Genomic DNA, 142735 nt, shown 5'->3' with positions numbered 1-142735 from the left:
TTTGTTCTGTCTGCCGGTTTATCTTGAGGAAAGTTTTTTCCTCAATATTTTGTTTTGTTGTGCTCTTTCATGCTGGTTTTAAAACACTTGCCAGCGTTTTTGCTTTTTATTTCGGTTCTTAGAAAAATTTGTTGAATCATCAAAATTGTTAAATCATGAAGTTTTTCTTACCTAATAGCAATACTTTAATAATATCGTTTAAAACATTGACTAACATTTATAACGTCACAAATTTTTTTAAAATATTGAACTAACTAACTTACTAAAAACAATGGAATGGGCGGACTTACAACCTCGCTGTTCACTATCAAAATTGTAATTTCCATTTCTCGTACCCCACAAATAGTCTTAGTACTCAGTAATCTATCTTTTATTAAAAATACAAGAGGCTTTGCAAAGTGGCAAAAATATCTGAACAAATTGATAAACAAGATATTTTAAGTAGAAGACTTATCATTAAGGTAACCGCGAAACGCAGATAGCAATATAGCAAATTAATTGCTCATTTCATCTAGAACACAAGTCTAATAGTTACGTATTTTGAATCATGTAATAATATTTCCATCAAGCTGGAAGTGTGGAAAATATTAACCTACCGATTTGATCATTTAATTTCAATCCATGTGTTTTAGACAGTCCCATAAAAGAAGAAAAAACTACGATGTTTACGACAAGTTTTAACTTCTGTTACTAAATATTCTAATGCTTTCTTTCGATCTGATAAGCCATTGTCTCTCTTTGACTCCTCTAACACCAAAGCAATCATGTTCACACCATCATTTTAATCCACTTTTTGCCCTGCCATCACAACACAAATTTTGCTTCTGTCCTTCCCTCCCACCCGCTAGTGACAACAAATCGTCTGATTTGGTCGGGTACAAATTTTCCCGCTCATGTCTAGAACACACGCGGGCCACAAGAATAAACGTACCAATTTCCGTCCCAATAAAACTCGAACGCCCAAAACGAACGCCGATCGTCGAAAGCGAAGTATCTCCCTTCGAAACGAAGCGCGACCTTTCCGCAAGGCAAAAGTGGACGAGCGAACTGACGGAGAAGGAGGAAGTTTGGGGAAGATAATCGGGTCGGGTCTCAATAAATCCCAACATTCCATTGCAGTGAATCAATCGAAGGGCAGCGTCCGGCGTTCGAGCGATCGAACCGAGACGAGCGGAGGAGCACGAAAGGTAAGGTAACCCGAGACGTGGCAGGGGAGGGCGCAAACGCCGGGGGCGACGATAACGTGTTAGTTATTACTATCCATCGCCACCGGGTCTCATCCGTCCTTACGAATCGGACCGCATCGTGTCCGCAGTCTTCCTTACAACCTCGAGACTTTTCGGTTCTCGAACTGTGGTTGACTTCTCTTTTTCTTTCGCTCTCATTGGAAATCGTTTATCGTTACACTGTTCGTGGCTTGGACAGCCGAACCGAACAATCCCAATCGATACGAAATGAGTGTTTGATGGAGGAAAAATGACACCCAATTCATTGAGCGAACCGAAATGACCGCTTCTTTGAAGGATCCCTGCCGACACCAATCCCGATGAGTCTTGGGTGAGGAAATCTCAATCTATTATGCCACCACTTAAGCTACCATTCGACAACCGATTCGAGGTTTGTTTGTATGTTTTGTTTTGTGTTCCATCGCAGTTGTCAGTTGTCACTCCGCGCTTACTCAACGAGCGCTCGCCTGAAAAGGGATACTTTCCGTTTGTGCCTTAACGCCTGCTTGGTTTTTCCAACACACCACCATCCCACGGAGGCCGACATTCCATTCCGTAGTACGTATCACTTGCCTATGTGCACTGGGGTGTGTGTGTGCGTGTATGTGAGCTCACCTCTCTTGTTGCCCGAGACCTGATTGTGGATTGCTTTCCGCCTTATCGCACGAACTGCATGCACCGCCGGTTCGACGGAGCCGGCGAGGTTAATCTGGAAAACTTTATCTCATCCCGGTGCCGGTGACGAAGGGCCGAAGAGCGAACAAATGTCGGCCAGAGAGTGCGGCAAGTCAAGATCTTTCCTCGCCCCTCTCCCCTCCCCACCGAAAGTCGACGGCGCCAGTCGCCCCCGGGGCCAAGACCTGTTTTGCTCCACCACTGGGCGGCCTTTTTCCGGGCCGGCGCCGGCAGAAGATAACACTCCCCCTCGGGCGGAGTGGGGGGGGGGGGGGGGACACAATAGCACTCAGCGCTATCACGTTATCCATATTAATATAAATGAGACAACGATTTGATAAATCGTACGATGAATTATTGCCCACTCTCTTCATTTCCCGCCCCTTTCAGCGACCCCAACCGTGTTTATCCGCCGTTTCCACCGAAAACGAAGCGACAGACGATCTCGGGGTAGAAGTTCTTCCGCGGACGCTTTTAAGCTGTTATTGGAACGAATTTACCAAACGCCAAAAGGTTCAAACCATCCTTAAACGACATCCATTTTACCGGAAAGTGCACCCCAAAAAGCGGTGAACTGATGGTGCAAAAATACCTTCATAATGCGAGCGGTTTGCTGATAACCGAAATGAAGCTCATCGCAGACGATCTCGACAATATTGTTTTGTAGTTAACATTGCTAAAGGAAGCCATCATTGGGAGCCCGGAGTACCATGTTGTGTAAGGCTTGTAGGACAACAGATTGGACAAATGATTGATATCAATGGGAAATCGAAAAATCAGTACACGAGCAAAGCAGACGACTCGGTCATGGAACGAGCAAGGCTCCCGAAACATGAAACGTACCCTAGGTTATCGTTTATCTAACACGCGAGAAGCACAACGTATTGCAAGGACAGTCGAAGAATTTGTTAATCAAAATGTCTTTGATTAAATACTATCTGGTTCAAATTATAGTATCGATTTTATCCTAGGAATTTTAATGTTCTGCACATTATTTACTGCGGAATGTACTTGTACCATTGTTCGCCCTAATAAGCTAATATGGGAGCGAGTTCAACAGAAGAGTGAAAATGAAAAAAGTAAAAATTAACAAACAAAAAAACAAGAGATGATTCATTTTATGTCGATAGGTTGCTTCCATTTCATGCTTCTAAAGTTAATTTTTCAAGATGTGCTGACCACGAATTATCAAACATGATTAAATAAGTTGATAGACATTTTCGGATTTTCATGTAAAAAAGCATCTTACAACGTGTCTACATAGTTTCTGATGCTATCTATTCAAAGCTTAGATTTGTATTAGAACATAATTAACATTTACCCCAATCCAAGGATGCGGCACAATTTAATTCTTTTCTATCGCAATAATGTTCAAAGACAAGAAATAAGCTGTAACTGTAACTGTGTATTTTTTAACTGTAATTTAACTACTAACTGTGCCAAATACCCTACATATTTATTTATTATGTAGATCACGTTAGCCACTTTCAAACCTGAACCCAATACAAGCAATGAAATTATTATTTGTCGGAAAAAAATATCAGAATAAAATATGAAGTGATGATAATCATAGGGTTCATGTTTGAAAACCTATAAAATAAAAAGGAATTCAACTTAAAGGACATAAAATAATCAATGCTCATGCTTCTTTCGCAACGAACCGAAGACATTTAAATTGCACAAACAGTCGGTAATATTTTGCAAACATTTACATGATCTACCGAAAACAAACCCTCTAAGCTATCCCACGGTCAAACCAAAGTGACGCTGATAAAAATAATTCACAATTTTGTGATTACGACGATGCAACCTGTTTTTCATTTCCTGCCCTTGCTCTACGTACGAATAAAACGGATTTGCTGTTGCAAAAATTATCATCAAACAAATAACCCGTTTCAGCCCGAACGTTCACGGTCAGCGCAAAGCCGTCCCAAATTGTGGAGCCTAACGAAAGCTGCACCGCCAATTAGTCGATTGTTCTAGAGACAGCGAGCGCGCGCGCGTGAGTCAGAGGTCGGTAGGGAACACAACAGTCATCAGTCGGAACGGTCAAACATTATCTTACACCGGCCCATAATAGAGCCTTCTAGTGCCCGATTGCGACCGTTTGATAGTGGGCGCCCGGTTGGTTGCACCGTTCGTCCGTGTTCCTGCAAAAATAAATCCCATGCTTACTTTTCCTACCCTCCCCCGTGCGTGGCAAGGGTGCCAATTAAGGAAACTGAGTTTTTGTGTGCTCTGATCGTTTCGATACTCCCGGGGGGAGATTGAACATTCGCGAGCGTACCCGTGTATGTGGTGTTTTTTTTTTTTGCTTGAACAATTTCCCAGAAGTCGTCCTCCTGCCCCGTTTAGCTGATTAGGAGTGGGGTAAGGAGCAGATTTTGACGCTCCTATCGCTCTTAACACCGAAAAAGACCGTAGCGGTAAACTAAACAAATGGTACGGGGAGCCCGGGGGGACTCTCAACCCCCTCCAAAACACTCGACCATCGTTGAACTCCACCCCGGGATGGCCATTATCACATTGGCTTCTTCGGCGCGAGGTACGTGCTCGGGCGAGGATCGCAACAAGTGCACGTACAACTTCTCAAACCGTCCGAAACGTCCGACGCGATAGCACGATTACGACAACGATGACGATGATTGTCGCCGATGATGGATTCCACATTCCACGTCGCTCAGCAGTTTTTGTTTTGCCAACCGCTTTGTTGACCAGGTTCGGGAATGTTCACCCGAACAACCGATTCGCGGTGACAAATAGAAGAAATGAAACAACTTCATTCGGTGAAAAACTCCTTCAAAATCGGAATTAACTTGCTCACCTGTCGTATCATTTCAGGAAAAATAAGGAAAATCTTGCCAGCAGGAAGAAGAAAAAAATCCATCATCCGAAGTACCACCCAAAGGTTGAACCTAATTTGTCAAAGAACGAGATCGTAAAACTTTCACCCGTTTTTAGCACGCCTTTCCTTAGGCTAGCTCCAGCCGTGATTTGACTTCCAGAAGGAATGTGACTAATTTGTCCATCACAAACCCCATCCCCCGCTTTTCCGGGGCGGAGACACAGACGCATCTTAACCGCATAGTGTTACCGAGAGCGGAGAAGGGAAGTTGATAGAAAAATGCAGTTCCAACCACCGAAGACAAGATAAAAGGTCTCCGGAAAGGAAAGCGAGCGAATGGTAAAACCACGAGCCGATCCGGGGGAAAAGAGTTTCCCACTTTTCCGACGGTTGCGATAAGAAAAACCCCCAGCCCCGGAGGGTGATGTGGAAACAAGTCCAACAAGCCGAATGAAAAATCGAGCCGGCATCAGTGGGAAGGGGGTGGAAAAGTTTTCTCCCCGTTCGAATTAATCTGCAAATAAGCTTCCCTTCGGCTCAGAAACACATCCTTCCAGGGACAAGGACTTCCAACCAAACCAAACAACCGACCGACCGACCGGCTAGCGTAGGTCAGTGCCGTCTCGGGGGACCCGGTGAAGAAATCAACCAATGAAGATTGTAAGGAAAAGCAGCAGAAAAAGAAAAACCAAACTACGGAACCATATCAAACGAAGAGCACACCACGACGACTTTTGTCGTAGTTTTATGAATAATCTACTCGTTTTAAATCCTTCATCTGTGTTCCTGATGGGGGGAGGGGGGAGGGGTTTCGGGCGGGTTGGGAAAGCGATAGGGAAAAACTGCACCCCAAGTGCTCGGTCGGCAAAGGGAGAAGAGCTCGTTAAAGGAAAAAGTTAGCGATGTCCACCGGAACCGGAACGCAAGGAATGCACGAGGAGGAATAGTTGGGGCGTTCCTTGATCATGGGATAAAAAAAAACCTTTACTCTCAACTCCAGGCTCGGGCAACTTGTTCGAAAACCACCGGCTGGGTGTTTTCCCGCTATTTCAGATGATTTTTCCTCACACCGATCGGTTTCCGGTGAGATAGGGCGATAACAGCACGCTGGATGAATGAAGATTAATTAGTTTGTCCGGGAAAGTTTCCAACGTGCCGGGGGAAAAAAAAAGTGTTCCACGTTGGCTATTGCCTTGATTCACTTTTTTAATCATTTCCCGTAACGATTCGCTTCATTTGTTGCTGACTCTTCCGGAGTAGCCTACACAATTCTCCGGTTTAGAAAATTGAATACCACACTCTATTTATTTTTTACACACCTCTGGATACACCAACCAACTACCATCGGTCAATAGTTGCACAACATTGGTATCCATAAAAAAGCGATTCTTTTCGGCCGTCGCAGCATCTGCTCGAATGCCAGAGAGGAGTTCGACTCCGTTCTCTGGATTCCACTTTTATCAACCGATTCCAAAGTGAACTAATTCATTCCATTCCGTAATCTTTTTAATCGGCTTCCGATAGAGTGCCGGTCGAAGCTGGTCTGGGTTCAGCTTCAGATTGGGTAGGACCAGAAGAGTGTGCGTTGTTCCAGAGTCGCTGAATTTAATCCGTATTACCAGAATTAGAGAAAATGCGAAGGAGCTGTTGCCAATCGATCGAGATTCTTTTCGCTTCGGGTTTGGACGTGGGCTTGGTTCAGAATGTCTCTGGCCAGTAAGCTTTGGCTTGAAGCCGTTTTTATGTGATGTTGCCAGTGATGTACTGTTTGGCTGAAACGAACCATAAGGTGTTTTACTTTTCAACATTTAAATTAATGTTCCGCAAACTATTGCCGTCAAATCGCACTGTCAGGAAATAAATTAAGGAATTATAAAACAGAGATAAACCAAAAATTGTACAAAGGTATAGCGGAAATGATGGATACCAACAATTATGAAACATGCACAGAAGAAAAACCAATAAACTGCATAGTTTCAACTAGTTCTGGTACACATTTTATAGTTTATAATTTTATTGCGAGCAATAGAACATGAAGAAAAATGTATTTTTTGTAAAAAAGAATTTTCAGAAAAAAATGGCAGAGCGAGAAATAGACAACATGAGCCTAAAAGGTTAAAAAATCCCCTGAACGATTTGGTGTATAAAATTGAAATCAAAACTCCAACTTGGTACATCACTGGTGGTGACAAATCAATGAACTAGTTGCCTTCCGCAAATAAGTGATCGACCAGCCAATGGGAGGCATTATGGTTTATCTAGCGCGTGTTGGAAATAAAAAAGAAAACACACACACGCATTCACACACACACGCTATATGAAAAAAAAACAAATAGCTAATCTAAAAAGCATTCTGTTTTAGTACCATTTGTGTTTTGAGTTTCTTCTTTTATACGTGCCTGTGTGTGATTAAGTTCCTCCACTAAATAGGCCAAATCCGCCACATCTCGATCGACGTACGGGTCGACACAGGGTGGAGCGGGGGGAGGAGTTGAAAAGATAGGAGTCGATCGGGTGGTTTTTCGACAAACATCTAAACCAGATGCCCGTGGCCGATAGATAAGGCCGCTTGGGAAATTGATGGAGGGAGGATTAAAAACACGCGCTCGCGCTCTCTCACAAGATGGGCGTGTGAGGATCAGCTGAATCTGTGGAGGTGGAATGTCAAGGGAAGGAGAGTAAAAAAAAAAAAGAAATGGTGAAGTAGTCGAAACTACGTCAACTCCGCCACACACGCGCACACGCGGACATAAGTAAAAATGGAAAACACGAAGTGCGATAAACGGCCTCCGTACGCACGAATATTGCGGCCCCCAGGGAGTGAGATATATCGACACGCCGTCCACCGCGAAGGATTCTGCGAGAATGATCGTGCGATGGAACAGATCGTAGCCGGCATCACCTCACCACCCTCCGGCGGCACTCCTTCCCCCCATCTTTTCCTTTAGGAACCTTTTTCGCCTTGGACCGAAAGAGCGGTAAGAGATGGCGAGATTATTCGGTGTCTTATCGGCATGAAAAATAACATCAATTAACATAAAACGCACTCCGACGCACGCACGCAGCTATGCCTGCACACACACACACACACAAACACAAACACACACCCCGGGTCGGCTTTAAGCTTTCGGCTTAAAGGTTGCACTTTCGGAGAACAAATTGGTTGACCTTGGATGGCGACGGCGGCGGCGGAATGAAGCTGGCCAGCCGGGGTGTGGTGGGAAAGATTGCAGCCGGACCGCGCCGTGGGGTGAGTGAAGAAAGATGTCTTACGGGGATTCGGAGATACGGAAGGAGCCGGTCGGCGCCGCCAGGGATCAAACGAAGCGACGACGCCCGGGACCCAATCCGAAATGCAATCGACTATCGATAATTAATCAATTAATGAACGAAATCGACGCTCGAATCTCCTGAGACCCTGAGGGGGGAGGAGGGGGGTTGGTTTTCGAATTGGATCTCTTTCTTTATTTTCCTTTTCTTTTCCTATCGGAACCAGAAAAACTCGGTCGCCTTGCACACCGAGCCAGGAAACCCGGTGAGGGAAAGGGACACGGCCGGAGCGGCGGGCGGTGGAGGCCTTTTAAAAGCTTCTCTTATCGGCGCTCCTGTCCGGGGTCGCCCCTGGAGATTGTGGGGCGGATCTGGACGGTGGTCCGTCCAAATGCTCCCCGGCCCGACGCGAACGCGAACGAGACGAAACGATAGCGAAACGGACGCGAGTATTTTGACGCGCGAGTTTGTGCGTGCGGTGAGCGTTTTTAACGATCACAAACATTTATTCACCCCTCGAATTTATGTATCTGCACGATTTACGAACTCGCTGGCTTGCTTGAATTGACTTTGCTCCTCAGAAGTTTGCCAAAGAAACTAAATCTATTCATCGCAAAGTAGGGTAAGTGTGCCTGGTTCGGTTGTAGGTTCAAAAAGAAACACTACAAATTGAGACAAAAATGTTTTTTTGTTTCCACACCTATACCACCTTATTATAATATAAACCTACTAATAAGAAAAAACCATTAAGTTTGTTTCTATCGCCTTAATGAGATTGAAAACAAAATTTTCCATTTTGCACAGTTGATTACATTTTGCATTATTAAAATTTATTAAAACAAAAAGTTAGTTTTAGACATTAGTTAAAAAAAAGTTAGTTTTAGACATTTCAAAAGACAGATCCCTGAAAAATAACCAGAAGAACAACTTATGTTTTTTTCTTGCTTTCTCTTCTTTTTTTTGAAACTTGCAAATGTCCCCAACTACAAAGGGCTGTGTGTCGATCCGCGACATATCATAACGGACATGTCCGTCTTTCTATCAACAACGTTCAGTCGTTTGACACTAATCGATGCAATTGAACCAATTTTGTGCTTATTATCAGAAAATTATTGCTGATCATAATCATAAATAACACGTATACAAACTGACCATCATTTAAACAATAAAGTTTCAAAATTTTAAGGAAAATATATTTTTTTCTTGAGTTCCAAACCAAGAACTATACAAAAATGTAAAAAAAAAACAGTGTGACAATTTTTTGAGCCATTTTCTCAACATGGCAGGACTGTGAAGGGGTTGAAGTAAAAAACTTTCGAAAATGTTTGTATATTGTATTAAGTTAAATTAAGTTCATACCATTCCGGATCACTGATTCCAGACTGAACAAACTTATCAAATTAAATAAGAATTCATCGTCCCGCAAAGTCTCTACCCTCTTTACACTTAGCTTTGATATTTTCATTTTTCTTCTTGCACTAACAAGAAACGTGCTAGAACCGTCCGCGGGAGGGACAGAAATTAGACCAAGAATTAGCAAAAACGTACGAGATAACACGTAAGCCTAATGGAACGATATCTCGCCCTGGACGAAAGCTCCCGCCGTCGGTGAACGCTATCTTGATGTATTTATTTCTCGGGCCCCCCCCCTGTGTGTCCTGCTCCGCACGGATTCGTACTCGAAGGCCACAAGGCAAGCACACCACAACCTACCCTCCTACAATGTTTTCCACCTCCGTATCCTAACTGGCATTTTGGTTCTGTTCTTCGAGAATCGAAATGTATCTGACCAAAAAAAAAAGTCCAAAACCACTCGCTGGTGGTGACCCGGTCTGCTTGGGTGTGTGTTGTTTGTCTGGCCTCCAACACACACCCAAGCTTCTAGCCGGCCGACGGCGTCTCGATTCACTATCTGTTGCATGCCGGGAAGCCAAAAAGCGACACACACACACAAAATTACCACAGGCAAACATCCCTCAAGAACCACCCCAACCTTCCCCTCGCCTGTCCATGCCCCCGCAGCTCCACACGGACTCCGGATAAGGAGCATCACAAAATATGCTAACCCGAAGTCGACAGAAAGGGAAGGAGAAACCTAACCTTGGAGGTTTGCGCGAGCGTGCGCGCGCGTCTCCCAAAATGAAAGAAATATAAATATGATAAATAAGTAGATATCAATAGTTGATAAGTGTCCGTTTTTTTGCATTTTCCGTCTCTCGTTCGCCAGGGGGGGGAAGCGGATTTGTTTTGTTTTTCGTTCCTTTGTCGTTTGACGATCGCCGCGCAAACAGGCGCGGCTATCTCTTGGGTCCCCTCCACTCTCCCTTGGTCTTTTACCCCATTCCGCGGTCTCTAACACAAGCCGCCACACTTTGGATAGTTTCCCTCCACCCTCCGCCAAGGTTCGGCATGAGCGGTAAAGCTTATAATCTGCGCTTTTATTTCCGTTTTTTTTTTTACTCAGAGCGCCCGCGGAAAGGGATGGAGATGCTCATTGTCCGGCCGGAAACAACGTCGACCACCAGCGCCATGACGCATTAAACAGCGACCGAAAAGAAAACCCCACCGAATACCTTCAAATCGCACCGGGAACCGAGCTGAAGAAGCTTCATAAGAGAACAGCAAGTAGTAATGCCTCCACCAAATGGTTACGACGAACGCACGCGCGCGAATCGTCCAGATCTTCTTGGCATTGTTTCATAAAAATGTAAATGAGACGCACCTCCCTTCCCTCCCGCTTACGTTTGAGGGCCCTTTTTTGTAGAGGGGGGGGGAATTTCCACAAGTGGCAACAATACCGAGCAGAAACATCAGACGCGCAACGGCGGCATCGTTAAAGGAGGCAAATATCGGGCATAAGCAAAATTATGATTCGATAACGCTGGATGGATCTATCGGCCGGCTGGATCTATCTTGACTTGCGGTGGGGTTGGAGGAAGTAGACCGGGAGCGAGGGTGGGTTGTTTTTTTCTCTCTCTCTCGCTCAAGTATTCTTTTTTCCCCGTGTCTTGGAAACCGAAGAAAAAACCCCCAACCATAAACCGACACTCCCGACGCAACGATCAGAAGCCGCGACAGCTCCAGATTTGAATCGGTTTCCATTTATTCCACTCAGCCCCTCGCCCAACTCCGCACCGCCGAGGGGGAGGAGGGGGTCTCGATCTCGATGGACAGGTTTCTTAAAATTTTTGCTTATCGTCCAAAGACTTCTCTAAAAACCGATAGCGACGCTGCCGACCACAAACCTCCACCGTCGTGCCACCAGCCAAGGAGCGCGGCGTTCATCATGGCGAAACTTAGGGCGCAAAGATAACAAACTTCCCGCCCCTCCGACCATTGAAATAGACATTCCAACCCGGGGGAAGATAGATTCGAGTGGGAGGCGGCGGGCCGTCCATTCCTTTCCACGGGTTTGAGTTATTTCTTGTGGATTCCTGTACCATAATCCGATTCCCATCAGCGCGCGCGAATGAAAACATCCGGCATCGGAAAAATTTTGACGAAAAAGCAACATAATCGCTGAACCAACCACACGGTACGCGGGGCTGACGTTATCGAAATGCCATTAAAAAGTCAAAAAGAATGATGAGCTGGGGAAGGAAAAATGTTCCCAAACATTGGATTCAACTGTCAACCTCATCAGGCGTCCGGTACTTTCTGTTCCTTCCCCGATTTCCCTATCCCCACGATGGATCTCAATAGAACTTCAAGATGAGACTTATCTCATCTTCTACCCACAGCAGCAGCGGGTGCCTTTGAATCGTTTTGAAAAATTGATTGCCATTTACAGCCACCAATGTCACCGCGGCCGGCAAAGTGTCACAGATTTTGGACACAATTATTAATCGATTGGTGCGCTTATAAATCTGACGAATCTTTTCTCAATCTCTTTACGAACCAACAATTCTTCTACCAAATAAAAGAATCGAATGTCAGTGAGGAAAAAGCTTTTCAATTTCAGCTCATCCCATAAACTCTATTTTAACATCAAAAAAGGAAAACAAACCTACACCAGCTATCGATGAACGACATCAGATTATTCGGCTGGCGCCAGTTCCATAAAGCAACCAGACATCGAGCGAGGAAAGTTCTCGACCGGCGCAAGTGCTAGCTGCGAGATCAATGGTGGGGGAAAAAAGAAACGATAGGGGTAAAGGAAAAAAACATTTGAAGAGTGATAACCATGGCCATCGAAGATGCATCACGAAGATGCATCACGAGTGCATGCGCCCTATGGCAGTAGGAAAACAGGAAGCCAAGTGCATTGGAATCAATCCATTCAGTTTCGAAAGTCAATCCAATGGTGGACAAAGAAAACGTTCTAACAGCTTTTGGGAATCTGTTAACCAATTTTGCAACCAATGTCGTTTGTTTGTGTAAATAATTAAGATTCCAATTTATTTTCCTGCATATATTTGTAATCTAGTGGTAATGCTGTTTAATCAACTGTGTATTTCAAAATAGCAAGCTACATTCGTTTTGAAAATTTTAATACTAAACTCTGGTCAACTGTTTGCCACAAAAACATAAAAGTGAAGTAAATAATGTCATCATACTTTACGGCACCAACGCTTCTGAAACTGTCCATAAATACATCTAGTTCAAACACTATAGATGATGTTTTAAAACAGATGCTAAACTTTTCAGGCGAAATCGAAATGAACTAAGCCAATTAAAAAATCACGAATATATTCACGACTCAAAAGCGTAAATCGGAGAATTATAACGAACTTATCAAATAATTCTTGATGTTTTGTCCATAGCTGCTGGCTAACTAAAGGTTTGCACTAGCTACTAAGAAAAATTTCAAAAAATTTCAAACGATGAAAACATCGAAGAAGAGGACTATCACTTACGGAGCAATCGAACCCGGATGACGCAAGCTGACGTCCAAGAGATCGGCCTGACTGACAGCAGATGGTGGCGAATGATCGAATGTGATGTGCATGACCCTCCCGATTAGATCCTGTCTCAGGAACCTTCCCGATCGACGAGCTACACACGTATGACCCCAGATGGTTGCCCGATACGGGAAGCACGGGATTGATAATTAGTGCTGGTGATAATAATATTTTCTGTGCCGACCATCCGGAACGCGTGTGGCAGCTGAATTTCACCATTTTCGACTGAATTCCTGCCAGATCATCATACGCCCAAACGCGGTCCTCGTATCAGTTCCTGACATTTGACTCCTCCGCTTCATAACGAATCGCCCGCTATCAAAGATCTGCCCCGTTTTCTGAACTCTATTTATTTTCGCTGCCTCACTTCGTCGCTTCTGACACCAAGCCGGCGGCTGGTGCTTCCATTTCTGGCCCCTTCCTACTTCCCGGCCGGCCGTTAGGTTTCCTCTCGACATCTCTTTGAGTAGTCACAGGCTCCTCTCGGCCAGTTCAGCCTGGTACTGACTCATTTGTTGTTCTGATTGCTTTGATAAAATGCATTCCCCCCCCACATGCGATCCTTCAGCACAAATCCCACCACTCTCCCCCCCAGATCCTAACGCTTATCAGCCTGCACTCAACGTTCAGACTTCCTGCCAGCCTATTGCAGGCCGAAGCCAACCAACCAACGCCCCAACCATGTGAAAGCCTGGAGAGCAGCTCAACTCTTGGCCCTTATCTGGACCGCAGATGAAATGGTTTTCAGTTTCAGACACGGCCCCGGCACATAAGGCCCCCTCTTCCCCATAGCCTCCGTATCAGCCGCAGATTATAATCCTCGTGCAGGAACCACTCGACTGCGAACGATCGGTACTTTTCTTCGGCGTGTTCGATGGGAGGAAAATTAATATTTTCCACTCATGCATCTCGGGCGCATCAAGTATCAAGTACTACATACGGCGAAACCGATAAAGAATCGCGTCGATCGTTCATCGAACGCCCCTGGCGCGAGCGATAGAAGGAAGCGCACTTGGCGATGGTTTCTATTTTTCTCTTTCTCCACGACAAACCACTCGATAACATGTTATCGTGCAGTTTGATCGAGGCGGAAACTGAGCAGACGGGGCGACTTGTGCGACTCCCATCCACTATCTAGAAACGCACGGAGTCGCACACTCCTCTTGCCAGTGAAGGAAAGCAGTTACATTCGAGCTATTTTAAACTGCTCGAACCATGCTTAGTAATAAACCAAAAAATCTCCAACACAACTCCACCAGTTGACACGATCGCGCAAGCTTCCCTCGATCGAACTCTGATAAGGGTTTGGAAATGCCGTTTGTCCCTATCATCTCATCGGCTCGACCCGTTTTAGTTTGAAAAAAAATCAGGAAAACCAACAGCAAAGCCGAACCGGTGCGACAACCAGGGAGAAGAAAAATTGAATATCGATTGAATCAGCAGCATTAACATCGACAGACCGGTCCCCTCCGATCCGCCCGCATCAATCCCCCCGGCACCTGACCCAATCCACCTCGCGACCAGAGCTCGTTTATTACTGGTTATTACAAATTCTGACAGGTTGGTCTCGTTCGTTGACTGATGATCGAGGCGCGATTAGGGAGGGAGAAAATAATGAAAACGAACGGCGAAACCGAACGGACCGACGAAAGACGAGACGGCGCAAGGATTTTGGGCGGAAGGCGCGACATGGTGTATTTCCTGAAAGAAGAAAACAAGCACCACCGTTGGGTTATTGCAGGACGTGAAGTCGTCACCTCGAAACCTCGGATGGAAGGACTGAGGCTTGACTGGGGAGGTTAGGTCCCGCAGGTGCGGCGGAGAGGGGACGTGTCAAAATTTGGACATTCCACGGAAGCCAACAGGCCGGATAAGATCTACATCCATACGTACAAACGGTTTGGTTGATCGGTTTTTGTTTCGTTCCGAGGGACAGTGCGCTCTTCAGGTCGCAGGGCAGGCAACTCCTGCTTGGTTTGTTTTATTGTGTGTGTGCGTTTTGTTTTCCGTCCCATGTCCTTATCGGAGTTTCTCCATCGGAGCCACCCCATCGGACACGACCGATCAAGATCAAGAGGGAAGTACCCCAGCGGGGACGGTTTTGTCTTCATTCGAACAAGTGTTAAAATATGTTCAACGCTTCACTTCGATCGTCCAATGCGCGAACCCGTTTGATACTGACTAACAACCACCACCAACTAGGGGTCAGGGAGTCATACGTTGTGTTTGCTTTGGAAAAGACGCTATCCAGCACTTTCTCATGACTGTGGGTACAGAGAGATTTTGCAGTAAAGAGCAGCTACTACCCGACTACTCATAATCGTTCGGCGAAATCAGAAGCACACGCCATCGCCGGCACGTCCATCCGTGTGGACATCTAAGTTTGCTTGCTGCTTTTGTCCCCGCTCCATGCACGCCACGGCATGCAGCCTTGCGGCGGGTGAAGTCTTGAACCATAGTTATCTAATCATAAGCGAGACCAGCCAGAACAGAACTAACAACTGCAGGCCACTCTTCTAGCAAGTGGAACCAGAACGCGCCAACAGGCGGCAACAACATTAGAAAACATAAACACATAACGCTTGACTCATGCGACTATCGCTTTTAACAAAGCCCCAGCTGCTATCGGGTGTCTGGATGATAAGTTTTGCGTTAGTGGCTGCTTATTTCTTAACCTTGATTGGATCTACACAAAAAAAAAGGTTACACCCACAAGCGAAATTGAAAAACCCCGAGTAAATCACTCTAACAACAAACCATTGTCGTCAAATAGTTAGTAGTAGATTGTTGTACAATGGAAAGTCCATGATGAATGTGGACACCCTTAACGGGCAAAGTTTCTCACACTCCATTTTTATTGCGTCAAAAACACGACACAAATAAATCTTAGATTTGAAGAATTCCTGGAAAAATATGTCTGAGCCATGTAAGCTTATCAAAAAAGGGAAAAAGTTTTTCAATGAAGCGATATGGTCGATTTATGTTTCTAGCCGCAATCTGAAGCGATAAATTGGAGACATATTCAAAAATTCGCAAAGAAACTTTTTTAAATAAAGCAAATGTTTTGGAGAACTATATGGAAAGAACTGTAGATATGTGCAGTTAGCAGCCGATCTAATACTAAGCAGCAGTATTTAGGTCACTCTTGATCGGGGTGATTTAAAATTGCGGTCAATTCCTCAAGTGAAAAGAGGTGGATCACATCACCTAACTGTTATTATTATTTATCATAATTATTTCGTTTTTGTTTCTCAAATGCTAATCAGTCATACTCTACACTGCTTCTAATCATCATACCAACACTTACACGCAGGCGCGTTACTCCATGGCACGTACGTGTCGCTACGTTGATTGATCGATGACTGTGGAAGAAATACTCAACGACCCACAGAAGCTGCTGTCAAAACACAACAGGTCTCCGCTTTTCTTACTTTTCCCTCCACGAGTCTCTTCAAGCGATCGCCCTATCTTCTGTGTAGATCAGTGCGAACCATTTTCGCTACTCGTTCGCACTGTTTCGGGAGTTCGGGAGTAACTCTGGCAAGCTGCACAGCGACAGTCGGTCGTTGTTTAAGTTTTGAAATTGTTTTTTTTTACTTTTTATACCTTTGTATAAGCTCTACACACACGCGCACGCTCGTATCGGGTCGTATGTCTGCAAATGACCTCTCGGTGCATGGCACTTTTCGGGGAGTTGAGGGAAAGCTAACAAAAACAAACTGTCGTAGGCACGGAAAAATACCTCGAACGCATACGGCGTAACCATCGCCACAACTAATTCCGCGACACGTGTTATGATACTCGAAATCGCCCTGCCTCAAAACATTCACACACACACAACCGGCGAAGTCTGGGTACACGTTTTCCACGGCGAAACAAAACGGAGCCCCACAGCACCAGCCCCTAAACAGTCAGGCCAAAGGTGTCTGTAACACTCCGACTGAGGCTAACACCTCCGAGCTGACAGCTACCAACACTAACGCTGTGTGACTTCGCCCTACGCGAGTACTTTGTGCTAGGGCGAACCCTGAACGCGTTTGCTTTCTCCACAACAGACGGGAGGAGTGGGGGGCAGCACCTAGTCAGCACTTTTAACACGAGTCACATCAGGTTTCGCTCCAACGGAGTGACCTTGTCGCCACTTTGTCAGTGTCACTCGCTTGGAGGCGTGTAAACCTCGCACACTGATTCCGATGGCCACGCCAGCGCGAGACACCGAATACCGGGCGCACCAGCGGAATTCATCGGAAGTTCATTCCTATCCATTCCGGATCCAATCTCCAGCTGATCGCATCTCGATCCATGATCGGGCTCGCATGCTAGCCGAGAACCCCGAACAGATTGATCTTGACTTGTACAAATGATTAGCCCACCGAACGGTGAGAGTTCATTCCACACAGGAATTGTGGTTGAATTGTGGCCAGTTTTTGTTCTTCTTGTTAAGTTGTCGTTGGCCGTTGTTGCACCCGTCCGATTTGATCTCACCTTCAGCCTTCACAGATCATCTCTGCATATGCCGGGCTCCAAACAACCGCGTGCTCATCGTCTTTGTTCACTCGATTCGCACTGGTTGTTGTTCTACCGTTTCGTGTGTTTCGACCCCCGTGTGCTAACCGTGTAGACATCTCCGGCTCGTCTCCGCGGCTGACACAGTGGATTCGGTCTGCGTCGTTGTCGGTTGTAGCGCTTTATCTCGATCGCACCGATGATCGTTTGCGCCGTTTAGAGCTGCCAGGAATGAACAACGTGCCCGGGCGCGGGCTCAGATTGTTATCAGATCATCGAAATCGGGTTTGGTACGGTGTAGTCGAACCTTTTATTTTCTCGCTCTCTCCGTCGTTGGTTCTTTGTTTTCGGCAGGACGCGCAGCTTTTCGGGACGACGCTCCGCCGCCTATCGATCGTGACGATCGTCAAATTCGATTTGGACACTGCCCGGTCTCGGGTAAACACGGCCGAAAATTGAACACGGCCTTAGAGTGCCGGTGGAACCAATCACCTATCGAAAATATAGCCTGTTTTTAATGACTGTCACCACCGCCGTGAGGTGTAGCTTCCACACGGAGGCATCTTAATAATTAGAACCGGGACGGTTTAATTTCCTTCGTGCCCGGATCGCCCAAGAAGCGGTAAGCGAACTTCCACTTCCTCGCAGGAAATACCTGGAAGATGGAGCAGGCAAACACACGCGCACACACATTCTCAGGCACGAGAGATCGAAAAACGACTGTGGGTCAGTTCTTGGTTGCCTGCCTCCCGTCCCAAAACCGATCTTCCGTCGCGGTAGATCGCCGTCCCAAGCCGTCTGGGTCGCTATAAAAATGTGCACAATAAATAATTAACATAAGTTTTCTTTATCACCCCGTTTTAATCAACGCTCCCTCCCCCCAAGGACCCAAGTGTCTGGCCATCGGCCAGTCGCGAGCAGAGCGCGCGAAAATCGTGTCCGCGACGGGGTAAATAGAATAAATGAGAACAAGCGCAGAATGCGACCGAAGCATGCCCGGGGGGAAGGGATGAAGCGATCGACCGATATCGGCGAACCCGGAGGACACCGGCGAAGTCGAAGGAACCTACCGCGAACCCATCAAGTGACATCATCCGTCACCCGGAGCGAGTGGCTTCGAGCGAGTGCTGCTCCAGCTCCGACACCTCCCTAGTCGAACCCGAGCGCACAACAACTACGAACGCGGGCAGCCTCCGATGGATCGATTGGGCCCGTTTTTGGTCCACCACTGCGACGAACAATCAGACCGCACGGATCTCGCAGCACTCGCGAAGCTGAACCGATGGTCGAAACCGATTTCAGGTGAATTTCGGCTCCCAACGACCGGTTTTTTTGGGGCCGAGGTGTTTTCTAATTATGATAACCATCGCTCGTCTGTCTGCGATCGCGGACGAATGCACCTTCCCCATGTGGGTTGGTTTCTGTTTTTTGTTTAACGATCGCTGGACGACCTTCCATCGATGTTCGGAGAATCGATGAACTGTATAAGAGATGCACACACAGATCCCAACACGGGAACTTCTTACAGTCGCAGCCGAAGCGATCGAAATCGATCGAGTGTTTTTGAATCGACAACACATTAATAGATGGAGTTTGAGTTGTTCAGGTTGTATCCCTTTCGTATTGCGCTAGAACCAAACCATTCATCATGACTTGGTTCGCTAAATTAAGATGATGAAAAATATGAACAATTTGAACTTTAAAGGCACTATGTTTAATAAAAAAAATAGGTCAGTTCGTTATCACGCAAATCAAAAAAATATTTTGCATACAAAATAGCAGCTGAGTAATTATAAATTTCAATCAAAATAATTTTAGAAACTATACACAACAGAGCAGAGTAGATTAAAATTCCAATGTTTTGTTGATATTTCGCAAAGGCGTTTGTAATAAAACGTGTTTGTAATCAAAACAAATAGTAGGCTTGCTAGATGTAATAAATTGCTATTTTTTTCCTTGTTATAGCATCTTTAACGATTAGTTTATACTTTACATTTCATATCTTGAAGGGCACACAAGAGGAGAGCATCAATTGGAATCATTCTCACAAACCCAGTTATGTTATAACACTATGGTAATATAGGCATTCGCACACCATTCCGCACAAAGTATCGCTTTCGGCAATCATTCTGGGTTCTGTTGTCTATTTCTTCTGTCATAAACAAGACCATCTACGATTATGGCGTTACCCGCATCTCAGGCTGCAAATATAAAGCCATTGTAATGGCGGACATGATAGCATGAGAGGTAGCTGATACAGGTTTTTTTTCTTGTCGAAGTGTTGATTCTTGCCATCCGCAGACGATTACGATGCTTCGTAGCTGTCAGTTGGAGAGTGTTTGATAACGTAAGGTAGGCCTAACGTGCAACATGTGTACGGTTACTTCGTGGAGTGTGTTTGAGAAGCAGTTTCACACCAGGAAAACGCATCATCCAAAACGTTATCCAATTGTCTTCGCCAACAGATCATCACCATAGAACTCTTCTCTAACGAATATTTCGAGCATCGTTAGCGATTTTAGTGCCCCGTCGAATCTGACCAACGGACCGAAACATTTAATCGATAACTCATAAAAACCGATAACTTTTCCCGGAAAATCATCAAATGTCGGCCCGGCTCCAAAAGGGGACGCCACCAACGGGCCAGAGTTCCCGTTCTACTGCGCACTGATTAACCATTCCGTGGTTGAAACGATTGAACTACTGTGGGCATTTTCGACAGCCGACGAGCCGGTTTACACACGCGGGAGTGGATGGCGATCGTAAAGCAAATTAAAGCGACCCACGAGATCTACGATCTCGACGCCAGAGATGCTGACGTTGACGTCGTCCATTTGATTAGTGGAGATTTTTGAGCCCCGCTCTCGCCTAAAGCGGAGCCTAAGCAGCAACAACAGCTTCGATCTCGATAGGACAACACTTCGAAACTCGGTCGTGCCGAAAACACACTCACAAACACATTGCCAGGGCCGACGATCGGTAATGAGTCGAAAAGTTAATCCATCTGGTGCTACCTGAACCACCTGGACCCGGTTTCCAACAACTCTCCACAACTGCTACCGGGTTGAGCTAGCTAGCAAACTCCAACTAAAACACCCTTATCCCCCCCGGTTCGGGAGCAGCAACAGCACATTAAATAAATGCCGGATAAAATCGGAAACGATGGCGAATGATTTGACTGCGGCAGTCAAAATTTACAACAGCGAATGACAGCATGAAACCGTTTAATAACGAACTAATTCCCGGTCCCATCCTTCCCCGTCTCAAGATCGGACGCACTCGGCCGCGATCGATCTTCTCACCGAAAACGCTGGTGGATCTGTTCGACGGATCGACAAACGGACACCAGGTTCGCGGGATGAAGAGGACAGAGAGAGAGAGAGAAAGAGAGAGAAAAAGATCACCATCCGACGCTGGGGACGTCCGGTAGCTGCTGAGTTTAATTCGCTGATGACAGGACGGTGGACCGTAAAATAAAAAGAACTACCCAACGGGAGGAAACCACAAAGGCACCAAAGTGGAATGGATCGTTTGGTTATTAAATCAACACTCAAAAGACCTGCTCACGACGCCACCGAACCCCCGGCTTTGGGCCTCCCCGGCTCGAAGGCGGCGAAAATCGGTCTTGAAAGCGAAAAAAGCAAACTGGATGAATACATTATGCCCGGGCGTCGAAAAGGGAGGGAAGGGAGCAGCAAGGTGGGGAAGGACGTCTTGGAGAAAACCAACCCGAATGGATGAGATTTCTTCATCATTTCGTGACCATTCGCGGGACACGGATCTCGACGTCAAGCGGTTGTCATTTTAATTTCACCGCGTGTTCTTTCCACTCCAACACCACGGGGATGGTTGTTTGTGTTATGTGTGCTAAAACATTATCATTTCGACCGATGCATCGCGCGCTCGGTTTATTGGATGGTTACTATTCATAATCGTTTTGGGAAATTTATTTCACCCCTCCACGCGGAGGGACCCTCATTTCGCGGACGAAAACGTGACCGAAGTGGCGCGTGCGGAGCAAGAAATGTCCCCAAATTTATGCTCTTCCATTTTACCGATTTCATCACGTTGCTCGTTTTCCGCTGGTGCCTCTGGTTTTTGGGTGTCGTTTCGAGTCGAAATGTGTTTGCATTTATAATGCCCGTTCAGCGTCCCGCCGATCAAATATTTGACACGTTCGCCATCGATGAGGTGTTAGAATGTTATTTATTTTGGCTGCGAGCTTTTGAAACAACACGCTGACCACCGTTAGGGAGGCGTTAGGGTAAATGATAGGTTCACTTTTTCTTGTCGCTCGTATTTCCGTGGTGTTTGAATAAAGTAATCAAACAGGCACACACAGGCAGGAGGAATCAGCGATGTTTGACCGAATTTTCATCCAATTAAAATTTGATCACGGGCTTTCTCTTTTCGTGTTCGTGGATTAATAACTACATAACACGAAAAATGCCATAACAAGTTTATTTTAAGCTTCTTTGTGATTTTTTAAAAGCGTCTTCATCTGTTCCTCAATTAAAAAAAAAACAGGAAAACGAATATTGAACAAGAAAGATCTCCAAATTTCTTAAGTATGTTACTCGAAGAAAAAATAAGTTTGTCATTTTGTTTCAATGTGTAGCATTGACAAAGTATTATTTGTCGGATCTGCATTTCAAAATTATTTCAATGGTTAATTGTTAGTTCATATTAATAGTATGTAACTAAGAGCAGCTTTGATAAAAAAAGGTGTATCTTCTTAGAAAAACGTTTGGCTTTTAACATTATCAACTCAGTCGCATGAGTCATGGAAGGCCATAAGAACAAAGAAAAACGATAGACTCATGTCAAACTGTACACATAGAATCGTCATGAAGTTCGAAGGAATTAAAGATGACTCTATTTACGAGCATGTTGATAATGTAATCTTAAAAAGCAACTAAAAATTGAGAATGATTCGAAGTCAAAAATTGGAAAACATTTTTTCGCAAATTACAACAATAAACACAATTTTACTCACTCCAATCACTTTAATATTTTTTAACGAGAAAGTACGTTATTATGAAATTGCAAGCGAAAGATACGTCACGTATAAAATGTGTCAATCTGAAATTCCCAATACCATCCAATGGTGCCCTCTTGATTACCTTCAGTTTTGATTTTTCATGCTCTTTGTCTAAGTCACTTGGTGTCTCCATCGTTAATCATGTTCTGTTTTCTTACCATTAAAATAACATTATTCTGCAGTGTGAAACACAGACACACACACACTCACGCCTTAACGCGCCCTAACATGAAAGAATGTCCGTTGCTGATAGCAAACTGTTCAACGTGGATACCAAATGAATATTACTGCCCGAACCTTATCATCTTCAACGTGTTGTTGTTGTTGCTGCACTGTGAGTTGTCGCAGAGGATATTCGCTTAAAAAAAACCCCAACCGTGAGCACACCGCGGAGGAAAGTAGGGGATAAAGGTGAGCGGTGTGGGTCATCAAAATTTTTCATAATCACAAAAATGTTCTATATTTTTATATGCGTCCACCATGTCCCTGTGGACGAGGGATGGAGGACGCACACAGCAACGCCCCCAGTAACTCGCACACAAAGTCAACGGCAAACAATATAAAGCCTCACCCATCAAATGAAATTAAAATAGAGAGAAAGAAAAAAAACCGAACCAACCATCCACCCACCACCACACCCTCGAAATTGACCGCCCCCGGGGGGGCCTGCTTTCATAAATTACACCTGATATTATTGCGGCCCAGAGCTTGTCCCCCCGAATGGCCGGGGAACCGCCGCAGCAGCTCGCTTTAACGAATGACCGGCGGCAGCGAAAAGGACACGCCGTAGTCACAAAACGTGCGGCTGGTGGGGAGGGGTGGCAATTAATTGCTGCGCAATCGCCATAACTAACACCCGCCCGATTTCCACGGGCAAGACGCCGGCCGCCAACCTGAAAGAAACTGCGTTAATTAGAGCGTGTCTGTGGACCGTTTCGGTTCCACACACACATACACGCACACGCACCCACTGACGAAGGTGATTTGCATACTGTTTCTTGGTGGCGAGGTCTTTTCCATTCCATTCCTTCCTCCTATATCTTTTCCATGCCCAAAAATTCGTCCTCCAACGTCTTCCGCATCCTGTGCTGTCGAGACTTCCCTCTGGCACGCAGCTAATTGCACCGACAACTTCATTAGCCGCCCGAAGGCAACCGTATTTCGATCGCACCGGCGTCATCTCGATCGATCGGCCTGGGCGATCTGCTACCACCCACTCAGAGGGACATCATCTCCGAGGGCATCACCGCGAGACACAAGCGCGAGAACATGTCTTTGGTGCGTTCAACACGTCGGGGACCAGCTTTCTCCCCGTCCCGGCATTTGATTGTTATTATTGATTCGAGATGGCTACTGTCCGCTTTAGAGCTGGCTCTCGACCTGCTTTGCCAAGATTAGCCACCAACCAGCGCCAGTGCTTTCGAAGCGATCGCACAGCAGGATAACTGGGGAAGTAAACGGTCCGGCAAGGCCAAGCTATCAATCATCTAATGACAATCTCGGGTACTCAAGTGGAACAGAGGAACGTATTAATTGCTAGGCAAAATAATCCAATGTTTTCCTGAATCTGTAGAGGTTTTGATTTTCAATTAAAATTTAAATCCATAGAATTAATAACAGTGTTATGTGGTTGTTTATCCTATTGCTAAAAAAAGGGTTTTTAGCAATTCTTTTGAATTTATAGTAGTAAAGAAAGATTTGTATCACTCTTATCTCTACCTTTTTAACAATATTCATGATTTCTTCTCTAATTTTATCGTTATTAGTTAACAGTCCTACTACAACGAGGTAGTGATTTGACAATTTTTCTGATTTTTTAAATTGTTTGCAAACCATTCATGCTTCATAAGTGCTTAAAAAAGTTAAATTTCATATTTTTCTTCGAAGAATATTTACTAAAATATAGATCCAGGACGAAAAGATAAGTCTCTCAAGTGTCAAGCATGTAGTAATTATTATTCAAAACATCAGTAAAACTGGTTTCCGTGTATACCTGCTTCTCAAACCATTAATTTTGCATGGAAGAGCTTATATTATACACGCTAAAATGCGATAATTTCAATTGATTCGAACCACTTTTATAGGTATTTTTAAAAGCCTTATAGATTCCTTAAGTTTTCAAACACCCTATCTATTTTATTCAACCCAAACTTTAAAGTTATATTCTGCTTACTTCGTGTATAATATTTGTATCGACTGTCAATAGTAAAATTTAATAACTAAATTCAAATTTCCAAAACTAGATGAAATCGGGTGGATGAGGACAAAAATTATAATTCTTGTATTTTGAAAACTCTTTTGCCATATATGTGTGCTAGTCACATGCTAAGATTTATTTCATTGTAAACAAAATTCGTTTGTTTTGAAAATCAAACTTTAGCTCAATAACAAACGGTATGTTTATGGTTTTATATCGTTTTTAAATTCACTCTAAATTGTTGTTTTGTATTTTTTTATTTGGTTTGGGTACAGTTGATTATTTGAGACTTTTAGGACATTAATACTGGGTTCGTTTGATTGCGACTTGACATAGTGGGTAAGGATAAGGATCAATCCAGGCGAAAATCAAACCATAAATATAATCTTGATTTGGACTATGATTAAAAACTTCCTTGAAATACACTATGATTTTTGAAAGATTTTAAATCCTAAACTATCTTTTCTGAAATGTAAACAATTCCCATTACCCCGGATACATCAACCTACAATCGAATTATTTATAGCACATGAAAATTTGTCCGGGGTAAAAAAATTGATGCAACAAACCGACTTTTTCGAACCAGCGAACAAACACATTTCGCATCTACCATGACCATGGCCGTCAAGGACGCATTAATCACCAAAGACCGCGAGATTGGCACATGTTTTTGTAGCGTCTTCACTGGCAGCAGACCGACGACAGCATCCCATCGCTAAAAATTCCATGAAAAACGGAAAACAAATTCCACCGATGCGTCGGGTCTTTCTAGAAGGAAGCCCCACGGGCCGTAAATCCCTCCGCACCAAGTGTCGCATCATGATGTGTTAGTCGCCGTCATTCCCCCTCGCCCCAGCCACGGGAACCAGGCGCACAAGGATCGCGCGACTGATTCGCCTCCCCGGGAAGAGTTGCTACCTCAGTTAATCTGCTTTTAAGAGCGCACTGATAACGAAGTACCGTCCGAAAACGGGCACGATCATCTGCAGCGTCCCGCGGCGTACCACCAGACCGTAGTAAAGCAGGCCTGATCGGAAATTTGGCCGATTGCAGCCACGGTTATCACGATCCGGCGGCGGCGACGACGACGACGACGCAACGGCCTTAATCCGGTTCGATTGGCGGCTCTCCGAGTCGTCGCCGTTTGGAAGTACAAAGACACGTCCATGCATCCTCCGTCGGAGGGAGCCGTTCGGGAGAGGGCGGGTTTTGGGTTTGAGGAAATTCCGAAAGCTGATCTTCCGTAATCTCACCACACCGAACGACGATAGCGCAGGCTTCTCGATCATTCTCATCCTATCATCCTAGCGCAGAGCTCGGTCCACACTCCGATAGGCAACGGCGGGGTCATATGCAATCAGGGGGTCACCAAGAGTGTGGCCGACCTTTAAGCGGCCGAGATCGGCCCGCGCGTACGTGTAGGACGCCCCGTCAAAACTTTACCTTCCCGAGCCGTTTGGAACAACAAACTGGAACTTCCAGCGTGAAATGGTTGCCCACAATCGTGCTCGAAATCGAAAAGTATTTGAAAAGTGTAGATCGTTACAATAGATGAAATTTATAACTTTTACCACTAACAGTAACGAAGAATTATTAATTACGGAAGAGGTAATTTATGTACTTCGTGTTCAATTAAAATTGGCTTCTTTATTAAAATCGGTATCTTTTGATCACAAAAGACATATTGTTCATATATTTTCTGGCATAATGATCATTTTTGGTCATCTTTATTAACACCAGAACAACAGAACCACGCAAAATGCTGGTGTTTGTTCAAAACTTCTTCAAATTCAATGCGAATTCATAAAAACATCGAAGATTAAACAAGTTATGCTATTAAAAGTAAAACTATTTCGCTTATGGTACTAACTAAAAATACATAACACGTGAACTGTACTTCGAAATGTTTTACGAAAAAACCTCTGATGATTTTGATTTGTTGCCGTAAAATTCCACGCTTTAAAACCTCAGTAGTACTTATTATAAAGTAAATTTTTAGTACTATAGCTCATATGTTCCTCAAAAATCGAACCCGAACCGTCGGGGTTTGCCCCAAACTTTATTGTGTAGTTTTAATATTATTCATCAGTAAAGATGATGCTTTGGGTAGGAAGGACCTTTTTCAGTACCTAGATATATATGCTCAAACAATCTTCGTTTAAGAGATTGGCACGTCCCAAACAATTAACAAAAAGCCTAATCTTACAGCAGAAACTACGTGCGTAAAAAATGACTACAAACACCAAAAAGGGGCATTTCGTTGGTTTGAAAAAATCACATCACGTTTTTGTTTTCCATTTCATAGTGAGTTGAAACGTATAAAAAAAACTTGCATTTTCAAAACAATATTTTGTCTAATTTAAAGCAAAACGACTAAAGTTTTGACCATATGAAGCAAACAATTAATGCAAAACAGGCACCAATATTGCTTCACGTATAACAGCAAACAAATGCTGATAAGATCAATAAAATATCTAGAAATTATGTCCATTGCAAAGATTCCACAAATTAGTATTAAATAGAACACTGATGCCAGACGATCATCACAACAAAAATGCCGTCGGTAATTGTATTTAAGATCGAAGCTTATGAAGCGTTTATACTGGATCATTTTAGCCAGTACATTTTTACTTAGTAACAATCGTGATCAAAATGTATGTTTCATTTTTTTCAACGTTTTCATCGACATTCTTGTTTCCTTTCCGTCGACAATTTGCCAACGCATGCGTTGATCGTTACTTACGTTTTTGAAGAAGTGGCTTGGGGTTGGACTGCTTTCTGCGTGACATTATCATTGATGAGCCTGGTGACGCTTCGGAGACCTTCGGAGAGAAAAGTGTCTGCAAAACACAAAAACCTGCACACGGTCAAAAGCCAGCCGCAACACGCGATCAACCAGAAGCTCAGCTCACATCAGCTAAGATTAACACCAGGGATCCGCAAAGGGACATATCACACCACAAATGGAAATGGGGAACACCTTTCCGACAGCTAACTTTCAAAACTCCCTCGAGCTTTAACTGCTTTCTCTACGCACACCAGAATTAGAGCTTGCGGTAGCACAAGAAAATCACCAACTGCCTGTTCACACTTCACCGAGGACCCAGCGGTGGACAGGATATGCACAAAGGACGCTTTTCGGTTTCAATGTAAACTGTTGCATCGGATAGGATAGAAACACACGGAAATCTTTTTTCCTTTTCTCTTTTAAACTCCTACACAGATATTTAACACCGAGAGTCACACACTTAGATTTGTTTAAAAATATGATTTATTTGTTTTTAACATATTTTTTTTATTTTCTTATTTTATCCTAACTCATTTCATCTTCTTTTTTACAAAACTAATGGGCTTTGTAAACCCGTTTCCAATCGATTCAATATTGCACTTAGCCACTGTCCGCATTGGAGTGTTTGCCGGATCTTTCTTGCCACGTTTAAAAAAGATTATTTCTCGGCATTTCCGTTGCTGCGCACGAAAAGTTGCTCCGTTACAGATGTTTAAATTGTGGAACGTGCCTTCAGGCCGCTAATATCGCCGCGAGACTGATCGCGCGAGTGTGCCTGTGGTCATTGTGGTTACCACACAGGCGGCACAAAACAATCGACTCGGACAAACACGTACACATGCACAAACACACGAGCACACACACACACACACACGCATATGCGCATTCACCGAGGCGCTTGATAGACCGACCGGACGCCACCTAATCCCGGGGGCCCACGAAAACGACGTTTAACCAGCAGCAGCGTGTCGAATCAACTAACGAGCGCGTCAGATTCGGAGTGCTTGCAAAGCTTGCCTTGTGCCCAACAGTGGTGGATGCAGCAGCGCTGGTTCGGCGGCCATCTCGACCGCTTCGTGTGGCGCTTCGCGTTTCCCCGAAGCTCCCGACGGCGGCCAAAAAGCCCTCAGAAGGGGGGAAAGTAGCAACGTGTCGCGCAACAGCCGCGAGGGGATGCCGGGGGGATGTAGCGCGACGCTGGGCTTGTATCAAAACAAACATTCTTGCTTGGTGTGTGTGAAGATTCGCCGTAAAATGCACCGTCTAATGCATTTTACTGCAGTTTCCAGATGAACCGGAGCTCACGGAGGGGAGGCTGGGCTACCGGTGCAACATAATCGGATGAACGAGCATGGGGAAGGCAACCTTCCCCGGCATGACGCGATAAGAAGCACCGAAGTGCGTTCGAGCGGGAACACTAGTGGTTTTCCCGATGCGAAACAATGGCGAAAGCAACAGTCGGTTACCGAGCGACCACATGGTCGGTTGGAAGTTCTGTCTGGCGTTAATACCACGTGCCTGACGTGCGTGGAGCAGATATTTATATCGCTTCCCCTCCGTCTAAGTCGCGATCCTACTAAGAGGCTTCGAACGGGTGAATAGAAGAGGGAGACAGAGACCGATCGAACTGAGCGATGCAGTGAAGCGAGACGAATATGCTACACCGTAGCGGACCAATAGTGGCCACGGCTCGATCATCGTCGAACGCCGGAATTTGTGCTGCTGCTCCAACGAACGCCAAAAGCTACGGTAATGAACGCCATCACTTAGCGGCCGGTTGATGAATCGGCAGCGCTCATTGGCCACCATCCCGCATGCCGGCTTACGACATGCACACACACATACATTCGCTGATTTGCGATCACCGATGGAGCCGCCAGGTCGTTCAGCTGGATGATGAGCATAGCACCACTGTTGGCGAGCGTAAACAATAAACAATTTTTACGATTACTTTGGGAGACGTTTCCGAAAAAAAGTTGACACTTCATCGAAGGCATATTTTACTACCTCATTACGGTACAGACGATGGCATTTCGAATGATGCTGTCGCTGACATTACGAGCATCTAACTCTGCAGCCTACATATCAACAAATTATGTAATTGAAGAGCCAGGGTGGCAGTGGATCGTAAACTCTTACACAGCTCTTATTCATTTTGCTCAAACTCATAGAACTTACCCACAATCATCCACGATGCAAGTAATTCAGCGAGAAACATTATGACTTTTTTTGCATGTTTTTTATCCTTCAAACTGAGAATGAACGGTTTAATGTTCATTAAACACCTTGGGGGTGCCCATGGCGCAGCGGTAGCGCGAGGAAACACCACACCACAGGTGTGGGATCGAATCTCGAGTCTGGCACCCTCCGGTATTACGAACGGCTGACCACCGATCTATAATATACCGTCTTTCGGTCACACAAACTCTCTTCGGAGGGAGGCCTTGTCCCACTAGGGGATGTCGTGCCACTTAAAAAAAAAAAAAAAACACCTGACTTTTGTCGATTTATAAAGAAATTTAATGCGTTGATTCGTAATAAAATTTATTATAAATTAAAGTGTATTCAAATATTGATTGATGTTGCCAAATCAACATTGTCTGTGATGAAATTTAGCCCTCATACATACATTTGGGTCATTTATCACAACAGCAACAGAAGAATACCGAAAAAAAAGCTGGACTCAAACAGGTCCGTAGAAATTACAAGAATGAAGCCGCTAGTGAAGCCAGCAAAATTGGTGAGTCTAATTAACAAACGAAGGTAAGCAGTTCAGGTGAAACTCCAAGAAGCAAAGATCACGCAACGGTAAGGTTCTACAAAGCTCTCTGTAAGTACTGAGTAATTTAGATTTAAAAGTAGTATAAAATCAAACTATAACGCATTTTCTAAATTCTTGATAAATAAATTATATTAAAATAAAGATTGGACTAGATTTATCGCTAGACTTTTCCGCATAACATGCGGCTATTTGGAATCATAGCACTGGTTGTTTTTTTTTAACCATCAACAGAATCCTCTGAAACTCGAATTCCTTTGCTTACCAATGTACAAAGATACATTTTGTATCGTAATATAAAAGATTAAAATGCCCGATAACAATCGACGATTATGCATACGATAACGATTCGAAGAATTGTATTTTGACTATTCTTGTTTCATGATATTTTTGAAGATCCTCATGCCGGGTTAATAAAAAAGCACAAACAAATACTTCCGTAACATTCATGAAATAGCATTATGCTGTTCCTGCTACTACATGGAAAGTTGAGTTAAAGTGAGTCATATAAAGTAGGTCGTCTACAGAAAATGATCATGAAATGATCAACATGATCATTCAAACTACGTTCAGTACTACACTAGTGATGAGAAAACTCCAAAATTTCAGGAGCAGATCAGATCATTTGCTCTCAGTCAAGAGTTGTACTTAGGACCTAAAACATGCTTGGATTGAATTGGAGAGTAAAAAGGGAAGGAAAAAGGATGGGTAGAAAGGTGCTGTTGAAGTTAAATTTGCACTTGTAGTCAGGCAAAAAATTGAAACAAGTGAAAAACATGAAAAAATGATTAATATGCTCCATGAGCATAACAAACGACTTATTTTTAAATATCTTCTAATTCAAGAATTCACAATTTTCCCCTCTTCTGCAATTTTCCCCTTTTTCTCGCAACAACCGGTTTTCAACCGGTTGAAACCGGTTCTCTGAAATGACCTTCAAAGGTCATAAATCACCGAACGAACCGGTTAAGCCGAAAATACTCCTAGCGCCATCTGGTGGCCTCACTAGCGTCATCTAGGAAAAACATCGAAATTGTAGTACTAAAATTGTACTCCATATTGTACGCAAATAAAAGAGCTTCCGTAATGTTGTAAGCAGTTCAAACTACAACAAATTTAGTTAACGGACTTTCGAAAAATGTGTAAAAAGAGCAGACTTATTCAAACGAGGAAGATAGTGAGCTTATTAACGTCTTGATGGACTGTATATTTGAATTACAATTATACTTCAAATATTACGACAATTTCGTATCATTCAAATCACTGACAAATATCCAGAAGAAAAATTAAAACATACCGATCCTCAAGTCGAAAAAAGTTAAACACGAATAAAATATATTTTTAGCACCAACCAACAAGAAAATCTGCAGTTACTTGCTTGGTCCACATGCTTTGAATATTTGTTCTACTTTTTTGTCGCTTTTTAAGTAGGTCATCAACTTGCACCAGCTCCCCCGCCGCGAAGCTCTCACAGATTTTCAATGTATGACAGAAAATTTGTTTCAACTTCTGACACTTTGCAGCGTGCGAGACGCTTCCTGCTCCCGAGGAACATCGTATCGGTCGCGTCTCCGCGTCGAAACCGGTTCAGCCTTGAGCAGCATCGCCTCTTTCGGTGACCATGAGGAGGTCATCTGCGGCCACGACAGTACATCGTTTGTTTTCTCATCCCAACGCGCCATCAGGTCAGCAACGTTGACGGTTTTTGTGGTCCGGTTTGAACCGGCTCGGAAAGTCTCGAACAAATTTCGGCGACTCTGTTGATGATATGCTGGGTAAACAACATAACCGGCTACATTTAGCTATGTCAGAATGCTAACACCGAACTGTTTACGAGGAGTGATGCCTCCGATCGAGGCCGTTAAAAATGCGTATCGTGTTCGAAACTACGAAAACATCTCCATAAACACAATTGTTTTGAATTTAAATGGACTGTTTTTGAAACACATTGCGAACCACTCAATAAGGTATTCAGTCAGTCCATAGATTTAAGCATCCGGAATGGCACACTCTAAAAGTCACCCTAACCTACGGAAAAAGTCGGGTCAACGGTTTTCATAGAACTCCAACATCGGGGGTTTACCAGGCCCAGCAAATTCCGATATCAAATGGATAATTTTCCCATATCACTTCCGCTCAGATGGGGTTCGCAGATTCTCGTTAATCTGGAGTGACCCGTTGTAATCTACCGGGTGGTAATTAGCTGCCGATAGAACTACCAAACGCCCAGATAGTTACCATGTTCGCCAGGTTGCACAACAACAACATCGACAACCCCATCTGGAAGGGAAATAAAACATTCAGAATCCCCAGCGAGATTTTCAGGAATCGTGACACTATTTTACATGTTGAACCACCGATTAGTCAACACATGCGTTAAGTGTTTTATTGGCTTTTATGTCCGGTTATTTAAGTACTCCTCATCTTACTATGCAAACGATACTTTTAGTGTTTAAATTCATGCTCAACAAACTATTATTTTTAGATGGAGAATGTTGGAAGCATTACACATTATGTAGATGAAAATTTGTGACTAAAAACACAAACAAATGACCAAGAAGCGGACATTTATACAGTAAAGGTAAAAGTGCTTAAAAAATTTATTTGCACTCATGTTTGTTGTGAAAAACCTAAGCGAATATAGAAACCGAGAAAGCAGTTTCTTTAGACATTTTTCTTAAAATGCAGCAATATCACCATTTTTATTGATAATATTGTAAAATTATAGAATGAATAGTCAGAACATCTTCACCTCGCTTACGTAGCAGTCAAAATGACTGACATATTCGATATCGATGGCGTATTCTACTAACTTTGCCGTTCTCAACCTCATTACTGGCCTTTTTCCTATCGCGCATAGTCATTGTCAACCCTTCCTTCACGTGTTCTCGACACCTGAGGAGATACCTTACAATGCTAGCAACACAACCCTCACGCGGGTTGGATGATTTAATTTACCCATTGCTCACAGTGTCGCTATAATTACTTCCCCTTTTTATTCTAGGGAGCATATCCGCGATCGTCCGTAGTACAGCAACGAGATGCAGCACCTTCGGCACCTGCTGCAGCATCATCTGCATAATAACCACACCGTCTGGCCGTGATCGATCGATGAATGAACCGTGTGCTACCGAAATATATAGGGAGGTTTGGCCGCGTGTGCCAAAATCTAAAATAGAGCTGCACCGACTTGTCGAAGCTAATTTACCATGAGGTTTGTTTTTGCTTACGCTACTTAAGTACACAGGGGTGTTTTTAGAACGTGTCGGGAGGGGGGTTGATCACGACATGTCATAGTGAGAGAGGCACAGCGTCGGTCAAATCGTGACATTCGTAATGGCAAAGGCGCTAAAGAAAAGCTGATGAGCTGTATCTGCGTCATCGTTACCGGATCCGGCGGATGAGAAGGAAACAACCGACGTTAACGACGCTTCCATCGATGTAACAACAAAGTAGGCCCGGGTGGGCCGTTTATCCACCCCCAGGATTGGATACTTCAGGTTCCCAGCTCGCTCACGGTAGAGGAAATTGTGCGGTTGTTTATCGACACCGGTTTTTGCCTTCACACGCGCGCGCATCATTTGTTATTCAAAGGCGACCTCCATCGATCCACCCCCTTTCTTGCTCTTGCTTTATTTTATTTCCCCCCACCAACCTCGAAGTCTGATGTCACACACCAGTCGAGGGCGAGTTTATACTTTCGATGGTAGAGCGATTCGGACCCGGGGCAAGAAACTTTCAATTCAACTCCATCCCAGGGTGCCCAGGTTCGCTCCGGTGATTCACCGGAAAATCCCAACAGCTCCGAGCTGGTCGAGCATGGAGGCAGTGCGTCACGACAAGTGCGTCATCGTTCTGTGGCCATTGTCGAATAGGTCGAAGGCATTCCAAGTCTCTTTGCTTTCCTAATGAGATCCAACCAACAAACACACACAAACACAAACGGGTATTGGCACATCCTGAACCATGTCGTGGCTTTTGCAAAAACCGGTTTTTGGATCATCTCGCAGCACGCCCTCTTATTCGCCAAACAAACAAATGCGTCATCGTGGTTCAAAAGCCGATGGCATCATGGATCGGAAGCGATCGCCTGCGAGAAAACAGACAAGATCACGGAAAGGAGACGCTCCTTTTGCTTGTCTTGTTCTACCTTTCGGGGCTCGGTGATGCGCCGAAATTCCGCGAAATGTTGTTTACCACTCGAAACAGCATTGACAACATCACAAAAAGTTCACCCGAAGCTGCGAGAGAAATGTCATCGCGAATGCTATCAAAATTAACGACCTTGCTGAGTTGCGCCAAAAGAATCCGGCTCGATCCAGTCAACACGCGAATGATGTTTGTTTCTTGCAGTATGGAGGGGGCCAAAAGTCACAAATAAAGTCTCCGCACCGGTGTTGTGTGTCAATTGGAAGCACAAACAGCCACCGGAAGGCTCATTTGATTTGCCTTGCGGTTCGGTGCCCCCTTCCGGATAGGCACAAACAAATTCCTAGCTCCAAGTCCGCGCTAGGAGGAACCCCCAGCAGAAGCAAAAAGGGGCAGCAGCGAAGGAAAAACAACATTCGCACAATAAATTATCACTCGCGTGAACTCGCGAGCCGCTCCCAGCAAGGAGCCCAACAGGAGGAGACGAAAATAAAACGCACTTGGTAACGCACCAGCACCGGATCGCAGCTTGTAGTAAACATCACCATCATCATCATCGCCATCGCCACCACACCACCAGCTGTTGTGTGTGAAGGATGTGTGAAGGCGAGACGCTGGGCAAGAGTACAAGAAGAACAGAGATGAGGGCAAGGAGCACCACTTTCAACAAGTAGAGCAAAGAGGTACGCGCGCGCGCCCCGGATCGTTCTGAATATGCCAAAAATCCCCATAGCAACCGATCCGAGTAAACATCTCGACGGATCTTGCTCCGCTTCTCGACGTCGACGGATGACGAAATTGTGAAACCCGTCCGGTCGGTGGAGGTCGAATGGATGTTATCTGGTCTTCCACACAGATAAGTGGTGTTTTGGGATGTGGTTTCAACATTGGTCAACTGTTGCGTCATTTAGGAGAACTCTCTTGGAGGTCCATATCATTCTTTCCTTAAATTCATCCTAAAATTAGAAAGCAAAACAATTAAATGCCAGCGGCAAACGTTACCCCGAACGCACCTGAACAATGAAATGCGATTTCAAAATCGCGTCGAATACATTCCTAAACTGATGTAAAATTTGAACTGATCGAATGACTGACTGAACTGATCCATAAAGGTTAAGTTTGCAAACTCTATCGACATCTTTCCATTGATCGTTTCTGTGGGTAATTATAATCGATAGCAGCATTGATATAGGACTTACTGTCCAGCGTTTTTGGATCCATAAACTAGCTCAAATTACCTTAGTTGATATCCCTACAAAAAGGCTAAACAAGAACAATCTGCCCGTGTAGACTTTTGGTGGGTCGCTAGGGGCCGTTTTTCAGTATTTTCCAATTTGTCAACATTGATAAAACTTAATTATTATGGTGCAATAAAATTTTCTGTTCTATCGAACTAAACATAACATTTTATAAAACCTCCTGCGATGTTTTGCATCTTAAGCCGAACAAACCACGGGCATGAGAGGTACAAAACAGGATAGAATGGTCCTACGGCAGCCCATACCTGTTCCCCCGGTTGGCCGACGTTTACATACATCTCATTATGTGCCAAATAATGTAGCATACCTGCAAATTAATTTAAAATATCTACTTCTCTCAGTCGATATTACATACTAATGCGAAAAATTAGAAATAACTATAAATAACATAACTTTCCAACAGCTCAACTGAACTTGGTATTAGTTGACCAAAAACCTAAATCAATACACCTAAGAGCAAGCAATAGCCTCTTTCATTAAGTATTAGTACTTACAAAATCGTCAACTAAAACATCATCACCCAAAAATCACAGAACCTTACGTGTTACATTATACAACTCTCCTACCATTCGAGGAGCACAAACAGTTGATAATTCGCATACCGCTAACCGAAGTCGAAAGGAAATTTGGTATGGGCTTCCCAATAGCTGCAGGCCTTTTGGCACATTTGGGTAATTTCCACAATGCTGCTCGGGCAGGTCAAAAAGGTTGCTTTCATAAAACGGTCAGCCATGATGAACTGATTGCTGCAACATACATCCATTTTGGGCGCCAAAACAACCAATCGAAAGGGAAGCTGAGGAAAACGGGTTTCGGGAAAAACCTAACCTGAGATGGCATCGTCATCCGGGCTGCGCAAAAACGCACCCATGCAGTATCCTTTCGTCGGTTGGCCGGTTTGGACCGGGCTTTCCGTACCATTCATGGGACTAACCAAAGGCACCATTTGAACCAGGAGAAGAGCAATGGGTAAAAGTCCATCAACGTGCGTTTTAGCGTATCTGCAAATAAAAAAAAACACCTCCAAAATCTGTTGGCTCGATCCATCGAGTTTATGGTGGAGGAACAAACTGACCGTTACACAACCGCTGAAACCACAGCCGCCCCAAAGCTGCCCTGTGGATCGATAATTCCAAGGACATCTGGACGCCCGGGCGTGGCGAATGTATTGCGTTGTTAGTTCGCGAACAGTCCAGAACAAATCGCAGGATTACACTGTACCCAAAGTGAGGTGTTCTGCGACCAAGAACAAGGATGTGTTTTCCACAGCCAAAGCAAAATATACCGCCACTTCCAAAAATACCCACACATCCCGCTGTGAAACTAATAACAAAATGCGTAGATGCGCCCCGTACGGATTACGTTTATATTTCCGCTTCCGAGAAGCGCTTTCATTTTACAAAACTCCACAACTCGTGCCGGCTCAAGCCGTGTGGGTGGGTAGCCGTAGATTTTCCAGCACCACCGGAGCTCTGCTCCGGGGGAAAACGACTCCAAACCGACTGACGTCATCGAGCGATCCCACGGCGGCGAGCAGCCCAATTCATTCATGGTAAAAAGGTAGGCAAACACACACAGAACAACGTCCCACGCAATTTTCAGGGACATTCCCGGTTCCCGGTTTCAGTGCCAAGGCAAGCTCTTGCCCATGCCAGCAACCAAGGCAAAGATCAAGGTCCTGCGCATGGCCATTGCGGGGCCGGTCTTTCACTGCTCTCGACGATAGGATGCTCGATGATGTTGGCCTGGAGCGAGCCAGAAGGACTCTCTACACGGGGCCTACACTCGATGGCAGCAAAAGCCGCCCGGCCCGGCCGGCAAAAGTACACTCGAGCCGAACTGCCCCGAGGATTCCATTCTCGTAATGACGTCAGTCGGCGGCCGCTTTTCCGAAAGGCATGCGCGCCCGATGAATTTGATGAATGAAGCACGGAAAGCGAAAGGGAGCCCACGTTTCGCTCTCGTTCACGCGCCCGTGACCGGCGGGAAAAATCGATCCAGCTTTGCAGCTCTGTATGGGCCTTCTTCCGCCTTCGCTTCGGCCACGAGCCACGGAGGAGTTCCCCGCTTCCATTCCAAAACAAACGCAACCCACACGCCGGTGTTTGGGTTTTTCTCGCTACGGTTGCGCGAGAACGCGGAGGGGGGTATGGCACGCGAGGGACGGGAAGTCGCACGGGATGGCACGTGAAAGCCATTTCCAACACAACGACGGCCCGTTGTCGTTCTTTGGCCCGTGCGGCGGCCTACAGGTTTTCCGATTGACGTCAATGGTGAGAAATGGAAAATTGGAGGAAAAAAAAACGCCGGTACCCCCACCGGTTTACCGAAAGGCTTCATTCACAACAGCAGCAGCAAAAGGCTCAGGTTGAAGCCTACGTTCGAAAGGATATATCGCACCTTCGCAAACCTCCAACACGCCAGTAACTTTTTTTCTGCTAGGGACGTACTATTTTCGGTGTGATTTTCCACCGAGTCACACGGGTGTACCATTAATTTGGAGCCGGCGTGAACCTACAGCCGGGTACCATTATTGGGGAAAAGGTGGAAAAAATAAACCCCAATAAAAGGAAGCTACCCGGTGCCGCGTAATGCGGTAAACCTTATGCTAGTGGGTGTTTGTTGCTGTATGAAAATTTGATGACGGTTCCGTAACGGAAGATGAATGAATCAAAGCAAGCAAAAAAGGGACTCGTTTGATCGATAAAATAGTGGCTAAGCTGGTCACAAGGATACACACGAATGATTGCGAATGTTGATTCGATTTTAGTTATCGTTTGAAGCATGACGAAAGAGACAAATATTCACAAATACTTATTTAATTTCAAAATGTTATTGTCAAAATTTCATCAAACATCCTTTGAGGTGAGTGAAGCTAAGTAGTATTTGCTTTTAAAATTTTAATAACTACTTCAACAACTCAGTATCCAATTTAAAATCACATTAAACTGAAAATAAACAAAAGGCAACATATCTCATATCAAATACTTAATTCCGGATCCATGGACCAATACTCACCAACAAAAAGGTAAAATATTGAAACAAAATGACAATTTAAAAACAAAGCACAGAGCAAACATAAAAGTGGAAGTTGCCGTTAATGTATTTTCAATTGAACAACTCCAGTATAATGTGTTGATTTCAATGCAACCACTTCTTGACACGTAAATTGAAAATTAATTTACTTGCAGAAAAAATAATGGCCCTGATAGAAAAATTGAAAACACTTGTCTTAGAAAAACAATCCACCTACAGATGGTAAATTTTTAAAAACGTCCGTGTGAAATATACAACTCACACGAAGACCTCCATCTTCGGCAAAGGATCGGATTGCCAGAGTCCTTGCCAGAACCTCACGGGAAAACCCAAGAACGGTGGGAAAAGAACGCCTACGCACGTTCTAGAACAACCACCACCATTCGTTGGTGGGCATTTGTCATTCTATTTCGAGCCAACCACCGGAACACGCTATTCTCATTGAAGCACCATCGCCCGCGCTGTGCTTTCCTTTTCCACCATCCACCCTCGGAGGATCATTCGAGCTCATTCATAATCGACGAACCTCGGCCCGCACATGTGATGCCGTTGCGATGGAGGTGGCTTTCCGAGGGTTGAAAAAAAGGGTAACTTTGGTACGAACGACGCGTGGGAGTCCAACGTGCAGAGTCAAACGAAAGAAGTAAAAAAAAAAGCAAACGGCACCCGCTCCTTGTTCCATTCAACTGTGTGGGCATTTCCATTGTAATTTTCCTATTCTACTCACCCACCCTCAGCAGCAGCAGGACTCGCCCATTCTGCCGAACGAACTTTCCGAGAGCTCATTTTCCCGAGCCCAATGACGTAAGCGCCGGAGTTAGAAGGTTTGTTTGCTTTTTTCCCCCTTCTCGCTTCACTTCTGTGTGCTCTGCGTGTAAGTTACATGATCGCTTTCCACACGGGCGCTTTCCCTCCTTTAATAATCGCATTGCCATCTCTTTCGTGCCCATCGAGCCAGAAATGGCGATACGATTTGCGTCAATCGCGTCGCGTGGGCCCGATTTTCCGGCATTTTCCATCGCCCAGGCGCCACACGCGGTTGCCCTTTGGCCTCTTGACCTTTCTTCGCTACGTCTAAATGCCACCTTTCCACCAAGAGGGGGGGGCAACACAAGGAACGCACACGACGAAAACATCCGCCGGTTGCGGCTGAATGGAGCAGCGTTTTTCGCTACGGCGGGTTGGGTTGGGTTGGGTTTTCCTGCGCCGCACGGAATGCGCATGGCAGGCAGGGTTCAAGCGTTTCCATGAATGAACGTGAGCTGAAAGTTGATATCGATTCGTTTTGCCTCGTGGGACGGCGAGGGGAAGGGAAGGTCGTTGAGGTCGCACAGGGTCGGGACGGACGAGACCTGAAGGACTCGACGGTATTCGGTTGAGTTAGTCACCAAGTTCAGGGATACGGTGTGGGCACAAGGACGAAAGGTTGAACGATTACCGAGTGAACGGAGCGAGAGAGAGAAAAAGAGAGGGAGATAGAAAGTGAACGAAAGGAGCGTTTTTCAATTATTGATATCGTACCGGGGTCGTGGGATTATGAAGCAAGTGTGTGGGAGGTGGAAGAAATATGCTCCAGTTTGCGAACCGTTTGTGCGTGGTTCAACATCGCCTGTTGTAATTTGGATCAATCAATCAATTAATTACGATTCCACAATGTTTCTTTTATTTTAACCTTCCCGTGTTTACCATTTGGGAAATTTAGTCATTCCTCGAATTGTTATTCGGGAAAATCTTCGCAAACTATAATGATTATTTCAAAATACACACAACCAACTACTATTGACCAGAATTAATGTTTGTTGTCCTACCTTTTAACCGTTGCTTCTGCTTGGACCAGATGAAAATTGTTTCCTCATACTCTGAAAGAAAAGAAAGAAAAGGTTGTTGAAAGGTATAAGTGTTGAGTACAAAATATAACAATCTAAGCTAAACATGTGTGCTTCGTTGACACGAAAAAAAACTATCATAAAAATGAAAAAATAATAAAGGTAACACCCACCAGAAAAGAAAATGATTTTACTGTAGAAATAAATTGATTTGAGAACAAATAGCCGTACAAATATAAAATACTATTAACACACAAAACAACAAGATCTTTAGTTCTGAAAATGTCAAGGATGATTGAAACAATGCACACAACAATCCTATCGTAAAACTGCGACCTATTGAAACGGTTTCGTACGAAGCAAAGGACACTTAGATCGTAAAGCAAACAAAGTGTTTGGCAAAACCCCCCACAGTGTCAGCAGGCCATTCCTATGGAAATATATTGCACTGGGATCATAACAGGCCACATGAAATGTAGGAAAATCATAGATCGGCAAGTGAATGTTTGGTTCCTTTTTGACTTTCGATCTCGAAACGGACATGATTTCCCTACATGTTTTTCTACCGTTGATATTTTCCAATCAAACGATTTTTATAATGCATCCCAATACAACACAGTGCGACTCTGGTTCGATCAAACCCAAATTTAACCATGCAACCATTCTTGCTGCGAGCAAGCAAAGAATAGAAAAGGCAATCGAAATCGGTTATGACTCATCAAAAAATTCATCAAGGAAAATCGGAAACATGCCCACCCCCGAAGAATCGGTACACAAAAAATGCGGAAATATTGTAGATCCGATCGAAGAAACTCCCCTCCCGTCTGGTCGGCGGTTCTTCACGCGACACCTTTTCCCACTGTTGCGTCAGCTTCCACCGCGAGGCGCTCCAACGGCCAGTCGACCATCGACATGATGCTGCCGCCAATCGGTCATGACTCATCGCCACGGCGCGGTATCTTGTTTGGAGTTTTTTTTCGGTTTGATTTGCGCCGCGTGACGACGGCTTCGCGAATTTCACCATTCGGCTGAGCGGGGCGTGCAAGCGATAATCTCATCTCCCGCGAGCTGCGCGCGATGCTTCTCGAAAATCTCGCGCACAAACAATGCCTCACGTACACTCATACACGCACGCAGAGGACGAGGCCGCGCAGCAGAACCTGTTCAAACGAGATACGGGCGGCGGCCCGCGCTGCAATTGATCGGCAAGTAATCGGCGCAAACACACCTCCCTGGTGTAAGCGGACCAAAAGCACCGACCACGAGAGAGAGAGAGAAAGAGAGGAAAAAACTGCGAAGAAAAAATTCCAACAAAAGGCAAAAAAAAGGATTGGTCCAACAACAGCAGCGCTCCCCCCTCAACGCGAGCGCGTTATCAGCACCAGATCCGGACAGCCATCGCCCGAAAACCGGACATACCTTGTGTGCACGCCAGTTCATTCATGAGCCACAGAGCACCGGGACCCCGCACCCCCCCCCCCCCCCCCCCCCCCCCACCCGGCATCATCGTCTTCCTATCTGCGCTATGCACCGTTAAATGGCGCTGGCGAGAAGAAGCGAAAGCGACGCAATCGTGGCCACGCCATGACGTCACGCAAGCGCGCGGGCCCGCACATACACACACACACACCGCGCCAGAAAACGGACTGTCACCTTGAACTGCCTTGCCGCACCAACAGTGGCGGAGGGAACAGAGGAGACGTGTGGAACGGTTTCATTCCACCGAGAGACCGCGATCATCCGCTGTTCACGTGAACATCAAGCGCGCGCTCGCGCACCACAGAGCGGTTGGTGGGGCACCGCTGGAGAAGGGCCAAGAAGTGGGTGGGGACAGCAAGGTGGTGGTGGTGGTGGTGGTGGTGGTTCCGTTTCGCGTTCCGTCCGCTCCCCAACGGAGCAAAGGGAAAAAAGTTGCACCATCGCGGTTTGTTGAGGTTCGGCCCGACCGTGCCCCCTTGCGCTCATTGGTCGACACGGACGCCCCGAGCCCGCGTGTGTGTGTGTGCGCTGGTTTGTTTGTGTAGGTCTGGCCGTGTTTACAAGCGACCCCGCGGGCCGAACAACGATCAGCCGCGCAACACATCGTGTTCACGTGAACAGCGAGTGATGCCGGTCGTTCGATGCGTGATCAGAGTCTCGGACCGCCATTCCCCGCCAAGGCTCCCGTCAGCTTCCCGTCCACCGCACACCCCTCAAGCTTAAGGTTCTCTTGCGATTTTGCACGTACGCGCGGCGCTTCATCATGGGAACGTTAGAGGATAGGAATGCCGCGAACGAATGCAGTGGCCTGGTGGCCGATGATGATGTCGATGATGGATGGTGACGAAGCAACTGCCAAGCCCGGAGCCAAGACGCGGGATGCAAGCGAATGAACGGCCGTCACCCAAAAACAAAAAAAAAACAAAAGGCGCGCGGGCGGGGTGTGTTTCTTGGAATTCGCGTGTGTACAACCCACGGACGCACACACCAGCGAGCTGACGTAAACAGCAGCAACAGCGGGTAATGTGCGTGTGCGCGCGCGCGCGAATGCTGTCATTCCAAGCGCCTTCGAGCCAAAGACACAGAGCCGCCTTGGATGCTGTTTATTTTTAGCCGAAGCAAACGGCGCTCGTTTGGAGCTGGAATAAAGGGTGGCCCGTTGAAGAACCTGCTCCGGGCAGTAAGCGCCTACTACTGGAATCGTCTTGCTAACGACGAGCTGCCTCTTGGAGCTTTTCTGGGCGCCGTTACGCCAACGCTTCAATTACCCGGTGGCCAATGACGTCGCGCGGATTGGATTCGTAACGTTTGACGTCATTGTAATATTCGCAAGCTCTTTCATTAACGTAACGTGCAAAAAAAAAGGTTGGAACAAAAGTGTTCAGACAGGTGGATTCTTGGACGGAATCGATTCACCAATTAGATGATGTCAAGGAAAAAAGTTGATACTATTTTAATTTCTTGTTACCGTTACTATTTTTCTAGTTTAAAAACCCTTCCAAACTAAGGGAGGAATTCAAATAAAAGAGCCAGTCTTGAAATCAACTCAAGATAATTTTTCAAATGCATTCCCATAACAAATAAAAAGCATATGTTTATCATGGATTTAATTTTAGACAGCATCGCTGCTTTCCGCTTAATTTCGTCACCTTTCTGCCTGTCATGTGATAGGCCTACGCAATGGTATTAAAATTATTTTTATTATCATCCAAATTCCCCATGAGATTAAGGTGAACCGGTTCCGATATGCCTGGGACGCGTTCTTGGAAGTCTTTGGACCGAACCGCCGCTCGGGAATGCACTCTATCTCTAGGGCAGAGGCGGCGTCGCCTATGTTTAGCCGTCCCGAAAAAAACGGTCCAAAGTCCACGGGCCCGCCGAGGGGAACCAGGAAATCCCTCCGGCACCAGAAGGCATTGATTAGTCAACCTAGGATCGTGTCCCGCGTGTGTATCGGAGATCGAACCTGTCTAACCCCGCGGAACGCTCTGGCACTCCCGGCGTGTGTAGTGTTTTTTTTACTTCCTATGCTAGGCTTCAAGTAAACTAAGTTTGCCTAAAAATAAACCGCCACATCCCTGTTGCGCCCACCACACCCGGGATCGGTTGGGAAGGTTGAAATAGCAAAGCATGCCAAAATATTGTCCCCGGACTCGTGTGTTGTTGGGTGCGGGGGCTCACTACCCGTTCGACCGAAGCTTGTTGGCAGGCCTGCTTTTCCGCCTTTCGTTCCGATGTCCGATCGCCGGGGCGTGTGGATCACCCTGTGGCTTCCCGTAGGAAAACTGAAAACCCACACACCATACCTGCCTCCCGCCTGCTGCCGTTCCTCCGCGCTTCGAAATTGCCGGTTCATTGCCGGTCGGCGTGCCAGTAGTAGGTTGAGGATGCTGATGAGCTCACACACGATTCCGGCAGCTTCCATTTCCATTGACCCGCATCCGCCACCGCCACGGCATTCTTCCTACGCGAGCGCACACACATTCCTGCACACACGCGAGCGCGCGCACACACTTGCACACACCCACGTCCACAGTGTGGAACGGCGAAGGAAAGAAGGACGACGGCGACGACGACGCGTGCGCGCGAACGTTCGTCCAAACACGTTCGTGCTTGCCTCACTGCCTGCTGCGATGCGTTGCTTCTTCGTCATCATCGGGCCCCCTTTTCTTTGCGATGACTGTTTTGTTGCCTGCGCCTGCCGCATGCCATGACGACAACAACCGCCTCGACGATGACGATGACGACGACGACGACGACGACGACGGCACGAGGGTGAGAAACGCAAGGGATGCGGGACGGGCGGGGGATGTAAGTCCCCGACGAGAGACGCGCTCGGGAGCTTCGGGAAACCGCGCGCGAACGGAACACGGCCGGCCATTCAAGAGCAGCGCGAGCCCCAAACAAAAGCTTACAACGTTTTGTGCCGTCGTAGCGAACGGACGTGTTTCTCGCACGAGACTCTCTATCCACAAACCAACACTTTAGTACTAACCGCGGCCCTTCGGTCAGTGTGTTTAAGCGGGTTTCAATTTCAAAGAAGAAAAGTACAGTGGTGTTACCCAGTCACTAGCAGCAGCAGCAGCGCGATCCGACCAAGCAGTGCATTTTGAGCCACGATTCGCGACAGATGCTTTAGCGGAGAGCAAAGCCAACGGTTAACGGTCAATCGCTCCGGTAATCCGCCAGTAAATGCAAAGTGAAAAAGTTTAAAATAAAGCTACAGTTCATAGAAACAGAAAGAAGTGTACTATCGGAAAGAGTAGCCACCACGGAAGTGTGTTACAAGCAATCAAGAAGATTTTAACTACCAAAAAAGAAGTGATTTTGTGAACCACCTCCATCTCTAAACGCAGACAACAAAGAATCGGCTAGCGTGAAACCAAAAGGCAGCCAACAACAAGAAGTTACAAAGGTGTAATGTGCTAAAGTGTATACCGTAAATCGTGACATTAAATTGAAGTTAAATTTGAGTGAGGAAAGTTTGTAGAAAAGAAAGCTTCCAGTGAAAAACTCGTTGTAGACAAAATTGTACAAAAAATGGAAAACACGGCAGCAATTTTACTATCGCCCCCTGCAACGCCCCCGTTACAGGATACCAGCCACCAGCAGCAGCAGGCTGTGGAAAATTTAAAGGTAAGCATGGTGAGACAACCAATACCAGAACCATCTAAAGCAGAGGCTCGTTTCCTAGTGATGATGTGTGTTTCTGCCCGGTTCCCAAACCCGATCCTCGATGGCATGTGGTTAGATGGTTCGATCGAGAACGATCGGTGATGCTACTCAGCTTAGGAACAGGTTTTCCCGTTGGATTGAGAAGGATTTCTGTGTCTCAATCCGGTTGATTAAAATGGTGAAATTTGTCTCGTTCGAAAACAACAACTGTCTGGCACGCATCCGTGCCTTCGCGGGGTGTGTGTATGTGAGTTTTTTTAAAGTGTGGAATTTGTTCCCGTTGTGGGCATGATCGTGTGGAAGATTTCGCAACCGAATTCAAAATTGTTTAAATTGGTGCTTCGCTTCTTTTCTATCGAGTAGAAAATAGATTTTTACGCCCTCAGATATGGCAATGGTGATTGTTATTCTGTGAATCTTTGGACCTTTCTAGGGTCATTCACTGGTGGGCAGGATCAAATAGAAAAAAACAGCAAGAAGAGAGCTGCAATTAAAACACTTGTAAACGTAGTAATTTGCAAGCGATGTTCACGTGTCACCCTGCGATCGGTATAACCTTGGCAACACCCTCGGACCGTGGGACATGGAACGTGGAAATCCACCCCCTATGACATCCGGGAGTGGCCCGCCGAATTTTGAATGTCTCATTTTTCCTGGGATTTGTGCACCATGTGTTTGTCATGGCAATCTGGCATGATCAGTGCAAACAAGTGTTGGCACGTACGGTTTTGCCCATCGTCAAATGGTCGCGTCAGATGAATTCTGGCGAAATGTGTTGAACTATTTTTACCACACCGTTTCGCTTTTCTTTTATCTCTCCTTCACATCCCACTCCAATGGCGCGTGATTCAATCTATCCTATCACGCGCTGATTTCGTGATAATTCTTGTGAAATTTTTAATCGCGCCCGCCCCCGCCGCCTGTGTTTCAGTGTCAGCGCAACGGAAAAGGGATCTGAAATTAAAATATCTGAGAAAATATGTGTGTCTGTGTGTGTGTATTAGGAATCACCACCCAGGCAGATGACATTTTCCGGCGTTTCTCCGACGCGTTTTAGCATGCACTTGCAAGAATGGAGCACGGATGGATATAAAAATATCTTTTTTCGGTGGTGTCCTTCGCGCAAACTTGAAACACTATTAAACCCGTCCGTACTCGTAAATCGGTAAACTTTTCTCTAAATAAAACTTGTACATATTTCACCACTAGCAACCCGTTTTACGTTATCGCCCGAGAATGTTTCAAACTGTCGAAATCGGGCACGACCGTTCGCGCACGTACGTCAGCAAATTCCACAGCCCTTGAGCAAAAGCGAAGCCTCCTGTCCGGGTTGTTCTGCACGCAACGCGCGCGCCCCCTGCCGGTGCGGGAACGAGCGAGAAACATCTGTCCGATCGGCCCTCTCACTTACGCTTGCTTGCTCGGTGTGTGGTGCAACGTCTGAGCTCCGCGCCCCGCGGCGGGGCGAAGGACCGACCGAAAGCAAATCGACGGAAAAGGTGTGTCGGCGGCCCAGCGCGCTCGCGCACTCTGTCTCTCTGTCCCGCTCCCGCCTGCGGAGAGTTTGAACACAAACATCGCGCCATCGCACCGTCGCACCATCGCACCGTCTGTGCACGCTCGATCACGCTCTGATCACGCAGCGACCCGGCCACAATCAGCTGGTGTTCACGTGAACACCATCCGAGCAAGCGCTGGCGGACTTTGGACCCTCGCCTGTATGTTGTGTCGGCTTTTGACGCGCCGCCGTCTCGCGAACCCCTACCCGTCCTCATGCGCGCGCCGCACAGCGCCTTCGTCCTGTGCGCACTACTGGATGCTTCTCGTAGAAGCGGCAGCGAGATGTGTTGCTTTTTTTCTCCTCTCTTGCCACTTGTCAAAGCGCGACCGCTCGATGACGTCTCGGCAAACACACTCGCTCTCTCATAGCGCCTTGCACGGTTCAATTGCCTCACACTATCTCTCGTCGGATGGATGTAAGGTGTGCCCTCGTTCGGACCGCGAACCGGATTTTTTCGCTTTTCGCGCGCGCTGTCATGATGAGCGGAACCAGTGCCAACACCGCCACCCTTCCCTCCCTCAGATGAATAATCACCCCTCCGCCCGCCCCCTCGCACAGCGTAAAGCAATCAGGGGGCCGAATGTGAGATTGCGTGTTTTACAACCCGAATGTGGGAATTTTTGGCCGCCATCAAAATCGGCTGACCATACGGCAAGGCGGGGGGGAGAGGGGAAGAAAAAAAAAGGTACCGATTAACGCAGCCCGTGCACGCCATTCGATGTCTCGTGCCCCGGGGCACGGTTGATAGGTTGGGGTTTTTTTTTTTGTTAACCTCCAGCCCGATCCGTCGTACGTTTGTACGTATTATCAGTTATTGTTCCCGTTGTTGGCCTTGCCTTATCAACCGTCCACACACCCTCGCGATCGGCTACGGGCGTTTCCGATGCGCCATCTCGCGTCGTACGTGACCCCAGCGAACACGGACGCAGTGTTTTTCCAGCATCGTATGTCGAACACCCGTTATCGGAATCCGATTTGAGCAGCCCCTGAAGATGCAAATATTATACAGTGCTGCTAACAAAGTAGCTAACGTGTTGTTTTTTTTTCTCTTTTTTGTCCTCTCTAGACAAGTAACGCAGTCCGACAAGCGTTGAAACGCAAGCTGGAAAACGCCAACGCCAGCGAGTCACCGGCGAAGGCCAACGGTACCAACGCCGGTCGGCGGGTGAACTTCGTGACACCGAACCAGTCGGACGCGTCGGAAGATGAGTCGGATTTGCCACCGCGCAAGCGCCAGTACGTGCGCAATCCGGACCAGCTCGAGTCGCATGCCGCCCTCCAGAAACAGCTGCAACAGCAGCAGCAACAACAACAACAGCAGCAACCTTGCGCTCCCACACCGCCCCCCTCGGAATGCTCCGGATCGGAAGATGAAAACACCAAGTCCGGTTCGGATGAGGAGCGTAGCTACTTCCAAACAGCGGAACCGACGACGACGACGACAACGACAACAACGGCCCCCCTCCAGCGTGAAAGTGTGATCATGCGCATCAACAAGGACGGCTCGTGCACGAAGGGTGGAAACAACACGGAAACGGTACCGGGTGAAGGTGGTCTGAACATCTTCAGAAGCTACAAGTTCAAAATGGGTCCACGTATGTCACCTCCACCAGCGGCACAGGTCCCGGTGCCATCCGCCTCTCCGGCACCGGCGATCCCGATGGAAACCGAACAGCCAAAGGACTTGAGCAAAACCTCCACCCTCACCACCACCACCACTCCCTCTCAGCCAGCCCCAACGACGACAGTATTCTCCGCCGTCAGTGTGAGTGCCGGTGGCAAGCGTAAGAAGAAGGAATCGAGCCCGTCGACGGCGGCCACACCGATCCTCCCAAAAAGCGCACCATCCGCCTCCGCGAGCACCCTTCCTGTGATAGCACCGAAGATCAGTGCCGCCGGTCCTCCTGCCCCGGCCGCTCCCTTCATCCTTGCCACCCACAACGGGTACATCCTCGTGCCGCCCCAAATCTCACACAATCTGCTCGTGGCGGCCGCACCAAGTGAAGCGCGCCCCATGGTTGGCAAGTCTCAGAGCCAGGCGGAAAAGCAACCGCTGGGTGGGGCTGGTGCCAGCAGCGAAGCAACGACCGCCGCTAGTAGCAAACCGGAACGACGACGCATTTACGAGTGTGATCACCCGAACTGTGGCAAAAACTACTTCAAATCGAGCCACCTGAAGGCGCACCAGCGCATCCACACCGGCGAGCGGCCGTTCAACTGCAAGTGGCCGGACTGCGGGCGTCGCTTTTCCCGCTCGGACGAGCTGTCCCGCCACAAGCGCACGCACACCGGCGAGAAGAAGTTTGTGTGTCACGTCTGCGAGCGGCGGTTCATGCGCAGTGACCACCTGTCCAAGCACGTCAAGCGTCACAACAAGGACGGAAGCAAGGCTTCCGGTGGCGGCTCCGGTCGTCGCTCGACGCTGGCGGCGACATCGGCAGCGACCGCACCGCCGGCCCAGCCGACCGCGATCCTTCCGGCGGAAGTTAGCATGCGCACGCTGTACCACCATCCGATCGCGGCGGCGGCGGCTGTGTTCCACCAGCATCAGGCCACCCACTCGTTCGCGGCCGTCCAGCAGGCGTCCGTTTACTAAGGGCGCTCTTCCGGTAGCGCACCTCCCGTGTCCTTGTGTCATATTCATTTATTTTCGGGGGAGCGAGATCGCGGTCAAACCATTCCAGTGTGTGTGACTCTCCCCAGGTGTTAGTAGTTGTAGTACGCATTAACTAAGGCGAATCCGATGGTCGGTAGTAGCGAAAGGAAAACGGGAAAAGGGAGATACTACGGAGGAGCTTCTAAGAGGATCTCGATTCGAAGCGAGGAAAGAAACTGCATATACCAACAAACTGTGTATCTATTTTATCTCTCCCCCTCCCACACTAATGCGGCTAGGTTTAAACACTCTGTGTGTGTGCGACACACTGCGCACACTGTCTGTGATCGTTTTTTCTTACGAAACGGAAAACTTCTAAGAAAAGGGCACCCGTTTAGCTGTTTAGCTGTACTATCTTTCTTATCACAATCTAGCTATTTAGCGTCGTTGAGGGCGTGTGGCTCCGGGGAAGAAAGTATACAAAAAAACTTCACTAGGAGTAGGTACTATGAGGGCAGGAGATGAGATGGAGGGCCCACACACACACACAGCCCGTAAAGGGAAGGTTGAGGCGCAAGGAGAAACAGAAAAGAAGACTCACATTCAACGGTTCTACTGTCGGTTGTAAGATTTTAATTTGTTCTTATAATTATGTCATTCGTTGTTTTATTTTTTTTTTTTTTGTGTATATCTATTAGGGACCCTGAGGGATAGGACGGGGGAGGCAAATTAGGAAGAGAGATAGAGAAAGAGAGTTCAGTGAAAGTGGCAAAACACTCCCGCGTTCCTTCCGTTCTTCAGCTAATGGTTTCAATTATTTATTTTAGTTCTTAATCGATACCGATTAATTAAAATGCCACAGAGTAAGACGAGCGGTCAGGTGTATGTAATGTATCAAATACTGCGCGAGTGAGAGTAGAATTGGCGCGTCAGCACAGAGATCAGTGAAGGAGAAGAGCTACAACAAAAAAACACATGTGTTAATAATTATAGGAAAGCCAAAACTCTATTGGTCAATGTTCGGTAAATAATGGTGACAAAAACAAAACAAAACAAAACCAGAACTAAAAGCAAATGCATCAAAAATCACTTACAAAGCAAGTAATATACATTCTTCTGATCAATCTAAAAGAACATATTTGTGTGCTGTTGTTTATTTCTTGGGCAAAGGAAAAGAAAGAAACTGGGCTAAAGATTCATAATTTGAGGCGTTTACCTTGCGACACTTGTGGGCATTCCGAGAAAACGACGACTCTATCGGCGCGATTCGTCAAAATTCCATTCAAAAAAGGGAAACAACTCCCAGGCTAGTTGAAATGATAAGACCGTAATGTTAACCCTAACATTACCCGAACACACCTCCAATGAAAAACGAAACGAAGGGAGTGGACTTCAGCGGGCAAATGCGTAAACAGTTACGCCGCAAGGGCCACATGGCAGGGTGGCGCACACGTGTTGATGGCGGTTGACGACAACGTGCGTGCTGGTGTGCTTGCGTGAATGGAAAATTTCTCCACGATAAGTCGGTGATAATTTATGGGAGGTTTTTTTTCGTTATGTGGGGTATCCGTTGTTTGTTTGTTGCTCTGTTTACTACCCGCGGAGGTTACGGTTTTGGTCATATTTTCGACGTACGTAAAACGGGTAAGCGAAATCCATCCGGTCCATTGACGTTTTTACATATGCAAATGCTTTTCCATTTTTTGGTTTTGACGTCGTTGCTGCAGCTTTCGTCATTAATCTCGAGCGAGGGTGTTGCTAACGACGTTGGTAAAACGAAGTAAACGCCCTTCAATTGAGCACTTCACTAAACGGTGCCAAGCCGAACCAGGCAGAAGACGCTACTTGTCGCTGGTGGGTAATAAATGTGTGCGTGTTGTGGCTCTTACCATCGGCCATTCGCTTTGCCGAAGATATTCTTCTTATGTTCGTTTCATCCAATGCTGCGCCCGTGACTTGCAGCGTGGGTTTTTCCCACTGGGCCAAGCCCGGAACTGGTTCGCATTCCTTCAAGTATCTCAACCGACATTACCTTCTTCGGTTCCGTAATGGTGGTGGTCCCGCGAAACAGCGGGAAAAGCCCAGAGATCGTACAGCATCAACGAAAATCCCCCGCTTTTATCTGCCTACCACGGATTGGCGCAGCATACGATCGGTTTTCTAGGTAAAAAAAGAGCTGGTTCCACGAAACTGTGGTTGGGTTTATTTGGTGAGTCGGGGAAATTTACGGGTTTGTTTTTATCCATTTTAACGCACAAGATCAACGAACGATCAACATAATGGTTGTCGGTTTCGAATGGAATCTTTTGTTTCTAGTACCTCCCAGGTAGAGGAAACTTTTAGCTGAGTTCATTTTTACTAGAAGCCGACATATCACTTTCCAGGTTATCATGTTTACAAAAATTCTAAAAATATTTTTCATCAAAAATATACCACAATATGTTTCAAACAGTAATTTATAATTTAGGCATAAAAATCGAAATAACACCCAAGCAACATGTTGCTGATAGCTTTCGCGTGGTGGTGCGTAAACATGTTTACTTCCCTTCCTGGGGGGAATCGAAAAAAAAAACGACAAACCCCAAACTCATCGAGTATTTGGAACAGCTGCCTGCCTTCGTGCACGGAAAACTCCACGAAGGCCATCGGATTGAGGAAAGGAGGGGTATTTTTTTCTTAAACAGATCAAACCACAACATGAGGCGCTAAACCAACCAGCCGAAATAAACAAACCCCGTATGATAGTTCCGGACGGAACTCCCATTCCTGCACGCGTGTTTTCGACCGATCACGTTTTGGCCCCGTGAAGCAGGGCGGAAGCACCGTATCAAAAACAACGTTCAAGGGCCGCCCCGTAATAGGGCGCGGTTCGTCCGTAGTCTCGACGGGCAAGACTTTGGACTCCGACGCAGAACGACAACGCAGAACGCGCAAAGAAAACGTCCACGAGTGAACCGAAAATACAGATGCTAATTGTTTACTAGCGACCAATTCGTCCTTCGCCCACTGATAGATCTTAAAAATAACCAAAAATAAAATAAGATACCACCCCCGATAAATAAACAAACAAACTGACAATCGCACCGGTTTTATCAGCAGCTATTCCGGTTTTTCGGTTGCCACACTATCGGGCGAGGCTGGAAACCACTTTTAGGCCGTTATCCGTCGTCAAACCTCCCCCTTTTGTGGGTCTCGCCCCACACCTTCCGCACATCATCCCATCATCAGCTGATCCCGATGGAAAGATGATACGTCATTGAGTTCGCTTCATCACGCTGCAACATTGTTTACCTTTCCATTGTCACCCTTCCTCAAGTGTTCACTTCCCCTCCGTAAAGAAGGAATAGGAAGAATAACCTCTAAGGGCCTTTGGCTGCGTGTGTAGGTTATTACTGCACCGTCACCACACGGGACGTGCCCATGACGCAGCGGCGCCCAAACAACAACGCGACCATTATCGAAGGTGGTGCTGCTCCATTGCGACGAATCACCCAATGGAGTGCCAGAGCTGGAGGCAGTGCAGGTGATAGGCAGTGATAAAAAAGTAAAGATAACAGACGATGATCACGCACCGGCCGAGTGACTGCATCGTGGACGCTGCTCCTATGGCCGAGTGTTCGGGAGTACCGAAATTCCGTCATAGGCGGTTTCACCCTGATGGTTGAAGCGGCGGCGCCACGTTACGTTAACCTTCGTTAAGCCAAGAAAATGTGTCTTCACTGCCTGACTGACACACTGAAGCCACCCAGCAACATGGTAGGCGCCGGCCGACTCGTACTGTTATTGCACGACCGTTCGATAAACAAACTGCCGACCTTGTTGTTTGGGATGTCTCATCACAGCCGCGATCGCGTGTTCTTCCGGCGAATGTTCTAATCGGTTCGCAAGGCGGTGGAATGATGGCGGTGGATGAGAACAAATGTTAACCACCACGAACCGGTTAGAGGTGGCTAAGATAGTGGAGTTCGAGTGGGACTTCCTTTTTGAAAAGATATGAACGTTGAAGTGGCCTTTGTTGGGCCTTAGTATTCGATCTAAATAAAAAAAACGCCTACTAGGACGAGTAAAACCTCATCGTTGTGATTAACACGAACGATATTTTTCTATTCCAAATTCCCACATAAAAATCAAGCAAAAGCTACCGTATATTACAATTATATATTACCGTATATATTAATTCTTTTAAAAGAATTTTTTGTATATGATACACACGTTAATTGATAAAAAATCTTGGAATTAAAAGCAATAATTTAATCTCTGCTATTTGCACGATTGATCTTTATAACATAAAATAAAAGCCATATTGAGTTAAATTTGAATTCTAAAAGCTATTTTTTAAGGTTTATACCTTTTCTACAATTTTTTGATAATGCTTTCAAATTGTTGGCAGTCGTATCGAACATTGTTTTAGGTAGAAAAAGTTAAGCGTGATATTTTCTACTAAACTATATTTTTAGAAGATATCTTGTTAAAAAACGGTAGAGCACCAAGTGATGGAATATCAGAAATTTGTACAAATTCTAAAAGTAAAACAACCCCTTTTTTCCGATACAATGATTGGGATAAAAAAAGGTGATGTTATAAATGCGAAAACATATGGTACATTAGGGGAAGTTTTCTGTTTTTCAAATTATTCATTGCTGCAACGCAATTGCATGGCCTGCCAATCACATCAAACTCCATCCGGGATGAAGAGGTAGGGGAGGCATTTCTTTGAGCGGTGAGAAAATACCCCGGTTTCCTTGACCACATCATAACGCTTATCAAACGATCATATGTTGTCGGAATAGTTTGGTGTCGTTCTAGAACAGAGCAAAAACAACGCCTCTGGGTCGTACTTTTAAATAACACAAGATCACATTTAATGATTGAAAGTAACGTAGCAGTTACTGATCTTAGACGGGCGCGAAGGAAAGTGGGAGCGGTTTGCGCACCACAAATCCCAACCCCCCATCTGTCTGATGGTGTGTTGGCGGCGCGAAAAGCATGGGCATAAAAAATACGTAGAAAGAGAGAGCGCCGAGGAGTGCACTGATAAGCACCCCCAATGTGAGTTAACAAAGATGCCACCATCCGGACTTGGCATGGTGTTTCAACCAAACCAGTCGTAACTGCAATCAGCCGTGCAGCTTCTAGCTGACTTATGGGGGCAATGAAAATAGCTTCCAGCGTTAGGCATGGACCGCCCGGAGAACAACAACAACATCGATCAACCATCCCCCGGGGTGGTGATCTACCCCGGTGCGGCGAATGACGTCAATGGGCCGGCAATTCAGCGATTCTAGGTCTACCCGGGTCCACCCATCATCTGGTGATTATCGCCATAATGGTCCAGAGCCTGCCGCTAAACAACCCCGAATGACTATATAACGAATGTCCAGAAGGAGACGGAGGTAGGATGAGCCACACCATAGCCCCCAAGCTCGCCACTAGGTGGACGCGTGGGAAAGTATCGCTGGGCCACCGGGCGGCATGAAACAGAGTTCAGGAGGTCAGTTCACCAACAACTGAACCGATGATAGTAGCGCAGACAACCTCCCCAGGGTGCAAAACCGTACCCGTGCAGCAGCAGCGCAATACCCGGCACTGATAAGGGCGTACTAAGGCACCGCACAATGTGTCCCTCAGTCCGATGGTTGTGGACCAGGGGAATCAAAGGGAGCAGGAAGGAGGAACGTAGTACCTTCAAACCGTTTAGCCGGTTCGCAGATTTTAATCCGGCTCGAAGGAACTTGGCGAAGGCGGGGGAACATCATCCTGACTGCGATCAGTAAACAAACAAACAACACTCACAGGGAGTCTCAGAGCAACCCCCTATAGCCCTGCTATAGGCGCGCAGTTCACATTCCTTCGATGGCCCCGACCAACTCATCTCTCACTCTATCTCTCGTAATGGCAACCATCATGGAGGTCATCTCAAGCGGGAGTGATGGAATACCCGGGAATATCCGGCTAGTACCGCCCTTCCCTTGGCTGAGCGATTGTGGGGATTGTACGAGAACCGCCACGGTTCTGGCACGAGACGATCAATGGGATGATCACAGGAACAATAGCGACGGTAGGAAAGGAAAGTGTTCGCCGCCATCCCTGCACAAGCTCTCCGGTCTGGTTCATAACCGCAAACGAGACTATCGCTACGCCAAGGGTGAAAATCCTTGGCGATCACGCTTGGGGCACGTTCTCGGAGCGTGATCACTCTCTCGATTGGAACCAGGATGGTACCGATGGTGAAGTCCGCTGAACTTCCCCCCTACTGGGGCTAGAAGGCACTGATAACACGCCCGTTACTACCGAATTGTGTACTACGCGCGGGAGCAATGCTGGGATCGACTTTTGGACTTGACCCCTTATGCGAGGAGATACTACTGTCGAACAACCACAATAGACACTGTAGGTTCCGGCATGTTGGATTGGGACCGCGTATTTTGGCACATAAGATAGCTCTCCAGATGTTCGTAATGATTGCATCCCAGTGGGTCAGTTCCACCTCAATTTTTTTTCTTACTAATCTTCAATTAATATGCGGTGATGTCGGTGGCATTTAATAACTCATAACATGTCGAGTAGAATATCCGAACAGTGTAGTAGTTTTGCTACTATAGAAGCATACTTATCGAATTTCTAAATCGATGCCTACTTGATCGCACGCTTTCAGCTCATGCCGCGACAGTTTTTTGAAAACATTAAAACGATTTCGATATTCTTCTAAATTATCCATGGTCGGGACAATAGTGATTATCTATTAGAAACTGACTCTGAATTAATCAACGCTAGATTGTCTTAATAATTCCTCCTACATTTTCCAATCTGGACCAACAGGACTACAAACGATGTGATATGATCCTATGTTGTCCGAAATTGAACAGGGTTGAATGCTTATCTTGTTGTTTTTCATTTCAATATAGGCCTTCCAGGCCCGCCATGTTTTTCTGGCAAAATATGAATCTAAAAGGTCGTCATACAAATCGTAAATCGATCACACGAAGTCAATTTCATAAAAAGAGCCATGAGGTATGGCATGAGGTTGTGAGAGATATACTCGTAAGTATTTTCTATAATTATGTTTAATACTATAAAATATAATGTGTGTAAATTGAGAAGTAGAATTGCTTTGTCCTAGGCTGTATATGATGCTAGTAGCCTGAAGATACATTGACTCATATTGGGGTTTGATTAAATTTGGAAGTTACAAACATACGCTAGCCGTCGAAAAAGATAAAAGATGCACATCAAGGTAAAACATTGCCCATTGTCCCAAAAATAGATACCACCGATAAGCTGACACACATTGGCCCGCCGGCTGATATCGAATCTGAAAATGTGTGTTACGTGCGATTTGCTTCCCGATTCGTTGGGCACACGTCTCAATGCCACGTGCTTATGTGAGCTCACTGCATGCTTTCCGTGCCCCTTTCCAGATGGGGAACAAAGTTTTGCGAACGGGTGAACGTCCCGTACCCGAAGGATACGTTCGCTTTGAAGGACATCATGCCCAGTTCATGCCCGGATGGTAGCTTGGGTTGGTGCCCGCATCCTCTGGCCTGGCAGGATATAGAGTGCAGACCTCGGAAGTTAAAGTAGGGTTTAATAATACGAACTGCTCCCACCCCCTGATGACGTTCAGCGACCGAGTGACTGACTGACTGACTGAACTTCTTTTCCTCCCATGAGGAAAGGTGGTTCCGAGTGCGAGCGGGGGAAACAAAGAAAGAAAGAGCGGTGACAGTGCGAACCGATGGCGAAGATCGACGACCGGCCGCAATGGCAAGTAGCCGGCTCAAGGACTTTTTTCCGTTTCGCGCTTCGGTTCGCAACTTCGCTCGCGTCCGCCTCGGGACCGGAAGAAGCGTGGAAAGATGTGTCTTCACGATTTGGTGGTTAGTCTGTGGTGCTACCTTGTGCGTGGTCATTCCACTTGCTCCCTCCCAGTCTGGATCAGTGCCCAGCGGTGGCCGCTCACGCCCACATGGGGTGGTGGAACATAACCTTCATCGCACAATGCACCGGGTCATGCTGTCATCATCACCGAAAGACGGGGGAGACGATTTTGTTGTGAAGGGGCCAAGTTGTGGGGCACACCAGTGTCTTATCTTTCTTCTCTAGCGATAGCCGAGAGCCAGGCTGAGTGGATGCTTATAAGTGGGCCTACCGGTTTTTTTCTCTCTTCACGCTGGACCGCGCCACTTCTTCTTTGGCGTGTTATGCCAACCTGGGCCGTGGCCCGTGTTTAGGTGAACGTGAACGACCTAGAAACGGCCGCACCTCGTGCTGATAACCGCGAGTGACTTTTCGCGAGTCCATTGGCCGCACCAAGAGAAGGACATCGGGCTTGTATACCCCAGCGTGGAACCGATTCGGAGGTTTGCTCGTTTCCCGGAACTAGTGACCCTAACCGCCTGCCACTGGCAACTGGTTTAGGCTGGGCGTCTCGTGCGAAAAATCTGTATCAGCCAACAACCGCCCGAACAAACTCTGATAACCGACCGAAATTTGGGACGCTAGCATTGGGTTCAGATCTTCCCCGGGAAGCCTATCTTATCAGTCCCAAAGAAGCTCCCAGGCGTCTTAAATTCGTCAAGGTTGCAACGCTTTTGGGTTGACGGATGATAGGATGATGGAACATGGTGCACGTGTATGAACACAAATAGTTCCAGCGGACCACGCACCCTTATACTCATTTGGGCACGTTTATAGAATTCGAACATAATTCTTACTACTTTTTTGTAATTCTATTTCTTCTAGCCACTGTTTCTGTAAAATGATACATGAAAGGAAGCAAGTAAAGATAAATATGAATATTAAATATGATCGTATATCATCGGTGTGAAATGATGAACAAATTGAAAAAAAATCTTGTCCATGCAAGAAACATTGCTTCCGATAAATAAACAATGCTACTAGTAGTTGAACCGAGTATAAATACAACGCGGCTTTTAAATTTATTTTTTAAATTAAATATTATCCGCTTTCCGGCTTTATGTATGGTGCAAAATTAAGCAGTTGAGCGATACTATACAACTTGCTTGCGCTTAGCTGATCTGAACCGCTGGAGAGATTTCCTTTTCAACAGTGTAAAATGGAATCGACCGACACGGTTGTGCATTTGTTGCGTAGTTGAGGGTGTGATAAGCACGAATTGCAATGGAGAGAGCAGTTTATTTTTAACAGCATCTTGCCGTTGGCCGCCCTTGTGGGGGATGTTGATGGGCGTTGGCAAGTGAAACCCCCACCCCTCTGTGGGAACCAATTTGAGAGATCTTTGTTGCGGAGTATTGATAATTTGTGGTCTTAAATTATGTTATCACTCTTGTAAGTTGGTTGTGTTATTTATGCTGCTTAAAAATTCCCACATGTTATTTTTACCTTCACTAGAGAGCCTTTCCCGATAGGAAAAAATTTATCAATTTCCGTCGTTCGAACAAACGTCGCGAACCCATCGTGACAAAGTGGTAATACCGAGTACGCGTTGTCGACCTTCGACGCAAAGACCTTGTCCACGGAGACCGACTTCTCCGCGTGTTCTCCGCCGGGTGTTCGTGTGCGGGGACGACGTGCCGCCATCAACGTTTGCGCGCGGGTCTGCATGCTCCAAGGCGACACGAGCGCACAATGGATGGAGAAAGAGTGAGCGAGAGCAAGAAACCGACACCTACTACGGTGACACTTCCGCTAGACAACGCCAACCAACACGGGGGGGGGGACACACGGTTAAAAACAGGTAGCGTAGAGTAGGCTGCGCGGCGTTCGCCATGTAAAACCGGTTCCAAAACACTCCCCACCCATCATCGCGCTCGGTGGGGGATGGTGCGCGGTGATCTACATAATGGCGAGCCGCGAAACCGGCACGATCCGGTTCGGTCGACGCTCGCGCCACCCCCCTTACATACACACGCACGTACGCTAGAGTGCGCGCGATTTAACCACATCCGCAATTCCCTTTCCTCCCCCAGTGGCGGCTTGGCGGTGCGAAATTTTTACCAAAACAACCGCCTCGATCCATCTGCGATCGGGTCCGATAGCACACAGAGGGGCGAGCAAAAATAAACGGCTCGTCTCCAACACAACCGCCGGAACCGGTTCTAGCCGGTTCGTTGTTTTTAAAAACGGTGTGCTTCCGTCCGCCCTTTCAGCCACGCTTCCATACTCCTTCGGGCAGACTGTTCCAGGGGTGCCGATGAAGTGGTCGGATTTTTCCGCGTCTCTTTCGCCGACCATTACGTTTGTTTACCCGGTCGAAAGTCGGTAGAAGCGCAGTATTTGCGCCGTTCCTGGGGTGTGTTGGCGGTGGATTCGAAAGCTTGGACGATGTTTTTTTTATCTTAACAACAACAACAGGGACATTCACTGTGGGGATTTTCAATGTTACACTGGGGAGCGGAAAGTACCCCGTCATCGCACGGTGGTCAAATATTTGTTCTTGAAAATGATTCCACAGAAAGGGAGAGGTTACCATGATCCATTTAACCAGACGAAACAATTGTTAATCATGGAGAACGAAAGGATAAAGCGAGATCATAAAAACTTGATGTTCTGCGCAACTCCAATTTATCATTGCATCAGCTGTGCATGGGTAGGATAGCAACCAGTAAGGTAACATTTACATCACCCTACCAACGATCAAGTAGGGCATCTTTTGAACAGAAATGTTCTTCCGGAAAGGCTATTAATTATTTTAAAAACTGAAAAAGCAGTTACAGATTAGGATTTCAACAATTAAGTAGAATGAACTGTACGTTCTTACACCTATTACACAATTAATTTCTTCGGTTACGATTTTAATTAATTTGAACTGCCCCATGCTTTGTACACTATATTTTATTGCTATATTTCCCGCAGTTTAGGAGAGTTGTCTTGAGATGCACGAAACATACATACAAGTAGTACATGGGATTGATATCGTTTCGTGTGAGGACTACAGTACACAACCTACATATGATGCCACAGGCATCTGTATCCACTGAAATAAGTTAGAGTCACTCGCTTTGTCCGTTTCGCGCGCCAGGCCTTTCTTAGGAACCTAAATATAAATTTGCCCCAGTGGGTTAGTAATAGTAATGGCGCTATTGCATGAGATGTTACATTGGCCATTTGCCGAAAAATACACAACCACCGACATATCAGTACCTGCCTAGGCCGGCCCGGCGTTAGTCCTTCGGTTCGCTGTAGTAGTAGTCTTCCTCGTTTCACCCGGTTACCTCCTCGGTACCAGGCTCGAATTCCAGCTTCATCTCGCTCGCAGCAATGCCTTCCACGTCTGCCTCGTGTTCCTGCGTGTTGAGCCGGTTGAGCGTCATCGAAATGTCCGCCGGCTGACAAAGCAGACCGCCAGTGTCGGTGTTCTCCTCTTTGATCACTGAATCTAGTACCATCGGGTCGGCAATCACTGTGGATGGTGGTGCTGTCGCTTCGTAATGCGCTACCTGCGAAGTGGTGACTATTATCTGCTGCTGCTGCTGCTGTTGTACCTGCTGTTGTGGCTGGACCAAATGCACCGGAACAGCGGTCGATGGCACATGCTGTATCAATGGCAAACTCGCATCGTCAAATGCTTTCTTCTTGAGGGCGTGCCGAATCTGGGATCTACCAAAGAGAAGCGCATTTGTGATAATACTGGATAACTGTGACAATAAAAGCGAATTTGTTTGTTTGCTGGAACAGATGAAGAAACAGAATCAAGCGTAATCTATAATGTAAGAGACACTTACACCGTCCGGCCCTTGATGTGCTGACTGATTTTGTTCAGATCTTCACTGAATCGTGTAACTGCGGTACGGAGCATGTCTATTTCTTCATCTGTCCATTTGCTCCTTGTGTAAGTAAGGAAACGAAAAACGGATATTATCAATCAGAGCGGCAAATGCAACACTATCGTATGTTTCGTTTATAGTAACAATGCCTACCCGGTTGTTGAGTCCGACGAAGGATGCAATTGCATGGTTAGTTCGCCTAGGCTGTTGAATGCCGCACCAGCAGCGGTGAAAATTTCTCCTACCTACGCAAAACGTATATAAACAAATTAGGATATTCTGTTGTTGCCGTCCTGGTTTAATACGTACCTTCATGGCGGGATTCATTGTAAAATCAAAAGATTTTGCACAACGTTTCCGACGCTAGTTTAGAACGCCAATGTTGTGAGAAGCATTTGCGAACTGTAAACAAACTGCTTGTCAAATGCAATTGCTTCATGTTTTGCACCGGGTTGTCGCTAGTGATGGGTGTTAATATTTTATTGATTTAGTTTCGAGAGATTGTTGTATTTCAGTATCGAAAATAAGAAAGTACGGTAACATCTACCTTCAACACAAATGCGCGTCTTGAAAAGACTTTTCATTTAAGGGGTCAACCGTGAAAATCGGTTGAAAGAATCAATACCCGGTTGACAAAAATTCAAATTTTTTGCAGCTGTCATGTAGTACCAGCAAGTTTTTCCATGGCAGATTGCTGGGACTCTTGCTGGAACTACATAGTACCAGCAACAATGTCAATTTCTGTCAACCGGGTAGTTATCAAATCAAATAGGCAGACTTTGGCTTTTTTGTAATCGAAGTTTAATCACCTTGTTCCCGGTAGAGTGCTGTCTCTTTCCCACTCAATTAGTTTACTCAAAAACTAGAAAAGACAGAAAGATCTTTTGTATCACAAGCTGTGTGTCTTCAAAAGACTTTTTATTTGAGGGGTAACATGGTACCAATCGGTTAAGCAATCATGAAGTTATTAACAAATTTGTTATTTCAGCAGAAATTACCTGCCAAGCTATCTGTACCCACATTCCATTCAAATGTTTATTTCGTAAACCTCAATTCGAGGTGGAATCTTTGTTGTACCAAGTTGTTTGCCTTCACAAGACCTTTCATTTGAGGTGTCTGTTGCCGAAATTGGTCAAGGAACTAAAAAGTTATTAACAATTTGGCTATTTCAGTCATTATTTCAAGCTGTGACCAAGGTTGTCGAAGCTTGTTGTCGCGCTGCAGTTTTATTGAATAAAACCAATCTGTCAGATTGGTTCAGAGCCTGTGCTGTGCCTAGCCGACAATCTTTTACTTGTGTGTTATATTATCGTGATAACTTCGAGAAAATTGCTATCTAATTGGAAAAACGTACTATCCTCTCGAAATGGCGGAAGATAACTCATGGAAAACGAGTAACTTTCGGCAAAGTGTCGTCAATAAAATGTAAGCGCTGCTAGGAAGTGGAAGGCTGCCACAGTGGAATGCGTGACACACCAAATGTTACTAAGTTTCCCGGTGTTCCATTGGGGCACTCGATTTTGTATTCGTTTTTATTCCAGTAACGAGGCCATACAACAAACTGGTATGACGTCGTCGAAAAATGGGATTGAAATGGAAAATCATGTATTTCACAAGGCTCGTAATAAGGACGAGTACCTCGGGTTCGTGGCCCGACTGATTCTGCATGTCCGGGAGATGAGTAAGTGCCGTCTTGTTCATCGCAGAGTTTTGATGTTGTGTGTTTTCAATGTGATGAGTTTTTAAAATCACCTTTTCCTAGATACGAAACATAAAAATCAACAAAATGCAGCCGCCGCAGCTCAGCAACAGGCGCAGCAAGAAGGTGGTGGTGGTACAAGCCAGCAGGGAGGAGGTATGCCGGACCCTATAAACGCGCTACAAAACCTGGCATCGCAAGGGACCCGTCCTCAGATGATGGGTCAAATGGGGCCCGGAGGACCGATGGGTGGCCAAATGGGTCCCGGGAATTCATCGACCCTGTTGCACTCTTTGCGACCACAGATGCAAATGGGTGGCATGGGGGGTGCGGCAGGAATGCAGGGTAATAGGGTCGGTATGGGCCCGGGGCCCGGTGGCCAGATGGTAGGCATGATGGGACCCAATCAAATGCAAGGTCCAGGACCCGGTGCTGGAATGGTTGGCGGCATGCCTGGCCAGATGGGTGTCAACATGGGACCCGGTGGCATGAGCGGTGGCAAAATGGTCGGAATGGGCCCTCAACAGCAGCAGCAGCAGCAGCAAATGGCTCAACTGAATGCGATGCAAATGCAGCAACAGCAACAGCAACAGGGAGGCATGTCTCAGCAGCAGCAACAGCAGCAGCAGCAAGGAGTGATGGCTCAGGGACAGGGCGGTCCGGTTCAACAGATGGCGGTCGGCCCTGGGGGCCCTAATCAGATGAACCCGATGGTGATGGGTCAAATCCAGGCACAACTACAAAATCAAAACACCATGGGAGGACAACAGATGGGTGCGGTAGTCGGGGGAGGTCTCAATCCGGGAAATCAGATGGGTCCTATGGTAGGTGCGAACAGTGGCATGAACGCTCAAGCTATGGGAATGGGTCCAAATCAGATCCTTCAGCGCCAGCAGCAACAGCAGCAGCAACAGCAGCAGCAGCAGCAGCAGCAGCAGCAACAGCAGCAACAGCAACAGCAACAGCAACAGCAGCAGCAGCAACAACAGCAGGGAATGCCACAAGTAGTTAACCCAAATCAGGTGCAAATGGGACTTGGCCCTGGACAGATGAGTCAGCTGAATGCTGGAGTGCAAGGTGGTGTTGGCCATGGAGGCCCTGGACCTGGTATGGGACAGGTAGTTGTCCAACAGCAACAACAGCAGCAAGCGCAACAAGTGCAGCAGCAGCAGCAGCAGCAGCAACACCAGCAACATCAACAGCAGCAGCATCAGCAGCTACAGCAGCATCTGCAACAACATCCTCAGCAACAGCAGCTTCAACAGCACCAACAACAGTTGCAGCAACAACAACAGCAGCAACAACAGCATACTCCACAACTACAGCAACAGATGCAGCATCAGCAGCATCAACAACATCAGCAGCTTCAACAGCAACAGCAGCAGCAGCAGCAACAGCAGCAGCAGCAACAGCAGCAACATCAGCAGCATCAGCAACAGCAGCATCAGCAACATCAGCAACTCCCTCAGCAGCATCCACAACATCCGCAACAGCTCGCCCAACAGCAACACCAGCAAATGCAACACGCTCAGCATCCCCAGCAACTGCATCAGCAACAGCAGCAACAGGTTCTGATGAACGCGATGGCCCAAGGAGGGGGCGGAGGGCCGGTCGGTGCAATCGGAGGTCCGATTGGTGGCCCGGGAGGTCCCGGTGGCGTTCCCATGCAGCAAGCATTGCAACAACAGGCCGCAGTCATGGGGCCTAACGCCGTCGGTGGACCAAACCAGATGAATCCCATGGGACCGGGTGGCGGTGGTGGTGGAGTGGCTGGTCCCGGCCAGGGCCAAATGTTGGGTAGCGCTGGCGGAGGTGGTGGCCAGCAGGGTGGGTTCGTTGGAATGGGCGGTAATCCGATGGTTCGTAAACCGCCCGATATGATGCCGGGTGGAAACGTGTACCCGGGAGGTGGTGGCGCAGTTCGGAGTGTGACGCCGAATAATTTCCTGCGCCAGTCACCATCACCCACCGTACCGTCGCCGGCGGGCCCCGGAGTGCACGGACCACCGTCGCATCCGGGACAGCAGATGATCCCGTCACCGGCACTTATTCCTTCGCCCAACCCGGTCGGTGGGATGGGAAGCGTACCGCAGCGCTCGATCGGTCAGTCCCCCGGGGCTTCTCTGAACACGCCCGGGCAGCCGGGAGGAGCCGTGCAGAGCCCGCTGAATCCACAGGACGAGCAACTTTACCGGGAGAAGTATCGCTCGCTGACCAAGTACATCGAGCCACTGAAGCGCATGATAGCGAAGATGGAAAACGATGACATCGATAAGATAGCGAAGATGAAGCGTCTGCTGGAGATTCTCAGCAATCCGAGTGTGCGCATTCCACTCGAAACACTGCACAAGTGCGAAGCGGCCCTGACCAGCCAGCTCGGTTCGATCCGGGAGACACCGACCAACAATCCGCTGGTCGAAGCCATCTCTAGCACGCTGCAGAGCGCCAACGGAAACCTTACGCTCCAACGAACCTTCCGGCCCTGTCTGGAAGCGTTGTACGGGCCGGACATTAAAAATCTTCCACCACCGGCAAAGCAACCAAGGCTGCCGCAGGACGATACGTCGTCCGGAGCGACTGTAGCGCCAGGAGGCGGATCTTCCACTGGCACTGGGACAACTGGTGGAACGGGAGGCATGGGTGGCAGCGGTAATACGGGCGCGAGTGGTGGCACTAGCAGTAGCACACAGGAGATTCCACACATACTGCAAGTGGAAATTGCTCGATTGGATCAAAAGTTCAAGGTGTCGCTCGACCAGTGCGCCATCAATGGCACCAAAACGATCAAGCTCATGATCAAGCTGGACGATATGAACCTACCGTGCGTCCCACCGGTGGCGGTCACCATCCCCGAGGACTATCCGTACACCGCCCCGACCTGCTCGCTGATCGACCAGGACTACAACGGCACGCCGTTCCTCATACTGGTGCAGAAATCGTTTATGGCACGCATCTGCAAGCTGCCCGGATTTTTCACACTGTCCCATCTGCTGGACACGTGGGAGATGTCGGTGCGCCAAGCCTGCTCACCTAATCCAACCATCGTTACTCCTACCGCAACGAGTGTTCTGCTCGGAATGTAATGTGTGCAAAATATCTCGACCGAATCTAGAATATACCAATGGCTAGTTTTTTTTTTATCGTATGTAATTATCTTTTTTTTAATAAGCAGTTACAAAAACCAGCCTAAAATACATTCACGTCCTATACATTTTGTTTGACACTAAACTCTTGAGTATGTTTGAGATCATATTCGGGAGTTAAATAATTGCACAATCTTTCATTTCCACCAGACTCCGAACATTGTTCTAATGTTGACAAAAGAAAATTTAGTGTCGCTAAAGTAAGCAAGAACAGTTTTTGAACGTGTAAAATTGCAACTAGAAGGGCATGACTTTGCCTCCATTTTGCCCATTTACTTTTTATGTTCAGTTCAATCATACGCAATCATATTCATTGCTGTTTTTGAAAGTCATTCATTGCTGTTTCATCGAAGTATTTTTTTCTCATATTTCTGCTTAAATATCGGTTTCAAGCATGGGTTTTATTATTTTATTTATTATATTCTTCATTTCTATGATAGTTATTGAACAAATGTAGTAAGAAGTTTATTTGGGTGGTGAATAAAATAAATGGTTTTCATAGTAATAATCATTGGATATCATGGCTAATCGTTACCAAATAGAGCTCCTTGTATTATGTTAGCGTAAGATTTCTTCATGCTGTTCCAATCATATCCAGCGGCTTCGTCAATGACGTTTTTGAACTTATTGCGTTCATTAGTTAGCTGCATTTTGAAAAGACGCTCATTCTCAGCTGCTTCAGCAATCCTTTTTTCAAGTTCGGTTTCGGTAGGACGAGCTCTAAAAAGATTTTATCACACATACAATAAGTCTCATGAATGACAAAAATGTTTCTCTAGCACTTACTTTTTATATTTGTGAGCCAGCTGCAGAAATTCATCCAATGTTCGAGAAGCAGCCTGTTCCTGCTGGAGATAGAGCGCGTGTTTCTCGGCCATGGCTTTAAACAGTGGATCGCAGCTAGCGACCAGATGCTCGTAGTAATTATTTGCTTCGTGCATTTTTTTACCAAATGACCGGGCTAGTTCCTCAACCCCCGGGGCGACAATATTATCTAGCACATATTGTAACTTTGTACCGGATTGGCCATTATCGACGGAAGCTTGCTCGAAACTTAAGATTGAGAAACTTGCGGGAACCATATCTGTTCCAGGTTGAATCGATTCGCTCGGAACGACTTCTACGGTGCTGCCGTAAGACAGACAGCGACCCGGGGGGGACTTCCTCTTGTTGCCAAAGGAGCCAGTCGAAGAATCTTGAGCATCAAAGATCGGATTCTCCCGAATCTGCTGCAACACTTCAACCAGCGAGTCATCAGGTTCTTCTTGTGTTGTATTTGCAGGTTCCTGTTGCGGAACAAATGTAGACTTTTCAACGTTGGTGACCGAAACCCGGCGCCCTGGTTATTCGAAAAGAACAGCATTAGCAATTAGAAATATTTCATATAAGAATGATGTTAGCGTTGAAATGGCCCCTCGTACCTTGTTTCATTGTTGTAGTAGTCGTAGTTGAGCTTACATAAACCATGCCAGACGGACGAGCTGCTTTTTGGATCGGGGGGGACCTTTTCGTTCGCTTTGTGGGTTGTCGTGGAACATTCAATCTAGCCGGCTTTTTTCGGTCTGGTTGCCACGAATCGTCACTGTCCTCGGCGATATCTATATCCTCGACGACCTTTGCGACGTCTGTTGAGTCACAGCTCTTTTTATTACTACTAGTAGCCCTGTTGTAACATATTCTCTTCACCAGGGATGGTAACGGGCTCTTGGCTTTGGGTTTTTGTGCAACTCTTTTCTTTCTTCCCTGCGTTTTACCTTCAGAAAAGTCACCATCGTTAGCTATATTTTTTAAATCATATGGATCCTGGCCCAGTTGATTGCATCCATTTTTATCCCTTTCGCTGCTTTGTGGACCTTTATCAAAAATAGAAATGAAATAGAAAGTAGCTTCGATCAATATGTTTCAAATTATACGCTATGTTTACACTATATTACCTGTCTTATTTGCTATATTGTGTACCGCAACGGTTCCACGACGGCGCGTGCACGGTGTGAATGTTGAATGTCCACTTCGGTCATCCGTCCCAACAACCTCGTTTATGGCAGAGGAGGATGGAGATGAAGCACCATCTTCTAGTTCACCTGCGATGCTTCCTGTAGTATCAAGGCGTCCCCACGAAAGGGCAATTGAAGATTGCTCCAGATTCAACAAACGTCCTGGAGCAGCTGTCGTCTGCTGAGGCGGTTCCGGTAAATGGTCGACAATACTTTCTTCAGCATCAAAGTCATCAAGTTTTATATGTTTTATGCCTATATCCAGGGGGGTCAACATTTTCGTTTCTTTACCTCCCATCGTTAGTTTTAGGAAAAGCTGCAGTTCCTGAATATCAGCTATATAATCAGTATACAGTTTAACGATGTTCTGTGAAAGCTTGAGCTGAATGTGTGGGGAATCATTGTTGCTGTAACCGCATCGAAAGAATGTAATTAGTTACTATTTATATTATGCACAGTTGATAGAATAACGATGTGTGTACCTGAAAAACGAATAATTCACTATATCCGCAAATAGTACCCGTACAACCTGGATTTCATCACAATCATTGACACGACTTTCAATGGTCAGGCATTGTGTATGGATGTTCCATTCTGTGATGAAACTCCCGGAGCCCTGTGAAGGAACAATTCTTTATTATTTATCACAACACTCAACGGATGTTTTGCATCTTGTGATGCTCGTCAACACTTACCGCTGCAGGTTGTAAATTGGTATCATCAATAGTACCATTGTTAACAGCAAGCAAATAAAATTTTGCTCCTGGTATATGATTCGCAAAGCACCGCGCGAGCTGCAATATAAAGCATAGTGGGATTAACTTAACCTAATTTTTAGTTTTCCCAAGCAAGCAATACCTCTGCAGTGCGTGTCTTATTCCATTCCGTTAAATCTAACAGCGTTTGATCACCAGTATTAGCGAGAGCGAGCCGCACATCATTAGCGATTTTTCCCGTACACTCGATCGGAAACGAGCCAATATAGTTCATCAAAAGTTCAATGAAGACCATCATTACACGCCCACTAACACTTTGCCCGTAGAAATCACGAAGAGTGGCTCTAAAGTAAGATTGAAACAAAGGAATATTAATTTTGGGTAAGGTCATAGTTTACATAGTTTTGTTTTTTTACTCACAGCTTTTTGAGAAATGTTTTATGAATTTTTCTAAGGTCATCCTGCTCCATCCCAGCAATGATTCCCATGATGCAACGGAAGGCATTATCTGAACAAGATGAATTTGTTGCATGTCGTCCGATGTCGAACAGAACATCGATAGCATCAAATACATCCCCGAGCTGTAGTTTATTCTCGGCAATATTTTCGAAACCTTCCTGTGAGACCATTAGGAAATGTGTGATTTGATAATTATGAGTTGCGAATAAAGTTTTGGGGGAATAAACGGTATTTTCTTTATACATACCTTAAGTTTCTGCAGAGTTATCAAGCATTCTTCTAAAAGTTCTCCGGTTTCTCTGCAAGACCCTTGTTTGAATACACTCACGAATTGAGTTAGTAACTTCCGGCTTTTACGGAACAAATCTTCTGGATTCGAAATTTTGTCCAAAACCGCCACCTTCTTTTTGAAGTTACTTTCATTCAGATTAGTTTTCTTCATCATTTTCTAAATTCACTAAACCGTGACCGACTAGAATAACCATTGACTGTCGACTGATGGTGCGAAAGACTTCTTTTGTGCTATCTTGCCCAGCCTTTCTGATCGGTTTCCATGGCAACCGTCAGCAATCCAACCATCCGCTTACGGGTTACAAGAATAGGGAATAGAACAGTACATTCAATTTTTTCACAAAGCAGGCTAGGATTTGTATAAAAATTTAAACCGCTGCTGCTGTACGATGAGCCGTTCCTGAAGGGATATAATATTTATAAACGTCATGCTCGAGAATCTTCGAAGAATTTCCATCTAAACAGCAGTACAAAAGAACAGTCGATTTGTGAGCTCCGTTTGAATCTTTTGTTGAAAGCGCAAAACAACGCAAAGTAAGAGTCTTAAACGAAAATTGTGAAATTGTGTTCGACATCAAGTTTTTCTACGCCAGAATTTGGTCATTAAAGGTATGTAGCAGTGATTTTTGAGTTGCAGCGAATTGCATCATTTTCAATGCGACAAAAACATTCGACGTAAACAAGATGTATTCACGCAACGCAGATGCGTATATAATTAGCGCCTGAGTTTAGTAAAATCGGTCAACAATCTTTTACACTTCTGTTTTAGACGCAAGAGCAGGTACCAAGATGTTGTCCCGTCTGGCTTGCGGTAGGCAGTTGGTCTCGCCTACTTTGCTGAAGTCTGCACTACAAACCGTACCCAAGCGGCAGCCGGTGCTCCGACAGTATGCTCGTGATGTTAAAGGTGGAAGCAATACGACCGGATGGACTGCACGAGCCGAACGGATGAGCCTTCGTGAACGAGCGATGGCACCACCCGGTCCGAACGCTTATGCCATTGGAAAGGGTGCCTTGGCGGGGGGAGCTGCCCTCGGACTGGGAGCCTTATGTTTCTACGGACTTGGATTGGGCAGTGGAACAAGCACTCTCGAAAACTCCCATCTCTGGCCGGAATTCGTGAAGGAGCGTATACGCGATACGTACTTGTATTTTGGCGGCTCGGTGGCTATCTCGGCCGCAAGCGCTATGGCAGTGTTTCGTTCGCCCCGTTTGCTGAGCCTGGTGTCGAGAAATGGTTGGATGGTAGTATTACGTTCCATACATGTGCTCCCCAAGAAACCAAATGAAATAGAATTACTAATTGCTTTTATTAATTTTGCAGTCGATTCTCGGTACTTTTGCAGTAATGATTGGCTCCGGAATGGTGGCTCAATCGATCCCGTACAGCCCGGGGCTGGGAACCAAACAACTCGCTTGGGCAGTGCATTCGGCCATTCTTGGTGCCGTTATCGCACCGATGTGCTTCGTTGGAGGTGCAATTTTGACTCGGGCCGCTTGGTATACGGCTGGTGTGGTAGGTGGCCTGTCGACGGTTGCAGTTTGTGCGCCCAGTGATAAATTTCTGTACATGGGTGGACCGCTTGCCATCGGCCTGGGTGTGGTATTTGCATCATCACTGGCATCGATGTGGCTTCCGCCAACGACGGCTCTCGGCGCAGGAATAGCTTCGCTTTCACTGTACGGGGGTTTGCTCCTGTTCAGCGGCTTCCTGCTCTACGATACTCAAAAGATAGTGAAACGAGCCGAAATGCATCCGCTCTACGCAGCTCGTCCATTCGATCCAGTTAATTCGTAAGTGTGCCAGTAGGCGTATGCTTAGAATGTTTTTATATAACAATGTTCTCTTTGTTTTAGGGCGATATCTATTTATATGGACACCTTGAATATCTTCATTCGAATCGTTACGATCTTGGCTGGTGGAGGAGGTAATCGACGCAAGTAAAGCGTGTTTTCTTTGCGTACTCAATATAGTGATAAATTACATAAATTCATACACAGTTACGCATTAAATCAGGTACCTAGCTTTTGTTTAAGGTTTAACTATTGCACACAATAACTTTTCCCCAGGGATCAATAAGAATTTAAATCGCTGGCTTGGATCAATTTCAATGAACTATACCAATGGAAGATGGGACTCTAGAAGCAACACTTGAAATTGTACAATTTACTAAACCAAGAAGTATGTAAATAGACTGTTCCCCAACGTATTAAGAGTATTTTTCACTTTTTATAAATGAAAGAAATTAAGTTGTAATAAAGTAACAGCATAGGGCAATGAAACTGACAGCATACCATATATCCCTGTCACTGTGGCAACCGATACTGACAGTTGTGACGATTGAACGGTGAAAATCAGATTTGCAAAGCTTGCTGGTTTGTTTATTCGATTGCAAAAGTGGGTGGGTGCTTTTTCCCTTTCGTTTGCTGAAACTATTGTAGATAGAACGGGCCATTAGTTGCCAAGCGTATTCGGAAGTGGTAGGTCGCAAAGTCGTCGAGGTAAATTATTCCAACTGAAACGGAAAACCACAGTGATCTGAGCAATGGCTGATGGAAAATCAGAAATCGACAGCGACGCGGAGCAGAACTACTCGCTCAACAGTAATGTTGATCCGAAAAACATGCAGGAGCTAACCATCTACGTAAGTGCAGCCGCAAAAGTGCCTCTAGCAGATTATTTAAATGCTGCAATATTTTCTTTTTCTTAAGGTGCAAAACCTACTACAGAACGTGCAGGACAAGTTCCAGACAATGTCGGATCAGATAATATCACGCATCGACGACATGGGCACCAGAATAGATGATCTGGAAAAGAGTATTGCCGATCTGATGCAGCAAGCCGGTGTCGAAGGACAGGATAAATAAGGGAAGCGACCTCAAGCACCAAGGATACAGTTTTATTGGTCCGCCGAGAAGTAGTCGTACATTACGGTGCCCTCGGTTTGGTTTATTTTACACCACACACACGCATGCATTTACAATCGATTCACCATTAAATTGCACTTAAAAACAAGTAATTTGCTAGGAGCATGGAGCATTAATTCGGAATGCCTCACCGGATGATTTATTTCCATGAAATATAAGAAATAACATCTCAGACGTTCGATGTAATCCAGCAATCTTTATTTGTACAACTGTTACTTGGTAGTGGCCGAAAATGGGTTACACCTGGAAGCAACGTAAGACAGTCCAGAAGTTCAGTTTACGAATAGTCCATTCAAAGGAATGTATGCCTTTTTTTACACATTTTAGACAGGCTACACTTATTTTCACAAGGTATATAATTTTATTTTTGTATCATGGTGATCGTCAGATAAAAAAGAAACAATCACTTTATAGGAAAGGAACTTGATAACTCACCCCACAAGAACCGTGTAAGGAAGTACCTGATGGATCGAATCCACAAGGTACGAGAAGATGGTTTTATGGGTAGGATTGTTAATGGATCTGATAGGTTTCGTTTCGATTCAACAGGGCTGGTTACTAGGTTACGACGGTAGCTTTCGTTAAGGATTTTCATATTAGGAATGTTACTTTGGTTCGTCATGCCACTAGCATTAGCACCAAGAACAGAAATGATAAGCTCCCAAGTCTGCAATGAATAATGAAATTAAAAGTCAAATACAAAACTCTATCTTAGTCATTCGGCGGCACTATGGATTGAAATCTTTTAGTTTGATAATTTTGAACGTGGAATCGACCTGGCTTTTTTTCGCCGGTTCCGCAACAACTGTTGGTCGCATCGGTTTGATCGCAAGTTCGGAGTTTTCGTCCGTCACCGTCTCACTGTCCTCACTATCATCTTCTTCTGACGACGATTTTGATTCAGTGGAAGTGTCATGTTTCAATGAATCCTGTTATAAAGAAAGAGATATGATAAACATGTTTCACACCCTGTATAATCCTAGAACCACGCAATGCGCTTACCAATGACTCGACGGATTGTTGCACCGAAGTCTTGTTCGAACGTCTACTTGTAGGATGTCTTTGCACACGTTGCTGCTCGACAACCCCCGCTAATGTCCCGGGAGCTTCTTCCTGTTCCTGTTCCTGCGACGAGTTGAGGGAGTTCGAGCTGAGACTTTTGTTTTTACGTCCACCAGAAAACCCGGCAAATGTAGCATTAAGGGCGCCCATCGATTGCGACTTTATCCGCTGTAGGAAGTAACGGTCGGGTATGGTATCCTGCTGCAGGTATTTTTTAAATTGCTGTAAAGAAATGTATTAGTTCACAACTGTTCGCTCTTTGAAAAATGTTAGTTTAAAAATCTGTTACCCTGTTTTGGCGTTTTAATTCCTTGTGTATTCCCTACCCGTTCCATGTGGATTGGTATGCAAGGGAGTGCAAGAAAAATGGTTCACAATAATTCAAGTTCTACCCTTTGCTAACTGCATACGTAGTATTTCCCCACTCACCTGATGATCCTTGCATTCGTCAATGTCACTAATATCCTGATAAGTAGCCGACAGCACTTCCATCGCCTGCGCGTGCATTTTCAGCTCAATTAGTACAAAACTCTGCAGCAAGTCCTTAATATCACGTAATTTCTGTTTTTCGAATCGTTCGACAAGCTGCTCGATATCCTTTAGCGATTTAGCGACCTCCAAATTAGATTTGATCATTTCGGTGTCGTTCGTGTTACGCTTGTAGCGCCCGTTGCGAGCTTTGTTCTGCTCCAGCTGCTTTCGCTTGGCCAAATCCTTGTCCCGCGCCAGCAAAGCCTCCTTTACGCCCTCCTTGCAGTGCTTACACACCGACTCGTACTGCGACAGTTCGGCGACAATTTTTGTCTCCAGCCGCTTGACACCGGTATCCTGGAAATCTCCGATCAGCGTAACCGCCTTGGCCAGACTCGAAAGCGCGTTCGCCAGTGTTCGGTTGTACTTTTCCGCATCGCAATAATCCTGTGTTGCATGGGCTAGTTCGTCGGACTTGTCGCGCAATCTGGCCACCTTTCGCGTGTACTCCGAAAAGGCCCCACACAGCTCGCTAAAATGTTTCTCCACAGAGCCAATACGATCGAGTATGAACTTCGATTGTTCCTCGCACAAAATAGTCGTCGTATTGCCACTGCGAAGCATTGTGTTTTTGTTGCTTACGTTCTACTCAATTTAATGCGTCGTCCGTGTATGACGAATGGCTTTCAACTGCCGTTAACTATCCGATCATTTTGTTGGGGCACCTAGGATACCTAGGTTGCTAGGATACCAACCGATTGATTTACTTGCATTCAACCATACCATGCAAGAAAACGGATACATACCACTGAACGAAAGAAAAATTAACGTTACTCCACCGAGGCCGTTGTGCTTTGCGAAAATATTGTATTTATTTTTCAAATATTACTAACAATTACTCATTCGTGTCGAATGAATCCTCCATTTGAAACTCTGGTATTTCCTCACTGGTTACTAACGGCACTTCTTCGCCCATGGCCAACTCCGCCACCGTTTTACAAATGTTCGATTCATCCATATCCATGTCCTCTCCGTACGTATCGGTGGACTCGCTGTCAGGCTTATCTTCTACGTTTGTAGCAGCCTTTGCCGCAGCGATGTTTGTAGTACCCGAGGAAGTCGCCAACTTGTGTCCCCGTTTGTTGGCAATCGACTTGAGCAACGACTCGGCCTCCCGCTTCGTGTCTTCGTAGTCTAAACACTTATACGCAAAGTGGGACGCTTTTTCAAAATCTTCAACCTTCTCGTAGTGGTTCGCGAGGGTCATATATGCGTGATACAGTGATGCTTTATCGGCTACCACCTTTTCGTCCCGGCAAAAGCTCAGGAACACCGGAATCGCTTTCTCCATTTCGCCCTGTTTCTCGTACAGCTTGGCCAAACTATACAATGCCACACCCTCGATGTCACCAACGCTGTGTGCCTTCTGGTAGCACTTGATGGCGTCCGATACTTTGTCCAACTTTTCGTACGTTTCTCCCAGCGCAACAAGCATTCGGCTATCATATGGTCGCAGCTGTTGGGCGGCTTTATAGTAGTATAAACTGTAGTAAGGCATTTTGAGGATCTCGTACGCCTGGCCGAGGCCGTACCATGCCCGAAAATCTCGCCGATTGACTTCTACAATTACAAAAAAAAAAAAAATAAAGATAATACAAATCAACCAGAGACCCCACGAGGCTCGACTACTTACCAACAGCCTGCCGGTAGCTTTGTATGGCGGCGTTAGTGTTTTTCATCTCCATAAACTCATGCCCCATCAGCGTCCAGGCTGATAGGTAGCGGGGGTTCAGCTTGAGTGCCCGTTGAAAATACATTACCGCTTTATAGTGGTCCGCTCGGATGCTATAGTAGTTCCCGACGACGCAGCACGTTTCCGGACTGTACTTGTTGATCTCCACAACCTTATGTGCCAGGTGAGACATTTCCGTTTTCATGTCCTTCACAAACAGCAGGTTGGAATAAGAATCGAGATTATCTAAACGATACGGGTCGATTTTCTGTAGGCGCTGAAATATCTCAATCGATCGATCGACATCCCGTTTGTTCGAGAAAGCAATGGCCAACTGGGTAGGTATAAATATGCATTTGCCAAAACCAATCTTCAGCAGGTGCTGGAAGATCTTGATTCCTTCATCGTTGAGAAACAGTTCAATGTACGCGTACCCGATGAAAATCTGCTTGATCCAATGGTTAGGCAGATTCAGATCGAGCAGCATCACCTTGTGCGTGACCAGCGGTGCTAGCTCCACCCAAGCGCTCCAGAGCGTCGGTTCGGCATTGATTGCTTCTACAAACACTTGCACGGCGAGGATGGTGAGATCGAGCTTCTTCAGTATAACTCCGTACAGATAAAGACAGTATCCGTCCAGCTTGCCGAGACTGCGCTCCGTGCGTAGCGTGGACACCAGATCGGCGAAATCTTTTGCGTGCTTCTTGGTGCTGACTACCGAGCTGTCGGTCATGTTGTCCAATCGCTTCTTTTCCATCGACATGTACGTTGAGTACATGTGCAGAAACTTGGGCACAGGCGATTCGCAGTTTCGCGTAAAGTAGGTCGCTCGGTCGTACTCGCGCACATCGAAATAGCTCTTGGCAAGTATGTAATCGTCGTACTCGTTGTCGGCGATACCGGCACGTTGCGCATCGTACGTTTCGTGGTCGTCCTTTCGTTCCAGCCTATCCTGGGGAAGCCCGTGATTTAGTTCGGCAAGCCATTTGGCACACTGCACCAAACCGCGTTTGTTGCATTCGACGATGCCGTTCAGAATGTCAAGTTTCGCTTCGGCCAGGTTCACTGTGAATGTTTCATCCATTGCGAAGCAGTAATGGAGCAATTTACCTTAATTGACTACTGATTTAAAACAAAACTACACGGTTTCGCTGGGATTACCGCGGAAATATACAATCAAACGCCGGGTTTATTTACAAACGCCGAAAGTGACTTTTCTTTATCCCAAGGTGCATATAGATTACACAACGCTATACATCTTGGTTCAAGTGCTGTCAGTGAGCTGTAAGTTATTGATTCCAAATAAAAAAATGCGTTTAACGATTAGGCTGGTGTCATTGCTTTACCGCACGATGTTTTGTCGGACGACAGGTCCGCCAATTTTTCTGTAATTTTTTAAATTCTAAGACGATTAAATGAATTTTATTATTTTTCTTAGATGAAAGGCTCAACTCCGAGTTTATAAAGTCCAACTTTGTTGACAGATAAAATCGGATGCGTCCATCCGATAAAATCAAATGATTTTGATTTTGTCGTGCGGAGAAATCGTGCGAACCTTGCAGCTGTCAAATCCCATACATTTTCGTCTGTCAAAAGATCGTGCGGTAAAGCACTGACACCAGCCTTATTCTATGAATTTCTCTGCCCTCGAGAAACAGTTCCCAGTGCAACTCACACCGTATTTCATATATTTTTATAAAGATTCTACGACCAATTCCTTTACTTATCGCTGTTAGTTTCTATGCTGCGTACAGGGAAAATTTGTAAACAAAAAATCGACGTCAACGCACGCTCGGTAAACTCTCAGTGTGCAAAACAAAATAAGGTCAATCAGGTCCACAACAGCTGCTCAGGCGGGACGCTCTGGGTTGGCGTGCCGTTGGGGGAAGCGAATTCTGCTGGTGTTATCAAATCACAATTCCCGGTTGTTCGATTCCCGACCAGCTCTGGCACTGATTGCCGGCATCGTTTCGGCCTGGCCGTTCAGTCGTGTGGAATAAACCCTACAGGCAAGCATAAAACCGAAAAACGAGTCTCGTGCACTCGAGCCTGTGCATTTTGTTTTGCGTAGCAGGCATATTTCCCCGTTCAATACATTGTGTTTTCGCATTCGAGTGGACCGCGCTTTTTCAGTATTGATTGGTCGTCTTTTTTTTTCGGTTTGTGTTTCGTAATCGGATCAATCGATCCACGAAAGCGGTCGAATAGCCTGCATTTCTTCCCGTCACAGTGTAATTTCGTTAAATAATTAAGCACCGTTCGTCGAACATGCGTGTCCATCTCCTGCTAGTATTCTCCTTGGTGCTGATTTGCTGTTGCCCACATTCCTCCGGCGTGTTTTTCAATCATGGTGGAAAATATTTGGCCTCCCTCAAACGGCTCTTTAAACGATACGAACATCTCTTGGAACCAGGACGAAAGCTGTCACCGGTCATCTTTGGTAGGTATTCGGAGTAAAAGGACGACAGACGATCACGCGATAGCGGTAGCCTAGACGATTATTGGCCGAGAAGGTCGCTTATCAATAAGAAAATAACAACAACGCTTGATTCACTGGCGAGCGAGCGATCGAGCAAACAAGGAAATTTACGTAAATGACTGGTTGGACATCATACCATCCGGGTGCAAAGTAGTGTCTCGTGATTATCGTGCGGTGTAAATAACATCCAGATGTAGCCATGCTTCTTTTTACTACTGTAAAGCATGCAAAGAACGTACAGAACGGTGTTTCATTGGTGTAATACCGCTGCTTTACTATCAACTTCCATTGCAATAGATTTTTATAGTTGATTGGTATGACGACTCCTTTTTCCCCTTGTCTCATCGTTGTTTTCTTTACAGTTCCCGGTGATGGCGGAAGTCAGATGGATGCCATGCTCAACAAACCCAGCAAAGTGTCGATCCTTTGCCAAAAACAAACCACCACTTTCTTTAACATCTGGCTGAACAAGGAACTGCTTCTGCCGTTGGTGATTGATTGCTGGATCGACAACATTCGGCTGGAGTACGATAACGTAACACGCACGACTCGCAACTCTCCCGGTGTTGTTACGCGTGTGCCCGGCTTCGGTCAGTCCGAAACGGTGGAATGGATCGATCCGTCTCATGCTTCGGTTGGCGCTTACTTTGTAAACATTGCCAATGCACTCGTCTCTAATGGTTATGCGAGAGATAAATCCATCGTGGGAGCGCCTTATGATTTCCGAAAAGGGCCGAGTAGGTTTTTTTTGCCAAACGCTGCATGAAACATTTATCTTACTTCCTCCCTGTTTGTTTTTTTGTTCCAGATGAACACAAAGAGTTCTTCCTCTCGTTAAAGTATCTAGTCGAGCAAACGTATACCTTGAATGGGGAGATTCCGGTTTCTTTCGTCGTCCACAGCATGGGGGCACCGATGACGCTGCATTTTCTTCAGATGCAAACGCCCGATTGGAAGGCGAAATACATCCGACGAGTGATCTCGATTGCTGGCGCTTGGGCGGGCAGTATGAAAGCGCTGAAGGTGTACGCCATCGGGGACGATCTCGGTGCGTTCGCGCTCAGCGGCAAAGTAATGCGAGCGGAACAGATCACAAACCCGTCGCTGGCCTTCCTACTGCCGTCACCGCTCTTCTGGAAACCGAACGAGGTGCTTGCCCGCACGCAATCGCGTATCTATACCATGGATCAGATGGAAGAATTCTTTAACGACCTTGATTATCGTAATGGGTGGGAAATGCGCCAGGACACGCTACCGTACACGTTGAACTTTACTGCACCCGGCGTTGAACTGCATTGCTTTTATGGAAGCAAAATTAACACGGTTGAATCGTAAGTTGCACTTTATCTCTCTCTTACTCTCTGCCGTAACGTCTCTCCGTTCCGTCCTTTGAAATGCATTCTTCTCTTGCAGCTTGGAATACCAAAAATCGTACGATCTCAGCGGCACTCCCGTGCTAAAGATGGGCGCCGGCGATGGCACGGTAAATGCCCGATCGCTTGAAGCGTGCAAACAGTGGGCAACCCAGCAGAAGCAGCCGATCTACACCAAAGAATTTCCCGGTGCGGACCACATGAGCATTTTGGCCGACGTTAATGTCATCGATAGCGTCATGAAAGTTCTTCTCTCGGATCTGTAACGGAAGAGTGCCATTGATTTGATTTTATTACCTACTAGATAAGAAAAATCTGCGAAAAAACCGAATCTCATCCGTGACACTGAAACTCACTTACAGTACCACGAGTTTAAAGCAATAAAAGTAATGTAAACGATTATCAATACATATTATCAAAAGTTACTTTCCTAGCAACTAACTTGTATGTGCTTGCGCAACACCAAACATTCCTTGCCGCACGTAATGGAAAGAAAATACGCACAATTTCGCCATAGGTTTTTCTAATCGATCGATCCAAACGGACGGTAGTGACCTTTCCGGTTTGCTTGGCACCAGAACTTTTCACGAGCCGATGGTAAACGGCATTTAAATTCACAGACTATGGGGTAGTGGTGGAAGGAAGTGTTTGCGTAACACACCTATAGACTGACGGCGCAAGGAACAATAGAACTGGACGTTGGAACGAATGCTGATCGAAGAGAGGAATGGTTGACATTTCTCCATGAGGAAGTTGTTGTGAGAAGGTAAGTAAATGTGTCGTTTTAGACGACCCAGAACAATCTGTTAGCATTTCTTGTTTAATTGTCTTAGTTGGAGACGATCCGTATGACGATGTATTTCTTTTCTTGTGCCATGGAGTATTTTAATTTTAATTCCCAAAGTTCTATTGGTTGTTTCGTGCTTTGATTTGTGTGTCTAAACCTTCTTGCAGATAAATTCCCGGTCCAGTTATGCGGAATTTTGTTTAAGCAAATAAAAAACGAGATTAAGTGTTCGGCGGAATGTTTTATTTATGCAAATCAACGAGATTAAGGGTTCGATTTCAATACTTAGCATTTTTTCAGATTGCTTAGCCTTCCTCACAGATCATGATTGATATTCAAAAATCACGTTATTTTCAAACAATTAACTAGACGCGCAGGAGAATTGTTGGAAATCATTGAACATTGTATAAGAATTGTTCCATTGGAGTAGAAAACGCTGAATATAATTAAAGACATGTGTTTGCTATCTAACATTTCCAAATTGTTACGACCTCGACATGCGTCCTTGCGGAAAAAGACAAACATGGGCTGTTCATAAAAATAGCACGTGGGTAGTAGAAATGCGAAATCTACTAAAATCAACCAATTTTGGAAATATTAAACTATGAGGAACAGAGTCAGGAGCTTACATTCCTCTCTCTCGAACAAATTCATATTAAACTGGATTTGAATGAAATACATGCATCATGCAGGAAAAAATAGCTCCATTATTTCGCGTGTGTAACATTAAAATGTGTTCTGATCATTTCTCCCAGCCTTCGCTTTCTTCTTCCCTGCATGAAATCCAGAAGGCCCTTTCCGTCTCTGGCAATGGGCGTTAAGGTCAGGATAGGGAAGTTTTCCGGTCGTTGCCTTTCCTAGCAGCAACGAGTAACGCTCGAAGCCACGTGCTTCGCTATGCTTCAGCCCTTCCAGGGTAGCTTATCCAAAAGCAAAAGTGGTGGCAAGTGTGCGTCGAATGCGCACTACGAAAGCCATATCACGTGGGCTACGGTAACTGCTTCTCGGCTGAACAACAATTTTCACAGCGGCCTACCACGAGCCGTGTGTTGAATTTGTGACCGCGCTCGCGACGTATGTGTTTGTTCACAACGTTGTTTTCCAATCATTCCCGTCGATTTTCGCAAGGGAGTTTGCTCGTGGCCGGGCCATAGGGACGAGCAGGCGAGTTTGATAACCCGATGAAGCATTTTCCGTCCAGACCCAACAAACCTTCCTCATGTCCTTGCGTTTACAATGGCGGCCTGGCGAACGGTGTCCGACTGTGATGAAGTCGTCGACTTGCCTAGGAGTTGGAGAAGTTGTCAACCACCACAATTTGCCTAATGGCAACGCAGGCCAACGGAGTGGCATCTACATAACTGTGCAACAATTGCGAAATGATTGCGGTTGGGTAAACGAAACTTTATCGCCTGCGAAATTTTCAATTCCCCCACTTCCGTGGTAAACGTAACGAAAGTAATTCTTATGAGAAATAATATGAAAAAATTAACTGACCAGTCAACGGCACCAACTAACAAAAACACGGCCCCGCCTGTTTATCATGTACCTTCAGTAATTATCATGGGCAATCATCTCACCTTGTCCAACCCTTTCCCTTATTTTCTTTTCCAAAGTAACGCGTAATTGAACAGCCAAACAAACGTAATAGAAAAGTTTCGCCATTTGTTTGTTGCGAGTTAAGAGTCGATGCAACAGATGGGAAACCTCATACCGGTGTAACTAGTTTGCTTAAGAATTATATGCTTCGGATTGTTGCCCAGATATGATTGTTGCGAAACTTTGATGAGTTGCCGATCGGAAGGTGGAGAAGCAGAATGATGAATCGAATGTTATGCTGCGCAATACGAATTGATTTGGAGTATTGCTGTATAACGTTCATGCGTTGATGTTTACCATTAGAAAACGAGTTGGTGGTTCAAACACGATAGAATTATTAAACCTCCTGAATAATATAATTTTTTCACATTTTAAATTGCACACCAAATGGTGTTTCTTACAATAAACTAGTTTAAAGTTTTATCAAAGTAGCAAACAATTACGCTTTGATGGCGGGATGGAATTATTTAATATATTATTTCAATTTCGTTTGAATGAACAACGATAAACAAAAATACAAACTTACAGCTCAAAGTCAATTTTCCTACGTCGCATTTTATTGCAACTCACGATAGAAATTACAGTCATTTAACCAGCCCTACTTGTTTGTTTTAGTTAATGTACACGTGCTGTATACAGCTGCTAGCACAAGAATCAAACCAAGCGGCTGTTCATGGCGGGATTGAATCTTTGAGATTTTTCCTATATTATTTATTACCATCAAATTTATAGTCTAACGACTAACTGGCTGTAAACGTACTTGTTTACTTTTATGACTAACTGCAGGAACCCAATTGTTTTTCAAATTGAAGGGATTTTGAACATTCCGGATCCTCCCCCTCATGAACTATGAACAGCACGTTTTCTAACTTATCTGTACATCCGAACCCGATTTTGTTCGAATTTCACGTGTTCATGTTGTAGAAGGCGAAGGCTGCAGCTAAAGGATGTCATCTAGAGTAACCGCTCATCCCGAAGTTCATCAAAGGCGGCATTGAAGTAGCATCGGTAATCCGTTCTAAGTTGCCTTCTCGGAATCTCGTGCGTTGCGGCAAATTTGGACCACACTATCACGTGCTCGAGACGCGCGTCCTAGCCCGAAGCTTTATCTAAAGGCTAGATTACTATCATCGTATTGACATTGTGAGAAGTTGTGTTGGAAACCGGTGGGCAAACCATTTTCGAGCGCGAGTGGAGCAGCACAATAAGTTAAACCGTTTCTCCCTCGATACTAATATCACTGCCGTTCCCATCTCCCAATCGATGGGTTCAGACATAGCGTGAGATGGTCAATCACGTTGAACATTTCCCTCCCTGAACATGCCAATCGTGGACACCCACGGATCGGGAAAACGTTGGAGGAAAACACATCGGAGGGAGAAAAAAGTGTCACGGCCATAAATCATGAGAAACCGCAGCAACGTGCGACGGAGTTCATAAATCACGACGGCAGCTAATATCCACCGCTGAGCACTATTTGCAGATGTTCAGGGAAGGGCTCGCACGTTTGTTTGCTTTCCATGGTTTTCTTTCATTTTCCATGTTTTTTTTGTTTATTATACCACGGACTGACGACGTAATGCGTTAACATGACGCAAAGCAATTTGAAGACTTTGATAATACACCGAGGAACGAGTTGACACGTTGATTGAATGCATGCAATTGTTGGTTGAACATTTCGGATACTAGCCAATAAGGTATAAATTATGGGAAATATAAAGCAAATCCAAATATTTAGTAGAAATTGAATCTTTATTTCCTTAAACCAAAATGGGTTTGAGAGTGCGAACCCAATTTGAGGGTCCTTACCCCATGAGCTTAGGGTATTTGTTCTTAAATGCCTAACTTAAGTTGCCTGGGACCTTACTATCGACAACACTTACCAATTAATAATACAAATTGAAGGGAAAGTAAGACAACAACATCAAATCGATCATCGCGGATTTCCGCTGTTTCCGCTGTTTCATCCGTTAACTTTGCCCTTTCCGGCCACGTGTCAAACGTTGCACCGGTCGTGCCTATCAATCACTTGCTCATTAAATCAATTCCACGCCGACCGGGGTCTGAGTGGGCTTTTGATCAATTAGGAAATTAGTCCGAGAGCTCGTCGGTTCGCTGGGGCGGAGGGAGGGGAATATCTGAGTAAGAGGAAGTATTAGTTGGGGAGTAGTTAATCTTAAGTTCTATTAATCTTATCCTAAACCGAGTGCCAAGTCGTCCGTGTCGAGCTTGTGTTTTTCGGCTCGAAAAACCACTCAACAGCCGCTTTTCAACAATAGTTGCGTAAACTTTGAATTCGGAAGAAGCATCTTCCCAAAAACTCTTGCAGGTCCTGTGCTGCTCGTGGCGAAAAAAGTCCTCATAAAGTATTTTTCCCCCGATAGTTTTCCTATCCACTTCAGTTTAAATATAGTTTGATATAGGACCGACATTTGATCCAGGCGCCATTTCGCTTTTCCTACATCAGACGTTCGGTTAAACGGTTGTATGCTTGTAAGGCGAAGTTGTTCACCGCCGTTCGGGAAGCCGGGTTACGTGTTAACTTACGTTTCTCTTCCAACATTGGAACTTCAGTTTGTTTTTGAGTCACTTTGTTTCATTACACAATGCTTTCATCTACATCTAAATAGGGTGTTTCTTTGCTCCTTCTTCAGGGAGCGAGCGATAAACGACGCTTCCGGTAACATTACATCGAGTTCGTTACGTAGTTCTGATTAATCTTTTAATCTTTAATCCTGTGCTTTTTCTGTGGGGGGGGCTCTAACTAAGACACGCGATTTGTTTTAGGGGTAAAACTTAACAATACTCACAGCCTTACTTGAATTTTAAATGTTCCTTCCCCCTTATAAATTAACTCCTCGAATCCAATTGCTAGTAAGTGATAGAGACGGATACACGGTACAGCAAGAAAAAGAAGAGAGAGTGAATGCGAAAGAAAACCAAAAAAGTTTTGAATATAAATACTAGGTCCGTTTGTTTGACTTGCAGTTTGGAAGAAAGTAATCGATCATTGCAGAAACGTGTGTCTCCCAGGGTAACCTATTCCTAACTACACCGTACACCGGGGGGTTGTCGATCAGATTTGCAAATCTTTCATTTATTTTTCCCAGAATAGCGGCGGAAGGGGAATGAGTGTAGGTTTATTGATGCCGTGCTTTAATTGCCAACAAGTGTACCGGCCAGCGGTACCGACCAGCAAACCGGTGAAAAACATCAATCGGTTCCCAAAATGTTTACCCCTTGCCGATCCAACGAAAGCGTTGTGGTCCAAACATTTCCTCGAATAAATGCGTTATTTGTCCGGTGCGGCATCAAAAGTACGGCGGAGATCGACTGGCGCAAGATGATCGCCAAAATCCTGACGAGACGTGCTTCGGTTCACGCGCTTGGTGCGTGTCTCCTGGGGTCTAAATTTATGAATGGTCTCGGTTTCCCGTATTCCATGTATTCCTCCCCCCTCTCGGTTGGTGGACGTTGGCCATTCATTATTCGCAATGCTAGTGACCGCGGTCACTTTTTCGGGTAACAAGCGTGCGTTTCTCCCCTAGAGTACCATTGCTTGGTACCATCCTTGGAAACTCGTCTCGATCGGTATCGAAATCGGCCAGGATGTCAATGGCAGACGGTGGGAAAAGAAATTCTTCGGCAACATTCGCTCGATGACGTACGGTCGAGGAGTTGTGCGGTTCGCCGGTACGGATCCGGGTCGTTCAAAAATAGTAGCCAAAGCCGCCGGCGTCATGGCGCATTAGGGAGGGCCCGAACGCGGGACCCGTCGCTCGGAACAATGGGCGATGACGTCCATGGCTTACGAGAGGGCAGGAAGCTGCCCGATAGGTATGTATTCATTCCCGTCCATACCCGCCTTTCGTCCAATGTTTGCATTTTTCCAACTCCATAATCCGGAAGTGTCGCCGAAGGGAATGGCAACCTGGTGGCGACTTGCCCCGATGACGTTTTTCACACTCGGGCTGGACACACAAACACACACACACACAGGCGGGCAGGTTCAGGTGGAGGATCTATTTATACGATGAGTCAAAACAGAAATCCAACCAAAACAGATGGACGAAAGGAATCGGAAAGAGGAAACGTAATGCCGTCGTACGCTTCTAACCGACGGCGTTTTGGGAGGTTTTTCTTTTCCCCCCTCCCCGGGAGACTAAGAGATACATTTCTGTCACTGACAGTTCACTTCATCTGCCTGGGCGCATGGCGGGAGAACAGGAAGGGCACCTGGTTTGGTTTGCAATTGCGTCAAACGACGACGAGGGCCAATTCTTGAAATGCATCCGGGCCTTCCGGACCGAACGAAGCGCAGGTGCGCGATGTAGTTCCCGTTAGCTTTTCCGGGGCCGCTGGGGGGGGAGGGATAGACGCCGGGCCCATTCGTCATGAGAAACATCTCGTCGAACCGTTTAATAACGTGCTCACGTCGCTGGCAAGCAATGATTCATTGCGAGACGGGGGGAATCTGCCTTCTTGGCTGAAGATTTGTTTGTCCTTTGCTACGTGCCCACGAAAGCTCAAAACCAAGTACGTCACATGTTTTTGGTGGAAGGTTCCAAAATAGATCCTCCCCTGGCTGAGCGGAGTTTTCCACGCCGTCGATATGCTGATTGGAGGTTCCCGATTCGAACGAGTCGTTAAAAATATCCTCCCCATAACTACTTGCACCATAAAACAGAGCCAACGAAATCATCACCAATCAAAGGTGACATTTCGTGGAATAAACATAATGTTATCGTCTCAATTTCCCTCCCCACCCCACATTGGCGCTTGAGTTCCGATAGTGCAGAGGATGTTTTTCGGTGGAAAAAAGGATTTACCAGCAAACACAAAGGCAACGTTGTCGAATGCCCTGAAGTAAGGGGCCTCAGGGTTCACTCGCCGCCGAAGGACTTTTCTTGGAAGCCGAGCAAAATATCGTCGTTCAAAATAAAATAAACGCTCGAGGGTGGGAGCCTTCAGTGGGAGGACTAAAGAATCAGCCAATCATGGTCAGCCATTCCCGGAGCTATTTATCCGTTGGTGAGTTCAAATATCTCAGGAAAGAGGAATCGAATTCCATCGAAACGAGATCGATGGCTCATTAAGCAGGTCGCTTGATGGAAGTGGATGGAATTAATTATGTCCGGAAGGGCAGCACAACAATCAAATAATCACTCGGTTTGCCGCTGGTCGTTTCAGTTCTGTCAATGCTGACGTTACAAAGTGCGCCAACGTTCGAGTGGTTGGGTGTGGGTATTTTAAACAAACAACATGGCGGCACGGTTCGCTTGGGTAAATGCAATTTCCCACCTCCTGGGGCGGGATCAGTTTGGTGAATGAATCGTGATCGAAGTCATAATCGGATAGCCATTCGCACCTGATGTTCACTAGCACTATGCGTTATGTGTATGGGTCGTCGATGGAAACGTAAATCGATTCCGAGTGAATTCACCAGGCGAGCCGATCATTGGGTACAAAAAAAAAAAAAAACGAATATCCTATGAGATGGAAAATTCCATGCCTTCCCCCCGCCGCTATCGGTAAAGGGGATGGAAAATTCCCTTTAACACATTGTGTCCGTGTGTGCACCACGAGCACCATCCGTTGGAGGTCTCGCATCCTTGCTCCTCAAATACATCGATCGATGATGGGAGATGAAAAAAAAAACGGTGAAACCTTCGGCGCCAGGCTTAGCTGTTTGCTTGTGATTTTCCGAGCTCCGAGCCCTACAGGGACTGCTAGGCTGGCGGCAAAATGGTAAACAAATAATCAATTAATACCGTGGCACGGAATCTGCGCCACGTGGCACCCATTCGATGTTACAGACGCTCCTTTCCATCTTCTTTTTTTTTGTCGTTCGTTTTCTGTCCCGTTGCTTCCTCTCTGTTTATCTCTAGATCTCCGCCTCGAAAGCCGGACCGGTTTCCATGTGATACTAATGAGGCTCGATTGAGCGGAAGGCTGCTGGTTTCCTGTTTTTTTTTGTAACCACTGCGCCTTCCATTTTTTCCCTCCGTTCCTTCTGATGGAGACGGGGGGTTTTGATTTTTCTGTTACTTCTTTACTACGAATCAGGATCAAGTTTTTGTATTCCCCTGAACATTGTTCGGCACATAAACTCCTCCATCCATTTAACCTTTCCACGAATCGACAGGCGTAGGCGTTGTGTTACGAAGAGCTCGGAACGAGTAAATGGTTGGGGGATTGGTTTGAAAGATTTGCAAATGATCTCCGGGTCGATATAATCTAAAGTAAGTATCGCATACACATGCGTACCGTGTTTTCTATACAGCACGCATCGGGAAGGTTTCCCACCTTTAGCTAAAACGATAAAGGCGCCTTCGTAACGATGATGTTAGCACGCACGTGTGACATAATTCGAGTAAACTTTGCGAAAGGGAGGGAGGGAGGGAGGGAGGGAGGGGTGGTGGGGGGGTGGTTGATCGTTACACGAGAGCGACGAGCTGGCCGACGTCGATGATTGATTAAACCAATGTACACATACATTACACACACAGACACACGTACACACCCACATACATTTATGTAACGGTGGGTGGGGGGAGGGGAAGATTACACTACACTACCTCGCTGAAATGGGCTGGAGCGAAGGAGGAGGTGAGGGGAGTGGGGGGCTGTCGTTGGTATCGTCGCCGAAAGGAGTATCGAATGCTACAATTATTTCTATCATCACAAATTTTGTTTGACCCCCCCCGAACTGTCCACCACCTTCGTTCCCTCTGGTCTGGTTTTTCCAGCCCCCACCTCCCATCGATTCCCTCTCTTGAGCTTATCCCGATGGTGCAGCCGAATCTCGCTGCCGTCCGCTGAATGCCTTCAATGGCGTCGCGCTTAGTTGCTGTCTTCGGCGGTGGTGGACGTCGGTCATAGGGAGGCAGTGGCGGTGAAGGCCTGGCGACGCTTCATCACCCGCGACTTGTGCAGCTCGCCCTTGTGGCAGGGGACGACCGTACCCTGGCTGACCGGGGGCTGCCGGGTGCCGTTGCTTCCGATCAGTGTTCCTGTCATGGGCGAAAGCAAACGCGAAAGGGGAAATAAATAAAACCTTCCAACGGTTTGTTTTTCTGCAAATCAAAATTAAATTTCCTCGAATTAAAATTCATACAGGGTAAGTGAACCAGTTTGTGGAAACTCATTGGAATACTTCGAGAGTAGGATAAGGAGTAAAAGGCACACGTGATTGAAGTCCTTTTTTCTGTTAACTGACTTATAATCTGCTTTTGCTTTATTGAATTTAATTCATTGGCATTCTACAGGATCCTGAAAATAACTTATTTTTATGTTTAAAAATAAAAGCTTCCTAAATGACGTGTGAAAAATCGCTTTTAATTCACACATATTTTTACTACTCGTACTTTTTAGTTTAAAAAATACTACGATTGTATTATTTTATGTTAATCATAGTTATTCTTTATCGACATTGGGTGTTTTGCAGAGATGAATTTGTTTCAGCGAGGAAAAATATAAATTTTTGTAAAAAAAAGTGTCAAACACTAGGACGCATTAAAAAAGAGTTCTGATAAAAAAACTAAACAAAAAAACGGACCAAAACAAAACAGATCATATTACAAATCATTCCACTCAACTTACCGAACATTTTGCTGACGGAAAACTTGCGCGGCTTAACCGGGCGGGCCCGCGATTCCACCAGCAGCCGCTCGAAGGCCTTGTAGAGGGCGGGCGTGTTGTCGGCGACGGAAACCTCGCAGAATCCGATCGCGTGCGATGCGGCCAGCGATGCTCCTTCCGTTTCCTGAACCTGAGCGGGCGAAACAGAGCAGAAGAGCAAAACGTGTTACTGGTTGAAAAATGTGCACCAAACCATGCGCGAGTGTATGAAGGTTAACAAATTGAATTCCGTACAAATCTGTCAGGCCGCCGCCGGCGTGACACCGGAAACTGGGTTAAGTGTTTTTCAGTGTTTGGAAATTATTTATCTCGTTCGGGTTCGGGTTTGGGTTTTTTTTTGCCATCACGGGATCATTTAACAAATATTTGCATATGTGTTTTGTATTTTTCTGAGCTAGGCGGGATGCCGGTTGATGATTCACCAGCGATGCAAAAAAAATAAAGCAAAACACGAGCACGAGTTTTCCAACCAGGATTCAAAACAAAACATTTGTCAACGAAGCCCCTCGTGCGATCAGTTGCGAACCGCCATCTTCCCGTGTCAGCTCAATTCATAATGCTGATCGCGGGGTCGGAAAAGATTGGAAAAACATCGTGTAACAAATTGGCACCCCCGGGCCCAAGGTGAACGAACCGTCGCCGAAATCTGACAGCTCATTCAGTGACATCTTAATCGCGCGTTGGATCCTTGCAAATTCGAAACAGAAAAAGAACGAGAGGATTCGCCCTCGGCCACTTATAGTTTTGGCGCCCACGACAAAACCCGGCCAATCTCTGGCATCGCCGCACCGAGGGGAAAAAAGTAGGTCAAACCAGATAGTGTGCTCTGGACAATGTTCGAGTCCGCGAGCTGTCGTGTTAGGATCGGGTTGTTTGCTTCTTTTCATGCTGCTTTGCAATGAACCATCATCCCATTCCGGCCCTCGTCGGAGTGGCGAACGGCGCCGACCGGGAGATGGCATCATAATTAATTTCGATTAGCCACTAACAAGCCGCCGGCAGCCGCGGGCTGTCTGGTCGTTAAAGGTCCCGGGACCAGCCGGATCAGACGTGCCAGGGGAAGGTCGTGCGTTCGGTTGGAGGACACTTGGCCGTGCGCCCTGTGCCAAATTACACGTGTTAATGAGAGGCACTCGGTTTGGGCGAACCCTAATTCCTCCCGCACCTTACCGTCCCGGGCCGAGGGCCGATTTGGTCGGGAAGTCGTGCCGTTGTTGTGCGGCAAGCGTGACTAATGAATGCGGATCAACGTCAACAGGTGCCTGAAGATGGGTTTGGAGGTCGACACTGAAATTAATCCTGCGCCAACCGAACCCCGGGGCCAAACGGTTTATAACTCCCCGTTTTGCTGTCTTTCAAACGGGATTGTTGATTTATCCATCAATCGATCGTGCATTGCCAGATGGCTCGATGCACCTCTCGTATGGATCTTTATTGAATAAATCTTTCACCAACCACGCTGAGATGTCGTGCCCGGTGCGGGACTTAGTGTAAACATTCATTGTCGTGCCAAAAAGATCGCTCCGTTTATGAAGGGAGAATAAATTCATATAAAATTGCACGAGTTGCTAAAGCACAAATTTCAATAATTCCTCCTTTGGATTGGTACTACATTAAACTTATTACCAAACAATTGATCACAACCTTCATTACAAGTTTATATTATATAATGATAGATTCAATTTCCATCCTTTTCAAATGTAGGCTTGAAATATTGACGAACGCCATCTAGCAGAATCACTTTGCGTCAGCCTTCACACATCGGACGTACATTAATCATCGTCATCGGCGGCATCAAGTCACACTTGCTGTGCATCGGAAAGATCGTTAAGACTCCCACCGCAAGATGCACATTACTTTCCCCACGCACAGCTGATGTAAACGAATCCTATCGGGGCATATTTCCACGTTGAGTCGGTTAGTTTATTTTTAGTACAAATAACTTTTCCTCACACGATTGAACGTCCCTTGAAAAGTCAGGAGAGCACCATTTTTAAACAAAGTAAGAATTCGCTCGCAAAAATATGAACCAATGAAAAATATGGTGTGGCAGATGTCCGGCAGCATAATTGAAGCGCTCACAGGATGGACTTATGATATAAAAAACGTAGCACATTTCACACCCGGGCTAAAGCACCCCGTGATCAGTTTGGTAGTGATCGTTAATTGATTTATTCGACGGACGAGCGAAAAATGCCGAACATATGATTTTCCTTGAGGCAATACACGATCACACCCCGATCACGTGCTACGTGGAATCGGAAGAAATCATTGGAATGACAATCCGAACCGTAAGCCGTTCGAACCGAACCGGGAGCCCCTGGTAACAATTTCGCACGCTGTGAAATGGAGACGCCTGGTGTTTGGTACGGAGGCGGGCCAGTTTGAGGGTGTGGGGATGAAAATATTTAAAATAAAACCACCACCATCAACACACCTGGAGGGAAACCCAGGGTATGCTCTGGTATGTTTATCCATCGAGCATGGAGAATGTTCTTCCGATCGATGCGCCGAGTGTGCTGTTATCGCTAATGGATTGAACGGATGGTAAGAAAAGCTAAACAAATATTACAAGAAAAAAAAAACTCCAGCGTGGATGGAGCATGATGCTCGGTTGTGAGAAGCGATGTTGGAAAATCATTTTAAGCTACACACCAACCAACACAGCGCCGACGACGACCGAAGGTACGGAGAATGTTCGTCGATCGGGAGAAAAATTTAAAGGAAAAGATCGTTCCCTAATTTAATACTCCTCCATTTCGACGGCGAGACGAACAATTTAATACATTTTTCCTTCGTTCTGGCCATTCTCAACCTTGCTAGCATTTTGCGAGTGCTATGGGAGACGAGCGAGCGTTCAACGTTCACGCCTCATGTTCCATTCAATTTCACGTCATGCTCTAATTAACGTACGCATCTACCTTATTTCATTCTTTTATGGTGCATGTTGGCCGCGGGTAAACCGATGGTTTGCTCAACTGCCGACCCACACACACACACACACAAAACCAAAAACAAAATGAAATATGTAACATCATCATCAAGTGAAACAGAAAAAAGGCCAGTGAAAGATGAGCTGCTCCACCGATGGTGTTGCTTTAAACTCGCTGCGAAAAAGCGTATGCGTTGGGAGACTTTTGCAGCGTTCCAAACCAGTTTGCCAAACCAGTACAGCACCGGTAAGGCCGTTGAAATGGAAAGTGGAAAACCCGGGCTGCCGCGGAAGGTCGCGGTTACGGACTTAATTATGAATTTTCTCCACAAAAACCATCCACCAGACCGTGCGACCCAGTTTTGCGTGCGCGCAACGTCTCATTTTGTGTGCGAGAAGCGCCTTTCGCGTTATGCTTCAAGCGAAACACTGAGGAATGTCAGAACGCCAGGATGGCATCGTTTTTCAGCAGTATAATCATCATCATCATCATTGGCGTCGGTGGCGTCGGTGGCGTAGGTGGCGGCAAGTGTGCTCCGACCGGCCGACCGAGTTCATGCAAACGGAAATGCCGGAGCATAGATTAGTTACCACTTGAAGTGGGGGGGGACCTTGAACGGGCGTGGGTTCTGCGTGAAACAGGCTATGCAAATATTTGTCCAGAATGTGCTTCCGAGTGGTGCGGGCTTAGGTACGCCTTGTCACCAACGCTCGGAAGCGCTTGACGATGGCATCAAGTTTCCATCGGGTTGTTCATCGAAGAAGTCGGGAGTCAATTTTCCTATCACCGCTGGGGAAATAGCGAGAGTGCAATTATCCAGGTAAGCTCATCGAACACGGGACGATTGCACTCCGGTGGGCAGTGAGCGAGGGAGTACCGGACCCTCGGCGGGGTTGATGAGTTTCCGATGTCGGAAGTCAAGTGGGTTCGTTGGCTTACCTCGCGCAGGTGGTCCAGGTCGGCCTTGTTGCCGACCAGGTAGGCCGAGGGGGCGTTCTGCAGCTGACGGAGCTCGGCCAGCGACCGCTGGGCGTACTCGTAGCTGCTCCGGTCGGTGATGCTGTAGACGATGAGGCACGCGTCGGCCCACTGGATCTGCTCGACCGGGAAACCGTTGTCGTTCTCCGCCGAGATGTCGACGATCTCCACGTCCAGCACGCCGCTGTCCAGCGTGACGGTCTGCTTGTACAACAGATCGGTGTTGGAGCTGTACTCGCCGATGAACCGCCGGGTCAGGTAGCGCACGGTGAGGGCTGCAAACGGACACAAGACAGAACAGAACTCGTTAAAAATAAGCCACACTGCAAACAAACGGTACCACGAAGACGGCTGACTTCCCAAGACCCGCACCAAACCACCAGTGGCGCGGACAACACACGTGCCACCATGTGCTGTGTCCACTTCCGCCCGACCGCTGACATGTGGCCGCCACGAGAAATGGCCCCCAGCGGGCGCAGCTGGGCGCGGCTCTATCTGCATCTGCACAGCTTTTCTTACGCCCCTTCGGCTGGCGCCAGGAAGTAAAAGGCAACTACATGTAGTTGCACTTGCTATATTACTAGCTCCAACCCTGACCCAAATCAAGCCAACGGCGTCACGCTAAAGTATCGTAGTTTTTATTTGCAATGCCATCTTTATATTCACTTGCCATTTTTATGACGTGCTACACAACATGTCTGGCAAAACATTTCCAAACGGTATGGCCTTTTCCAACCAGATGCAAGCAGGGATTTGGGTGCTTTGTTTGAATAAAAAATAGTAAAAAATTAAATTTTCATACAATACAAATTACACTGAAAACGATAATTACGAAAAAGACTGAACAGTCCGTCTACTAATCCGTTCCACGAAGAAGTACGTAAAATATCCATGAATCCAATCGTTAATGAGTTCAAGCTAATTGTACAGTTTTCATGTCTAGCATTTATACGGTAACAATTTCCGGATAATTCGTAATGGTCAAAGTTGTTGGAATTTTGTCAGTTCTTTGGTAAACGCTTCCAGTCACGTTATTTAACTAAATAAGATACAAAAGAACTATGTTACATTTTTCAAAATCGAACTAGAAAATATTCTTTCCTCTGCTTCTTTTCCCGTAGCAAATTTCAGGAAGAAATTTTACTCAACCTTGAGATCAATAATCGAGCAGAAAATAAACCAACCCCCGTCATCATCATCATACGAAAAACGAGAAAAATTCTCCACACCGATGATGATGGGATGTTTTGAACGTTCGCGTCGATATGTTCAAAATAATGAACCAACATTAGCCCCGAGGTCGTGCAGAATTAATTCGTATTAGCCAAACACATCCATTATTTACGCTTTGCTGCACGCATTTTTCTAAGCTTCCCCTTAACCCCAATATGTCGGTCGATATCTGTTTCCTTTTTTTTTTTTTTTAAATTTTCGGTAAAGTGACATCTACGTGATCATTACGCCATTCGGGCAGAAGTAGCTGCATGTGTGTCGGGTGTTGCAACACGTTACCGCAATGAAGTTTTCCACAAGATCAGTTTTCCCGCGTGCGTGCGCCGTTTCGCTCGTGCATGTGCACTTCCTCTCCAAAAACCCCGGGGAACTCTCCGACCGGGTTAGGTCCGGGGGCGAGGGAGTGTGTTGAAAATGTTTCCATTTTGTCGCTCGTAAACGACGCGGAAGAGTACGAGGCTGACCTCCGCACTAATGGCCTCTTGTGGAGGGACCACAGGAAAAAAGAGGGGGAGGCACAGGAAAACTGCCAGCGGTTCTGGCGTTTATGACCGACTGACTGATCGACCGGAAAGCAGAAGACTGATCTACCGGGAGGGTAGCTCAAAACCACCATTGCCCGTTATCTGGGTCAAAGACATCGTCAGTACGCGGGATGCCATCGGGAGTTTCGGTGCGCTTTTCTCTTTTTCACCCTGCCCCACCTAGTTCCAAAAAGAACCCCTCAAATGGGTCGCCCACCAGCCAGCGGTGTGATGAAAGTGGCCGCTCTACGTAAGTGTTTGAGATAATTGATACATTTGACAAACATCTGCAAACGCGACGGGTGACCTTGGCGGGCGGTTTGTGGGGGTTTTTGGCTTTCATGTTTCATGCGGCCGTTTTGTTTTTATTCGCCTTTCAACTTTCTTCTCCAAAACGATCCATTCCGTGAGGATGGAAAAGCGGTGTAAAGAAAAATGACCGTTTGCGAGAAGTATTTTTCTCTTTCTGCTGCCCGGAAAAATAAAGAGAACGTCAATTTGAAAACAAAAAACAAGCATCCGGTTGTCGGCGAAGCGCCCGATCGATTTTCCCTTCAGGACCGGTGTGCGAGTTTGACAAACACTGTCACCGAATTGAGCTGTCAATCAAGGTGGGCCCGGTTACATCCGCCCACTCAACGCCGGGAGTCGGCACCTAGACTATCTTTCGAGTCCATCGCGTGGCGGGGTGGAAAGATGCGGTGGGAAAACACTGCCGGCCAGCACGGAACGTCGCGAACTCGCGAGCTGAATAATTGAGGTCAACGGCCACACGCTGTCAACGCGGGAGGCTGGCCACCGGAGCTCACGTTCGACTGGCCGTTGTCAATGATAAATGATGCGTGTACATCGCACCATCGACGAGCAGTGTTTGGGGGTGGTCTTTTCCACCCAAAAAACCTGCCAGGACGTGTTAAATGTGAAGCCGGAGGCGGATGCAGAGGAGGGCTACTGGGTGGGCTGCTAATCGTTCGATAGAACCTTCCCGCATTTTCTTCAGCAAAGTTTGTCTGTCCAATTGCTCCACTAGCCGGAAGTTGCCCGTTTTTTGCGTCTTCTGTGAGTGTCACAATAATATATCTTCACACATCGATTGATTTCGTGGAGGTCCACTTTCTCGAAGAGTTTCGTAACCGTTTGCTGGTCGGGGAAAAGAGCAACTGAGTGGAACAAAAGGACCTCTTTCATGTTACCTTTTGTTTCTTTGTATGTAACACATGACCTGTTGAATGCGCGCTCGGAAGGACGTAACCCGGCAGGAAGTAACACTTTTGCTTCCTACATGCGATGCATGAGGTGAAAAATGTCCCCATTTCAGTAGAACCATCAAAAGAGCCGTAACAAAACCTCACAACCCTTCGTCTTCCGAGGGAGAAAGGAAACACTCGTTTCACATCCTTGAAACCGGTGTCTTTCACTCCAAAGCAGCTCCAAGGGTGGTGTCGAGGCCCGCTATTAATTCTCACCCACCCGAAGACAAACCCGGAAAGCACCCACCGTCCTGCGCTGAGTGATAGGATGGCGTGATCGAGCTTTGATCTGACCCGATGCACCACTTTACCAAACGACAGAGGACCCCCGGAACGTCCGAGTGCGCATCGGGTTACGCTTGATAAATCAATTTTCCAACAAAAGGGGGAGGAAAAACACTCGCACAATCCACTTCGGTTCCACCGGAAAAGCATTGGCAAGGGGTTGAAAACAATGATTGACCTCAAACGGAGCCGATGTAAGGGCGAACACTAATGCACTCGGCGGGAGGCAATTCTGCAACACGGGTGCAACATGCAGTCGCCGCGTGATCACACTAGTTTTCCATCGCGCAAAATGCGGAGGTAAATGTTTACTACTTCATCATCCACTCGAACTGTTTTGCATTAAACAGTGATAAAGGGGAGAAGGAATGAATGACGGCTGGGAGGAGGTGATGAGCGGTGTTTAACTTTGTTTAGGTAAAAGTAGAAAAATATCTAAAAGATCTCCCACCCGTATCATCCAAACGATCTCATCTAAATACTTTGCAATGGATAAGGGCAGAAATGTGGTTCGAAAGTTAAATTAACTGAAACAACTGTTTCGTTAAACATACGTTAAAATTGATAAAATAATTCAAAAAAGACCAATAACATCTCAAATGACTACTGATGCACTTATGATGGAAACATTGAAGAAAAACCGTGCACTTTTGACTTTTTGAAAATTAAACATATTTCATTATGACAAAAGGATTACAAAATTTTGTACTACATTACATCTTTACTTTCATTGGTAAACACTGATTTCAAAAGCAATAAAACTAATCCAATAAACAAATTTCTACGAAACAAAATAGATTTCTTTTTTCTATATTACATTACCTTTTTTGTACGGCAAGGAAAACAAAAACATTATTATTCGATAACGATCGAATTGTTTTCTACTTTTCTTGCGAGAAACTATCCAGTGTTAGAATTTAACGCATTCCATTCGGAACCGTGCGATTGGTTCTCGCTTCTTTCCACTGACGTGCAGCTTCATTTACGACGCTACTGTCGTCAGAGGTGGCTGACGAAAGACGTCTGAATCGTCTAGAATGGTTCAGCACGTTTGGCACCTTTGTGTTTTTTTCCCCCATTTTGAATTGTAGGCCCCTCGTGAATCTCTTTCTCACTCCGCATTGGAAAAGTGATGGGCTAAAAGTAGTTCTTTCGCTCCGCCTGAGGGAAAATGTTGCAACATCTTTCGCTTGCAAAGCGTTCAGTTGAGCCGATACAACAGCACCTCAAGGAGAGAGGGAGAGAGAGAGAGAGAGCGGTGCAATTGGAAGGCAAATTACCCCTTCAATATGACGACTCAGAATTGCAACGAGCGAGCACGGGATTCACCAGGGATGGGGCAGAAAATCCTCCATTCAGATAAAATGTGCATACACCTAACGTAAACAAACCGTTTCGCGCATTTTATTGCAACCGGCCCGGGTGCATTCAAACGTAAGGGATGGTAATAAAAGTACGTCGGTGTAGGGATGCGAGCAGTGCGGAAAAGTTTGACCCAACACACCTGCACACAACGGCCCAGAAGAGAGTCCCGGTGTGCGGCTGGAGAACCGGTTTTTAGCGGCACTTTTATTTGTTTTCCTTTGCCGCCGAGGGTGGATTTATAGGCAGTGCATTCGGGGACTTTTTCCTCTTCTTCCTACGGGAACCTAACACCTCTTAGAGAGTTCGATCGTGAATGGGGACTTTTCAATGGCCAACAACTCCGTTGGATGGTGCAATTTGGGTTGGCTCACCCGTTTTTGAGGTGATTATATATTTTCCTTTTACCACCACCCGGATCTTGGGGACAGCGCAGGGCGTCGACATCGGTGCGGCCTTGAGCGTTCCAATTCATCACGAAAGTCCAGGTGAAACCCCAAAACGAGTAAAAGGTTCTCCTGAGGAGGATTGAGAAAACGAGGTGGGTAATTTTAAAATAAAGCCTCAGCATGAGCTATATGCCTGGGTCGTTTTCTTCCCGGGGATGGGAATTTTCCACCGCGTTCAATAAAGATCGGATCGGAAGGGGATACAAATGGATAGCAAAACAAATCGATCACCATTTGGCACCGGTTTTGGCCACCGGCCGGGCCGGACTGATACCGGAAAGCAGCAGCTGAGCATCGTTGGCAGCGTTCCTGGCGTTGAGTGACAGTTTCATAATCGCCGTCAGGGGAAGGAAAAATTACGAAACACCATCAGCATAAACCCCTTTCGGTAAATTTTTGGCAAAGGAAAACAGCTTCACCGTCGGAGAGAGAAAAGAAAACACGAAACGGAGGTTTGGTTTTTGTTCGCTTTCCTCAGGCGGAACGACAACTTTTCCGCTGTCACTAGAATCCCCCCCCCCCCCCCCCCCCCCAGCAGTTTTCCCAGCCGTGGCTGACCGCGTGCCAACTCACTCTTGAACCCGGGCGGTTGGTAAAGTTTTGGGGATTTTCCCTCCTTTCAAGCAATGATTGAGCTGTGCTTTTGAAACACCAAAAACCTACTTGGAGCGTTGCGTTCTGTTTCTTTCCCTCGCCTCATTGCGGTGAGTCACTCAAGAAACGCAACTGAAACGAGAAACTAAAATATTGAAACACAAAACCGAACGGAAAGCCGCCGCCTTCGCCACCGCCGGATAGGATGGAAAGTGTTTTCTTAGCGCTCGGTACGAATAATCGCACCGCGTGCCAAACACCGACCGGCCGGGTTTCTCGTAGGCGGCTCTCGTTTTAGCGTGACACGTTCCCGTTCTGCAGTCGTTAACGTGTGCGTGTGTTTGTGGTTCGAGTTGTGCTGCTCGCGAAATTATCGGATGCACACGCTTCGCGTTCGTGGATGATTTGAAAACTCTGCACGAATCATTCACCGAAATCATCGATCATTTATTTTAAGCAATCCGAAAACCCCATCCCAACGGAAGAAAAATCGCAAATTTTACTATTCTTTCCTCCCATCGGGTGGGAATCGAATGGCAAAACTGTGGAACCAACGCTAAACCCCCGCTGGGAAGAAATGAAAACAAATCCACTCATAATTTTATGAGCTTCCCCCCACCGGCTCGCACCCACAGTCGCACGATTTTCACGGTCGCACGCAACAGATGGACGTGCCGAAGATGTGTTCAATTTTTCACGATCGCTCACAAGCGCAGTGTAAGATTGTTTAATAAATAGGAAAAACTAACAATCCTTGCCTCCGGACAGCAAGCGCTTCGGGGGTCCGCACCCTCACTGTCAAGGTTGAGTGGGCTCAGGGAAATTGGGAGGGAAAAGAAAAACTTGGGGGCGCAAAATGGAGGCAAAGTAGCACCATGTTGCACCCATACGGACCATGTTCCCCATCGCTGCCCGCAACCCGTATGTTGTTTTGTGTGTCCAAGGCTTCGAACTTGACCATTGTTTATTATCAAACAACGAACTGGAGCACTAATTGATCAAGCTGAAGATCTCACGCATGTGTCCGAGAGAGTTCGGGTTTTTGCTGCCCTGAAACCTTTGTATATTTTCATCCATTTTCCTCGTTTATTCGGCGAAGAAATCAGATCGATATTTGGTTTGCAATAACTTTTCGCCAACCTTACTACCCGAAGTTCGGTTTATGGGAAACGAGTTCTTTTGGATAATTAATCGTGAACACGTGGGAAAAGTTAGCATCGCCCTTTCCCCCTTCGTATTAGTTTTTTTTTTCACTTACCAGACTTTCCGACATCCACGTTCCCGAGGACAGCTATCCGCACACGTGGCACGTTCGTTTTCTCCTCCGTCTTCATCTTGTTCACGTTTCTACTGTACGGGTTGTGGCGTTCTGAAGCTGAAAGAGGTGGAAAAAAGTGAAGAACAATTCTTTTAACTACGGTCCACTTTAAGGGATGCATCGTGGGGGAAATGTCGTGGCACGACACGTGACGCTGGACATGTCTAGACATCTGGAGATTCAAGCAAGAGGGATGACCATTTTGAAATCAGATAATGAGTCGGAAGGATGGGGTTCTTGTTTTGTGGGTAGTTTTTCTTTTCCCACATTCTACGCAAGGCAAGAAACCAAAACTTTTCTCGTGCAGACAACCGTCCTTACGTCGCACGAGACCAAAAAGCAGAAACACTGAAGAGAGAAGAAATCGAAGTGTTTCATTATCTATCGCACGTGTTTATGTCCGTCTTGTCTTGTGTCAGTCTTGTCTTGTGTCCATCCTTATTAGCTGCGGGTTGTAAAATCTGCCCCGAAGACGAGTGGAAGAAAGTATTAATTAGCGTTTAATTGAATTTTATTTGCCGACGGTTTGCTTCCTTCCCAAGCACGTGTCGCTCTAAAGATCTTTATCATCACATCCTAGAAAAATTGCGTGTCATCCAACAATCTTTTTCACAATAAATTAGTGCTCCCAAATGAGTTGCCCTTTCCAGCTAATCAATTTTCATTCCAAAAATTATCAAAATTTCCTTCTGTTGGACTGATCTGGTTGGTTGGAAAAAGAAAAACAGCACTCAACCGAAAAATGGAGGCGCATGGTGGCTGGCTCTGGGACAAACGTTTTCCGACTAAGACATTTTTTTAGATCCTACGAACTGTCGGTTAAGAGTGGGCTAGTTTTCGGGCGGCAAAATGGGTGATGGAACGCCTCCAGTAAGCACGTGTACCCTATTATTTGCATTCGTTGGGTGAGGAAAACTCCCTCCCCCCACCCCTCCATCCCACCCACTGCGTGGCAAAACAGTTTCAAATAAAATCAACCTCCAGCGTGCGGTTAATGATGTATGAGATTTACAAGTCACGATTCTTGGCGAAGAGAATCGCCGGAAGAAATACATCGAAGACGTCACCGTTGTGGAATATGACGTCACATGGAGGGGGTTTCAAACCACCCTGTTTTTCGAAGGTTCATACACAGGAGGAACATCCTACGCTGGAATAGGAAGAGAATTTCCACCGATAATGTTGGACTACCTGCGTGGGTGTATTCTCCTTTTGAGAACCAATTTCCACTCCTACCCACGTTGAACGATGCTGGAAAGCCGTACACATCGAACATCTGCATGGGTGTTATTTTTTGTAAAACATTTTTAGACGAAACTAGTTTGGAAGCCTAACCTACGGAGGACATCTGTCACCTGAACATGAACTAAAAATTCGGAGAAAGTAACCAACCAACTATCGATGGTCACGTGCGGTTGTGTGTTGTTGAAAGCTTCTGGTATGTTCTTTAGAACACATCCGAAACGGAAACGTGTTTCCATTGAAATTCGCATATTGAATCCTTCTGCTAACCGCAGCCTACCGTTCCGGCTCTTATCAGCTCAAATCGGTGGCTTTTGAATAGAGATCCATCCAGCAGACTGACCGAACGTCAAATAAATCCGTCTGCTCGAATCGAACCCGTTTCTGGTATCTAGATTACGCCGTTATCGACACGTGTAGGCGCAGTATTATCGTTCATTGTCGATTAGTCCTTCAGAAGCGGTCGCTTCATTACGTCCACGACACGCCCGAAACTCATTCCCGACGCGTGATGAGAGAAAATCATGCGAACGAAGGAAACGTCCTTCATCACACACCGCATATGGTCCGGTTTCCGGAAGCGACAACAACCGGCGGAAACATCACCCACTGGCCACTTTCGGGTGCATTAAAATGTGACTCGTGACCGGGAGTGCTTTCCCGGGAAAACCAGACACGATCAAAGGCCACTCTGGATCGTTCCGTGCAGCAAAAATAGATCCGTTGGAATTCCGTTTGATGTTTGATGAAGAGGCAGGAACGGTTCGAAATAACAAGATGAGCAGTTTTTATTTAAATATACTTTGTTGTGTTGTCACGTTATTGTTTCCGTGAAAACATCCCCACTTAGATTCTTTCATCGCCTAGCGTTTGCATTTCCTTCATCGGGTTGTTGGACCGAGATTACATGGAAACGATTAAAGGAAACGATTTGTGTGTTTGTTTGTGCGCTGAGCAGGAGTTGAAAAACACTCGCCAGCGTCCGAATGCGAAATCAGCGATGCGACGCAATTCGAGAAGCTGATTTGTAAATTTTTAGCAACTTCTTACCGTAGGGAAAAAAAATTGTCACCAATCGCGGAAGACACGCGGCGACAAACACTCCCTCCGATTTTTCTACTTTTCACACTCGCTCACTCATCTTAAGACGGCTTCCCCCTGGCAAGATAAGCAAAACATAAACAGCGTGCCGGAGCGCATTTTCCGCTCGCCTTTCGGCTTCTTCGGGCGAGGGCGCCTCGAGCAGGTTTTTCGGCTTCGCCTCAAAATGAGGCCGCACACGAGGGAAAACCGCTCCACCGGTTCGGCACACGCTCTGGCCAACGCTTTGCGTCGAATTAGTTGTCTTTTTATTTGAATCAAATTTCTGCACGCTACATTGTTCGCGAAAAGGGAAATTCCTTTCCACTTTCCTTGGGGGCTGCGAAAGGCTGCCCGGCTGTGGGAAAGAAAACCAATGTACGAGAAAAAAAAAACTCAACTAAAAACAAACAAGGCGGGCCAGCTCGTCGATGACATTTCTCGTTCGGGATTATGAAGCTAAATTTAACCCAGGGAGACACAAAAATGCTTGCCCCATCCGCAGTTGGTGGTTTTTAAATAAAACAACCCGCTTGGGAGGAATGAAAAAATGTTGTGATTTTTTGGTTGGTTTCCCCCCAGGGAGGTGTGTTTGTGTACATGCGTGTGTGTGTGTGTGTGCGTTGTTGATGGGCTTGGGGGATCTTCCTAGCACGCATTTCAACCGACCGAGTCATCAAACCGTTTTCCCTGCAAATGTCGTTCGAAAGAAAATGGTCTTTTTATTGGCAAAAACTGCAGCACGAAAGTGGTCACACTCTGGCGAATTTCGCTTGAAAAATGCCGCCAAATTTTCCTCCCATCGCTCGGTCACTTTTTCAAAATAATAAAAAAAAATACACAAAGTACGGCAATCCAATTTGGCGATGAAAGGATGTCCATCCCGTTCCGATAAGGCCGTAAAACGATGGCCCATTACGAGCGGTGGTTTCGATGAATTCGAGATGAATCTTCTTTACAAGAGAAAGGGGGAGAGGGAGGGGAAGAAATCGAACCAGCTGTCAACGACCGCATCGTTAGTTTTTAGGACCCAATCAAATTTATCAAACATTTTCCTCCCTTATGCTTTCCGTCGCCGTGGCATCGAGCCAAAGATGGTTTGACTCACACAATTTCACGAATTTAGCAGCTGAACCCTTAGCCCCGTGTCTATCTTTTATCACTTTTCCGACAACGGCCTGCTTCTTGATCGAGTGTCCAGTTGGCGAACCGGAAAATCAGAAGCCGCATTGCACCCGGCAGGCAGTTAACCTAGTTTTCCCAATGAGTCGCCAACCCTGGTTGAATAATGATTTCGGGTGCCTTTTTATGGCGCCTTAGGCCGAATGTCTCCGTGATGTACAAGTTCTCGTATACAGAAAGCTACACACCGCTGCTGTGGAAAACAGTTCCGGCATTTTTTATTTTCTTTGGTTCATTTTGGACGCCTCGACGAGGACGAGTAAAGGTTGATGCTCCCTTGAGAAACTAGAGAGAAATAAAAATTAAAAGGATAACGGCACGATGGACAATATTTTGCAGCATTATTCAATCCATTTGATAAGTTTTTCTCTGTTTTATTCTAGTTTCAAATCATGACATGTAAGTGGCAAATAGCTTCTTCAATTGCATCATTCGGTAAACGCAAATTGATTCGTAAAAATGCCATAAAACTTCACTTACTCTCAAAGACAGTGAGATAAATTCGTTTCCACTATTTGTCTACGGCCGTTCAGGATGATTATTTTTAAAAGAGACGCAGCACCGATTTTTCCGATGCGCCATTCGGTCGGAAAATTGCGTCCCCAGTGGGAAAGTGGCTGCAACTTCAGGCAGCTGAAATGCACATGCCAACCGATGGATGGATGTTTTCTATTTGCTCGAAACTTTAAGCGGTAAACAATTCCCGGAGAATAATTTGTCCCTTTCGAAACGTGCACGTTGTAGGATTATTCACCTCTCGGTGGGGTGGTCAACAATGTAAGTACATGCAACCACCACCCACCAGGAAGCATGTGGCCAGAATGGTTATTAAATATTGCGGCAATGTGAACCCCGAAGTGTCCACTCGCGCGCGCGATAGAATGTTGGTGCGATTTGTCATCCGTCGGCTTTGTATTTCTTTTGCCCATCTTCCGGAGGGTGGTACCCGCAAACAGCTGTGGAAGGTTGGACGGCAGGGGCGAGGGTAAACACTCGGTGCAAGGGTGCACTGGGGAGCGTGAAAATTCCACCTCCCCTCCCCTTAATGGGACTCATTTGTCATCGAGTCAACGCGACGAAAAACGACGTGGCGCACTACGATTAAATTTCTCACCAACGCACACGCTCGCACACACACACACATACTAATAAAAACATCCCAACGCGGGTGCAATAGTTGGAATTTATGGATTATGAACTGGTTGTTTTGTTTCGCTGGCCAAGAGTCCGGCTGCTTTTTTACCTTCGCTCGCGCTTGATAGTAAATTTTAATCCATCACATCCATTTTCCCGTCAGCACCGGGTGACGGAGGTGCGGAGGGGGAAAAAGGTGTCAGATGCAAACGATTTGTACCATAAGTGTCATCTGGCGCCAGCCGGTTTTCTCGATCCTTCTCTCTTTCTCACTCTCTCTCGTTCGATCGGTCGATCGAGGGAAAATCTCATGTTTTCCACCTGCGATCGTGAGTGTGCATGCGGTGGAAAAGGGGGTGTCCGCTGGCAGGAGAGGGTGACGAAGACGACGACGAAAGAATTTCGTCACTTCAACTGGCGACACCCTGGCGACAAATGTACGCACACAGCTAAGACAGCGTCGCGATCGACTCGGTGTGAAGTGAAATGCGAGTCACACCGCAGAACGGTAAAGGAAAACTCGAGTAAAATTACACACATGCACCGTACGTGTACCATCTTTTTTTTTCGATGCAGGGAAGTCATCTGCTGATCGGAAAAAGATTCTGTTCAGTACTTATTTGGTTGTTTGATCACGTATGATAAATCTGGAAATGTCGTAGTAACAACATAGAAGGATGTTTATTTAAAGGAAACTCGAACATCGGCTTGAAAGAAGCATTTTCCCCATTTTCTTAGTACGTTGAAATCTCTAGTTTTATTCCATGTTGGCCTTGAGGCCTTGTAGATTTTTAGTTTTCTTGTTAGAATAATGATCTTCTCTTGTTTGGTGAAAAAGAAGAGTACCATCGTGGAATACAAAAATGTAAAATTAATTCACAGATAATTAATTTGTCAAATGTCACACTTTGTTTGAGGTTTAAAGCGCTAAAGTGCGACTGAATGTTCGAAGGACCCATTTTGTGAACGCATTTCCGACACTCGCTAGTGTCTCGTCTTGTAGCAACAGTTGTTTTGCTCCTACCTCACCTCAATTGCCCTCCTGGCCGAAGTAAAGATGGCATTTTCATGGCGTGATCCTTGTTTTCCACCCTTCAACGGTAGCTGCAGTCAGGTGTGGGTGGCACGATTTTCCAGCCAACCCAGTCATGTGTCTCGAGAGTGTGTCGAGCCACCGCACCACCACCCCGTCCCGGCTTGCCCTTCTAGCGTTCGGTGTGCCCCTTCTCCTAACGTCCTGTTGCCGCAAGACGTCGATAATAAACACAATAATAACCTAAAACCGCCTCAACCGAGCAAGATCTCAATCCTTCCCGACGGGGCCAGTGCAAGCACGAGGGGGTGTGGGTGAGTCATAAATAATTTATTAGTTCACCAACACCGCCATCAACTCCACCTGCCAGTGGATTCCTCCGGTGTGGGGCGGATGCAACCGCGGTAAACTACGCAGAAGTTTCCCCCCGAACAGCGCGTCTGTTGACTAATCGTGCTTCCAGGCCACCGCGTGCCTGCATCTTGCATAATTTCTCTTCCATGAAACCTTGCAGACTATGGTCAAACGTGTTGTTTTTCCTGTTCCATCGGTGCGCCCTTCGATCGACGATTACGACAGTAAATAGAGAGGCAATCGAAACGCGTAATGTTTTCACTTTCCCGGATCATCTCCAGTCCCACGGTCTTATCTGGTACTCTGTTTTCGGCTTGGTGTGTGTTATTTTGATTTACATTCTCCGTCCTCCCGGCATCTTGCAGTTGTTAGCATAATCGCTTTGCATAATCCATGGACACGCGATGTTATGCCAACCGACTACGGCACACAGACACGGTGTTTACAAACAAACCACTGATGTCCGAACATGCCCAATGGAAACCCAGCGGCGTAGAATTAGTCCATCAGCGCCCCGAAAGGACCCTTCTGTCACGCCAAGGCCAAGGAGGATGTCCAAGTTGTTCCAAGGACGTCCGAAAAAGGGGCTGGTGTTGTTCGGTGCCTCAGGTGCAAGTGGAAAACACCTTCGCAACGGCCGGCTTAGACACATAGCCAGGGCCGAAACATATGTTAGTGCAAAGCTGCCCCCAAGGTGATAAAGGATTCACTTCGTCAACCGACACCAAAACCCGCCCGATAAAAAGGTTTTATTGCTTTGGCCTAGTTTTCGCTGCGCGTTGAGTGCGTTGGGTCGTTGAGAAAGGGATGAGGGAGGGAGAGGAAAAACCTGCTCGGTAGGCGGGAACCGTCGAAACTATCGACGGCATCTCGGGTCAATCGTGCCGACATCTGTCGACTCGGGCCCCCGAAAGGGCCGATGTCGATGGAAAAATGGGAGCGAGATTTACGACCGGCACCGGGTTAGCTTAAGGTTGTCCGGGAGCTAAACGGAGCGCTTAGTTGGACATATTTTATGGTCCGACCCTGCCCCGTCTTGGCTGCGTTCTGTGGTTCGAGCGATCATTTTTGTGTTCTGCTGGTAATGGAATTTTAATAGAACCCTAACGCTGGAGGGATCGAATTAATGGAATGACATTTTGATGAAGGAAAACCTTCAGGAAATGTTCCTCTTTCCGCTCGATTGGATGATGTTGGTAAATCATATTAATTAATGCATCCAACAGAAACAGTTTCTTAAAGATGTTTTATTTATAAAAATACCCAAGCGTATCATGCAAATTATGTAACCGGAAGGGAACTTTAGTAAACTTAATAGACAAAACACTGGCAGCTTTATGAATCCCAAACAAAAACAACAAACAAAGCAATCTACGGACCATAGATTTTCCCCATTTTACTAATCTTGCCTCGATTGCCTCGCGTGTGCTATTCGTTTGCGGGCACGTGTGTCTTTCCTACGTGTTATGGTAACGTGAGTGGGATGCGGTGGGTTTTTCCATCGGCATAAGAGGACACCGAAATCCAAGCGCTGTTCGTATGGCTATGATCATAATCAAACTGACAAGCTGTCAGCCGTGTGGGTATGAGCATAATCATGTCAAGAACTGGAATCCCACATGAAAAAATGCATCCGTGACGTTCGAGAAACTTAGCTCAATAATGGTTCGTTTCCTTTGGAGGGTAAAGCAACGTGACGATTATTTTGTTTTGGACTTTTTGTTTACGATCTCTAGGAAAAGCAACAATGGTTGTTTGATTTATGTTAAACAGGTGCTTTAAGATATTTTCCAGCATCGCTTCTGCTCTATCAAGGTTCTCGGAAAGCATCGATTTTCCACGAAGTTATAAGCAGCATGAAATAATCAGCAGCGAAATGTAAACATTATGGTGAAAGATAGAAAGAAGCCCAACCTTGACGTAGTTCGCTGCGGAGCATGCCCTTTTTTGCAATGGAAATGTGTGGAAAAGGAAACACCTTGTCCGTAAATGATTGTCGATTACTTCGCAAAGCAAGAAAAGACTTTAAAAAACACCCCAACAACCTTCTTGCCATCCCAAATCGATCGGTTTCTTGGTCCATAATTGAGGAAATAAACAAACACATCTGCACATCCACCATCGACCAACTGATATTTGGCATTATTTTACGGTGTTTACCTACCCCATCGGACTCCGCATAAATGAATGAAAATTCGCCCTCTCCGTTGAATGCGGGAAAGCAGACGCAATTGCAAGGGTAGCCGGTAGAGTTTTCCTTGGGATCATGCGACCCGTTTCCGTTGAAAGCAACCCAAGCGCACCGTCGGCCTTCGCGGGGCAATCGTTTTCCATCGGTAACGGATGAATTTTCACGCAAACGAAACGGCACAATCAAATTAACCCACGCTACATCGTCGCTCCGATTCGGATGCGGATCTGAGACCATTTGGGTTTGTTATCTTGTCGTCAGAAAACGCCATTGCACGGACCATTGAGGCCTTCTCCTCTTTGGGGTTTCCCATCAACTCCCACGACTGTGGAATGCGATGCGATCTTCCCGAGAACGACTCTATTTATACCTTCCGAGTGGAATTTCTGAACCTCCCCCCGTCGTGGTGAAAATGGGCAGCATAAAAGTGCAGCCGTATCGGGAGAAGATGTATGCTTTTTATGTTCATTGTCATCATCATCATCATCATCGTCATCGTCAGCAACAGCAGTAGCATCAATGTGACCATTTTCCATCATCGTTCGTCATGCGTTCTCTCCCCACGGACGGATGGACGGAGAAGTCGCAGCGATCGTTCCGTCCGATGGCGTTTTATTCGATTCGAAAATAGCATCCAACAGCATTCGAGTTCTCACGAGTCGCGGCGTGCGTGTCCCGATACGCATGCTGCCGTGTGGAATGTACGAAAGGCGATCCCCGTTTCCCTCCTTGCAGCACCTTTCGACTCCGTTTCGAACCGTTTGGGAATGCAGTTGAGAAGGGAAAAACGACATCCCAATGGCTGCGTCCTCGGCGCACGATACGACGAATACCGGTGCCGTTGGATGCGTTCAAGGAAACGTTCGCATAAAGAGTCACTAGAAACACGAGCTTCCTAAATTGAATTCCATTCGCAAGAATCGAACAAAACAAACCTTTCCGCATGATCCAAGATATTCGAAAGTCTCAAAAAGGAGCTCTAGGTAATCGGTCCGTTCTTACGCGATCATAAATAATCCATTTTCCTTGTTTTATGGAGTTCTGAATTTGGGGCAGATGATTCAAAATATAAATGTTAAATGAAATAAATTGAATTCCACCATCCGGAAGGATTACTACATCACCTAAGACAGCATTTCTTTATAACATGCTTCTCTTTAACCACCCTGATTTAATTATGCATATTTTATGTTATTCCTTTGAGGATAGTTTGGATAAACGACCAAATAAAATAATTAAATTACAATTATTTTGGTAAGTAGAAAAGAAGTATGCAAAGCAAGCAAGCCAAACATGTAAACCTAATCTTACTCCTTCTAGTACTTTCCACAGTCAACACGGTGTGAACTTCATGTGCTCCAGGCTTGATACAGTTGTCGAACAAGATATCGTGTAAGGAAAATTCCCGTACAATCCTCTAAAGAATTTCAGTCTCTTTACTTTTCCTTCGTTCGCCATTCCACCGAGCTGCCAAACAGAGAAACCTCTCATGTTCGAACCACCGCCAGGTAGGGTTGTCAACCTTCAGGAATTAATTTAGGACTCGCTTGTCGCCAACACCACTCGGTTTGTTGTGACATTTGTCTTGCGCTTCAGGTCTTCTTATCCAACCATGTGTTGTACGTCTTCGAAAATTCCGATTGGAAAATGTTTCTCGAACGTTGGACGAGGAATGTCTTCGTTAGAAAGTGTTGGTAGGAGCGGGAATGTTGGTGTTACTGCAGGGTTAATTCCAGGCCATATTCCAATAAAATTCATGCTTGTATTGATTCGTTTAAGTAACACAAGCGTGAAGGTAACGGGTTGGCTTTAAATTTCGAGCCCGAGACTGCATCGAACGGTAATGAAAATATAATTCATCAATAATAAGCCTTCCCACGGAATTTGATTGATTGGCAATGCGATGGCGTTTCAGTTAATTCCCGACGGACGCTGTTGGCAGGAAATGACTTTAACCTGAAACTCCGGTTCCGATGGCTTCCAAGCGGAAAAGCGGGTTCACGTCTTCCACCGCATTCCACGGCACGGTCGGCTCAGATGGTTCGCGGATCTCTGGTTCGAGTTAATCAAATACCGCGGCAGATGCTCAACTCGATTCTGGGTCGAGACGATAAATTCCCCGCCGATAATGAGCCCCAAACTGCGTTGATCCGCAGACCTACCCGGACCGACCGTGGCCATAGCTGAAGCAGAACGGTGCGCGCTGGTGGATTACTCAATCACGGGAGTCCGCCGTCCGCCAGAAGCTCAATAAAAAACTATCTTCTTGATAGAGCGCTCGGAAAAACGGGTCACATTTCACTCTCCCCTCCCCCTCGTGCGGGTGGGGCGCGTGAAGTGCTCGTGTGTTTACAAACATTCCGCGAGCCAGCCAACCGGGGGAGGGGGCAGGGGCCACCACGGTCAATATGTCGAACGGAAAGTTTTCTTCGATGGAGACGCCTGGTCGGTTGTTGCAACGCGACGCGAGGAGTTGCACGACGGCATCCCGGCGGCGCGCTCGGAGTGGAATGTGGATTTTCGCAATTATTATTTATCTAACGGTGGTCACCGTTAACGTGCGCGTGCCCTTCTACCCACTTGCCGTCCTCCATTTGACTTGGGTGAGGCCAACAAACAACTCTCTTTCAACGCAAGCTGTGGTGCTATACGCTTTCGGCGAAACCGAAGAAAATCCTTACGTTTGTAAGTTATTCAAGTGGACCCAACGGGGTGGCGTTTAGATTTTGTGCGCTCAGGTTCGCTCTTTTGGGAGGGTGGTTTCTTAATCACTTCAAACGCGTTGAGTAACCGATACAAAGAAGCAAAATTTCTCCAAACAGAGAACCACATTCATCGTCACAAAATAACGCTCCGATTGCAAGAGCTCGATCTAGTTGGAAAATTCGACCCACTACGTAGTTTATCTCTTAACGGTCGTCCTTCATCGCTCGGATCGGAAAACCACTCGCAGGAAGCCACTTCAAATACTCGCTAACGTGTGGTGAAACCTCCGGAGGTTGATTTATAGACTTTCCCACCGGGTGCACGTCAACGCCAATGGCCACTGTCACCGGTGACATCAATTAGGCAGGTGAATGGGGGCGCCTGGTTGTTGGTGGGTGTTTGCAATGCTTCTACATGCCCGCCTTCGCGATGGAATGTTATCTGCCGGCAACGATAAACCGTTTACCATATTACACATGCTCCCACGGTTTGGGATGGTCGAGTGCGAAGCAGCATTAGAAGCTGAAGAAGAGTATTCCTCTGAAGCTGGCCTTGACATTTGGAACAAACAGAACGCTCTGGAATGAATTTCCACACTGCAGTAGAGTGGGAAAAGTTGTTTTTTCTTGTTTTTCACGAGAAAGCTTGAAGTGATCCCCCACAACAGTGCAACTGTCCCATTCATTACATGTCGGAAGTCGGAAAAGTTTCAACTGATCCTCCGCGTAGGATAATTTCTACGAAAAGTAGCTTACAAAGTTCCAACTATTTTATATATTTATTGCACATTTCAGAAAATCCCTTTCTCGGTAAATGGAAATATTTTCTCATTCAACTTTTCCCCATTCAGCAACAGTAGGGATCATGTAATTTCCACGAGAACAAAACACATCTCGAATTAATCATAAACCCTTCCCCCACCACATGCCGCCAGGATCGATCGAACTCCCGAGATCATCTTTCACCCGTGCATCATGCACTTTATTGGGTGCACTTATTTTGGGATTCCATTCTCACAGTTCAAAAACCACATTTACCCACTCCCGATGTTCCCATTCCATTCCCATGTTACAGGATGATGAACGATTAGGCAGCCCAATTACGTTCGCACGAGGTTGTGTTTCATAAATCTTACGCAAACCCACCGCCGTTCCTATTTCCATCCATTTCCCTTCCGCCGATGTTACGAACGGGTGCCAAGTATTTTTTTCCCAATTTCCCTTACATTACATTATCCTCCGCTCGATACGCAGGTGTTTTGGGCACGATTCATGAGGAGTTTTCATTCATAATTATAAGTGACATTGCTGACGCTCTCATTTGCATGAGGTTAAAAGTAGGTAAAATTCCTCTTCACCGGTTTCGGTAGAAAATGTTTGCTGCAGACAAACTGTCGACTCGCTCCTTTCGGAAGTGCGTGGGACAACCGCAATGCTTGACTTTCATTTCCTACCGAAACGATTGTCCTTTAGCTATGTAAATTTCCAGTGTTGTTGCCCGTTGTCCTACGCAAAACGTGAAACAGCGAGTACGGATTAAATCTTAGTTTCCCAGCATCAACAAAAAGAAAAATTACCCAGGGCGCTTCGGTATCGGCGTGGGTTGGAAAATTCCTATACACTACTACGTAACCCAAGCACCAGTAAAAGCCACATGTTGGGTTGATTTTTTACCTACCAGTTGCTTCTGCCGGCTCGACCTTGTGGTGATGCGACCTTTGCTTTTATTCGTGTGGTCACCTACAGTACTCCTACGTGTTTACTGCCGGTTGGAACTCAAAAGTCAGCCGGTTGTGGTTGTTGACTTCTGGCTGCTTTGCTGCGGATAATTCTAGACCGGGTTTCTTCCAATGTGTATTTAAACTGGCACTTTTTAGTCCGTTATTGTAATAACCGAAACACAGCTTACTGCGATCGCTTGTTTTTCCTTTCGACCAGCAAATTGTTCACTGAATGTCCATATAAAAGTTTTGCTTCATTCACTCCTCACACATCACAGACACTTTAGACACTTTTTCTCGTTTAATGCTTTTTCACTGCCGTAAAGCTTCTGTTTTACTTTTCATCATTTTTCTCCCCATCTAGCAAGCGTCGAACACGCTCAATCACTGTATGGAGTCTGGTTTCCGATTGCGGTTTATCTGAACGACTGCTACGATTAACTCCGTTCAACTAAACAATGCCACACCAACACCGTGATACCGGGATTCTCACTCCGCCCGAGACCGGCTACAACTACTTGTTGCGCAGGGCACACAAAACGCGCTCCGTCCTTCTACTGTCGGTATCTTATCTGCCGACGAAGTAACGTCTTGAACGGAACAGCAAAACAGAGCTCACTGCTGCGCGGTTATGCGGAAGAAAGAAAGCCACATAAGAAGACGAGCTGAGGTGACGTCCAGGGGGCGGGCTACAGCAGACACTAACGTTTTACGTGGATAGCGAGCGCGAACTGTACTACTCCTATGAGTACACACGGGTTTGATGAGCTGTGCACGGGGAAAACTTCGCAGAATGACTGAGACGGTTCCACTGGGAGAAGCCATATTTATAGAAATCTGACCCGCGGCGTGCTGCGAGAGAGCAAAGGAGAGCCGTTGCTAGAGGAAAATCAGGAAAATTCAAGCGCGTACTGCTCTGAATGTCTCCTTGCCCGAGTGGATGTCAGCAACAGATGTTTTGCGGCTACTAAACAAAGAGAGTAAGTGAGATTTTTAAAGTTAAATTTCGAGAGAAAGGGGGAGAGTTTGAAACGAGAGATGAACGAGATATTATAGCATGTGCTATAAAGACAAAATAACGGTGGAAACAATTTTAAAAAGTGTATATTCTTTTCATCAACATTCTCATTGAAACGATATTTTTGTTTCTAGATTCCATCATTGGCACAAGAGTAATTTTATATCAAGCGAATGTTTGTTTTACATTTTATAAATAACCTTCTTTGAACGAGAGCCAAACCGATGCAATAAACACGATCTTTAAAGAACACGTGCACGGGAGATAACTTTTTACCAGTTAATGTTTTATGCATCTTTATATTTTACGGTAGGCGTACAAGCAATGACTAAACTGTTGTTGGTGATAGCCCACGTTTAAAGGCACCGCATTCCAATTGCATTATCTAACGCTGTTCAAACAGAGTGCATTCGCAATCAAGGTGCATTCTTTCTTCTAGGCTGTTGTTTGATATTGTTTTGCAGCTCCTGCTCAGGTCGGATCGAAATCTTCCATCCTCTGCGAATGGGATCTGTTCCGGAATGCGGGCCACCAGACGAAATCCGCACCTCAGTCCATGACATGTGTTTGCTGTGCACGCGTTTTCGCGATAACACCGTCGGGGCAGAGTGTTGATAACAGCTTGATTACATGTGTGGCGATGTAGCATTCGCCTCCGTGGATATGGCTCACGATCACGGTCCTTCAAGATATATTAGATCTCATATCGGAACGGAGTGCGCGGCTGGAGCAAACATCTCGCGAAGACCTTGAATACCGTCGTAACACCGATAGTGCGAAGTGGGTGATGTGTGATTTGAAATGAACAAATTTACAACGATATCGCTTGTTTTTCGCCATCGGCAGACCCACGCGAAATGTCATACACACCCAACCGAATGGTCAAGGGAAGCCCGACCCAGCCGCCGGAACTGGAAGTCGTTATGAAGTCGCTCATAAAAGTCGCCAGATGTAGCACGTTGAAAAATAAGTAAACGATATTCCCAACTTCGGTCGGTTCGTTTCCCTCCCCCTTCTGGGTGGACACATCTGGTTTGGAAAGCGTTGTGGGGAGAGTGTTGTTTTTTGGGGGTTGGTGTTTTACGTGATAGAACAACTGTGCGATGGTATTAAACTTGACCGTGATTGCGGATCAATCGGAACTGATGGCAACAACCTCTCAGCGGTGGCGCTTCGGGACTTTTATGGTGCTGAAGATCGATGAATATAACGGTTCTTGAGACTCTTCCTGGTGGATTAGTTTCAATTCTAGTCCTCCTTTGTTTCTTGTATTGCTTGTATTGGCTTTTAATAATTCTCCCAGGTGACTGAACTAGCGTCCGCTCAAGACCGAACCGTTTGACACGTCGGACAGATTTCACCGGTCAAATCCCTTGACCGGCCGGAATTGATGTGTCCATCATGGAGCTCGCAGACGAACACACTGGAGATCCGCAATTTAGCCTGCTCATTACAAACAACTCACTCACTCACAACGCGGCACGCTTTTAGTGACCCATTACTCGCGGTTGCGTTTTGTCCCGGTTGTTGTTTCCATGCAGGGGGTATGGGGAAAATGAACAAATGCAACGAAGGAAAAAACAAAGTGTGTAAAACGGGAAACGCTTTTCCAGCGCCCGGTTGAACCCGTTCGACCTAACGGGTCAAGATGCAGTCCAAACCGTCGAACTTCCTCCATCTGAGTAGGTTCTTAAGACGATCCTGGGTCAATTTTCCCTTCCTTTACCGTTGGTCTTTTTTTTCTCTCGCCACGGATCGCCGGAGTCACGTATCGGTTTCGAAACGTAAACAAACGGGGTCGACCACTTCGGACCGCATCGGAAAGGTAAGGTGTGCGCCCCGGAAGCGTGAGTGTTGTGCTGTTCCGGCCAAGCGGTCGCCCTTAGGTTACGGCGTTATGAGTTCACAAGAAACCTCCTATCCACCGGGAGCGTTAGGTTATTGTCTTTGATTTATAATATTTTAAAAACTCATTTTGAAGGTCTTTAAAACTTTTAACAGGTTTAGTCTAAGATTGATTTGTATCTTTATATGAACAGTTTGGTATGTTGTGATGAATTTGCAATTGAATTCTTACCCCCTTGAAGAACGCTGTGATGAATTTAAATCGATAGTTTCTTCATTAACAAGCTCCTTCGCATTGAATATTCAGAACTTTAAACTTTACTATAAATATTTAAATTTTCCAATAAATTTAAATCGACATATATTCAATTAAATCAATTTGATAGATTCTTGTGCTCTCTGTTACAGACTAATTTTGTTCAATGCTTGCAATATTCAACCAACATACGGTAAAAATCGTTTCACAATACCATTTCTCACCTACAAAATCATACTTCTTCACCCCGTTGGTGTAGCGCCACTGGGTGATGGTTTTTCACGCGATGGCATTTAATTTTTTCCTCCTCACTCTACAAAACCCGTTCGGCAGCCCGGCAACACCTTCCGAGTGCAACGTGCAACAATGCAAACAACACATTGCGGTGCATCGATGCTCCGGCAAACGGAAACCGTACTCACGGCGCGGTGTGTGAGTGACTTTTCACCGCCACTGTGCGGTCAAAATGTTATGACTTTTCACCATTCCATTAGTTCCGGACGTGGGTGGGAGGTGGGAGGAGGTATAACGAACGGGAACGGGAGTGGTGATCCTTCACCGCCGGATCAGTGAATCGAAACATCCGTCCAAACCGACCCGGGTGGCAACGAATCGATCGATCGTAATTCATCTGGACAACGGAGCGGGACGTGAACAAACGGGGAAAACCCTCGATCAAGGAAAGGTTCTGAAATTCGGAAAACGAGTGTGAGGGGGGTGGCTATAAACTATGGCGAATGCTTACACGCAGCTGATGAAAGGTTTGTAGATCACCGATCGATTCGTCGTTGGAATGCAGCGGAATGCCTCACGCACTCCCGAATAAGTGGATCAATTCCTCAAGGCTGAGAACTTTTTGGGAGCGAGTTAAGTGTAAACATAGTAGGCTCAGGAGGGGAAAAATTGAAGAGGGGAGGTGGAATAGTTTACACTCCACCCGCTAAGGTCGACCTTTAGCTGCCAAAGTGCGCCGAAGGGACTGGCGAGTCAACCATACTCAAAGGTTTCCTTTCATCGTGGTAACCTTTGCTGGATTCCGATGGGCAAAAGGTATCCAGCGTCGATGTAAACAGTAAGGTGGCCGAACTGCTGCACAAACAGATCACATCCAAAAACCCCATTAGCGTCTGTCCCTGAACTTTAGCGGGATGTGTTTGAATGAATCGTTTAAGAGGCTGGAGAGTTTCTTGGAGTCGAGAAAGAAAACAAGGGTGTGCTCATTGTTTTTGAGTTCTCGTCAAACAATTGTCATGAAAAGTTCTCAAGTCGGATGGATAAGTCATGAAGAAGGCATGGATAACTTCGAGTATCGATTTTACCTCAGAAAGGGTTTGATGGAATGGATACTGATTTTCTGGTAGGAATTGTTAAGAAGTAAAACAAGGACATATTTCATGCAGTAATTTGACCTTTCGTCCGGGAATCTACCGGGCAGAAAAAGACATCATCTCAACCGTGCATGCCAGTGACATCGCTACGAAGACATCGAAGACGGCTCAGGGCATGCTGTCATGGGCCCTGCTACTGATGCTCGGTTCCACATCTGCCACTGGCATCTCCAGCCTTAGCAACATCCTTTGATGACTTGTACTCCCCGCCAGAGATGTTTGGCGAATCGGTTAAAGGAAATTGTCTTACGATGGCAGGTACACCACGGGTTTGTTGGACGCAAGGGGACGATCGTCACGGTTTCCACACAATGCGGTAAAAGACACTCCCGAGTCTAGGAAAACACGAACGGCGGTTACCGTCGGACTTATGGCATTTTCCGGCGTGCAACGCGTGCTACTCAAATTACGCCATATAAGGCTTACAACTGCGATGCTTTAATCGTTACAGGGCACAGTATTATGGAGGTTTCCGGTATGCACCGAAGTGACCTTTCAGGTCGATTAAAGCGGGACTTGTTACGGTACCGTTATTATGAGTCACATGATGCACAACCTTCAAGTAAAAGTAGCACAAATTCCGAAAATAGTTTCAATAAAATCAGAGAAATTATAAAGCCAGACCAAACCTACGCTCCTAATTACCCAAAATATAACCAGCAATAACCACTTGATAGCCGATCCGTGGCAAAGCACTGAGTCATCGCTACGTGAAATCATTCTTCGTTAGGAATCAAAGCTTCGAACGCCTTCGGTATTTTATCGCCCAGCGGTCGTGAATAACGGATTATGTAGGAGAACGTATTTATAGTTACCATCGAAGGACTGACCCCATCGACGACAGACCAAGTTTTCCAGCGTGCTAAATGCTTACATATTACTTCAAAGAAGTTGATTACGAACCATGTTGCGCATGAACTTGCCAAAGATTTTATTCTTTTGCGCTTGAAACTATGAAATGGTATTATAAACGATTTGAGCAACAACAATACGAACGTATTATTTTATTCAAAACTTTTACGAAAAGCTGCGAAGATGGAAATGGAAGCAGTATAACTTAAAATACTGAATATGAATCATTAACTCTGGCTGTAGGTTAGGCAATTCATGAAACAGGGGAATAGTACAGGATTCAAAAATCATAACACATTCTTTTGTTTTCTTTTAGCACTTGTACTTTATTCTTTCCAGTTACATGTGTCTAGTTCAAGAAAACTCAAGACTTTCAAGATATTTTCTTTATCTCGCACGTAAATAGTTAGTCACATCGGTTGGGTGCTCTATGACAGTTACATGTGAGTTAGCTCAAGTTGATGTTAAGGATTACGTTCTTAAAAAACTTAAAATTTAAAAAATAACAGTCAATACATCCCATTACAATTATAACCATATAATAATCATTACTACGAAAATGTGTGAGACTTCTGCATCCGTTTATTCGATCTCGTTTAGTCAGTTTAATTCTGTTTAATTGAGTAAGTAAGAAATTACTAAAATAAATGATACACTGTTTTATATTTTCTAACACACTCGTTAAATAAAGAGCATTTAAATGATTGTTTTACCACGAACGGAAGTCAAATAGTGCAGTTGCAAATGCACACGCTCCTGTAATACAGGGCTTTTCTATGGGTAGACCAATGTTAAACTCGTAGAGTGTCTCATTAAAATCCGGAACCGAATCGTGAAATCATGATGAAATCGTGGATTTTGAGGAACTATAACGTTGCCATGCCATTGGCATTATGGAGCGCCAACTGTTAGCCGAAACGCCGGCGGAAAGTGGAGGGAAACGCTGTAAATGTGCCCTATTCCGGTTTCACGATACGCTACCAAAGTTTAAAGAGGCGTTCAACACGTTTCTGTTTGGCCTTTCCATAAGAAAACTCTGTAAGATCATATTGCCGCGCTTTGCTTTGTAACCAGCGTCTCAGAAGCTTTGTACTGCTACGAGTGTTGCATAAACGCAGGGGCAAATAGAAAATAATTAAGCCTTCAAGGCGTTGCAAGAAGCTATGACTGCGTCGATGCATTATTGTTCCTACATCAAACAGGCGTCCGATAGGGGTTGCGGAAAACACACGTCTAAGATAGTATACTATAGTCCACATGCAGCTAGTGGGCCACCTCCTTCCCTCTAGTATTGACAGTATCGATCACACGACGCAAGCATAAACGTTCAAGGGACGGGAAACTTTTCATTTCCACTGCTTCACCTTGTGCGACATGTCGAAGACGACCGGCTTTTCCCGCTAGGGACCCGGTCCGGATCCACCACGCTTTGCACCGATCAATTAACACAGTTTCCTTGAACTACATTACATAAGCCCTGCGCTTCGGGAGCCGGAACGAAGCGTTCGATTGCACCGGGCGTATCCATCGTATTGAGTTTTGTGCCACGCGCAAGATGCACCTCCCCCTCGCAGCCTCAACCACTAAGGTCACATCCGACAGACGGCGGACCGTGCGCTACGGTGGCTTATTGGATGGCAAACACTAATTCACCTATCGGGCTTCCGGTTCTTCCCGGTATCGAACGCTTGCTGTGCCACCGCTCGGCCTCGGATGGAGACAAACAGGGATTAGTTTAAATGGGAGATTCTAATTACCTTACGAGGGTTGGTACGGGGTGACAGGATTCATTCTCAGAACGTTCGAACCGTGCGACCCGATGTAATCTCGGTGCTCTTTTCACCTTTCGTAGGACGATTTTTTCTGCCCCGCGTGGCTTATCTACTAAACTGCCTTTTAATGTGATGGTAATTTGTTGGTTTGCTCTGTTTCTATCTACAATGCTATAGCGGTGATTGTGGTCCATGCTGGATGATTTGATCACTCGACGTCTCTCAGCAGCGATTCCTTTTTTTTAAGGAGTATTGGTAGCTTATACCAATCAAATCATCCGTTACGGGTTTCGCGGTCATCATCTTCACTGATATTAAGAAGCGATTCCCACGTCGTCAGTCGGTGGTCCCTAGCAGCCAGTCAGTCACGAGACGCGAGACTTGCTGAGCTGGCGGGAAAAAGGTCAACCGTCGCTTATCGGCATCGGCAAAGCTGCTTTGCTTTATGTTTTCAATTTTATTTTTCCCGCCACCATCAGCATGGAGAGTGGCAGCAGGAGACCGACGGGCCGATGTGCGTCATAGCGATCCGTGCTGGACGTGATCGTTTGCCGCAATCAGAAATTATGCTGAAAACTGGGACGATGCAGATGTGCCTTCGAGTTTCCTTCCCTTTGCAAGTCACTATCAGCTGTTTTTGTGTGACCACGCCATAAACCAAGCCACGCGGACTGTGGAGTTTTTAGATTGTTTCGATTTCAAATAAATAGCAACATTTTAATGGCCGCTATGCTCCCATGATCTTGTCGAAAATATGTTTATTGCCAATTGCTTGCCGAACAAGAATTATTGAGGTTTATGGGTTACCATTAAATTAGCTTGAAAAGATTCTAATTAATGTTAAAAATAACATGATTTGATTGCCAATCATCAAAGTAGGTCAAAAATACATCCAACCTTCTACTATTTATGGTTTCGTTAGACTATTCCAAAACATAAGCAACGTTTCAACATTATCAACATTGGTTTCTCATGTTACATAGTAGAGATACATTTTACCGATTAGACATGAAAATGAAATAATGCATTACGTAGCACACTGTGAATTATTGTTCAGAGCTGGTTGATTTGAGTTTGAAGACAAACATATGTAATGGATATTTTGATATCAAGTTAGTTTAATGTCGCTGCAAACAATATCGGAGATATGCTGTCGAAAAATCAAAATGCTTTTGGTTCACCAATACGTGCTCTAATTTGCATGTAAGAAAAAATAAAACATTTTGATGATGTGGGCGAATAGAAAATCTATCATCTTCAATCGAAATGCCTCTGTTTAAACACAATCGCCGTTGTTTTTCATTGTGTAGAGAAAAACAATACCTAACCTACGCTGGCGTGCACTGGCGATAACATACCGTTCTCGGGCTGAACGAGATTGCCACGACGGTCCTGGTTCCTGTCAGCTGTCAACGGTTCCTGTCAATCATCACGAGAGCACCGTACACATCACGAGCAAGCCTCCATGTTGGCCCCCACGGCAGGAGGTCGCCTGATGGTCCCTGCCTGGGACTGCCCGCCAATAATTCAATTAATATTCCTCCCTACAAAAGGCTGCGCCATCCCTCGTCTGCCCGACCGGGTCTAATCCATCGACTTCGGAGTGCTCTGGCGATGCCCTTGTGCTCGTGATGGTGGTTGTTTCCACCTGCTGACAGGCAGATAACCGTAAGCCCACTAATGGCAGCCGATAAGACACGATACGAGTGGCTCCAAATCTTGATTGAACCAAGGTACCCGGCTATAAAACAGTGGCCACATCCATCATGCTCATCGGAGTAGTTTAGTTGCCTCCCGTTTCGTTATCTACATCTGTCTCGTTGGTCTTCTTTCCACTCCCGGTGCGTCGAAATAATGTGTTTTATGGGCTGTCAGAAGCAGTCCCTCCTAGACATCGATCTGTTGGTGGCCACCGTCCCTGTGGTGCGGGAAAACCAATGGAATATTTGCATGCAAAAGGCGGAAAATTGTTTACCTAATGAAATTGTACAAAATGATGAAGCTAAACAAATTTTCACCAGAAATCTCATGTTGATTAAACATTTCTGAAATCGAATCAAAATACCATAAGGAGTTTAACGGACGGTTATGGGGCATGCTATCGGAACCCAAATCTGATTAGATTGTCTTCTCGTTACAATCCTCAACATCAAGGAATAAAATTGGGACTGTTTTAAATGCAAATACCGTCGAATGTTTTTCAACCCAAATATGCTGTTATAGCTCCGCCGAGTTCGCAAAATTGATAATATTTTATGACATCTGAATGGCTTCACGCGACAGTCCCTCCGCAAAACACAGTCCCTCTGCTCTACACGCAAGGATTCTTTATTCTTACACAATATAACCTTACTATAACCTTAAAATTACTTAATAGAAATTTTGTTATTTTTCTTACACATTATAAGTCCACAATATCATATTGTCTAGTAAGAGTGAGCGGCCGTCTTCCAACACCACCACATTGATGCAACCATCTAGAATTCGATAGCTCAGCTGTTGACCGTCACCGCCGGCTTGTTGCTCCACCCGTCAAAACAACCGCCCCTCTTCGGTCCCTTTCCCTTTTTGCAGTTTGCTGCATAGCAAACATAAACCGTTCTCAGCTTGGGAGAATCAGTCTTGCTGGTGGTAGAATTTTCCGTTCGAAACACCGAGTCACAAGACACGACCAAGCTATACAACGTTGAAATTCAATACTAGCATGCCGAAGGACCAACCACGGAAATAGGGGTGGGATAACAACGGGGCGGGTGAGGATTTCCCTGCCATCATTCATCCAGCCCTTCACCGCGATGCTCCTCATCGGTGTCGTTGTTTGCGAAAGTTATCGTTTTTATTGTCGTGGGTGTGATTTTCTTTGTTCAAACCTCGGAGACAGATAATAATTACACGCACTCCCACGCTCAGCGTTAGTATCTTGTCGTTGGTTGCGGTAGAAATCCCCGCTCTTCGACATTATCGTATACTCTCGATAATTCCTCGAAGAGAGACGCCAAAACAACGAATAAAAGGATAAAGATATACGAGAGAGAGGTAATTCTGAGAAGTATAATATCAAACAACCTTTCACTTATACTAAAATTTCTTAGATGTATTCAAGTGCAGCGTGGTCTTCCGTGACCTTTTCTAGGACAAGCAACCTTTTTTTTTCATTCCTCTAACTGTGGTGTGTTGTTCAATTTTTGCGTAATGATATATAAACCATTTAAAAAATTTCCAAAATTGTCCGCCCTGCCATTTCATTCTTTCCCATTGTGCAGAAAAAATCTCCTCTGTAGGGGGTGGATGATTTTTCTCTGAAAAATCTCCCCTGCAAGCTGCTTCTTATGTCGTGCATTTCTCCGAGCATGCGGCTACTCTTAACTTTTCTATCTTCTAACACGCGGGAGAGTTTTTGCCGATTTCACACGCCCCAGCATTTGTTTGGCGTTGTTGTTGGCGTATGCACGTCCATATGCAGCCGCATCGAACGCTGTTTTTCGGATGCTGATCTCAAACGAGAAAAGTGAGGCAAAACAAATCCCACCGTCTGCACGGAGTCCTGCCGTCTACTACTGTTTGCTGTTGGATGGTTTTGAATGGTATGTGAAAGGTGATTATAGATTAAAAACAGATGTGTTTGTAGATATTCTTGCGGTATTCCTGTTCTAACCTAGTGTTTGGTCGGCATAGTAGTGCTTCACCTTCAAGAGTCATGCGTCCTCACCTGAGTATAGTGACCGGTGCTACGCACACGCAACCTGTATCCTTTTTCACATATGCTCCCCACCGTGTGGTAGTGTGCGTGGGTGTGTATATGTGAGATAGAGAGAGAGAGAGAGAGAGAGAGATAGGCCACATCGAAAATCCACTGCATAATAAAAGAAGCGTGGTACGGGAAACAAAGTGTTAGGGAGGACAAATGGGCTTTGAAGGGACAGCGTTCAGGAGAATCGATTTAAAATCCCTTCAAGAGCGAACAGCGTGGCCCTTTGGTCAAATGAAAGTGAAAAGCGGAGTGAAGGAAATGGCAAGACAATGGCGCACAGCTGTGTGCTTTGCGTTGGGTTGCATGCCGCCATCGCCGCGAATATCATCACCACCACCAGCGGCCGCCATTCCCTTTTGGAATCGCGCGTGTGGCGCCCCAACAACAACCTTAAGAAGAGCCAAACAGTGCAAACGACGCAAACGACTATCACCACCACCAAACGGTGTTCCCCAATCTCCCCAATGGAGCGCGAGCACCACTACAAACACACGCTGGGGGCGATTTAAGTAGTTGAAACGCGCTTTAAAGCATCCGCACTCTAGTGGCAGCAGCGGTACGAAGCAGCGGCGTGCTTTTGCAGCAGCAGCAGCAGCAGCAGAACCTTATTTTCCCGCAGCAGAGGCGAACAAGGGTTTGGTGCAGACCGTGGCAGTTTTTGCTGGTTAGTTCCCTTCGAAAACGTCCAGTTGTGTGTGTCAGTTCCCATTCTCCAAAACAGCTCAACCGATATTCCCCCGTTTTCGATAGGGCTCTAAGAAGTCCTACGTTAGGCACTGTGAAACCTGTGACGCAAAGTATTCGAATCGACAAGTTAAAGCAAAACGAAAAACAATCTCAGATAACGATTCGTTATCATCGTTCACTCGGTCAACCAGCGCACTGTGAGGCGTTTTAAAAAATAAACCAAGTTCGTTCACTCCATGTGCTCTCCATATTTGTGTGTAAAAACGATTCCCCTCGCCCCCTCCTTCGCGTGCTTAATCTTTGCCCCTAAACTCAGTGTTTTAACATCCCTTTCTTTCACTTTCTTCCCCATCTGTTTTCCGCAGGATATCGACAAGATTTTTCCCCGCTCGGTGGCAGTGATTGCCAACAATACACACACCGGCTCTACCTACACGCACCCCGCTGGCTTTTAAAAGCGAACGAAAGTGGTGTCCTTGTGAAGTGTTCTTCTCTCGAATAAAATCAGAAAAAAAACATCACATCTAACCACTACGCCCCCGCTGAGTAGTGCAATCGAGTGTGCGTGTATTTTTTTTATATATTGTAAAAGTACAATCTAGTAGGTGTGCGGAACAGTGCGAAACCAAAGAAGGCTTTGTGTAAGCGGGACCGTCTCATTTTGTGCGAACAGCTTCCAGTGATCGGCTTTGCGTCCGAAAATCGAAAATCAAATCGTGTCCATTTTGTTTGTAAATTTTGCGTGTGTCTGAGAAAAAAAAATGGCCCTCCGTGTGGTTGGTTTGATGATCCGCCAGGAGCTATCCGGGCTGGCCGGCAAATCGTCGGTGCGCATGATCAGCACGAACGGTGGCCCTCGGTGTGCCCGCATCCTGGAGCACTCGCCCAATGCGCATCTGAACAAGACGCTGCTGGACCGGTACACGCGCCTCAAGTACGACCCCAAGTACGTGCAGGCCACGTACGTCTGGATCGACGGAACGGGCGAAAACGTGCGACTGAAGGATCGCGTGCTGGACTTCGTACCATCGAAGCCGGAAGACCTGCCGAGCTGGCAGTACGATGGCAGCTCCACCTACCAGGCGCTCGGGGGCAACTCCGACATGAAGCTGGTGCCGCGTGCCCTCTACAAGGACCCGTTCAAGGCGGGCCCGAACGATGTGATCGTGCTGTGCGACACGTACCAGCCGGACGGTAAGCCAACCGCCTCGAATCACCGCGCGGCCATGCAGGATGCGTACAACCGCACCAAGGATCTGGAACCGTGGTTCGGCATCGAGCAGGAGTACACCTTCCTGGACGTCGATGGGCGTCCGCTCGGATGGCCGGTGAACGGATTCCCGGGACCGCAGGGTCCGTACTATTGCGCCACCGGAGCACAGAACGTGGTGGCACGGGATATCGCCGAGGCGCACGCCGTGGCCTGCCTGTACGCCGGGGTGCAATTCGCCGGCACGAACGCCGAGGTGATGCCGGCACAGTGGGAGTACCAGGTCGGACCGGCGCTGGGTATGAAGTGTGCCGACGATCTGTGGATCTCGCGCTACATCCTGTGGCGCATCGCCGAGGACTACGGTGTCGTGGTGACGTTCGATCCGAAGCCGATGGAGGGCAACTGGAACGGTGCCGGTGGCCATTGCAACTTCTCCACCAAGCCGATGCGCGTCGAGAACGGCATCAAGGCGATCGAGGCTGCGATCGAGAAGCTGTCGAAGAAGCACGACAAGCACATCAAGGCGTACGATCCGCGCGGAGGAAAGGACAACGAGCGCCGGCTGGTCGGGCGCCTCGAGACGTCCTCGATCGACAAGTTCAGCTGGGGTGTGGCGGACCGTGGCTGCTCGGTGCGTATCCCGCGCGGTGTCGCCGACGCCAAGAAGGGCTACCTGGAGGATCGCCGTCCGAGCTCCAACTGCGACCCGTACAGTGTGTGCAACGCCATCCTGACCACCTGCCTGTTGGACGAATAGATCGTCGCGTGTTGAAAATCTCCGCCGAATGAAAAACATATTCCTCCCCCCACCAACTACATCATATTCTTCCCCGGTTTGCCCCGATTCTCCGTGTAGCTAGAGGAGAATCGAAACTTAAACCCAATCCCCTTTCCATCGGTAAAGGTCATCCACCAGCTGTGAGTGTGTGCGGTTTAGTGAACGCTCGGACAGAAAAGAAAAAGGGAAAACCAACCGTCATGTATACGTTTCCTCGTTTGTTTGAGTTGTTGAAGGACATTGCTGAAAGCAGAGATATGCTGTGTAGGGTGTTACTCAAAATCACTCATTTGATAAGGGCCCCAAGGGCAGGGAATCGAAACGGAGCCGCGCTTTGATATCGACGGTGGACTGATGCGTTTTGAAATTGAAGCTTCGCATTTTTGTTTTTACCGGTTTTTGCCATCCTTCTACGGGAGTTTTTATTCGTTTTTTGTTAACTTTTATTTTTCTAAATAGATTGTTAAAACGAGGTATTTCTATTTTACAACGATGCGTAAAAAAACAAAAAAGGAATGGATGACGGTAAAAATTATGTACAATAGCGTGGAAAGGCGAATGGACTCGGATGGGCTATAATAATGACAGCGGACAGAAGGTTGAGACAGATGTCGAGTGATTTTTTCAAAAAGGCCACAACTTTTATCAAGCAAACGATGTATTTTTTACAAACAGAGACACGTTACTTACTCTTGTTGAAGTGCGTTTATTTTTTACTAACAACTAAGTGCCAGGCCTGAGTTTGCCGCATCGGAAGGGTTTTAACAGAAGGGACAGCGTGCATTAATAATCAAAATGAAGAAACATATGAAACGATCAGGAATATTAGCTATCAGAAAATCGGAAAGGCTACGAAGAGACGTAAAGTTGGGAAGAAGAAAACAAAAATCGATAAATGCACGCAATTGAATGACAGAGTGCATTTGCAAAACATGAATGAGAGAGAAAAAGAGCGAAAGAGAGAGATATAAAAGATGAAAAAATCATTGTAGATGTTTAATTAATTTTTCGTTTAGAATGTAAGTCCAGTTGAATTTTAAGCTAATATCAGAATAACGAAAGGGAGTGCAGAAGAGAATAAATAATTAAAAATATCAAATCGATGTCTAAATGTTTGCATTGGGGGTGCGAAATCGGGATGAAAATAAAACCAAACTCATAATCACAAACGGCTAGCATTCGTTTCGGAGTCGAAAAGAACATGAGAAAATGTGGAAACATATCGAACCACTTTTCTGCTCACGCCGTTTCCGTTGGTCAGTTACGTTATTTTTAACATCTCAACTCCCAGCCCCCCGCCGATCGTGATACCATCGTCCCCGAGGGAAAACCTCGCTTCGACCGGGATAACGTCATGTGATGTCGCCGTCGGTCGCGCGAAGACATATCCATTCCCGCATCCGCCGGGTAACCATTTTCCACAAACGTAACCACCACAAACAGACTCCCCCAGACGTGAATTCACTAAGAAAGAAATATTCCGTTATTTCATATCGGCATTTGGTTTTTTTTTTTCTTCTTGGACAACTCTTTTTTTCAATGCCTCGAGGTCAGTCCCGAGTCGCGGGAGTCAGTTTTCCCTTTTTAACTGACTCAACTAGACTCATTTTTCATCGATTTCTTCTAAGTCTTCTGCCTGTCATCAGAACCAAAAGTTGCATCATTCGATTTTTATCTTTTTCCGTAGTTTGTTTACATTCGGCGTTAAAATTGAACCTGATTCTCGTTTGCCCTTACTCACTTGTCCTTGTCGGCATGTCATGTCGTCCTGTCAGCTGTTTCACACTGGCGAAGCTATTGAACAATAGTTTTAACAAATAAAAACAAATTATTTTCAACGAAAACGATTGTGCCATTGACCGTCCGCGTCGGATTTGTTGATGAATAAGCAGGTGGTTAAGTTTTTTAAACCATTTCCAACCGGTGGAAAGAAATAGAAAAAATTGAAGTGCAATGGCGTGGAACAATTGAAGGGTACTTTCACCGGTATCTGTCGATTGTTGCTTCCATCCGGCGTGATGGACGTTGGTGAAATAACAATTTGAGTCCGCTAACGGGAGCTTACATAAGCTCATTATGCTCTAACGAACATATGGTAGCGAACCCAAAGAAAGAAAACCCAAAATCCAACGGGTGACCGTTGAAAGGTAGCCATAGATATTCCCTTTTTCTTTTGCTTTCGTTTTTTTCTTGTTACACATGCCAAGGACATTGACCTAGGTCTGCAAATGTATTTTTGGTGGTGAATGGTTTTTCGGTTTTGCGTTGTTTATTTTAAATAATTCCCGTTTTCCAGTATACAAACAATTTATATAGTGTATAATTTATCCTTAACATTAATTTGCCATTCGCAGAGAATTTAAAAAATGTTAAAATTTCAATAACATTTTATTTAGTTTAGTTGATCAACTGAAGTTAATTTTTGACCATTAACAATTTTTTAAAATTTTTGTTCATAGAAGGCTGTGGATGATTGCGAAATGTGAATGTTTAGCAAAATCGTCTGATATTGAGTAAACGATTTTACAACAACCACGCAACCCTTCCTCAACAACAGTATCTGTTCGCCGTTGCTATCTTACATGCCTTTTTCCTCGAACCAAAAACCTAGCAACAGCCGGGTGTCACCGGGAACGAACAGGGCCGTGTCGCCAAAACGTTCGCGACATTGATTACTCATTTCCCAAGACCTATCTCAAACTTTTTTGCTCCCCCATTGTGTTGACCTCAATTAGGGGATGCTTTTTTTGCGAACAACCCCTCACGGCATGCTAAGCGTTCATCGGTTTTTATGGCCACACTCTTACAATCGAAACGACCGCTAAATATCATTTAACACGAAGAAAAGAATAAGAAAACCGGACACTCGTTTGATGTTGGTTTTTTTTGTTTTTAAATTGATGTTGGTTTTAGTGAGTAAGAATTATTGTCAGCCTGTATCGACTTTCGAAGGCCTTTTCGTTGTGTGTATAAATCCACTGAGTTTTATTGAATTACTAAAACAAACTGTATCGAGCATTATATTTCTAAATCTTATTCATTAGAAACTTATGCTTGAGTGGTTCACAGTGGTGGGAAAACTAAACAACCCACGCTCCGATTGAGTCACATTTCCAACACGATAAACCACTCTCTTCAACGCTCCGGAGGCGTCCAACGCTTCCTGTCCCGGCGCAGCAAAAGGTGTGTTTCTTTGCAGCTCAACAGCCACACGACAACACGGCATCGACGACGGGGTCGAAACACCGCTCCCCAAAACATCCTCCCACCCAGGCAGGGCCTGTTGATAGTGGGGTAGCACCCGGGAAGGGAAGCATTCCGCGTCGGTAACGGAACTCGCGAACGCGCGCCCTCCGCGAACACGCGGCGATCAGATGATTTCGAGCGAACGAATGAACGAAAGCGAAATGTGCGCGCTCGCCGCTTGGACTTGCGCGACCCAAAACGCGTGAAACGGCCGCTTCACGCTGATGGGGAGATGCCGTGGGGGCTCCTCGCAACAACGGGCCGGTTTTCCGTGCTGCACTATGCTCGAATGCCGACTTGCTAATCGAATTCATTCAGTTATTTTAATTTCATACAACACATCACGATTAGGTCGGCAAACCACTTCTAAAGGATAAGAGAATGATAATATTTTGAGAGGTGTTTAAATTCTAAAAACTGGCAAACTATTAACTATATTGAAAAAGCCTTCCAGTCGCTAGTTCTTGCTAGAAGTCGCTGAAACTAGCAAATTTCCAACTCAAATTACTAAGCCAAAAAGCAGGAAAATATCACCGAATATCTTGGATCAGTTTCCATAATTAGTAGCAGGGTTTCTATATAAAACCAAACTAAATATCAAAGCTTTAAAATGCATTAGATAACATTCTTTATAATTTGCCGCTCGCCATCGACCACTGTGAAGCGTACGATCGTGTTGGTTGGGAAGTACCGCAGCCATAAGACACTGTAGTGAGGGAGAGAAAAAGAAGGCGACAGTAGTAAAAGATAAGAAAAATGCCGAGCAACAAAAAAAAAATGAATAAATAAATAAAACTCCACCAGCGAACGCGGTCGCCAGCTGATTGTAATGGGGTAAAGTTCCTGCAGCGACTGTGGTTGAAATATGCACATTTCGGCTCTGGATGAGCTGGAAATATGTCGTTTAAAATCCGGGGAATTTTAAAATTTTGCCTCAATGCTGAATTAATTTCCCCAGTAGAATTGAAACACATCTGTGCACATAGGAGCTTACCTTCCTGAATGATCCCAAGCAGGCCAAAACGAAGTAAAGCCGGACAAAAATAGCGAGCATGAAACATGTCTCCCTCTTTTAATAGAAATCGGAGCGGATAAAAATCAATCTCTAACTAGAGCTATTATGTTTCGCGCGTTAGAAAACGCGGCAAAAAGCACGAACATGGGGCCCTTGGGGCCTGCCCCTGCCGATATAAACACAAAATGCGTGTCATCAAATGTAGGTTAATCCGTCTAAAGCATCCGTGCTCGGCTCGATGGTGTTTGAACGTTGTCCCTGATTGAATACGGTTTGACGCGTCCCGTCCCAGATTACTCGTTCCGGTGTACCGACGCAATTAGCAACAAAAATAGAATCCTCATCCCGGTTCTAGCCTGATTTATCAAGTTCTATAGCCATGCAATGATAGCCGCTCTGTAATCGTCACGTAACGCCCACCGTTGCTTGTTGCAAGAAAAAAAGAATACTTCCTTCTCTTTGACACTATGTACCATGTTCAGAAAAGTGAATTTCATACGAAAAGAGTATAACATATCGCTGACAAACATATTTAATCGCGTGGCGAAACAACTGCTCGGAAAAGTGATCTTTCATGGAACCTTTTCAAAACCTGTTTGGCGATCTCGATAACTTGGCAATAAAATCACATCTTGGCCTTTCTCTTTTCGTGTTAGATCGGTCGCTCTTGTGTACCTTTGCCCTGTTAACCTCTACTCTTGCTGAGCACCTCCTTTCACAGGAGTTGTTCCATTCCATTCCCATCGAGTGATTTGCCATTCCATTTTTCTTCTTCCTTGAACCACTGTGCTTGATCCAGTCCTCGACCGCAACTCTTCCACAAAGCTGCGTATATTTGCTTCGTCACGTCGAATTGACAATTCTTCTTCCTATCTGAGTTTGTGAATTTTTCTTTTGTTGTGTTTTGCAAATGAAACCCTCCTATTCCCATCTCTTCGATATTTGCATCCCAATCCTGGCCGATCCCCGGCCGAGCAAACCGGTTTTTCTGGTTGCGTGTTTTCGGATCGAACCCCGGAGTAGCAACCGCGAGCCGCCTCCTCACCGAACATTGCGATGCTGCCCACAATCGTTTCCTGTATTTTTTGCTTCTTCCATTCGATTATTTTAAATTATTCCTCGAGCACCAAGCGTGGTATGTTTTTGTTTTGGTCGCGCACCGTTGCTATTGCCAAGGCAAATACTACTACTACTACCGACCACTGTTTGCCATCCACTTACTCGGACAGGTGCTGCATAGTACACATCGGCTGCTAGCGACGCTTCACAACATCCGTGTGCTTATCTGGGGTTCTAAAAATGAAAATCAATCACGGAAGTCGCTTGGGATCGAAGAAAATGCTGATTGGATTTTTCGCACTATCTATCCTTCAGTTCTTCTATTTTCAATTTGATACTGAATTTCAATGTTATCTTCTACCGTCGGTACCGAATGCTCTTGCCCGTCGCTGAGTAGATAGCAACAACACGTCTTTGCGCGTGTGAAACCCATTTTAAAATTTGCTCCAACCAAGCACTAAATGTACGACCGTGTCTAAATGTGTATGACGAATTGACAATCGTTCCTCCTAATGGTTCGGTGAGATGGACAGAAATAACTTTGACAGTGACACATAAATGACTGATGGTTGTCTTTTATACGCGGGTGTTCTCTTTCGGGTAGTGGGTATATTTTATCTCCCGTACAAGATTAAAAAAATCAAACAGTATGGCTTACCCCTTCGGTCACAACATGTTTATGCTTTAGAAAACGATTATTGTAAAATGTGGTATTAAAAGCTATTCTTTTGAAGCATTGAAACATATGTTTGTTCAAAACTCCGCCAATGAAATATTTAACTACACTATAACGGACTCAAACAAGTTTTAAAACAAGTAACTTTTTATTTATTCATTTGGGGTTTTCTGCTTATACACTGTTTTACGCAATATTGAAAAATATCCTTTAGAATAAGACTGGTCTATATGTTTAAAGGTCTAGTTGACTATATTTAGTACACAGACTCAACATTCAAGAATTACGTCCAACTTATACAAATTACATTCCATACAAAATTGAAAATGACCTGTGATGGTATGTACGAGAAATTAAATAAAGAGAAAAATGACAACACTATCATAATTGGTTATTTACTAAAGCAAATTTGCTTAGTATAATATTTGTCAGTGCCAACATCTCAATGTACCGCTAAAAGCTCAGTGTGGTTATTCAATTATCTTCAAAACATGTGCTAATCGTTTATGCAAACATGATAAATCGGTTTGATTTCAACATTCCTTTAACACATTGAATAATGTATCCCATTTTTGAGTCAATACAACAAGTCTTTTCACGTTGTTTTTAATGTTGTACTTTGATGATCTCATCTGCACCTAACGAACTCTGTTGCAATCATAGGCCGGAAAAAGCCTATTGTCAACCAATCCTACGCCCATCAGCTGCGTTATCAGCAGTTGTCTTCGATGCACAGGAATGTTGTTCTTGTGAAACGTTCTCCGAAGGTGAATTGCATTTACCAACGTGCGACGTCGGAGAAACAGTAAGAAGACGATACGTGAAATAAATGGTACGAAAAACACCATCGATAAGAGCCTAAGTTGACATGTTGCTCATATGCAGCTATTGGCATGAGTTGAGTAGTAGGAGTGGAAGACCATAAACGCAGATAAAACGATCGAGTGCAGCACACAAGGAAGCCCTCGTACTACGTCCCCGGAGGGGGAAGACACAATAATAAATCAACAGCGGCAACGTCGTTCGAGTAAGATGAATAAATGGATGCCATACTGATTAGCGAATAGAAACGATGACGACGGCCCATTTCAAACCCTCCCCAAGACGTAAGGGTGGAAAGGGGGAGGGGGAGGGGGGAGTGTGAAGCGATCGGATTCTCATCCTTGAATGCTCAGAATATGGTACACAGTAGTCAATTGCTGATTAGGAATCTAAAACGACGACGTCAAAAACGTTCTGTTGTTTTATTTTTGTCAAGTGTTGAGTATTTTCCTCAACTGGGCACCTTACGTCGCGGCTGTGTGTTGGTTTTGTAAATGAAAACAACACCATATTTTCCCCTCGTTTGCAATTGCGATCAAATTAAAATACCGCTCCAACAAGACGCTATTAGACGCCTTTTCTGACGGTTATCAGTTGTTCATTAAAGAAAGTGCACATTGAATGAATGATCGCTGAATAACGTGCAACCAATTGATTATGCTGCCTATATAGCTCACATGGAACCATTGATGCTAGGAGTTTACTCTATAAATATGTATTTTAGGAGTTACTGTAATAAATCAATTTAGTTCAACTATAACAACTCAGGATAGTTATCAGGAGTTGAAATATCAGTAACATTTTGTGGCCATAAACAAATGTTTAAAATTCATAAACATGCTCGGTATGTGTGAACTTCTTTTGAATCCAGTCAAAGTAACCTTTACAAACCATCATCAACTTTAACTCGTAATCGAAATTCCTCTTCACCGAACGCCCGCCGGCAAGATGATGGTTAAATTGAAATCGTTCCTATAGAAATGCCGCGTTGTTTGTCGGCGCATTCCTTCGTGCGGACGGAATCTAAAGCACGTTGCCGGCGTCTGTTCTTGCCGTTGCTTAGCTCTGGCAGGCTGCACTAATTAGTCGTCGCTAAATAATTTATCCGCGTGCCGTCGAAGGACGGACACCATCTGTCTCGGGGGCGCGGTCGCTTAATTAGCGGTTTGTTCGATTCGATCACTCAATCGTCGATACTGCTTGAGGTGGCTGCAGTGATTAGCTCCGAGCTGCGGTTATGCCTGCGTAGCACCGGCAATTTAACACATCATAGCGCAGACCGCACACGTCAGGTGAATTTGCGAGGACAACGTGAGCAACACGTTTCCCGTGCCGGGGTGGAAAAACGTGCCGGCCTGGGTGTTTCCCAGAAGATTCACTTTCTGCCAGACAATAATCAGAAACATAATCACCGGGGCCGAGAGCCAATGAACCTGCCGGCCGCGAGCCAAGTCATTTCCGGTAAATTAACCCACGTGGTCGAACGTGTTTCTTATGCTTGTAATGAGATGAAAGAAAAGTATATGCAAATAAGCTCGTCTTGGAAGGGGAGTGGAGGATCGCTTTTTCGTTCCCATGGCGAAAGTTTGCGCTTGTAAATCAACACCACAATTATGCACCGAAACATGTTGCAGATCCGGTTAAGCGCACCCTCTGGTGTGCCGTCGATCAGCACACTTTTGAAAAAAAATCACCCGACAGCCATCCGTTCGCTGCATGATTGGACGTTGACGTATACGTTCCGGATAAGAAGACACTGACGCGGGGTCCAACGTTCATCACATCGCAAAACCGCTTCACGTCCACACCAAAGAGTTGAATCAAGCGTTACATGTTTATCAACCCCGCTTCGGCTCTGCTATGGCTCGTTCTTTCTTGTTTGTCTTGAGCCAGACTGGAGTGACCTCCTTTTTCTGCGGTTCTTACGGTAGCACCGGCTCCATTTGTGCAAACGTACGTTTGTGGAATAACTGCAATAAAAAGTGCGATGCGACTCACCGTAATAAAACTTGGCCAGGGATAGATAATCGGCGGCTTACACGGTCTTGACCTTTCCCTTCGTTCGATTGGGGAATGCTTCGAGGTGGCTTAAGCCACTCGAAAGAAAAGATAACCATTCAGCTACGAAAGAACTGATTTGGGAAAAGAAAGTCAATCGAGTCGGTAGAAAAAATAATCATTCCCCAAACACGTTTGTCCAACTGAACCGCGGCACGTTTCGTTTGCGAAGCTGCGACAACCCCTTGTTCGGTGGGGAAAAAATGTCCATAAACCAGCGAACGTCTTATCAGCTTCGACCGAGGACTTGAAACCGACACAGCAGTCTGCGAGTTTCGGGTTCCTGCTTACCGTACACCGACACGCAGAGGATCCGAGGAACAAGAACACCTCACCTTACGTTCCACATTCGAAAGAAGTTGGTGCTGGTGAAGTCAGCTGTAACGATAGACTAACCTTGAACCGTGCCGATCGTGCTTGGTTTTCGGTAGCGCAGAAGGAAATGTTCAACCAAACGGTTCGACAAACAAAATGCTACCATCGGGAAGGCTTTTCTTGCGTAACTTCCCGCTGGAGTGTGCGAGCCGCATCGAGTTCGATACGAACGGCGGGCGCTGTCAAAACAATGTCACGCGTCTCGCGAAGGCAGTACCAATACGAGCGGAACACTGATAAGGCCCGGCCAGAAGCTTCAAAGCGCCCTTTTCGATCAACCTTATCGAGCTGGCCCGTATGGGAATGGGTGTAAGTGTTACCATGGCTACAGTATCCGTAGTTGGTGGTTACACTTTAAAAACGCTGGAAGGCCACAGGAGCTCTGGGCAAACCGGACCGTCCAGTTTGGGTTGGCTTGTGGATGCCATTTGCAAAACTGTACAGAAAAACATTGTCTCCGGACCGGTTTGTCCGAGGCAGTGAGGTCACTTTCCACCGAGTATGGGACAACCATTTTATTATAGTCCTTTAGAGTGCAACTACGGAGTGCTTATGAAAGTTTAAATTGATTTAATTTTGGGAGTTTTTGTTTGAGTTTAAAGTCGTCATCATGAAACTTTGTCGACAAAATGCACTTAACCCTGGAAAGACTCTGGCTGAGATATAAAAACAGCATGTAAAAGATATTACCTATCAGTTGATAACTTCTTCATAATAGTTAAGAGTATAAGAGTAAGATGTGCAACTATAAAATAAATTATAATATTTAATATAGTGCAAATATGTTACAGATGTTTCAACAAAAACACATCTTGTTCCTAGATAAAATAATTCATGTTTTATCCTACCAAAGTGCAGTTTTGTATAGGATTTGTCAAACTGATTTGGTCAATCCAATTAATGCACAACAATAATTTGAGCATTTTCTCATCGAAGCATCGTACATTGAAGGACCCACAACATCAAGTCCACGAGCACCAGTTATTTTTTAGCTGGATTCAAACGAACGATATAAACAGCTGCTTGTGGAATCGACTCTTCAATGAAAAATACAAGTTTATAAACCGTCACCAACTGCTTTCGAAACTGTTCCAAACGGTCAAGGTCACTACGGGGAAGGCCTGGACCTGTATGGAAACTGAACCCAAAGAGCGCAAACGGTCCAAGGTGCACCAAGAACCTACCGCCTTCAATACCTTCGTCGACAACAATGTGCACACAACGACGGAATGCAAACGATATAGCCAAGAAATGTGTGGCACAGTGTAGAGAAAAAATACAAGAATGTAAGATTGTAAACATTTGCGCAAACGTTGCAATTGATGCACCTGTCATCCGATGCCTTACGGTGGAGCCAGGCACGAGCCTCAGAGAATGGCGTCAGTATGCAAAAAAAAAACACATAAAACAACCAATCATTAACAGAGTGGTGACTTCGGTTGCCATGGGCACCGGATGCGCGTTTGTTGTATCGCGTTACTGTCAAAAAGTGAGAGCTATACTAATCAGCTGATATGCCACGCAGTTCAATAGGAAGGTCGTAAATTAAGAACGTTCCCGTTATGATACATAATCATGATGCGGGGTGGTTCATTGAACTTTTCTAACTCCGAAAAAAAATCCGCTCAGATCACCCAGAAGCGGTAGCCTGATAGAGCAATTATGAGATTTTTCACCCTTTTCACCTTTCCGCGATGCTTCCGCTGCGCAAGTTCGCCCGTCAGTTTGAAACCGATTAAACGATCGTAAAAGTGTCTCATAAAATTGTCATAAAATCAACCGTTGGACAGCGGGCGGTCCCCAATGAAGGCGGGGCCGATCTCCGGCGGTAAACAAAACAAAACAAACTAGTGGCACACTAAACACGAGCATATTGCTCGTTAAAAATCGAAACCAGCTGGTTGCTCAAACCGTTGTGTCCACTATCGCGAATCCCAGCCAGTTTCTCAACATAGCTCATTTAACGATCGCGATTCAAGTAACTCAATCACGTACACATTTTTATATGGTTCCATGAGTTTGCTATTTAGATTTTTAATGCTTTTAAGAGTATGACAGTGGGTTTTGTCATTTATTTTGTTTTGCAAATTGCCTACCAAACAGACGGATGTTTGCAAAATCAAAGACTACTTCTCGTAGTTGGGAATCGGAAGAGTTCAAAAGAATTTAATGATCCTTGCCATTCCAAAATGTAGTTTGTACGATTTCAATTTAAACGATAAAGCTAAAGTAATTTATTCCATCTCCATTTGGAACCAGGTTCTTCCGTCGTTAGTTTGATCTTTTATTTTGATTCACCCCAAACAGTTTTCGTGCCAAACCTGTCCCACCTTCCCATGCCTCAAAGCAAGATACTCTGGCCGATGGTCCTCGGACATGTTGACCTTCAAACGAGCATCACGCCACCCTTGCATGCCGGCTCGTCCGGTATGGTTAGGGGGCATTAACAAAAAAACAAGAATAACCAACCCAAAAGCATGGAAATACCTACACAGGTTTTGTTTTGTTCTCACGAGGGCAAATGAATAAAAAACAAAAAAATACCGATCATCATTAGCAGCATGTGTTGTGGTCGGGGTGGAGAACTTAGAACGAGCTGGAACGAAACTCTCTGCTTTGAAAAACACGTCAAACTCAAAGCGAGAAAACACTGTACAAACTAAAAACAAGCCGTCGATGTAGCAAACAACCAAACAAGAGAAGAATGCTACGATGGAGAGATGAAACAGTGCTTCGAATTGTGTACATTGGAAAAGAATAAAAAATAATGGTCTTATATAACCTACACTCCCCCAAATACACACTTGTGCGCCGTAGCTATATTGATGCCAACGTACGCAAATTAAAAAAAATGAACCTGAGACATTACGTTTTTTGTAATCGAAATTTTGAGGTACGCAAGCCGCCAAACCCGTCCGATCGGTTTGTTGCCATAACAACACCTGAACGAAGCACGCGTTACGGGATTGGGTCAGCAAAAAATAAAGACCGCGTTTGTTGACTCTCAACACCATCGGGACAAGCCTCCTCTTGGGGGCCGGCTAATTTTGGAATTGGAACTCGATTTTGAATACTCGACTAACATCGATTGTGTTACAAGAATTTATCTTCACGATGGAACTGTTTTGAAAGCATTCATATAAAAAAAATCAGTAATTTATTACCTTGTTTTAAGGCCACAAACAAGACCCGGAACTTCTACAACTTATCGTAGCGTGGAAATTGTCTTCTCTATTTTGTAGCATAGATGCTATGACATAACAAAAGGGAGCCGAAGCTAAATTGATAAAGCGTGCTAGCTAAATCAGCAACAACTTCCTTCAGCTGTAGATGCGTGTGGTTTTGCTGATGTTTTTACTATCACCAAGTGCCTTAAAATAAACGCCGTCCTTAAAGTCGGCAAATTGAAATGTTTGAGAGTTTAATTTCACTGATCGCTCAATAAATATTCCTTGCCCTTGAACTTTGAAAAACGAAAATATTCACTCGTGCTTGCTTTGAATTCATCCATAATGGACCTGATTAGCGCCTAATCGGTTAACATTTGGCCGATAGTAGGCAGGCAACATCTTCCGACAAAGATAATACACTAAATACCTCCTTTAGCGTACCATTTACCAACCACTTCGTTGTTGGTGTTTTGGTTTTCGAACTCATAGTATAGTATTATTTAGTTTTCTTCTTCGCGTGACTGCAGAACTGATAACGTGCTGTACCACCAACTGGAGGACACTTGGCGGCAGCATCAACAACACTCCTCGAAACGCTTCGTCAAAGTGTACTCTACGCGATAGAGATAGAGTGAGTTTTTTGCCCCCTTCGAGCAATCCCAACAGATACTGTCGGCTTAGGAAGGGAAAGTGAAGACATGGAGCGGAGTCGATAACGACGTAAAAATAGTGCCAAGGCCTTAACATACGCGTTTGAGGAAGTGGAATTACAAGGAAGATTTTAAATTTAATAAATTATGGCACTAGATTATTTCATCTATTTCTTTTTCAATAACGCGTATTAACGATCATCAAAACTATTGTAGTTCTCCGTGAAATCTGAATACTCATATACTAATGAGAGGCTATTTAGTATTAAATGCTTCTAGTTTTTTTTCCCAAAATTGTTTGAATGTAAGTGTTTGCAAAATTGTAAAATTTTTCCGTTTGAATTATACGCTAAAAAGATTGTACTAATTTTCATAAATTAACAAAAAATGTGGTTTGCCAAAACTTCAAAAAAAAAAGTCAACAAAGAGTAAATATAGTTATAGGGCAAACAATGGTATACACAAAACGTGTTTGTTCAATTTTTAAGAAGTAACTTTTTCCAATTAATTCATCCGTTACATTACACAGGATTCATTTTTGCATCGTTACTACCTTTGTAATTATTTACTTAAGCCCAACATATTTTATATTCAACCCTGTGATACTTTCCGAGTGTCAATCAAGGCCACCGGATGGTCTCAAAGCCATCAACCAACGCATCATGGTGTGGTCGGCCAGCACACTCGGCGTTGCACTTGTTGCACTCTCAGCCAGACGCCGTCCTACTGCCTTGGGTGAGGTCGCTGACCGTCATCAGAAGTGCATTCACAAAGAAGGGAGACGCAAGAGTCCACCCAACAGATCAATCTCGTTTTCTACCGGCCTTTTATTTCGGTGTCATATGAATTACCGGCTCATTTCATGTTTGTGAATTTTAAATGCAAACATAAACGCTAGGTTAAGGTCGGTTGTACGTTGCTATTCATAACAAAACACAAAGAACATTCAATCGTTCGCAAAAAAGGTAACGCATTACCCTGAGAAAATTGCCAGCAATGGTTGAAATTTTAAAACATCGTTTCATTAAATAAAAACGAATGTTTCATTTCACCATTCAAAAGCATTTTATTTTCCACTGATTTTTAATCTACACTCGATGGCCTAAGGCTTCTTCCGGCCTACGAATGCACTTTGCTGGGTTGCGATAAGATCTTGGTGCAAACTTTATTGAAGCACACCCTTTGTCAAGAATGTTGCTGCCAGTTGGATCAGTAGTTTTATTGCCCGTGTTATTAGTCTTAAAAGCCACTCAACATTCGAATACTACTGTACACAAAATGTATTCCTAAAATCTCTATTTAGAAGTGTTTCGATTCAAAAGTAATGTTCACTCAGACATTGTTACAATTAAATTGCAAACTCATTGAATGCTTGTATAAATTCCTTACAATGGTGAATTCCTCGTTGAACGGCATTAGCGCCATTTATTGAAAAATCCCTAAGCGATTGCATTTTTCCGGTTTCAGTTTGAACTAATGGTTCCTTTTTGTTGCCGTTTGCAGCGCGTCTGAGGACACGCCTACGGGAAAGGTAATTCCAATGCAAACGGCAGTCTGCCCTGAGTTGTTTCTAGAGCCACCACTCCAGCCAACAGCCGTAAAAATGCAGAAGAAATTGCTTTTCCATTTCTTTTTCAACGGAAAAATCCATTGACCTTGGCCCAATCGTGGGAGAGACAAGGGGCAATGTTGGAAAGTTCATTACACCTGAGATGGCGTTTGGAATAAATATGCTTTATCGTGAATTCTCTATAATTAATTATACTCAAGTCATCACAAGTGATGAATATATTTTATATTTTCGGAAGTGTTTGTGAGTTTTTGAGCTGATGAATTAAATCCATTGGTATAGCTTCACACACACATTGTTGTGATACGTGTCTGCAATGCCGCAATCGTGTGCCACTCTCAACATTTATGTTTTTATGCATAAATGGTCCATACTCGCTTTCATCCAGACATGGGTCAATTACATCCGGCGACTCGCATTGCCTGCCTCCGCATACTTTAACCCAACCATTCATCGCAAAATATCCTCTCATGTTTTTATTCCATTTGTGCTGGAAACTGGATCGTGGATTAATTATACACCGCGGCCTCACTCACAGAACCTTCCCGTTACCGAACCACAAACTCCTATTCCTAAAAAGGGCTTCGTCCCACATTCGCGACTACGCGTGATGCGTGTGATAATTTTTATTGTGATAAATTGCACAACCATGTTGTCTGGGGGCCACCATCGGCGCGAATATCGAAAGCCATAAGCGGAAAGTGGGAAGACAGACGGTCGCGCAATGAATTTCTTTATATTTCTTCCAACTTTAGCGACGTCCACAAGCACTTTTCAGACATCTTTTAGCTGCGAATCCAACGAACGACCGAATAGAAACATAAACCATTCAGCCAATCATCTGAGCCTAGCAAATCGGTTGCATAATGAGCCGCTCCGGCGCTCAACGCTGCTCAGGGAAACCATTTAAAAATTGCAATTTAAATCGAAGCGCTTTAAGTGATGAATTGATTTTTTTTTCTTCCAACAATCTGGCAAGGATGGCTCAGGAACTTCTGAGAAGTGTGAACAAAAAGAAATGGAGTTTGTTGTGAAA

The 142735-nt window shown here is 45.7% G+C and overlaps 10 protein-coding genes across 11 annotated transcripts; 6 read left to right on the top strand and 4 right to left on the bottom strand.

Moving 5' to 3' along the window:
• Positions 1-45482: 45482 nt before the first annotated feature.
• LOC131281199 (Krueppel-like factor 17) lies at positions 45483-49809 on the top strand. The gene is made up of 2 exons (XM_058310458.1): positions 45483-45613; positions 48280-49809. The coding sequence occupies exons 1-2, from the start codon at positions 45518-45520 to the stop codon at positions 49807-49809; spliced, it is 1626 nt and encodes a 541-aa protein (XP_058166441.1). The 5' UTR covers positions 45483-45517.
• A 10797-nt stretch (positions 49810-60606) lies between these two features.
• LOC131294970 (chromatin complexes subunit BAP18) lies at positions 60607-61759 on the bottom strand. The gene is made up of 3 exons (XM_058323027.1): positions 61710-61759; positions 61515-61616; positions 60607-61389 (listed from the first exon to the last, which is right to left on the bottom strand). The coding sequence occupies exons 1-3, from the start codon at positions 61742-61744 to the stop codon at positions 60993-60995; spliced, it is 534 nt and encodes a 177-aa protein (XP_058179010.1). The 5' UTR covers positions 61745-61759; the 3' UTR covers positions 60607-60992.
• A 1124-nt stretch (positions 61760-62883) lies between these two features.
• Positions 62884-66376, top strand: LOC131282131 (mediator of RNA polymerase II transcription subunit 15). The gene is made up of 4 exons (XM_058311533.1): positions 62884-62981; positions 63098-63237; positions 63319-64138; positions 64220-66376. Exons 1-4 carry the CDS (start codon positions 62923-62925, stop codon positions 66336-66338), a joined length of 3138 nt encoding a protein of 1045 aa, XP_058167516.1. The 5' UTR covers positions 62884-62922; the 3' UTR covers positions 66339-66376.
• A 4255-nt stretch (positions 66377-70631) lies between these two features.
• LOC131289122 (growth hormone-inducible transmembrane protein-like) lies at positions 70632-72059 on the top strand. The gene is made up of 3 exons (XM_058318330.1): positions 70632-71103; positions 71183-71652; positions 71716-72059. The coding sequence occupies exons 1-3, from the start codon at positions 70648-70650 to the stop codon at positions 71801-71803; spliced, it is 1014 nt and encodes a 337-aa protein (XP_058174313.1). The 5' UTR covers positions 70632-70647; the 3' UTR covers positions 71804-72059.
• Positions 72060-72216: 157 nt separating this feature from the next.
• LOC131294908 (heat shock factor-binding protein 1) lies at positions 72217-72967 on the top strand. Of its 2 annotated transcripts, none has more exons than XM_058322963.1 (2): positions 72217-72503; positions 72589-72967. In XM_058322963.1, the coding sequence occupies exons 1-2, from the start codon at positions 72405-72407 to the stop codon at positions 72724-72726; spliced, it is 237 nt and encodes a 78-aa protein (XP_058178946.1). In that variant the 5' UTR covers positions 72217-72404; the 3' UTR covers positions 72727-72967. The 2 variants fall into 2 exon arrangements, with proteins under 2 accessions (XP_058178946.1, XP_058178943.1); XM_058322960.1 differs by having other exon boundaries at positions 72571-72967.
• A 547-nt stretch (positions 72968-73514) lies between these two features.
• LOC131281651 (CBY1-interacting BAR domain-containing protein 1-B) lies at positions 73515-74943 on the bottom strand. Its single transcript, XM_058310998.1, has 4 exons — positions 74278-74943; positions 74138-74170; positions 73789-74070; positions 73515-73715 (listed from the first exon to the last, which is right to left on the bottom strand). The coding sequence occupies exons 1-4, from the start codon at positions 74941-74943 to the stop codon at positions 73515-73517; spliced, it is 1182 nt and encodes a 393-aa protein (XP_058166981.1).
• A 252-nt stretch (positions 74944-75195) lies between these two features.
• On the bottom strand, positions 75196-77201 carry LOC131285927 (cell division cycle protein 23 homolog). Its single transcript, XM_058314783.1, has 2 exons — positions 76013-77201; positions 75196-75939 (listed from the first exon to the last, which is right to left on the bottom strand). The coding sequence occupies exons 1-2, from the start codon at positions 77133-77135 to the stop codon at positions 75215-75217; spliced, it is 1848 nt and encodes a 615-aa protein (XP_058170766.1). The 5' UTR covers positions 77136-77201; the 3' UTR covers positions 75196-75214.
• A 1035-nt stretch (positions 77202-78236) lies between these two features.
• On the top strand, positions 78237-80169 carry LOC131294890 (phospholipase A2 group XV-like). Its single transcript, XM_058322943.1, has 4 exons — positions 78237-78491; positions 78893-79267; positions 79339-79861; positions 79944-80169. Exons 1-4 carry the CDS (start codon positions 78320-78322, stop codon positions 80167-80169), a joined length of 1296 nt encoding a protein of 431 aa, XP_058178926.1. The 5' UTR covers positions 78237-78319.
• Positions 80170-89165: 8996 nt separating this feature from the next.
• Positions 89166-100872, bottom strand: LOC131282148 (ras-related and estrogen-regulated growth inhibitor-like protein). Its single transcript, XM_058311548.1, has 4 exons — positions 100797-100872; positions 93803-94116; positions 89892-90060; positions 89166-89302 (listed from the first exon to the last, which is right to left on the bottom strand). The coding sequence occupies exons 1-4, from the start codon at positions 100870-100872 to the stop codon at positions 89166-89168; spliced, it is 696 nt and encodes a 231-aa protein (XP_058167531.1).
• Positions 100873-125647: 24775 nt separating this feature from the next.
• On the top strand, positions 125648-127430 carry LOC131281913 (glutamine synthetase 1, mitochondrial-like). The gene has a single exon (XM_058311277.1). It carries the CDS (start codon positions 125829-125831, stop codon positions 127035-127037), a length of 1209 nt encoding a protein of 402 aa, XP_058167260.1. The 5' UTR covers positions 125648-125828; the 3' UTR covers positions 127038-127430.
• The last annotated feature ends 15305 nt before the right edge of the window (positions 127431-142735 follow it).

The sequence above is a fragment of the Anopheles ziemanni genome, chromosome 2 (genome assembly GCF_943734765.1).
Source record: "Anopheles ziemanni chromosome 2, idAnoZiCoDA_A2_x.2, whole genome shotgun sequence".
NCBI lineage: Eukaryota > Metazoa > Arthropoda > Insecta > Diptera > Culicidae > Anopheles > Anopheles ziemanni.
The sequence above is the reverse complement of the archived record's forward strand: the minus strand, read 5'-3'. Positions and strand labels throughout refer to the sequence as shown.

Bases quoted from the DNA above. Each gene is read 5' to 3' on its own strand.
- LOC131282148 (XM_058311548.1), bottom strand. From the start codon at position 100,872: ATGAAGACGGAGGAGAAAACGAACGTGCCACGTGTGCGGATAGCTGTC. The intron at 90,061-93,802 runs GTAAGCCAACGA...TCGCCCGCTCAG, and splicing joins ACCTGGACCACCTGCGCGAG to GTTCAGGAAACGGAAGGAGC. The intron at 89,303-89,891 runs GTAAGTTGAGTG...CGCCCATGACAG, and splicing joins TTCCGTCAGCAAAATGTTCG to GAACACTGATCGGAAGCAAC.
- LOC131285927 (XM_058314783.1), bottom strand. From the start codon at position 77,135: ATGGATGAAACATTCACAGTGAACCTGGCCGAAGCGAAACTTGACATT. The intron at 75,940-76,012 runs GTAAGTAGTCGA...TTGTAATTGTAG, and splicing joins AAGCTACCGGCAGGCTGTTG to AAGTCAATCGGCGAGATTTT.
- LOC131294970 (XM_058323027.1), bottom strand. From the start codon at position 61,744: ATGCAATTGCATCCTTCGTCGGACTCAACAACCGG. The intron at 61,617-61,709 runs GTAGGCATTGTT...TACTTACACAAG, and splicing joins TCGTCGGACTCAACAACCGG to GAGCAAATGGACAGATGAAG. The intron at 61,390-61,514 runs GTAAGTGTCTCT...TCTCTTTGGTAG, and splicing joins CACATCAAGGGCCGGACGGT to ATCCCAGATTCGGCACGCCC.
- LOC131294908 (XM_058322960.1), top strand. From the start codon at position 72,405: ATGGCTGATGGAAAATCAGAAATCGACAGCGACGCGGAGCAGAACTAC. The intron at 72,504-72,570 runs GTAAGTGCAGCC...CTTTTTCTTAAG, and splicing joins TGCAGGAGCTAACCATCTAC to GTGCAAAACCTACTACAGAA.
- LOC131281913 (XM_058311277.1), top strand. From the start codon at position 125,829: ATGGCCCTCCGTGTGGTTGGTTTGATGATCCGCCAGGAGCTATCCGGG.
- LOC131289122 (XM_058318330.1), top strand. From the start codon at position 70,648: ATGTTGTCCCGTCTGGCTTGCGGTAGGCAGTTGGTCTCGCCTACTTTG. The intron at 71,104-71,182 runs GTAGTATTACGT...TTAATTTTGCAG, and splicing joins TGTCGAGAAATGGTTGGATG to TCGATTCTCGGTACTTTTGC. The intron at 71,653-71,715 runs GTAAGTGTGCCA...TCTTTGTTTTAG, and splicing joins CCATTCGATCCAGTTAATTC to GGCGATATCTATTTATATGG.
- LOC131281199 (XM_058310458.1), top strand. From the start codon at position 45,518: ATGGAAAACACGGCAGCAATTTTACTATCGCCCCCTGCAACGCCCCCG. The intron at 45,614-48,279 runs GTAAGCATGGTG...TGTCCTCTCTAG, and splicing joins AGGCTGTGGAAAATTTAAAG to ACAAGTAACGCAGTCCGACA.
- LOC131294890 (XM_058322943.1), top strand. From the start codon at position 78,320: ATGCGTGTCCATCTCCTGCTAGTATTCTCCTTGGTGCTGATTTGCTGT. The intron at 78,492-78,892 runs GTAGGTATTCGG...TTTTCTTTACAG, and splicing joins GCTGTCACCGGTCATCTTTG to TTCCCGGTGATGGCGGAAGT. The intron at 79,268-79,338 runs GTAGGTTTTTTT...TTTTTGTTCCAG, and splicing joins TGATTTCCGAAAAGGGCCGA to ATGAACACAAAGAGTTCTTC.
- LOC131282131 (XM_058311533.1), top strand. From the start codon at position 62,923: ATGGCGGAAGATAACTCATGGAAAACGAGTAACTTTCGGCAAAGTGTC. The intron at 62,982-63,097 runs GTAAGCGCTGCT...TTTTTATTCCAG, and splicing joins CAAAGTGTCGTCAATAAAAT to TAACGAGGCCATACAACAAA. The intron at 64,139-64,219 runs TCAGCGCCAGCA...GCAACAGCAACA, and splicing joins ATGGGTCCAAATCAGATCCT to GCAACAGCAGCAGCAGCAAC.
- LOC131281651 (XM_058310998.1), bottom strand. From the start codon at position 74,943: ATGCTTCGCAGTGGCAATACGACGACTATTTTGTGCGAGGAACAATCG. The intron at 74,071-74,137 runs GTAACAGATTTT...ATTTCTTTACAG, and splicing joins AATTAAAACGCCAAAACAGG to CAATTTAAAAAATACCTGCA. The intron at 73,716-73,788 runs GTAAGCGCATTG...TCTTTATAACAG, and splicing joins AACAATCCGTCGAGTCATTG to GATTCATTGAAACATGACAC.